This window comes from Castor canadensis, chromosome X (genome assembly GCF_047511655.1).
Source record: "Castor canadensis chromosome X, mCasCan1.hap1v2, whole genome shotgun sequence".
Lineage (NCBI taxonomy): Eukaryota > Metazoa > Chordata > Mammalia > Rodentia > Castoridae > Castor > Castor canadensis.
The window spans coordinates 57715175-57859353 of record NC_133405.1 but is presented as its reverse complement, the minus strand read 5'-3'; positions in this window follow the sequence as shown (position 1 = coordinate 57859353).

Below are 144179 nucleotides of genomic sequence, written 5' to 3'. Positions count from 1 at the left end.
GACCATTTCTTTTGATGAACAGAAGCTTTTTAGTTTTATGAGGTCCCATTTATCTATGCTATCTCTTAGTTGCTTACAGCAGATCTTAATTGCAGGTTGATCTCATGGTCCACCGGTGACACCTAGTTGTTGGGAGAAGGGGTGGTGCTCTCAAGTGGCAGCTGCCTCTACGTCGGAGCTTTGTGACGGGCTCCGACAGCTCGGTTTCCAGCATTTGGGAGGTGAGTGAGGTTTGGGTTTTGGCTCTGAGTTTATATACCTGGTGGTGACCTCATAGCTTCTGCTATCAGCACTGCCACATTAGGGTTGGCTCATTTGCATATCGGCCTGTCATTCTCTGGCTTGGTTTCTAAGTCCTAAAACACACTAGCTAATAATTCTTATTACAACAATTTTCCACACTTTAACACAATACAATCCATCAATACAACAGCAATCTTATATGTGTTCACCACACAACCTTATAAAAGAAGTCCCAGAGAGGCAGTCCCACCATGTGAGGACACAGGAAGATGCTGTCTGTGAGCCAAACATCAGGCCCTATCTGAAACCATATCTGCTGGCACCTCCAGAATTGTGAGAAATAAATTCCTGTTGTGCATAGACTACACAGTGTGTGACATTTTGTTATAGTTGCCCAAATAGACTAAGACACTGTTATGGTTTGAATATGAAATGTCCCCCACAGGTTCACATGTTTGTACACTTGGTCTCAGCTGGCAGTGCAGTTTTGGGGAGGTTGTCGAAACTTTAAGAAATGGGGCCTAGGTCACTGGAGGTGGGTGTTTGAAGGTTATACCTAGTCCCTGGTTAGTGTTTTCCTTTCTTTCTGCTTCCTGGTTACCATGATGAGAGCTGCTCTGCTCTACCAGAGCTCTTCCCAGTCGCAATGGACTGACACTTCTAAATCTATGAGCCAAAATAAATCCTTCTTCCCTTAGGTTGTTTCTGTCATGTATTTTGGTCACAGCTATGCAAAAGTAGCTAATACAGGTAATTGGTACCAGGATTGGAGTTGTTGCTGTGACTGTCTGACAATATGGTTCAGAAGCTTTTGGAACTGGTTTGAGGAAGGAATTCAAAAGAGCTTGGATATACAGGCCATTAAAAACTTTAAATACTGTAAGTGGAGTTAAATGGACAATTCTGGTGGGAGTTCAAAAGATCAGAATACCAATAGCTGGGAACAAGGACTCTATTGAGAATCACTACAGGTCATTCATGTTACACTCTGGAAAAGAATTTGTCCACATTTTGTCCTAAGAATTCAAGTAAGACTAAATTTAAAAGCAATGGACAAATTAAATTGGGGAAAAAATTTTAGGACAGAATAGCATTCAGTCTGTGGACATGGTTGTAGCTGGCTGCTTTTAACCAGGTTTACAATGATAATTGGTTGTTGTTGTTGTTGTTTTTTATATTTTGTCAGTTCTGGAGTTTGAACTCAGGGCCTTGCACAAGCCAGGGAAGCTCTCTACCACTTGAATCATGCCCCTAACCCTTACATTGAGAATTGGGAACAAAGAGAAAAATGGAAAATATTTGAAAAACATGCAGTCTGGCCAGAGAAGGAACCAGTTGAAAGTTATGGACAAGGATAGGGTTGTCCTTAAAGAGATTAACACTATTAAAAAGAAGTCAAGCACTTAATACTGGGACAATAGGAAAGATGCCTTCAGGGCTTCTCTGGAACTGATCACACACTACATAGGCACAGGTTCCAGGATGTAAAATTATAAATTCGTTTGAAAGATTTTCCCTTGAGAAGAGATTGCTGCTAGACCACACCAACCCTTAAAGGGACACTGAGGGAAGTATTTTCCTGGGTCTAGCCAGCCAGGCCCTCAAAAGCTACTGTAGCTGTGGTCCATGGAGGCCCAACTATCACTTGAGGTGGCAGCAGACCTTAGCATCATCCATGTGACTGATGTTTGTTTTGCAGATCTGCAGAATTCAAGAGTTATGGGGAAATGGAGGCTCCTGCCCAGTTTTCAAAGGAAGCCTTAGAGTCCAGACAATGTGTGGCAAAGTCAGGATCCCTGCAGGTAGCCTCTGAAGGGGTGATTCATGAAGCTGTTGAGGTGAAGCCTAGGCTGCAATGAAGGCCCCAGGATATTGGAGATGACGGAACTGTGGAACATCTGCTGGGGAAAGCACCAAGCAACAAATGGAGCCAGTCTAAGAGAGAAAGAGGCCATGTGGGCTACAAATGGAAAGCCCATATGTGTGTAACACACATCACACCACATGCCACTGATTTTAGACCCAGAGCTACAGGATTTAATTAAGAAAATCCTGCTGGGTTTCCACCTTACTTTGGTCCCATTATTCCCATTGCCCTCATTCCTTCATTTTTCAGTGGGGATATTTGCTCTATGCCAATGTATCTTGGAAGTATTTAACTTCTTTTTTTTTTTTAACAAGGGTTCACTGATAAGAATTTGTCTTGAGTCTCAGAAAAGAAATTGAATTTGGCCTTTTGAACAATGTTGGAATTGTTAAGACTTTGGGGATGGACTAAATGTGTTTTGCATTATGAGGTGGCCATGAGCCTTTTGGGGATAGAGGTGGAATGTTATAATTTGAATATAAAATGTCCCCACAGGCTCATGTGTTTGAACACTTGGTCCCCAGTTGATGGCACTATTTGGGAGGTTATAGAAACTTGAAGAGTGGGGCCTAGCTGTTGGAAGTAGGTCACTAGAGGCAGGCCTTTGAAGGTTATACCTGGCCACTGATTTCTTTCTCTCACTCACTCTCAATCTCTGCTTTGAGTGCACAATGAGGTGAAGAAGTGCTCTCCTATACCACATGCTCACACTACCATGATGTTCTGATCCAATGCATGGGGCCAAGAGACCATGGACTGAATCCTCTGAAATAGTAAGTCAAAACAATCCTTGACGTAAATTGTTTATGTGAGGTATTTTGATCACAGCAATGAATAAGTAATACATACACAAACATCATCAAGAAACCAAATCTTTTTACTTTTTCATTGTTGCCCAGTATGTCACCACCTTCATCCTACAAGTTGTTCTTTTGGGTTTTTAAAGGAATGTAAAGTCAACTGAATTATGTGCTTCTACATTCGTGTCTGCATCAATTCAGCTCTTCTAAGAAGCAAAAAGCAAGATGGAATTTTCTTGCAAGAGATTTATTGGAGGAATACCTGTGAAGAATGAAGAGGAAGAAGGCAAAAGACATGGAAGCATCTTTGAGCCCATCTTACAGGTCTGACACCTATTTCTGTCGTAGTCTGCTTTATGATGCTGTAACAAAATCACCACAAATTGAGTAATTTATAAAGAATAGGAATTTATTTTCTCACAGTTTGGAGGGTGGGGAAATCTAAAATCAAGGTGTTGGCAGGTTCAGTGGTCTAGTGAGGGCTGCATCATCTGAATCAGAGGAACACTGAGTTCTCACATAGCAGAAGGCATAAGAACAAACAAGTGGAGCACTGAATGAAACCTCTTTTATAAGGGTCTTAATCCCATTCATGGCTTAATCACCCTTACAGCCCCACCTCTTAGTACTATCACATTGCATGTTAAGTTTCAACACCTGAAATTTCAAGGAGACACAAAAACTATAGCATCTATAAAGGAAAAAAGATTGGATTAAAAAAATCTCAAACTATATTGCGGCTCTATCCAAGTTTTGGTCAGGAGGATAGAAAGTTCTCAAACCAATTTTGCCCAGTAGAGGAGACATAGATCCCAAAGTAATGGGCCTGTGCCAATATACCCGTTGTGCTGTCATTAACTTTGCTGCAAATGCAATGGTTGAGCCAGAGAATTGGCAGCTGAGGTCCTCATTCAACTATGTTCATCCCAGCAGAAAAATGGAGCAACAGGTTTATATGGTAATCACAACATTTAATAAGAGAGCTAATGATTTCCCATGGCTCTTCCTAAAAATGAGGAAGAACCAGAGCCAGAAGTTCTTACATTTTATTGAATAAAGTTAGACCTTAAACTGATTAATTGACAATAGGATGCAGCTTTTTGTTGTTGCTTGTTGGTTGGTTTTTATCTCCTTTTGTTTTATTGTTTGTTGTTTTTGTTTTTGCTTTTCAGACAGGGAATGTTTCAGCCCAGGCTGGCCTGGAACTCACAATCCTTCCTCCTCCCCTTGCAAGTGCTGGGATTACAAGCACTACACATGGCAGCATGGAGTTATTCTAAAATCAGTAAGTTCTACATACATGTGCCTCAAGTATACACCTAAAAAAATGTGATTCTATATGAGCTAAGCACAAATCACACAACTATATAGGATGATATAATACCTAGGATAGAGATCTTTCTTTCACAAGTCAATTTGATCAATGAGTGCATTGAATTTTTAACATTAATCTTTATTTGTCATCACATGAGGTGTTCTGATTACAGAAAATCTCTTACTAATTACCTTACAGTAAATAATAAACATGTTCCCCTTACAGTTACACACCCCCTTACCTCTGGGGTGACACCATAAAAGGCCATGACAAATTTCCTACTCCAGTAATGAACATTTCATGAAAGAATGACAGAGAACACTGGATTTCCATTTATGAAGGAAAACAATGGGAGGGAATTTTGCTTCTTTAAGAGAAAATGGAAATGACCTTAGATTCTTGTTCTAATCTTTTGAGATATAAATATATCTTTCTAAGAATAAGATAAACTTCAGATATCTCCATCTTTTAAGATCTAAAAATGTCTCCAAGGTCTGGAGAATGTGTAGGGAGACAGAATTTCAGGCTTCCCAGCACCTTGGACTCAATCTATAAATTTAGTTTGGGCCCTGACCATTTGTCCCTCTTGGGTCAGACCAACCAACTGGACAAGTGGGGACAGATCTAGTTTTCATGGCATGTAAATTGTAAAACAATTCCAGGTGAAATGAAAGCAAACATCTCCTGTCTTTATTTTGTGTATGTGTCTTTGTCCCAGAAGGCTAGAATTTTTATAGGAGCAACAAGAAATCCAAGACAATTTTATTTCCCAACAAGCCATTTATTTAAAATGCAAATTAGCTTACCCACTCATTTTGTTCCTAAAGGACATGACGTTCTGTAATGTAACAATTATATTTATGTTAGTGGCAAAAAATGAGTTGATTTAGGAAATTTGTATGAATATAAGCCATATCTGGTTCATTAATTTAGTTCCTTATTATTCACTGTGTAAGGACTGTTTAAATCCTATAGTCATTACAAAAACTGCCCTTGTCATTTCCATTGCTTGGAAAGAAAGACTTTTATTCCAATGATTTTTTTTGTCAGAGAGAGTGATGGGTTAGCAAAATGAGACTCATGTTGGCTTGAATTAGCTACATAAGTGGCCAGGGACTTCTGAGTACCTGCAAGCCTTTTATAATAATAATACACTTTGATCCTAGTTGCTGGTGAATGAATGCACTCTGTTATTTTATTTCACTCATTACACATCAATAAAGTACAGTAATCAAAACAATAGTTATCACAGCATGGACAGCAGATGGCACTGTAAGAAACCCAAGAGGAACACCCAGAGGCTTCTTCTCGGAATGCTCCCTCTTGAAAATGTTTCAAAGGTGAGGTTGACCTAGTCTCACTGCAGCAGACTGCAGCTCTATTTTCATCACTTCAGTTCCACCTGAAACCAAGGAATCTGCATTTACCTTCCTTATTCATTTTGATTCTTATTGTTCATAAGGTCTTTTCATTTGAATTGTCTTCTCTAACCTAAAATTACACCTGTAATCAGAATGTTTCTGCAACATCCTCAAATTCTTCATCACTGTCAGCATTACTACTGATCCTGACTAGTTACCTGGGAATCAGTTTCGAAACCCCTGAATTGCCTCTGTCAGTTTCCAGGACCTACCATTGGTTTTACATGTTCACAAACAAGCCTCAAATCAAAACCCTAATCTACTCACACAGGGTAATTTGAAGCATCCTTCTTTCTTCTAATGTTTCCTCATCAGTCTGCAGTACCTGTATAATGGTCCTCTAGTCCTCCCTCTTGTTAATATCCTGACTTTCCTATTATACTCTTTAAATGTAAGGATAAGGCAGTGCTACCCAAAGAGCAAAAGGTATATATTATCATTAAATGGACATGTTCTATTCTCCCTCCTTTCAATGATCCTGATGCTGGGCAAACATGAAAGTATTTATGTAATTCAAGATGAATTTCACAGCTGAATGTGTTCCAATGATTGCTTTACTGAGAATCATTTTATTATTTCCAAAATCTTTGGAATTCCCTTGTTCCATGGTCCCAGGTAATGAAAGATAACAAGGAAATTAGCATAATAACAGATCTATCCAAACATATCTATCAGTGAAGAAATGGGAAAGGCGTAGAACCAAATGCTTTTGCTAATCTGCACCATGTTTCACAGTAACAAAGAAGCAGTGAGACTGAATGTTGGATCACTGCATGGTAGATATGCAAATCTCATTTTGAAACCTCATACTCAATGAAGAGACCTTGCTAACAGAGTGTTGGAAATTAGCCTCTCATCAAATAAAGCATAAGATGACTGTTAAGAATTTTATCAAAATTAAAAATCAGAGAATTTCAAAGCCAAGATGGAAATCTGCCATATGTTCTCTAGCAAATTAAAATATTAATTGAAGTGGATGCCCATTGTATTGAGACCTCATGAGACTGCTGAAAGTTTTGCTTACAACTTAACAGTACATTTCCTCATGTGACTTAAGAATAATGACCTTTCCTTGTGCACTGCCCAATAGGATTTTCAAAGTTGCTATGAATTCTCAAAGGCTTTTTGTTCCTTAGATAAAGAAACTATTTCTCATGTTTCAGCAATCTGAATTTTCTTTCCATGAAAATAGCCTCCACAAAGAATAAAAATATTAAGGACATTTTATAAAGAGGCTAATTAAGAGAGGAGTTTTCTTTATTTCCAATGGTAATTGGTAGACCGTCAGCTGTTGTACTAATAACATACACTAAGCATTAATTAAAACACACGTTAAGGCTTTCTTTTTTTTTTTTTGGACAAGTTAGAGGGTTGGTTGGTCTTTGTTAATTTTAGCTTTGGGATAAAAGACTGACATTGACTTGGCAGGCATTAATTTTTTTGCTTCATACAGATTCTAAAGCTGATGTATTATTGTCAGGAGCTCTATTTAAGATTTGCAAAGTATTATTAAAGCACTTGATCTGTTCTCATCACAAAAAAGGGTTCATGTAGTTTACTTGTTTTGCTGTGCAACATTCATAGCTCAAATACAAGTGGAAACTTATTATTTTACTTTTGAGTTTGACTTTCTGTCATGACCAATGTTTTCCAGCTAACATGCAAAAATGTCAATAGGATCAATGATCCCGTCAAAAAAAAAAAAATACCTCCTCAGATGCAGTAGGTGAGGATAGCATGAGATTCTGTGAATTTCAACTACTAAATGCATAACAGCAATTTCAAACTAATTTTCCTATGGAGAGCTCCATCATAATAGATTAGAAAACAAGTAGCATGTGTCTTGTAATAAAAAGTATACTCATTTTTTAAAATCTGAATATTATGGCATAGTTAAAGCATATGCAATACCCAATCAAGATTATAGTTTTTTTAAGTATCCTTCACATTCCAAGTGTGCTTTCTTGTTGTCATTTTTTTATTTTGTTTTGTTTGTTAATTTTAGATAACAAATCACCTACTACAGACAGGATTTTCTTACTTCCTTGAACAGTCTCTTAAAGTATTAACAAATGGTGTGACTATGCATCACTGGAGATGACCAGAGAAATTTTAATGTCTTGACAATGTAGCATGTACTCGGCTATATAATAATAATTATACTTAGACAGTGTGACAGACTCTCAGAATTATGAAAATGAAAAGAAGAAGTGACTATGGAGGCTTTTCACCAACTCTAAGCTGAAACAAATGTAAGATTTCTAACATACCTGTGCTGACTCCTTCCTTTCCTCCTTAATGATACTTATCCTCCTGCCTCCTAACTACAGTTAGCAAGAGATATCTTTTTACTCTTCCAGTTTCAGTTTCATTACATTTCTGTATTATTTCTGTCCAATTCACTACTATTATGGCTTCAAGTGTTACTACTCTTTTGAAGACTCTTAAAGCATTAATCTCTGCATTAAGCACTCCACTGTAGCTTGCAACTTCTGTTTGATTTTTTTTTTCACTCAGATTATCTGCAACCACCTCAAAAATGCTATGCATCAAAAATGGAATGTCAAGATGGCAACCGGGACACAGCCACAGACCTCCTGAGCTCCATGATCCAGGGACTTTGCCAAGAGGCTGGAGACACACTCGACTGAGGTAAAGCACCAGGGAAAGCTGAAACATCAGCACTTTGAACCCCTCACTTGTGGAAAGCTTCTCCAGACCAGGATATACTAAAAGAATAGCAGATGCTGCATGCCAAGCCCTGCCCCATAGGACTGCAGAGCCCCTGCCCTGCATGCCATGGGATCTCTGATCCTCTGGCCCTGCTCTTTAGCCCCGCTAGGGCCATGCTACCCCAAACTCCAACCCCTCAGACCCTCACGATCAAATGAGCCCTTAATACCTGCCAAGCCAGGGATCCACAGACATTCACGATCTCTGCCAGGCCATGCCCACAAGGCCTGCAACACTGGCAATCCACACACATGATATCTGTTCCACTGGGCCACATCCCTCAGGTCTGCAGAGACCTGCACTAATATCCACTCCATTGAGCCATGCTGCTCAGGCCTGCACAGGCCTGCACTGATAACCACTCCGTTGGGCCATGCCCCTCAGTCTTGCACAGGCCTACACAATCTCTGCCTTGCCAGGCCATGCCCCCAAGACCTGCCACACTGGCAATCCACACACGCATCATCTCTGCTCTACTGTCCCCGCCCCTAGGTCTGCACAGGCCTGCACCATCTCTGCTTTGCCAAGCCACACCCCCAAGGCCTGCCACACCCCCAAGGCCTGCAACGCCTGTGATCCACACAGGCATGATCTCTGTTCCCCTGGGCCATGTCCCACAGGTCTGTGCAGGCCTACACTGACATCCACTCCATCAGGCCATGCCCCTCAGGCCTGCACAGGTCTGCACTATCCCTGATCTGCCAGGCCATACCCCAAAGCCTGCCAGGCCAGAGATTCACACACACACAATCTCCATTCTGCTGTGCCACACACCCCAGGCCAGCACAGGCAGGCACAATCTCCACTCTGCTGGGCCATGCCCCTAAGGCCTGCCAAGCCATGAGCCACAGACATTCACAATATCTGCCAGTCCATGCCCTTGGGCATTCACAGGCCTCCATGATCTCCACTGGGCTGCACCCTTCACACCTGCACAGGTCTGCACAACCTCTGCCGGGCTACACCCTCAGGCCTGCACAGACCTCCACAATCTCCACTGGGCTGCACACTTCACACCTGCACAGGCCTGGAAGATGTCCACCGGGACCATGCCCCTAAAGCCTGCCAAGCCAGCATTCCAGACATACATGATCTCTAATCTACTGGGCCATGCCCTTCAGGCACACCCATGCTCCAAAGGCCTACTACTTCACCTTAAAAAGCCTCCACCTGTAGGCCCATGGGACCCCACCCACCTGCCACCTGCCACAGGAGGGCTCCCAACCTTTCTAACAGACACACAAGACAGGTCTGGATACTGGAGGAGTGGCTTCACAACAACTAGGACTGCAATTCTACTGTTCCAGAACAGGTGAATTTTTTTCCCTTCTTTAAGAGATTTCCTGCCTGGTTTGCTGTTTGATCACCCACCATCTCTCCCATATTTTTTTTCTCTTTTCCTCTCTTCTCTCTTCTTTTATCTTTCCATCTCTTTCTCTTTTTGGTCCTTCTCTCTTGGTTTTGTTAGTATTAATATTGTTAATCAGCTAATCCTAAATTACACATAGTCCAGGGATAGAAATGGTACCTAGTGGAAATATGGGAAGAAGAAAAAGGGAGGAAAACCATTCTACCCCCAAAAATAAAGTAGTACAGGATTTAGAGCAAAATGAAGAAAACAGATACCCAGATTCAGACTCCACAAAACAAAGATAAACTACACCAAGGAACCCAATGAAGCCCACAACAACACACTGAAAGAAGAAATCCTACAACTAATCACTGAAAATTTCATAGAAATGTTACTACACATGGTCAACCAAAACAAACACAAGGCACTCAAGAAGTTCCAAGACAACAAAAACAAAGAATATAACAAAACACAGAAACAAATAAATGAAATCAGAGAAGCCCTAAATAAATGCCAAACTGAAACTGAGACCACAATAAGCAGAGAGATAAATGAATTAAGGGCAAAAATTGACACTATTAAAGAAGAAGTAACCCACGATATGGAAAACCTCAGAAAAAAGAATGAAATAGAAATATAAAACAAAATGGAAGGCCATTCCAGCAGAATAGAACAAACAGAACACAGATTCTCAGAACTTGAAAATAAAATGGCAACTAAAGGAAACACTGAAGAACTATTAGTTAAACAACTCAAGACCTGTGAAAAGAAAATGCAAGAACTAACTGACTCCATCAAAAGACCAAACCTGAGAATCACGGGCATTGAAGAAGGAGAAGAGGTGCATGCAAAAGGAATGTGTAATATATTCAACAAAACAATAACAGAAAATTTCCCAAATCTAGAGAAAACTATGTCCATTCGTGTATAGGAAGCCTCCAGAACACCGAACAGACCTGACCAAAATAGAACTACTCCACAACATATTATCATTAAAACAACAAATACAGAGACTAGAGAAAGAATATTGAAAGTTGTAAGAGAGAAAAAACAAATAACATACAAAGGCAAACCCATCAAAATCATAGCAGATTTCTCAACAGAAACATTAAAAGCAAGAAGGGCATGGGGTGAGGTCTTCCAAGCACTGAATGAAAATAACTTCAATCCTAGGATACTCTACCCAGCAAAACTATCATTCAAAATAGACAGAACAATAAAAGTCTTCCATGATAAGCAGAAACTAAAACAATATGTGACCACCAAGCCACCACTACAAAAGATTCTCCAAGGAATTCTGCCCACAGAAAATGAAAGCAAACAAAACCATGAAAGGGCAGGCAATACAAAACCACAATAGAAGAAAAGGCAAGAAAATAAAGAGTAACACTGACTCAGCTACACATAATCAAACCCTTAATCAACAAAGACAACTACATGACAGGGATCACCACGTACTTATCAATACTAACACTGAATATTAATGAACTAAATTCCCACATCAAAAGACACCGATTAACAAACTGGATTAAAAAGGAAGATCCAACAATCTGCTGCCTCCAGGAGACCCACCTCATCCACAGAAATAAGCACTGGCTGAAAGTGAAAGGCTGGAGGAAGATTTACCAAGCCAATGGTCCCCAAAAACAGGCAGGGATAGCAATACTTATCTCAAACAAAGTAGACTTCAAACCTACATTGATCAAATGAAATAAAGAAGGGCACTCCATACTAATAAAAGGGAAAATACACCAAAAGGAAATAACAATTATCAACCTATATGCACCCAACATCAATGTACCCAATTTCATCAATCATACTCTGAAGGACCTAAAAACATATAAAAACTCTAATACAGTGGAAGTGGGAGACTTTAATACTCCCCTATCACCAACAGATAGGTCTTCCAAACAAAAAATCAATAAAGAAAAACTAGAATTAAATCACACCATAGAACAAATGGACCTAGTTGATGTCTACAGAACATTTCATACAACTTCTACACAATACACATTCTTCTCAGCCGCCCATGGAACCTTCTCAAAAATTGATATCTTAGGCCACAAAGCAAGCCTCAGCAAATATAAGAAAATAGAAATAATTCCATGCATTCTGTCTAGGCACAATGCATTAAAACTAGTAATCAACAAAAAAAAATCAGTGAAAAACACATAAACAATCGGAAGCTGAACAACACATTGCTTAATTGCGAATGAGTCATCAATGAAATAAAAGAGGAAATTAAAAGGTTCCTGGAAGTTAATGAAAATGGAAATACAACCTACCAGAACTTATGGGACACAGCAAAGGCAGTCCTAAGAGGAAAGTTTATAGCCATGAATGCATAAATTAAAAGGACAGAAAGATCTCAAATCAATGACCTAACACTAGAGCTCAAACTCCTAGAAAAATGAGAACAAACAAATCCCAAAACAAGCAGAAGGAAAGAAATAATTAAGATAAGGGCTGAAATCAATGAAATAAAAACAAAAAAAAACTTACAAAGAATCGATGAAACAAAAAGCTGGTTCTTTGAAAAAATAAATAAAATTGACAGACACCTGGCAAGCCTGACTAAAATGAGGAGAGAAAAAACCTAAATCAGTAAAATCAGAAATGCAAAAGGGAGGGGAGATAACAAACACCACAGAAATCCAGAAAATCATCAGAGACTACTTTGAGAACCTATACTCTAATAAATTTGAAAATCTTGAAGAAATGGACACATTTCTAGAAACTTACAACCACCCAAAACCAAGAAGATATTAATCAACTGAATAGATCTATAACACTAAAAGAAATTGAAGCTGCCATCAAGAGCCTCCCAAAAAAGAAAAGTCCAGGACCTGATGGATTTTCTGCTGAATTCTATCAGACATTTAAAAAGAACCAATACTAACTCTCCTTAAACTGTTCCATGAAATAGAAAGGGAAGGAACACTGCCTAACTCATTTTATGAAGCCAATATTACTCTCATCACCAAACCAGACAAAGACACCTCCAAAAAGGAGAACTATAGGCCAATTTCCATAATGAATATCGAGGCAAAAATCCTCAATAAAATAATGGCAAACCGAATCCAACAATGCATCAGAAAGATCATTCAAGTTTCATCTCAGGGATACAGGGGTGGTTCAATATATGCAAATCTATAAATGTAATACAGCACATCAATAGAAGCAAAGACAAAAACCACTTGATCATCTCAATAGATGCAGAAAAAGCCTTCAACAAGATCCAACACCACTTCATGATAAAAGCTCTAAGAAAACTAAGAATAGAAGAATGTACCTCAACATTGTAAAGGCCATATGTGACAAACCTACAGCCAACATCATACTTAATGGTGAAAAACTGAAACCATCTCCCCTAAAATCAGGAACCCCTAAAATCAGGAACAAGACAAGGGTGCCCACTATCCCCACTCCTATTCAACATAGTACTGGAATTTCTAGCCGGAGCAATTAGGCAAGAAGAAGAAGTAAAAGGAATACAAATAGGTAAAGAAACTGTCAAAATATCCTTCTTTGCAGATGATATGATCTTACATCTCAAAGACCCAAAAAACTCTACCCCAAAACTCTTAGACACCATAAACAACTACAGTAAGGTGGCAGGATACAAAATCAACTTACAAAAATCATTAGCTTTTCTATACAACAACAACAAACAAACTGAAAAGGAATACATGGAAACAATTCCATTCACAATAGCCTCAAAAATATCAAATACCTAGGAGTTAATTTAACAAAGGATGTGAAAGAGCTCTACAAAGAGAATTACAAACACCTGAAGAAAGAGATTGAGGAAGACCTCCCGTGCTCATGGATCGGTAGAGTCAACATAGTAAAAATGGCTATACTACCAAAAGCAATCTACATGTTTAATGCAATTCCCATCAAAATCCCAATGACTTTCATCACAGAGATTGAAAAATCTACCCTAAAGTTCATTTGGAAACACAAGAGACAGCGAATAGCCAAGACAATACTTAGCAAAAAGAACAATGCTGGAAGTGTCACAATACCTGACTTCAAACTATATTACAAAGCAGTAACAATAAAAACAGCATGGTACTGGCACAAAACAGACATGAAGACCAGTGGAATAGAATAGAGTATCCAGATATGAATCCACACAACTATACCCACCTCATTTCTGACAAAGGTGCCAAAAATATACGATGGAGAAAAGGCAGCCTCTTCAATAAACGTTGCTGGAGAAAGTGGTTACCCATCTGCTAGATAGTGAAACTAGATCCATGTCTATCACCCTGTACTAGTATCAACTCAAAATGGATCAAGAACCTAAATATCACACCTGAAACTCTGAAGTTACTACAGGAAGGAGCAGGAAACACTCTGGAACAAATTAGTATAGGCAAAGACTTCCTCAATAGAACCTCAGCAGCCCAGCAACTAAGAGAAAGGATGAATAAATGGGACTTCATAAAATTAAAAAGCTTCTGCACAACAAAAGAAATGGTCTCTGAACTGAAAAGACCACCCACAGAGTGGGAGAAAATATTTGCCAGCTATGCACAGACAAGGGACTGATAACCAGAATATACAAGGAACTTAAGAAACTAAACTCTCTGAAAATCAATGAACCAATTAAGAAATGGGCAACTGAACTAAATAGAACTTTCTCAAAAGAAGAAATTCAAATGGCCAAAAAACATGAAAAAATGTTCACCATCTCTGCCCGTAAAGGGAATTCAATTCAAAATCACACTAAGATTCCACCTCATCCCTGTTAGAATAACCATTATCAAAAACACCACTAACAACAGGTGTTGGTGAGGATGTGGGGAAAAAGGAACCCTCAAATACACTGCTGGTGGGAATGCAAGCTGGTGCAACCACTCTGGAAAAAAATTTGGAGGCTTCTTAAAAATCTAAACATAGACCTGCCATATGATCCAGGAATCCTACTCCTGGGGATATAACCAAAAGAATGCAACACAGGTTACTCCAGAGGCACTTGCACACCCATGTTTATTGCAGCACTATTCACAACAGCCAAATTATGGAAACAACCAAGATGCCCCACTGTTGATGAATTGATCAAGAAAATGTGGTACTTGTACACAATGGAATTTTACTCAGCCATGAAGAAAAATGAAATCTTATCATTTGCAGGTAAATGGATGGAACTGGAGAACATCATTCTGAGCGAGGTCAGCCAGGCTCAGAAGACCAAAAATCATATGTTCTCCCTTATATGCAGACATTAGCTCTAGAGCAAATGCAGCAATGTGGTTGGAATTGGATCACATGACAAAGAGAAAGCACACACGGGAGATATAGAAATAGGTAGAAAACCCAAAACATGAAAGCATTTGATGTCCCCACTCCAGAGGAACTAATACAGAAACTTTAAAATGGCAGAGGTTATCATGAGCAGGGGATAAGGAACCAATGTAAAGATCATTGAGTTAGAGTTGAAACAACATGGATCGTTACACATGGGTACATAATAGCAATGGTAGAAATCTCTTTGTATAGCTATCCTTAACTCAACTAGCAAAAATGCTTTGTCTTCCTTCTTATGTTTATGTCATTTCTTCAACAAAATTAGTGGTAAGGGCAAAACAGGACCTTTCTGGAACTTGGGAGGAGGAAGGGAGAAGGGAGGGGGATAGGGTGGAGAAATGACCCAAACAATGTATGCATATGTGAATAAATGAAAAAAATTAAAAAATAAAAAATAAATAAATAAATAAATAAAATTCTAAAACAAAAATTGGAATGTCTTTTTTCTTCCAAAACCAAATGCTCCTTGTAACATCCTGATTTCTTTCATTTGACCTCAAGGTATGGAGACCCTTTTGTGCTTATAACTAATCAATTACTAAATTCCACCTTTTTTTTAGATTTGGACATTTATCACTACTTTCCCATTCCTGCTACCTCCTTTTTAAAATTCTCATCAATTAAAGAATGATTAATGGCAATAACCTCAGCCTACTCTACCAACTTAGGTCTGTATTCTCAATAAACTACTCTGACCTCTTCTTTATATTAAACTTTAAAAAAATTACACAGACTTTTCTCATTTAAACAGTAAAGATAGGAGTAGGTAATGATTGGGTGAGAGCAATCCTTATACTTAGTATTTCTCATAAATCTTTCACACTTTTTATAAATGGGGCTGACTATAATTTGTGAGACCCCATGAAAAATGAAAATGTAGAGCTCCTTGTTAAAAGTTATAACTTTCAAGAGAGCAGCAGTAGAACATTGAATCAAACTCAGGGCCCTTCTGAATATGGGCCATGTGTAACTGTATAAGTTACATACCCATGAAGCTGGCTATGAAATTAAGACTCCCCTGATTATCTTGTGTTAAATGTGGATTTGCAGACAATAACCCTTTAGGAATTCAGATTCAGCAGTTTTAGATAGGACCTGAGAATCTGAATTTTTAGCATTCACTGTAGAAGATTTGGAAGTTATCAGCAGACTACACTTTGAGAATCACTGATCTAAGGAAATACCACTTAGGGCTAAAGTGGCTTGGTAGAGAAAGGTTAACAGTTTAAACTATAGTATCAAGGGGTACTTGACAAATTTTGACTAATCTGGTAGAGAGGGACCATAGTAAGAAAGATTAGGATCAAGGTATTTATGTCACTCTAAAATAGAGCCAAGTCAAGCAGAAACCAAGCCAATCATCTATCACCTCTTTATACTAAGTATCAGAAGTTGCCACTATTACTGTTCCATCCTAATTTTAATAACTTAACAACCCATGGCTTCCTAATTAGAATTCTGTCCTCCCACGGGGTGAATATTTAAGTCTATTCTGTGACCAGAGTGCTTATACTGCCTTCCCTTCTAAGAATGTACTCCTTTAGCCTTACCCTTTAAGATCAAACTCTGACTTCATCTCCTACATGTTAATTTTCCCTGGTTCATAGAACATAGATTGGAAGTTTGCTTACAAATCATCTAGTATGCTTTTGTCTATAGATGATGAAAGCAAGGCCCTAAATTTAATGATTTCTTTAAAATAATGGAGTCAATGCACAAAGACCCCAAACTAAACTTCCCCATTAACTCATCACCATTGACTCTTGCCACTCTATCACACCATTTGCATTGATATCTTTGTCCTTTTAAGAAGTAAGACCTAGATAGAAGTCTTCTAGTCATATAGGAGCATGTCCTCCAAGGAGATATTGGGCTCTCAGTCACTCCTCTTCCACTGTCTTTGCTTCCTGGCTGACATAAGGTGAGCAGTTTGCTCCACCATGCAGTCTCCACATGATATAGTACCTTACCAAAGGCCCAAAAGGAACAAAGCCAAGCAACCATGGACTGAAGCCTCTGAAATGATGAGACAAAATAAGCTTTTCCACCTTATATAATCTGAAGTAATGGAAAACCAACTAACACACATATTCTTTAAAGGTTTATTGGGAAGCTACCATTTTCCAGGCAACAAGTTAAGATCTGGAGAAAAAATGGCAGTGGTCTCTGCCATTTAAAGCCATTTTCTATCTCATTTATTGCACACAATTCACAGAATGTTGTACTATTATAAAACCCTTAGTATTAATGCCTTATATTCACAATTAATCTTTGTACTCCTATAAAACAATAATTTCAGTTCAATATCTTTTCCCTCCACAGACCTTAGAAAATGCTATTACCAGTCCTTAATTGTGCAGGACTATTCCATGAACTAAAAAATATTTAATAGCATTGGCATCCATACACAGACTTCTGATAGTAGCCCAGTCATTTTGACAATTGAAACTGTCCCCAAACATTTGGACAAAATCACCTCTGCGTAAGTAGAAATATGCTCATTACAGTACAGTGTATTGCACATACTCTTCAAAAAATATTTTCCTGTATTATATTGTTAGAGAAATCCCAGAAAATTTTCATACATGATACAAGAACACAGAAAATGAAGAGAAAAATGAATATTTATTCTCATGAGAAATAACTGAAAATAAAACAATTTGCTATAGGCTATTGGCAGCAACACAAGATCTAATAGTAGTGGTATCTACACATTCTTTAAGACCTCTTGCAAAAAACTAATTTTTAATTTGAATTTGGGCTAATTATAATTAAAATAGTCCTAATTAATCTGTATTTATTACATCCAAGGTTTCTCCTTCAAACATTCTCTTTGTCTTCTTCCTCTCTTCTGTTTCAGAGGAAGTGATGTCTATATCCAATTTCAAAGAGAAACTACACACATACCCTTGACCCTATCCTCTAGAACTTTCCCAACAGAATCATATTACTCTTACTGATAATGACATGCCAACGGAAAAGGGATCAACATTAATGATTGTTTATCACAGTTCTGCATTCTAGTGAATGATGCAGATTCATTCCTAACCATATTTCTCCAAAGATTGTTTGATTTTACAATTCTATAAGATGTATATGTTGAGTATGATCATTCTGACTTTTCAGAAGAGGAAAATTGCTGCTACAAAATAGTAATTTGCCTTTAAACATCTATCTGATAATGGCAGAGCCAGCATATGAACACTAGTCCTTGGCTATAAATTCAACAATCTTTCCAACACATTTCTGATTATTAACCCCTTTCCTGAATTTCTAATCTTTTCTGTAGCATTGGTACCTTCCACTCAAACCCAAAAATATTTTCAAATATCATTATTTAAAAAACAAAACAAAATGAACAAACACAACAACAAAAAAACCCCTACATTCTTCCTGCCTTTCCCTTAAATTCTCCATTTCTCTTCTCTTCATTACAAAATTGCCTTTTTCACCACTCAGTCATTCTTTTTCTTTTTTTTCCTTTTATTATTCATATGTGCATACAAGGTTTGGGTCATTTCTCCCCCCTGTCCCCACCCCCTCTGCCCCCTCTCTCTCCCCCCCACCCCCTCAATACCCAGCAGAAACTATTTTGCGCTTATTTCTAATTTTGTTGTAGAGAGAGTATAAGCAATAATAGGAAGGAACAAGGGTTTTTGCTGGTTGAGATAAGGATAGCTATACAGGGCATTGACTCACATTGATTTCCTGTGCTTGTGTGTTACCTTCTAGGTTAATTCTTTTTGATCTAACCTTTTCTCTAGTTCCTGGTCCCCTTTTCCTATTGGCCTCAGTTGCTTTTAAGGTATCTGATTTAGTTTCTCTACGTTAAGAGATTGAAAAATCTACTGTTAAATTTATATGGAAACACAAGAGGCCACGAATAGCCGAGGCAATACACAGTCAAAAGAACAATGCAGGAAGTATCACGATACCTGACTTCAAACTATATTACAAAACAATAACAATAAAAACAGCATGGTACTGGCACAAAAACAGACATGAAGACCAGTAGAACAGAATAGAGGACCCAGATATGAAGCCACACAACAACCAACTTGTCTTTGACAAAGGAGCTAAAAATATACAATGGAGAAATAGCAGCCTCTTCAACAAAAACTGCTGGGAAAACTGGTTAGCAGTCTGCAAAAAACTGAAACTAGATCCATGTATATCACCCTATACCAAGATTAACTCAAAATGGATCAAGGATCTTAATATCAGACCACAAACTCTAAAGTTGACACTCAGTCATTCTTAAATCTATTACAATCTAGCTTCTGACTCCACAACTTTACTGAAGTTACTTTTTTGGCAGTATTAAAGGTTAAACTTAAGACCTCACATTTTCTAGACAAGTGCACTCTGCCACTTGAGTCCTGATGATTTCTTAATCAAATTCTATGGAGTCCAATTCTCTTTCTACAGCAGTTGTCATGAGAAAATTCATCCTCTCTCTTTTTGGAATACTCTTCTCCTTTGACTACTATGAAATTGCATTCTCCTACTTTTCCTCATACATGTTTTTTCATTCATCTTAGCTTCTTTAGTTCTATCCTTTCCCTTTACCTAGCCTTTGAATGTAGACAGAATTCAAAGCTCTTTGTTGTCTACATTCCCACTTTTAACTTTCATTCTCACACATGGTTTCTATCGTCACCTCTATACAGATAAATGCAAATATTTCTTTGATTTTCATCTCTGTATATATGTTTCATACTGCTGTAAGAATGGGTAAAAATAAATGATTCTGCAGCTTCTCAATTTTGCTTCCCCCCACCTAAACTCTTGTGATGCTTAAGTTAATTTTATTTAAAACTGCTTTTGAAGTCCCATTGGAAATACCATTGCAATTTTCTCATATTTATACAATTTTCTCATATCTATACAAAAATCTACACCCCCACCACCCTAATTCAAGCACTTAACAACTCTAAAGTGTGTTATCTATAAGGCAATCATAATGCTACCTATATCTGATAGGACTATTATTGGGTCAAACATGAAAAATCATTAAACCTTATAAAGTAAATATTGATAATATTCATACATTTTAATGTTTGCTTTGATATTTTTTATGAAAATTATTTAATAAAAGCATTGTAATTTGGTTGAAGTTTGAATTTAGAAAAAGTATCCTTGAGAATGAACTCAATGACCAGTTCACCATTGGTTTTAAGTTAGTTTATTTTTGCCCTGTCTGCACTATTAACTTTTATTAGATGATTACAAATTTCATTACTTTTCTGGGAAAAAATTCCCTAAAGAAAACTGGAGTTGTTAGTGAAAATAAAGACACTGTTAGGAGAACTAAGAAGTTGATGTTGCATGTATAGAAATTTAACAAGGAATTTCAGTGTAATACCTAGATGAAATAAGAAATCAAAGTGGATAATATAACATATTAAAAACTTAGTAATAAAGAAATTATATTGTATTAAGATATGAGGGATATAAATAAAACAGTACTTAGATGTAAATTTATATCTTTAAATGATCATGTTAGAAAAGAATAAAAAAGGGACTCAATCTTGACAACAATCAGGTAATACTCAATATAAAGTAAAATTACATTCATAATACACTTGATGGACTGGAAAAATTTAAAAGTTAGATAAAACCTAATGTGAAGTTATAAGAACTCTCATACACTGCTAGTGGGGCTGTAAATTGGTACCCAGTGAGATTGAAAACTGATACATGTTTAGATAAGCAGTTTATTATATTCTATTAAAGGTGAGCTTACACCAACTTTATAGATGAACAATTCTGAGAAATTTTTGCATATTTGTCACAAGAAAAATATACTCACGAGAGGATTGTGATAGCAAAAAATTGATGTAAGCCAAATACTTAACAATAAATCATTGGATACATAATTTGTGGCATATTCACAAAGTAAAATAATATACAGCTGAAAAATATTCTCAAAAGTATGCATGATAAACTATTCCATTATATGTAAGTCTCAAAAACAGAAAATGTTAAACTACCTTGTTTAGGGATACACACCAGCAATGTTCTTTCAGATTAATTGAAAGGTAACTAAGCAAAGAATGATAGCATAAGAAAGCATAAAACTTTCTGGTAAAGGTAAACATATAGTGAATTCCAGAATATTCTATTATTCTATACAGTGGTGGCACACTGTACATCTAATACAGAAATAATTTGTTAATGAATATACAATATAAAGAAATGTAAAGTGTGACATCAATAGCAAAGAACAGGAGGACGAAGCCAAATTATAGAATAAATGTATGTGATCAAAATTAATTGTTACCACATTAAAATAAGCTTTTATAACTCTAAGATGATTCATGTAAGCCTCTTGATACTCACGAAGAAAAACCCACTGGTAGACAAAAAGATAAGTAGAAAGGAATGAAGGCATGATGTTTGGCCGGTGGGCAGCCACCCCATGGCAATCAGGGACTCTCTGCTCAACTTTTCACTCCACCCTCTCCTTCCTTTCATGGTTACCATGGCAACTCCCGTGCATGGCGATTAGAGACTTCCCGTTTCACCTTCCTCCTTCCTCTTCCCCTCTAATTACCATGGCAACTCCTGCTGGCGGGTAATGGGTCCTGACCTATCCTACAGATCCATATTACCCTGAGCTCCTCCCCACCAAACCTCAACCTATCCCGATGCCCCACAATACCTTAAGCTGTTGACTTCACCCAGGCTATAAAAAATGGACTGCCATTTCTCTGGTGCAATTTCTCCGGCCCTGCTCTTTGGGGATGGTGAACGAAACTTGCCCGAGAGCACGCTCTCAATAAAGCCTGCTTAAAGCCTGTTTGCTTTGTTATTTGGCTCCAATTTGGCCTTCCCATCCATCAACCTAACATTTGGTGCTGAAACCTGGGAGGAAGTGAGCCTCACCTGACTCCAGGCAGTAGGGGCCCTGGGCCAGGCCCTCGCTTGAGGCCCTTCCTCCTCTACAGATCGACGCTCCGGCTCCAGCTTGAGTGAGTCTCCTCCCCTGTTTTGTTCCTCCTCGGGCCCCTGTCCTAGTCGCGGCCACGCCAGGATCAGCCCCTCTGTTTCTTCTCACACCTGGGCATTCAGAGAGACGTCTCCCCTGTCCAGGCTGCCTCCTCTTTAGTGAAGGACGATTCTCTAAAAGTTAAGACTCTCTGACAATTGGGGAATGGGGTCCCCCCAATCCAAGCTGGACTCAGGGACTCCCTTGTCCTGTCTTCTCTCAAACTTCAAAATTTGGGACTCTCTCCAGACCTCTGCCTCAAGCAGCTCATTTTCTACTGCACCATGGCATGGCCACAATACACCTTAAATAACAACTCAAAATGGCCTCCACAGGGTACTTTTGATTTTAATATCCTCACTGGTCTTGACAATTTTTGCCATCAAACCCATAGATGGTCTGAGGTCCCATATGTATAGGCCTTCTGGGAACTGTGCTCTTGCCCCTCTCTGTGCCTCCAATGTTCCCCTTCCCAGATCCTTCTCCCTCAAACACCCAATTCCTCTGGGTCCCCTCCCCCATACCCCAACCCTTCTCCTTTATCTGAATCCACTGAATTTCTCACCCCTCCCCCCCCCACCGACCACAGCCACACTCATCGTCACATCCAGCTTTCCCTTCCCCTTCCCCTCTCCCACCCAAGTAGCCATCTCCTTTGGCCTTGCCTCCCACACCCTCTGCTCCACCTACTCCCTGCCCTCCTACATCCCCAATACCCTCCCACACTTGCTCACACCACCATGTCCATGTCCAAGTCCATGTTCCTTTCTCCCTCCAAGACCTATCACAGATAGAAAAGCACCTGGGGTCCTTCTCCACCAACCCCTCTGCTTATGCCAAAGAGTTCCGCTACCTATCTTAGGCCTATGACTTAACTTGGTATGACATATTCATCATTATGGCCTCCACCCTCACCCCTTAGGAGCAGGAACGCATTAAGGCAGTGGCCTGACACTGCCGATCAAACCCACTTAGCTGACCCCACAGTCCCAGTTGGGAAAGACGCAATTCCCGACCACAACCCTAACTGGGACTATCAACCCAAAGCTCCAGGACACTGCCAGAGAGACATAATGATTCAATGCCTCCTACAGGGCATGGACACAGTGTCCAACAAAATTGTAAATTTTGACAAACTCCGCAAGATAACCCAGGGAGCTGATGAAAATCGGCCCTTTTTCTTAACCGCCTCCAGGAGGCCTTCACCCAATATACCCGATTAGACCCTACCTCCCCTGCTGGGGCACCAATCCTGGCTGGACATTTTATATCTCAGTCCACACCAGATATTAGAGCTAAACTAAAAAAGGCCAAAGATGGCCTTCAAACCCCTATACAGGATCTGATGAAAATGGCATTTAAAGTTTTAATGCCTGAAAAGAGGCAGCAGAACCAACCCACCAAAAAACACCTCCAACAAAAGGTTGCCCTCCAAACCCAAGCTTTGGTAGCAGCCCTGCAGCTGGCTGGAGTACAGCCCCAAGTCAAAGGAGGAACTCAAAACCTCCCATCAGCCCCTCTGGGGGCCTGCTTCAAATGTGGCAAGGAAGGCCACTGGGCTCGCCAGTGCCCCAACCCAAGACCTCCAAGTAAATCCTGCCCAAAATGCAAACAGGTGGGTCACTGGGGATCAGATTGTCCTGGACAGGGCTTACCCCCTACGGCTCCTCATGGAAGGTCAGCCCCACCAGCTATCCAGATCCCTGACTTTCTCGGATTGGCAGAAGATTGACAACGCCTTGACTTGGGGACCCCTATCACCCTCGCCAAGCCCAGGGTCATGCTCCAGGTAGTGGGTAAGTCCATCTCCTTCCTCTTGGACATGGGGACTACCTATTCTCTGCTGCCTGCCCACTCGGGTTTAACAGTTCTTTCATCGGTCTCTGTTATGGGAATTGATGGCTCTCCCTTCTGCCCATACAAAACCCTGCCCCTTCCTTGCTCTGCTAGAGGTCTAATATTTCCAAACTCTTTCCTTATCATCCCATCCTGCCCTGCCCCACTTCTAGGTCGAGATATTCTAACAAAGCTTGGGGCCTCCATAACCATCCCTCCCCACCTACCAGAACCTCTAGCTTCCCATTCACTCCTTCTGGCCTCTGCCAGCCACCTAGCCCCTTCGCCTCCTGGACTTGCTCCACCCACCTTTCCTTTTCCAGTTAACCCCATTGTCTGGGACATCTCAGTCTCGGTTGTGACTACACACCACCCGCCCATCCACATTTCTCTTAAGGACCCTAACCAATATCCCTGTAGACCCCAATTCCCTATTTCAGAAACTCATCAAAAAAGGCATAAAAACAATAATTACCAAACTCCTAAATCAAGGTCTCCTTATACCTATAAATTCCCCATGTAACACCTATCCTTCCAATAAAAAAGCCTCCCAGGTCCAATAGATTAATCCAAGATCTACACATTATAAATAAAGCTATTATCCCCATCCACCCATTGGTCCCAAATCCTTATACAATCCTCTCCAATGTCCCCCCGATACTACTCACTTTTCTGTCCTCAATCTCAAGAATGCCTTTTTCACTATCCCCCTCCATCTGGACTCCTACTTCCTCTTTGCCTTTACCTGGGAGGCCCTGGATACTCACCTTACCCAACAGCTAACTTGGACAGTTCTTCCCCAAGGCTTCCGTGATAGCCCCCACCTCTTTGGTCAGGCTCTAACTCGGGACCTGGTCATGTGTAATACAAAGCCCAGTACACTTCTACAATATGTTGATGACCTCCTTCTGTGCTCCTCCTCCCAGCAGGACTCAAATGGGAACAGCCAACCTCCTTAACTTTCTAGCCTCTAAAGGATACTGGGTCTCTCCAGCCAAGGCCCAACTCTGCTTACAAGCTGTTACTTTCCTGGGCTTCTGTCTCACCCCCACCTCAAAGGCACTTACCATGGACCAGGTCCAAACCTTAAAGGACCTCCCTCCTCCTAATGATGCCCAAGAAATTTTATCCTTCTTGGGCTTCATTGGGTTTTTTAGACACTGGATTCCTAATTTTGCCTCGTTGGCCCGCCCACTGTACCAGGTTGCCAAGGAGACTCCCACTGATCCACTCACCTCCGTCCATGGTCCATCGCTGTTTTTCTTCTCTCAGGGACACCCTCCTTCAGGCTCCTTCCTTGGCCCTCCCAAACCCTTCCAAACCATACCACCTATTTACAGATGGTACTTCTGAAATAGCCAAAGGGGTCCTTACCCAACTATCAGGCCCTATTCACTGACCAATCGTTTACCTCTCCAGGCAGCTGGACCCCACTGTCAGGGGCTGGCAGCCATGCCTCTGAGCTCTTGCAGCGGCAGCCACCTTCACCAGGGAGGCTCTTAAGCTATCCCAACTACAACCAATAACTGTATATTCCCCACACAGACTCGCTGACCTCCTCACCCATTCCTCTCTCTCTCTCATTGGAGCTTCCCGCCTACAGACATTTCACCTCCTATTCATCGACAATCCTGATATAACTCTCACTACTTGCTCCCCACTCAACCCTGCTACACTGCTTCCCACCCCCCCACCAATAGCCTCTAACCCAACCCATTCCTGTCCTAAAACAGTGGAGAATCTCATAACCCCCAGGCAGGATCTTACCGACTCTCCCTTACCTTCTCCTGACCTCACTATGTTTGTTGACAGGAGCTCCATCTTAGATGACCAGGGAGGCTGCCAAGCCACCTATGCCATAGTCACCATCGACCCTCCTTGGGTAGTGCTTTCCTCAAAGAAGGGGGAATTATGTCCTCCATTGGATGGATCTTCAAAGACAACAGTCTGATCCTCCCTTTGGGCCAGACAAAAGAGGTCATCACTGCCATCCACAACTCACTACACATAGACCCCAAGGCCCTTCTCTCCTTCCTGGAACCCTTGTTTCACCCCAGGGGCCTCCAATCCACCATCCATCGGGTCCAGGAAGCCTGCTCCATTTGCTCTCAAGCAAACACCCACAGCGGACTCCATCTCCACCAATCCCTCCACCAACTCCACGGTAGCCAGCCTGGTGAAGATTGGCAGATTGATTTCACTCATATGCCTAAGCACAAAAAACTCTAATACCTTCTTACTTTTATTGATACTTTCACAGGGTGGATCGAAGCCATTCCTACAGCCACAGAAGAGGCTACAATCGTAGCAGACACTCTCATCCATCACATCACTCCCTGTTTTGGTCTTCCACGAAGTCTCCAGTTGGACAACAGCTCTGCCTTCATCTCCAAGGTCTCTCAACTAGTCTGTAAACACCTGGCCATCACATGGAAACTCCACACCCCATACCACCCCCAGTCCTCAGAACCACCTATGCCAATTAACTCAGGTAACCTTCAACCAGATGATGCTCCAGGTTCATGACTACTAGCTCCTCCCCATGGGGTCCGGCTGCACTGGTCAAGTGGCCCAAGACATCCCTATCCCCTAACTTTGCCCCCTTTCAGCAGGAACTAGCCAGGACCGATTCTGTGCCCCTATACCAGAGTCTGGGATGTTTGGCCTGTGGGCAGCCACCCCATGGCTATCAGGGACTTTCTGCTCAACTTTTCACTCCACTCCCTCCTTCCTTTCATGGTTACCTTGGCAACTCCGGCTCACGGCGATTAAGGTGCCTGGCAATTAGAGGCTTCATGGTTACGATGGCAACTTCCACACATGACAATTAGAGACTTCCCGTTTCACCCTCCTCCTTCCTCTTCCCCTCTAGTTACCATGGCAACTCCTGCTGGTGAGCAATGGGTCCTGACCTATCCTACAGATCCATATTACCCTGAGCTCCTCCCCACCAAACCTCGACCTATCCCAACGCCCCATAATACCTTAAGCTCTTGACTTCACCCAGGCTATAAAAACTGGGCTGCCATTTTTCCAGTGCAACTTCTCTGGCCCTGCTCTTTGGGGATGGTGAACCTCGCCTGAGAGCGCGCTCTCAATAAAGCCTGCTTAAAGCCTGTTTGCTTTGTTATTTGGCTCCAATTTGGCCTTCCCATCCATGTCGACCTAACACATACCATTACAAAAAACTCAGCAAATTGCAAAAGAAAACAAAAGAGAAAGAGGGGGAGGGTAAGAATGGAACCCACAGAATAACCAGAAAACAACTAACAAAATGGTAATAATAAGCCCTTACTTATCAATAATTACATTAAATGTAAACTGGTTAAATTCACCAATAAAATGATACAAGATGAGTAAATTGATTTTTTTATAAAACAAAAAGTGCTGAGCATGGCATGCATGCCTGTAATCCCAGCACTCAGAATTGTAAAAATGTATGCATCCAATATTTGAGCACCTAAAGCAATTATTAACAGAAAAGACAGAAACACATAATAATAAAATAATAGTGAAGGGTGACAATGCCCTACTTTCAACAATAGGTAAGCCATCCAGACAGAAAATAAATAGGAAAACAGTAAACATCAGTAACACTATAGACTAAATCTAAATGCACCTAATAGAATTAGAAAGAATATTCTATCCAACATCAACAGAAAACACATTCTTCTTAAGTACATGAGGAACATTCTTCAGTAGAGACCATATTTTGAGCCACGAAAAATGTCTTGGAAATTTAAGAAGATTGAAGTAATAGCAAATCTTTTATAACCACAATGGTATGAACTAAAAATCAGTAACAGGATGAAAATTGGAAAATTTACAAATATGTGAAAATTAACACATTACTTAACACTAATCTTTCAATGAAGAAATCAAAACAAAAATCAAAATATACCTTATAATGAATGAAAAGGAAATAAATTAAACCACACCTTATGGGATGGAACGAAAGTAATTCTAAGAGGGAGATTTATAGCAATAACTACACATTAAGAAAAACAAAAAGCTCAAATAAATTTATACCTCAAGAAACTAGAAAAAAACTATACACTAAGTTATTTGGAGGGATGGAATAATAAAGATTGACACAGAAGTTAAATAGAAAGTAGTAAGACAGTAGAAAAGGAAAACAAAATAAGAATTGAGTTTTTGAAAAGATAAACAAAACTGAAAAACTTTTAGACAACTCAAGAGAAAGAAAAAGAGAAATTATACAAAATTGTATGAAAGAGACATGAAAAGTCTACCATGAAAAATAATATAACAACAAATTGAGTAGCCTAAAAGAAATGCCAACAAAATGAGTAGCCCAATTCAGCCTAAAAAGACTGAATTGGAATCCTAAAAAATAGAAGATCTGATCAAAGCAATAATGAACAAAATTAAAGCAATTATCAAAACAACCACTCACCATTAAAAAAAAAAGCCCACAAAGGCTGGGTGCAGTGGCTCACACGAATAATACTAGCTACTCAGGAGGAGATTGGGAAGATCGAGGTTAGAGGTCAGACTAGACAAATACTTGGAAGATCCCATCTCGACCAATAAAAGTAGGGCACAATGGCATGCCCCTGTCATCCCAGCTATGCCAAGGAAGCAAAAATAGGAGGATAGTGGTTCAAACTGGCCTGGGCATTAAAGCAAGACCCTATCTCAAAAATAATCAACACAAAAAGAGCTGGCCAAGTGGCTCAAGTAGTAGTGGAAGAGTACCTCCCTAGCAAGTGCAAAACCCTGAGTTCAACCCCCAGTACTGCTAAAAAAAAAGAAAAGTCTTCATAGATGAATTATACTAAACATTTCAAAAATAAAAAATGGCAAGTTTTTTGGTGGTTTTGGGGTTTGAACTCATGGCCTTGCACTTGCTAGGCAGGTGCTATACCACTTTTGCCATGCCACCAGCCCCAAAAGAAAAAAAAATTGCTCAAGATGGCTTTGTCTATTTGGTCTCTTTTGTGGTTCCACACAAATTTTAGAGCTGTTTTTTTTTTTCTATCGAAATAAGCCTGGCACAAAAAACAAGTACCACATGGCCTCACACTTATGTAAAACATTAAAATTTGATCTGGTAGAAATCGAGTAGAATGGTGGTTACCACAGCCTGAAGAGTCCAGTGAGGGAAGGGATGAAGTAAGGTTGACTAGTGGATCCTACATTACAGTTAGATAGGAGTAAGAAATTCTGGTGGGCTGGTGAATATAAAGGTGACTATAGACATTGATAATGTACTAAATATTTCGAAAGGTAGGATTTCAAATGTTTTCACCATAAAAAATGATAAATATTTGAGGAGGTAAATATGTCTATACTGATTTATACATTGCACACGTATATATGCATTAAAATGTCACATGTTAACTCATAAATACATACAAGTTTTATGTTATGTATCAGTGAAAAGTAAGTTTAAATTTTAAAATATGTTTAAAACAACATCAAGTTTTAGAGAGGTTGTAAGGCACAAGATATCTTGTATGTTGCATCACCTTGTGATGTGTTACCTTGGAAAATAATTTGGTATTGCTTAGTGAGCAGGAACATATACAATTGCAATTCAGCAATCTTAGGTAGATATTCTGAAGCAACACATGCACCCAAAAAAGAGAAAAAAGTTTAAGTGTCCATTGCAACTGTCTCAGGCTACATTCCCTGGAAAATAAGAGCCTGAGACAAAAGTTCGTATGCTCAGGCTTTATTGAGGGGCATAATTACAGAAAACAGTAGTGAGGGGGAAAAGTGAAGTGAAATACATAAAAGATGCCATGAAAAGTGAAGCAAGTTAGGAAAAATGAGACAGCAAATACATTCATGAGCTGAATGCACTCACAGCCTCTCAATAGCAGACTGATCTGTCTCATATAACATCTTCAAAGAGGCTGTGTGAAACTACTTCATCTTTAAACAATCTGTTGGAGGAGGGAAGGACAAAGAGATCAATATATCTGCTGCCTATTCCTCTCACCCATCTCATTCTGGTGAAAGACTGCTCTACAGGGGACTGGCTTCTTTCATCTGCATGTTATGTCTCCTGGTTAAGTAATTAATGTGGAGGCAAGAGTCCTTACAGGGGCTGGTGGAATGGCTCAAGTGGTAGAGCACCTGCCTTGCAAGCCTGAGACTGAGTTCAAACCCCAATACTGCCAAAAACAGACAAGCAAACAAAAACAAAAAAAACAGCCCTTGAAGTCTACTCCAATTGATGCATGGCACCATAGCTCCCTCTTGACAGTTAGCATCACATGTATGCTCATTAGTCAGTGGTAAAAATAGTTCCTGGGCTTTATGATCACACAAACAGAATGAGTCATTACTAAGGAAGCATGGAAGGTTGGGGCCAACAGGTAAGAAGTAAGGCATATAAATCAAGGCTGATACAAAAATGCTAGCATCATAGGAGAAGAGTTGAAATGACCAATTGTCTAGCCATGCTAGACTGTCTGACTAAATGAGAAACTTGTACAATGGAATAGTATACAGCTGCAAAAAGAATGAACTATAGTTATATATATTAACATTGATGACTCTGCAAATTAAGATAAGCTAAAGAAGCAAATACCAGAAAAGTATTATTCTGTTTCTATAAAGCACTGAAATAAGAAAACTAAAGTTGTTTTTGCAGCTATACATAAGTATATTACAATCAAGGGAACTTTTATTAGTCAATGTAGTGGTTACCTCCAAGAGAGAGCTCCAATTGTAGCAGGGGACATTTAAGAGGTTTCTAAGGTTCTGGTAGCAATCTTGGTCTTTAACTACATAAGTACATGGGTATTGGTTTTAACATTATTTTTTAATTAAAGACTATAATTCACAAAGCAAATAAAAAAATAAGTTTGTGAGCCAAGCACCAGTGGTTCATGCCTATAATTCTAGCTTCTTGGGAAAGTGAGATCAGAAGGATTGCAGTTCCTGGCCAGCCTGGGCAAATAGTTCTCAAAACCTTGTCCTCAAAACAACCAGAGCAAAATGGACTGGAGGCATGGCTCAACTGGTAGTGCACTTGTTTTACAAATTCAAAGCCCTGAGTTCAAACCCCAGTTCCACCAAAATAAAAATAAATAAGTTGGTAAAAGCCAGATGTGGTAGTGTATGCCTGTAATCCCAACACTTGGGACACTGAAACAAGATTGCAAGTTCAGCACCAGCCTGTTCTACATGGTGAGACCATGTCTAATAATAACAATAATAATAAGAAGAGAATAGAAAGGTTGGTGGTCCTTAGAAAATATAAAATTTCATAAATTACTTAGACCTATATTTATAGAATCATTATGAATCAAGTTGGTGATTAACTTTTTATACCTTATCATATTTCAGAACACATTACATGTCAAATTTATTTGCAAATTATTAAGAATCATTGCCTTCCAATTTCCCTCCCTGTCTCCAATATTTTACTCTTCCAGTGCATACTTCCCCCTTCTTCCAGCTTAGCCTTCTCAAACAGTTATCTGGCTATGTTATGCTTTTATTCTCAAACTTTATACAGCTTCTCACTATTCTAGCATTTGGGGAAGACCTCATGCAAATATGTCCCTTCACTGAGAAAACAACTTAGCTAATTAGGGTGCAGCTTTCTTTAGTTACAAATTCAATCTAAACATACACCCTGATCACCTTGATTAGTCCAAGAGAAACTGGGAAGTTGTTGATTAGACTAATGCACTTCTTAAGACTCTTCAGCAACACGTGGCACCTGAACATCAAGTCTATAAATAATCGTATCAATATGTACTGAACTGAAATATTTTCATGCTCACACAGAAAGTTTTTTCCTGACTTTTCTCCCTAAAATCTCGGGGAACATGACTATAGTTCCTTACTGTGACTACAACCCTCCCAATATACTTTTAAAATCTCATTTTCTTGAGAGAATGTTCTAGTTCTGCAATATTCATGTCATTGGCCCATAAACAAGCCATTCCTATTTCTATGACACAGATCATCTTTTATCCTAATATGAGATGACTTCTTCAATCTTTGAAATCTATCAAACTCCTTAAAAAAACCATCATTTCCCACCTCCTCCCTAATATCTATATTTTAAAATGTTTACTGTATACCAGCCACTGTGCTTTATGTTTAGAATGTATTACCTTATTAAAACTTCACAAAAACCCAATAAATTAGGCACTATTATCACTCTCATTTTACAAATGACAAAAATGAGGCCCCAAAAGGCCATATAACATGTCTAAGATCAAATAAAGAATAAGTCACAAAACCAAGATTAAAACAAGGTAGATTTGATTTCAAAGAATCAATGCACTGTGAATTAATTCCCACTCCTCCAACTCAGTGTTGATATTGTCCCACCTTGACCTTCTAGAGAACTGAGACATCATTTGACTCATGCTGACACTATACTATATATACTCACATATGATTTATTAATTTTTCACATATATTCATATTCCACCTTATATCTTAAATAAAGCTAGAAGTTCTATTAAGATAGACTTCCTGTATCTTATCATTTTTCTCTCCCATAGAACCTGATATACATTGTAAATTCTCAAAAAATACTTGTTACTATTAATCTTATTAAAACACTATATTCTTCCCTGCTCATTTCTTCTGATATCTAGCAACATTTGTGTCAACTAGTTCCCATACTTTTAGCCTTTGTTAAAAGCTAATAAATACCAAGAAGTTTAATATTCTTAGAAAATAGGTCTAATTTGTTTCATTAATAATTTCAAATGCAATGCTAAGTACCACAACCTTTTCGAATTGGATCTATCTTTACCTCTGCATGAATGTGTAGTGAGTCTAACTCTTCATTCACAAATTCTTTTTTGCTTTGCCTTCCTACTTTCTCTTCCACGTCAATGAAAGTCTTCTTCTGACCCTTCATGTTGTGGCTTACACTATGTTTTTTAATGGCTGTAGTAGTTTTCTGAAGGTTGGTGGTGAAGAGGGAGGGCCATATGACAAGGAAATATAAAGAGGAATAAACCCTCCTGTTGGTGTTTTTTAAATTTTATCTTCATTCCCCATTGTCTCTCATAAATATTTATAACTCCATCAAGAAAGTTTTCTTGTTGTCAAGCTGCTCACACCAATGCACAGACACGCACCAACAACCTGTACCCTGGAAGATGGAATCTGGGTCTTTGTCCTGAATGTTAAGTTTTCCTGAAGGATTTTCCTTCCTTCAACACTAGATCTTGTTCCCCCTTCACTCTGAGGATTTCATCCTCATATATAGTCAAAGTACATATTTGATAGAGCTCACCTAAGAGGAATAAGAGTAAACAAATTAGATGCAAAGCTATGGGTTGTTTCCCCAGACAGAATTCTCTATCATATCCTATCTCAGAAGTATTGTTTAGTCTCCTGGCTCTGGCAGTTGGTTTCAAGAAGGCAAACTATTTCTAAGTGAGACTTGCCCTTGGAAGAAGGGTGATTAGTCCCCAGCTTCTGCATTATCAACTATAGGATTTCTATAATGGTAAGATTATTCCAGAAATGTGAAAGTGCAAAAAGAAGAGTACTTGCATTTCTTTAATCTCCTAGTAAAACTGTACAGTTACTCCTCCTCACCCTGCTAGATGGTTCATTAAGTCTTTTTACAAATGTCTCAGGTGACTGCTTATGGGCATGCCATGTTTTATGTCTAAAATGTATTGAAAGCCAGAACTTTTCTCATTGGAATAACCCTTCCTTATTTAGGAAGAGGTTCAGCTTTTTTCAGAGCTTAATTCCAAGACCAACTTCATGAAGAAGCTCTAACAAGTTATCATTAGATCTGCTTTTCCATCCTTCTGTTCATGGTCCTGCATCTAAACAAGAAGTGCAGAACATTCTGTAATACATTTTAAAACCCTTGCACTACTTTTACTTTTTCTACTTTTACTTACACCAGCACTACTTTTGATAACTTTAGTGTCTTCTGGGGGGGTCTACCAATGTCTGTCATGATTTTCTTGGGTACGAGGTAATATATTCTGATGCTTTTAGATAACAAAGGACCTTAGACTAGTCCCTAATACATTTGTTTCAACATAGCACATGTTGACTTGCATTCTGCTACTCCAATGTTATGACAGGTAGAAATGGGAAACTGGAATCAAAGATCTTAATGTTCTATAAGCACTAATCAGGAAAGAAGGACAAAGCACTATCCTGCCACATGGATATGAATAAAATACCATTATCTATTTCTAAAGTTGATTATACTATACTATCATTCACAACATAGGGTTTTAGATATTTGTGTGGTATTCATAAAGGTGTAGCTTTAATTGTTCCAGATTTTTTTCAGAGTTCCTCTCTGTAACAAAGGTTTGTATACAGTAACACATAGAGTAATATTCAATCATTTATACAGGAATCAAGCCAAAGACCATTGCCTAGCTAAGAAGTGAGCACAAACATGCCACTAGATCTATACAGAAATACTATCTATCCATTTGTTTATTTTTAAAAAGATTATTTGAACCAGGTTCCCATACATAGAACCTGTACAAAAAAAATTTTGAGGCTGAGAAAAGAAGACAATATAACAGAAAACTTGGCTGAAGGTAGTCAGCCTACAGTTTATTACTACATTTAGCTGTGATCTTCCTAACGGTCAAGGTAAAATTGTAGATAACATTAATTATGTTAGTGTTCATTATTTGATTTAAAACATCTACTCATTTCAATACAGACTTTATTTCTTTGCTTTTGCCTAAATATTAGAAGCATTTGTTATGAAGTTCTTCATTAAGACTAAGGACAATATTCTTATTTTTAAATGGACTGTCAGTAAATGTTGGAATAATGTAAATTTATAATTTTGTGAAGGTATGTCTGCCAAGGCCATATTAATGATATACAGATAAGTGGTAACCTAATTTGATTCAGAATCTTATGTTCATGTGAATCATGCATGTCTTTACATTTTTTTTTCTCTCAAATATCAAAGGCCTAAATCTACCTTATGCTTTAAATATCTATGTTAATGGAAGAAGTTACTGTTACTAATACCCAGTTGGCCTATTTTCCATTGAACTTACATATTTAGCACATATATTATCCCTTTTGTCATCATAACACAACCTAGGGATTGGCAGTTAACTTCATGCTTTGTGGACAGTTATCTCCAGATGATCAGGTGTGATGTAAAATGAAACAACCAATCTAGAAGCCAGGTAAGTAAGTGATTATTATGGAACTTGGATTAGAATACAGGGTCTCCTGAGTTCCAGCATGATGCTCTTTTCATTACATTACATCACACATAAAATGTATAATAGACAAATGTCCACACAACTTGTGAATAAAATATTGCCAACAAGATCACAGGCATAATATGTCTACCAGGTATCATCAGGAATAAATTTCCTCTTTTGCCAAGGGTTAAATGCCTACTAAGCAAAATGAGATGTTAAAATTTCCTTAATTTTTAAGCCAAGAAATTGTCAAATCTTTGAAGACCCCAATGTTGAAAATAGGCCTATAAACAAATATTGTGAAAGTGCTAAGAAAAGAAAGAACACAGGCATACCAACTAAACAGTTTACAATGACATCCTTGGGTCTTTTCTGCCTTTTGCTAAGTATTATTTAAGGGACACATCTGAAAATTGTCCATTTCATTAAAAAAAATTTATGCTACACCTCCCTCCTCACCAAAGATTTATTCCCTCACTTTAAGACCAATGTTCATTCAATAAACATAGTAGAAAGCACAGAAGAGTGAGGAAACAAACTTTTCAGACATGGTCTGTGAGGGAGGATGCATGGTCTCTTATCAGAACCACACAGACTGCAGTGCTTGAAAACAGGTGGCTTACAGGACTGTTGCTGCTGCCACCCCTCCTGCGTGCTGCCACTCTCTCAAACAATGCTGCAGTCTCATCCCTCTAGGTTTGCCTGGGTAATCACTTGCCATTTTAGGCTAATGACATGCATTTTGTAATTCTTGTAGGTCAGAGAATGTGCTCAAAAATTGTACAGAGAAAATATTCTCTCTGTGGGAGCTTGTTTTCTGTGCTGCAGACAAAGCAGCTGAAGGAAAAGGGGTTAATTTTGAAGTATTGATAGGATTAAGTGCCAAAAGATGCTTTCACCAATATTGTCTGGTTTAACACTACAACTCTGCAAAGTGAATATTATTGTTTCCATTTTTCAGAAGAGGAAATTAAGGCTTACAAATGCTAACTAATGTCAAACTCCTAGATGCCTTCCTAGAATTAAAGTCTGTATGACTCCTCACATGTTTTCTCAGGACCCCAGCCATCGAGTCTTAAAAGCCTTTTCCATTCTCTAGGATTAACTCCCATTTAATGGACTAAAAAAAAGCCATTCAGAGAACCCAAATGTCCTTTGAACTCTGGCCCCCAGCTCATCTTGACCAGAGGTCAAAGACAGAAGTAATGGCAGCAGAAGCATTGCAATTCTTACAGCAACTCTTTGAGAGTGAGTACAAAAAACACAAAAGACAAGTACATTCAGGAATAGATTCAAGTTTTGGGGACCCTAAAACATACACATCTGGAGAGAAGAGCACTTAAAGGAAAAGCACAAAATTACAAGCATAAAACTAAATACATTGGAGAAAAGATTCCAAGATGGCAACTAGAGGGAGGAAGCAGAAAGTGTGCTTCCTAAAGTAAAACCTTGGAGAGACTCTGGAGATACACCTTACAGGAAAAACCACCAAGAAGAGGCAAAACTTTGACTGCTCCACACCCCCAGCCCACACATAGCATCCCTACTCCACGTTAAATGGAGAAATAAGGAGGGCCCCCGTGCTGCCAGATGCCAGCTCCCAGACCACTTGGGAAGATGCAGACCACAAGGTGAGCTAAGCGTCACATGGTACTCCCACAGACAACCCTGGGCCACATCAGCATAGCCCTCTTGACAAACCTGCTCATGCTCATTACTCTATGCACCCTCCTACCCTGTTTACTCCAGTTTCTCAGATCTCAGGTGAACAGAATCTCTAACCAAACTTTCAACCAGCTTCTCCTTCAGGGATATTACCCCCTCATAGCCCAGCTGCAATGGACCCTACCGGGACATTGGATTATGAGCCTCACAGGGCACCTACTACAGTTCCTTGATTCCTTACGTGAAGATGGATGGCTAATACCTGCCATACGAGGCCCAGAGGAGTGGCTCAAGACTGTTTATGACCTATGGCTACAAGGGACTTTCATCACCTTCAGGGAAGAGGAAATCTTCATTTTCGGAGCCTGGGAGTATGCCATCATGAGGCTCACCACCCCAACATTGTTTCCCAACTAACCCTCCCTTCCTCTACGCTGCCCCTTGCCAGCTCAAAGAAGCCAGAGCGAATACAATGCCCCCCTTCCTTAACAAACAAAAAAGGGCCCAAGAAGGGCAGGAGCCAGGTGACGAGAGGAGAGTTCAGCAGGTCGGTTAGGGTGTTTTTAGTGTGTCTCTTTAGGAGGTCCTCGGCCAAGTCTGTTAATTTTTTGACATTCTGTTCCACAATCTCTCTCCCACCTGGCAATAAAGAATCTCTTGGCCAGATCACTCCTCTCCACATGGTCACTTTTGGGGCCTGCATTTCCAACAATATGAGTACTATGTAGCAAGTGTTCAAGAAAAGAAGAGAATTCTTAGTTGGAATAATTAGATGAGGTTCACAAATCTAGGACTGAAGGTTCTAGTAGGAAGAAAAAGATTAGAAAGCATTTCACTTACTTCCTTACAGGCAATGTTAACACAAATGTCCCTTCTAAAGCATGCTTGACTAACCAGACTAAATTCTGCATGATCTCTCCTTTATTTTATACTCCAAAAATTGCTGCTTGCTTTATGCCCCACAGTCAATTTTGGGAGACAGGGGAGGAGAAACTTCAGAGATACAGAAAGCCTTTGGGAACATTTTGTAAACCAAGGAAAAAATATGGTCACCCTGAAGCTCCACAATGGTAATCACTACTAAATATAAAATTTCCATCTGTCTTTTGGGTATCTCTTTTGACCAACAAAAAGACAAACTTCCAAAACTAAGATTATAATAAAACCCTTTTGTAATAGACCATAAAAAAGGACTATTTAACAACTTAAATTTGCTTTTGCTTGCAATTCACAGAACAACTGCTTTCTGGCTTGCTAATAAATTTCAGTGGGTATCCTCTGCATTTTACAGTCCACCACATTGGAAAACATTGGAGTAAATCATGTAGTCAAGAACCTGAAGTTATGTATACTTTGATGTTCATTTCCCATATTACAGTTAGCAGGGATGACATATGCCAAAAAGAGCCATATAATTAGTTTACTTCAATTCTGAGACTCTCTGTCAATGAAAGGTAAGAGGAATTTTATCTTAATACAGTCTGAGAGAACTTTCAGATTTAGTTACCATCATATATAAGAAAAAATAAGCAATAGTTTAGCTACAAGAAGTGACATGTGATGACTTACAACTATTGCTTATTGATTTTTAAATCAACAATGCAGTGGGCTATCTTACTAAAAAGAGCAGTAGGACATATTTTTAAATCAAAAGCACCTGAGAACCTATGAAAATCCACCCTAAAGATCAAGGCTAACCATTCAGACTCCATCTTAAAACCAGAAAGTCTCTGTTTCTCAACAGTAAGATTTTAATTATATATGAATTCCTACCTTTTGCATAAAAATATTCTCAGTATTAGTCTTTAAATCAGTACCAAGTGCATAAATGCTTTTTGTGTCAAATAATCTAGCTGATTGAACAGAAACTTGGAAAAAGCTCAACTACAGAAAAAGACAAAATAGAAACAAATCTGCTGTCCTTATTTTTTAATTAATTCATTTGTTCATTCATGCACTTATTAAACAATCATGTGGGTTTTCTGTCATGAATAAGACATGTTGTGCTCCCTCCAAGAAACTTACAAAGAGACAGAATATAAACAATTATGTTTAAAAAAAAACAAGAAATGCTAAAATATATGTGTAGGTAAAGTGTTTTCTAAATGCACAGAAAAATAAAATATATTATGTATACTTACTATGGACCATGCCCTGCGCAAGATACAATTGCGCACATAGTATTTTGTTTGTTCCACACAACAAACCAGCGATCTAGGTATTATTTGCCACATTTTACAGATGAAAGATATGAGGGTCATAAAGGATAGGTGACTTCTTCAAGGTAATACAGCTAAAATAGACAGAGTTGCAATGTAAACACAGCAATGCCATATTCTAAAGCATGGACTGACTGCACTATGGTATATCAAGTGTGGAAGAATTCTATTTTTCACTGATGCTTTAACAAAGAAAAGTATCCCATTAGAAGAGTGTAAGCATATTTGCATCTTATAGGATGGTAGTATAAGAAAAATAACCTGTTTACCTGGTGACGGCAATCCAAGATGCAGAAGGAAATCAGTGAGAAATTCAAAATCAGTCATTTGGATAATATTTTTATCTTATGTTCAAGAAATATTTGAGCCAGACACTGGTGGCTCATGCCTGTAATCCCAGAGACTTGGGAGGCTGAGATGGGGAAGATCAAGGTTTGAGGCCATCCTACGCAAATAATCCATGAGACTGCATCTCCAAAATAACCAGAGCAAAATGGATTGAAAGTGTGGCTCAAGTGGTAGATAACCTGTTTTGCAAGTGCAAAGCCCTGAGTTCAAACCCCAGTCCCACCAAAAAAAAATGTGAGCACCTAGTAAGTTTAGTTTGATTATTTGAGACTGAGGTGCTTGAGAGACAACCAAATGGGCTTGAAGAGATGGCATCTGGACATGTGGGTTTGTAGATCATCTGAAATATCTCAATTAGAAATGTTATTTTGGGAGTCTTCAGCAAAATTAAAGCCAAGGTGTGAATAGGACTGCCTCCATAGAGAGCACAGGATAAAGAGAAGAAGGCCTGGAATTGACATTTAAGGAATGCTGCACTCTTCCTTACTTTGTGCAGTACCATTTATACAGAAATGGTATAGCAAAGGGATTGGAAAGGAGTTTATACAGCTTTGATCAGACATTGGGATTGAGTTTAGAAGTATTATTTCCTAGCTTATGTAGGTAGGATGGGAAGTTCACTCTTTTGGGGAAAGAGCATAAGCAAAGGCAGAGAAGCATAAAATAAAATGATACATCAGGAGAATAACAGTAAATCTTTTATTGCATCAGTGTTAAGATTAGTAAAGGAGTCAGGCATGGTGGTTCATGCCTGTAATCCCAGCACTTGGGAGGCTGAGGCAGGAGGATTGAGAGTTCATGGCCGGCCTTGGCTACACAGAATGTTGTAGGCCAACCTGGGCTGTATCGCAAGACCCTGACTCAAAAACAAAGCACAAAAGACTAGTAGCAGAATCAATACCCAGTGGGAATTTGTTGAAGTTTTAAAGAAAAACAAAAGTCATATTCATATTTTAGGTAAAGGATTCCAATTTTATCGAGAAGGATTAATGGAAAATAATATTATTGTGCTTTTAATTGTTATGCTGAAATGAATCTCAAGATATTAAAGTATCTTTTCAATATTTTCTTATGTTTTGACTTTCTTTTTCCCCAATTTATGCAGTGCCTTTCACTGTTTTGGGAAAGGATAAAAGGTTTAAATCATGTTTTTGACATTTAGAAAATTATTTGGGTTTCAGAAATCTGTGATATTGAGTTTCCAAGAACTCAACCCTGAAAAAGTTGGAACTTTGAACTTATCCCATAAAAAACAGATCTGAAGTTAAAGCCAGTTTTCCTATCCCAGTGTAAAGAAAACACAGGGTAGGGAAGAAAGGCAAAAGGAAAACAAGAGTAAGATGCTAATGAATCACTGAAAAATGGTCTTCAGCAATATTTTCCACTGGAGGACATTTGATGGTATAGCAATAATTAAACTCCCAAAAGATTTGGAGAAAAAGTGAACAGAAATGTTCTAGATCTCCCTATTCTGGGATGTCTTTCCATGTCTTCTAAACATAATAGAAAATAGGAGCAGAAAATAGAGATGGCTGCATTCAGAATCTAGAAAGATAGAATTCCAGTAGCCTCAGAACTCCCTGTTGTTCTACAAGCTATGAAGAGGGCCACATGCTATCCATGTTCTCAAGAACAGGAAAGTAACAAGACCAATGAATCTTTGCAATAGGGGTGAGTAGGGCATAATAATTATATTTAGAGACAAGGCTAAGGTTTAGAAAGGAATGGAGACATAGTACCAGGAATAGATGAACACAAAGAAATGAATCACCCACAAAAGAAAAAAAATTAGAGAGATAGAGACCCTGAGATGACTAGAAAACTTGAATTGTTTATATAATCCAGTTTATTGAAACCAAGTATAAGAATTTAAGTTCAGATGCAGAGAAAAATGACATTAGCTGCTCATCAAAGTGAGAATAATCTGAGAACTACCAATCCCCACAACATTATCTCTGGTATCCAACTCAGGGTCAGGAATATTAAATACACTCAACATTTTTTTTTGTTGTGCTGGGTGGGGTACATTGTAGCATTTACAAAGGTTCTTTCAATGTATCAAACATCATACTTGAATTCACCCCCTCCACTGCTCTCTTTTATCCTCCCTCCCTGATTCCTGGAACAGTTTGAACAGGTATCATTTTTGCATTTATATACATGTGTATACATTTATTTGCATTATATTCATCCTCCTACCCTTTCCTCATCACCTCCCTCTTCCTACCAGTGCAAACTGACCCCCTACCACCCTGGGCAGAACCTGCTCTGCCTTCCTGTTCTCCAATTTTGTAGAAGAAGAAACATAAGAGATAAAAAGAGAAACATGTTTTTTTTCTAATTTGAGATAAAGATAGCTAAACAGGGCGATTCCTTGTGTTGTTTCCATGTATATGTGTATTACAACCCCAATTGGTTCATCTCTACCAGTCCTCTTCACTACTCCCTAGTTCCCTTCCTATAGTGGCCTCTGCCAGTTTAAGATTTCTATATTTATTCCTGTACAGTTAACACATCAACCACATTCAAGTTTTTGGTTTCCTTCCCTTGTCCTATCCCTCCCGTGCGTGGCCTCCCCTTAGTGTGACCTGTGTCCCATAATACTGCTGCATTTGTTTTAGGTCTATAATCCACATATGAGGGGGAATATGCGATTTTTGGCCTCTGAGCCTGGCTAACTTCACTTAAGATGATATTCTCCAGTTCCTTCTGTTTACCTGCGAATGACAAAATTTCATTCTTTTTTTGTGGCTGAGTAAAATTCCATTGTGTATAGATACCACATTTTCTTAATCCATTCAGTAGTGGGGCATATTGGCTGTTTCCATGGCTTGGCTATTGTGAATAGTGCTGCAATAAACATGGGTGTGCAGGTGCCTCTGGAGTAACCTGTGTCGCATTCCTTTGGGTATATCCCCAGGAGTGGTATTGCTGGATCATACAGCACATCTATTTTTAGTTTTTTAAGGAGCCTCCATATTGTTTTCCAAAGTGGTTGTACTATCTTGAATTCTCACCAGCAGTGTATATGAGGGTTCCTTTTTGCCCACATCTTTGCCAGCATTTGTTATTGGTGGTGTTCTTGATGGTAGCTATTCTAACAGGAGTAAGGTGGAATCTTAATGTGGATTTGCATTTCCTTTATGGCCAGGGATGGTGAGAATTTTTTCATGTGATTTTTAGCCATTTGGACTTCTTCCTTTGAAAAAGTTCTATTCAGTTCAGTTGCTCATTTCTTTATTGGGTCTTTGATTTTTGGGGAGTTTAGTTTTTTGAGCTCCCTGTGTATTCTGGTTATCAGTCCCTTGTCTGATACATAGCTAACAAAGATTTTCTCCAGTTCTGTGGGTGATCTCTTCAATTTAGAGACCATTTCTTTTGTTGTGCAGAAGCTCTTAAATTTCATGTAGTCCTATTTGTCAATCCTTTCTCTTAGTTGCTGAGCCAGTTGAGTTCTACTGAGGAAGTTCTTGCCTATGCCTATTGCTTCCAGTATATTCACTTCTCTTTCCTGTACTAGAAATTTGTCCATTTCTTCTAGATTTTCTGATATATTTCATTATAGATTCTCAAAGTATTCTTTGATGATTCCCTGGGTTTCCTTGGTGTTTGTTGTTATCTTCCTGTTTTTCATTTCTGATTTTACTAATTTGTGTCTTTTCTCTCCTCATTTTAGTCAGATTTGCCAGGGGCTTGTCAATCTTGTTTATTTTTTCAAAGAACTGTCTTTTAGTTATGTTGATTCTTCAGGGGTTTTTTTGTTGTTTGTTTGTTTTGTCTCTATTTCATTGATTTCAGCTCTTACTTTTGTAATTGCTCTCCTTTTTAGGGTTGGTGGAGTGGTTCAAGTGGTAGAGTACCTGCCTAACAAACATGAAGCCCTGAGTTCAAATTCCAGTATCACTAAAATAAATAAATACAGACATACACAAATTTTAAAAAATGGTAGTGTGAGACTTTAATGCCCCTCTATCACCAGTAGATAGGTCATCCAGACAAAAAAACAAACAAAGAAATCCTAGAACTAAATGATACCATAGATAAAATAGACTTAATTGTTGTCTACAGAATGTTTCTTCTGCACCAGCACAATATACATTCTTCTCAGCAACCCATGGAACTTTCTCCAAAATAGACCATATCTTAGGCCACAAAGCAAGTCTCAACAAATATAAGAAAATTGAAATAACCTCTAGCATACTATCTGATCATAATACAATAAAACTAGAACTCAAAAACAAAAGCAGCAGCATAAAATATGCAAACAATTGGAGGTTGAACAAAACATTGTCACTGGGTCTTAGAAGAAGTAGGGGAGGAAATCAAAAAGTTCCTGGAAGTTAATGAAAATAAAGACACAATCTATCAGAACCTATGGGACACAGCAAAGGCAGTCTTAAGAAGAAAGTTTATAGCCATGAGTGCATATATTAAAAATACAGAAAGATCTCAAATAAATGACCTAATGTGACATCTCAAACCCCTAGAAAAACAAGAACAAGCTAAACACAAACCATTTTTTTTTTTTGAGACAGGATCTCACTATGTACTCCAGGCTAGTCTTGAACTCACTACATAGCTTAAGCTGGCCTTAAATTTACAATCCTAGTAGGGCACAAGAGGCTCACACCTATAATCATAGTTACTTGAGAGGCTGAGACTAGGAGGATAATGGTTCAAGACCAGCCTGGACAAATAGTTCTAGAGACCCCCATCTCCAAAATATCCAGAGAAAAATGGACTGGAAGTGTGGTTCAAGGGGTAGAGCACTTGTTTTATAAGCATGAAGCCCTGAGTTCAAACTCTAGTCCCACCAAAAAAAAAAAGAAATTGCACTCTTGCCTCAACCTCAACTTCCCAAGTACTAGATTACAGGTGTGTATCATTACCTGATTGGTTTAGCTTTTATGTTTTTTGGTTTTTGCAACTTATACAAGACCTGTGTTTTAAAATACACAGGTTTTCCTGAGAAAAAGTATAATAATTCCCTTATTCAGATATATCCACTATCAACATTTTGGTATATTTCAGTGAAGTACTTTTCTCCCATAAAGAGACTCCACACAAAATATTTTGGTTTTTATTTTCATTTTTATTATCATATATTCATTGTACAGGGGAGATTCATTCTGACAATTCTGAATAAACTTACATTTTGTATTGTTTAGATCACCCCCTCCATTTCTCCCCCTCAATCCCCTTCCCATCCCACTTAAAACAGTTGCAAGAGGCTTCATTACTCTATTTCATATGTATATACTAAGCCCATCAACCATATTTCCTTACCTTCATCTCCTCCATTCACCCTCTCCCTCCCACAAGTACCCCACATAAACTGTACCTATTTTCTGGTCCTGTCTTTCATTGTTAATTCCAAATCAACATTCAAAGTGGTTCTTAATGTAGCCTCACTGTGAGTACATTTTACCTTAGTTAGTTCAACCCCTTCCCTCCCACACCCCCATTATTCAACAGCTTTCAATACATATTCTTATGCCCTCTACTTTCACAGATGTATTTTGATATTGTTGACCTCTATCATTCTCTTTTTCTTTCCCTCCTCCCCAGAGTTCCAGAGTAGTTCCACCATTACAAACATGTTCTATATATCAATCACACAAAATATTTTGTATTTAACATTAAATTGTTAGAATCTTGCTATATATTAAACATTTTATAAAATAACCCTTAAATTATCAATAACACTTTACCACATGAAAATAAACTAATTTATTTAATAATTTCCATACCGGTAAACATTTAGATTGATTATTTTATTTTTATAAATATAATTATGTCTTCAATGAATATCCTTACACATAAACCTTTGTGTCCATTGTGATCAACACCTCTGGATAAATTTTTAGAATTAAAAAGTGAAATATATATCTGTTTCAAGATGGAAGATTGAATAAGCACTGCAACCCCACTCCCTAAAACCTTGCAGATACCAGGAGTAGTATTCACAAGTATGTCACTGCCCTCACAAACAAGGCTACCCTTAATACCAGAAATGAAAATGCTGAGGTTCATTAAGTATTTCTAAGATGTTTGAAAATGCTGATTTTATCTACAGTTCACAATAAGTATAATCTTGAAGTATGTAAGTTTACCAAAAGACAACAGAAACAGACGATGTACTTTCCAAAATAATAGAGGAAAAATCAGCAAAGCAAACTTGATTTATCCAAAGACTATAAAAAAAAAGAGAGGAAGAAAATCTCTGCAAATAGAGAATACATACACACACACACACACAAGGGTATGATGACTGAAATACATCCAAATTTTCATTTACCATAATACATATTAAATGCCTAAATTTGACATTAGCAGAGAAATTGAGCTTGGATTGAGAAATATACAACAATATGCTAGTCATAAGGTCCACACGTAAAACAAATGGTAGAAAACTGTCAAAAATAAAAGAATAACAAAAGGTAATCCAGGCAAATGTTAATGTAAATAAAGCTGGTGGAGTAACAATCATAACACACAAAATAGAATTCAAAAGAAATTAAAAGGCATATTGGTTAAAGGACCTATTCACTAAGAAAATAAAACATTCATAAACTATGGTTCCTTCAAGAAACACAAGCTATTTCATATAAAATTTTGCAGTTTATGAAAAAGGTAAAAAGATTCCAAACTCATTTTATGAGAATAGAAAATTTTCTTCCCATTTAGGCAAGTACCACAAGAAAAGATAGTATCTTTTCCCTCTGAATGCTATTGCATCTGAATAAATACAATTCGTAGAGGACGGAGGACAGGATTTCTTAGCTTCATCAATATTGATACATGGCACTGGATAATTCTTTGTTATTTGTGACTGTTTTGTGCATTGTAGGATGGTTAACCATCCCTGGCCTCTACCCACTCTGTGCCAAGAGCTATACTCCCCATTTCCTACCTAGTTATGACAACCAAAAATGCCTCTGGGCTTTGCCAAATATTCTCTGAGAGGATAAGTCATTCACAACTGAAAACCATGTTAATATACTGAGCTTAAAGAACCTATGAGAAATGGAGCTGGAAAGACTAGATTAAATCAAAATTGAACTCAATCTACTGCTAAATTTGCACTTACATGTTCCAATACACTTGTTAACTATTTAAAGCACTTTAGGACTAATTTTCAGTTACTTGCAGCCCAAAGCTCAGAAAGTTGCACTCTGTCTCTATACCAAGTTCTCTCCATTTTTGGTCAGAAATCATTTGCTATTATTTACATTTTTTTCCATTGAACTTTAGACTATCTGCTATGCAAAAAAACAAAGCAAAACTTCAGTTGGAATTTCTTTAACTCTATGATGTATTTAGAGAGATTTGGCATCATTACAAGTATCCTTCCATCAAATATCATAGCTATTAATTCAATTTTCATGTGTCCTTTTTTGCTCCTGAATATAATTTTATAATTTTTGACATAATGGTCATACACCTTGAGCCAAATCTGATCTGCAGTCTGTTCTTGTAAGTAAAGTTTTTTGGCACACATCTAGGCTCATTCACTTACTTATTGTCTGTGGCTACTTTTCACTATAACAATAGAGTTTAGTAATTGCAAAATAATACTTTATGGCCCTCAAAGGACAAAGTCCTTTATAGAAAAAGTTTATTGGTCCTTGGCCTACTTCAATGAATTCTTATTTGTTTTATCAAGTTTTCAGTTAAGTCTCTGAAGTTATCTAGATTAACAATCTTCAGATAAGCATGCTTTTTATTCTATCTTAGTCCATTTTCTATTGCTATAACAAAATACCTGAGACCAGGTAATCTATAAAGAATAGTTTATTTGGTTCACATTTCTGGAGTCTGGGAATTCCAGAAGCGTGTGCCGACACATGTTATGCAACTGCTGAGGATCTTGTTGCTTATCATAACAGGTATGGCATAATGAGATATAGTATCATAATGGGAGCCACATCCACATGACCTAATCTAATCTTAATTACCTCCCAAGATTGTACCTCCAAATATAGTTAACATATGAATTTGGAGATTAAGTTTTCAACACATAAATTTTGGGGAGACACATTCAACTATAGTACCTCCTGTTTTCCAAAATTCATTCCTCTTATTTTGGATTTTGGATAGCTAGTTGGTATTCTAGAGTCTGAATGTTTGTGTCCTCAAACATTCATGTGTTCAAATCTAAGTCACCAATGTGATGGTATTAGGAAATTGGCCCTCATGAGTGGGGTTAATACCTTTATAAAACAGATCCAAGGAGTTTTGCTTGCTCCTTCCATCATGTAAGAACACAGCAAAAAGACTCTACCTATAAATTAGAAAAAGGGCCTTTATTAGACACAGAGTGCCTGGATCTTATAAAAGAAGCTATGAAAATACTTTTTTTGGGTGATAGCAGAGTTTGAACTTAGGGCTTTGAGCCTGCTAGGCAGGTGCTCTACCACTTGAGCCATGCCTCCAGTCCATTTTTCTCTAATTATTCTAGAGGTAGGGGTCTCACTTCTTGCCCAGGTTGGTCTGGACCTCACTCCTTCTATTCTATACTTTTTGTTTCCATTATAACTGGGATGAGAGGTTCAGGCCACCATGCTCAGCTTTTTTTTTTTTTACATTGAAATGAGGTATGTCAAATTTTCTTTTTCCAGGGTGGTCTGGAACCACAATGCTCCTGATCTTAGCCTCCCAAGTAGCTAGGATTATAAGCGCACTATTAGCACCCTTCTGAAAAAAAATTTCTGTTGTTTATAAGCTACCCAGGCCATGGTGTTTTATTACAGTAGTTCAAACAGATTAAGTGAACAATTGATTGGCTATTACTAAGGAAATGCCTGAATCTTTTTCTGATATTAACAAAAAATTCCTTTAAGATTTAATTTTTGAGTACAGTGTTGACTTGGGGTATAAAATAATTATATTTACCATATTACAAAAATAATTTTACATCTCTCTTATTCCCAGCCTTTTTATTGTGAATCAATACTGAATTATATTAACTATCTTACATTGATTAAATATTTTATCTCCATTAATATGACTTTTATTACTTAATGCTCATTAATGGTAGGACATCTTTTCAATATATTTGTAGATTTTTTAATAGCATTTTACATGGAATTATTGCATCATATTCAGAAGTATTAACTAATCTATTTATTATTTTGTGCTATATATTCATGTTTTATCAAAATTATGCTATTTTAGTATGAATAGGGGATCCTTCCCTTTAATTCTAGGCTCTGAAACAGCTCCTATAGAAAATAAATGATTTTCCATAGAAAATAAATTATTTGTATCTGAAATATTGAAGAAATTTCTAGTGTAAAACTACCTGAGTAAAGAGACTTTTTACAGCTAATTTTTTGACAATTCTTTTGGTTTCTTTTTTATGTTTCATTTCCTCTAATGTTGATAGCACAAAATACTGGTAAATATACAATAAACATTTTTGCTTACTTCTCTGTAAGTAGCTCAAATTTGTACAACATTTCAGGAAATAATTTACCAGTATGAAACTGTTATTGGCAAATGGTGTTTTCAGAAGATCTTAGGCCTTGCATTCCAAATGTAAGAATACAAGCAGAACACATAGATGGGGTGAGGTAGAATAGCTTTATTGAGGGAAAGGGAGTTACCTGTTCTGCCAGGTAAGGAAAGGAAAGAAGAAAGGCTGGGGTCTCTTGGAAGGTAGTTTTTATACCACCTTAAACTTGGAGTTTGGGAGACAATACGTCATCACCTGGCTTCTCTCACCTGTAAGCTAGAGGGGAAGAGCCCTTGAACCAAGAGGGAGAGCAGTCCCAGACTATCCCTAAACTTGCCTGCTTCAAAACAAAAGCTTAAAAAGAGTCATAATTGACAAAATTACTTCTTGAATTCTACCTTAAAGAAAAGGCTCCTCAGAGTATTATGTATAATTATAAAAATTCATATATAATAATTCTATGCTTTACTTTTTGAGGAACCACCAAAATAAATTCCATAGTAACTACAAAAATTTGCATTCCCATAAGCAACATAAGAGAGTTTTCATTTCTACATAAAACATTTAACAGAAATTCACCACCAATGCCAGGTAAATGTGTATTCAACAATCTAGAACTTAACATGATAAAGGGCATGTTACATTGTACTTACTGTACAAACTTTTAGAGTAAAATGTGAGAGATGAATTTCTTCAAAGTATTATTCCAGAAATTTTCTTATTATTGCCATCATCATTCTCCAAACAATCTAGGAATCATGATATCTAATCCAATATAAAATAAGTAAAACAGACCTAATATATCTAAGACTTAACATAAGGCAATGTCTGTGATGAAAAATTAATTTCAAAATATTAATGATGTTAGTGAAAAAAATAGTTTTCTAGAAATTGGATAAAATAACTGCTGGCCACATGTTTGGAAAATGTGGGAGAGGGAGGCAAAGGTAGACAAGATCCAAATGAAAAATGATTAGTTTCCCTTGTTGTGAGATAAGTTCACACCAGGGACATTAATCAAACACCTATCTTAACAAAACTATGAAACATTAAATAGCCACTTGTGTGAATTATAATAATAGCAAATATATAATTAGTAGGGTGCTAAGGTAAAATAGATTTATTGATTTTTTAAGATAATTTTTAAATACTCCCTGGACTCAATGACTTCTCTTAGTGAGAAGTAAAGAACTTACTAAAGTCAGAATTCTGTTGGTGGAGAAGAGTGAAATGTTTCAAATAAAGACCACAACTTGGGAGAATAGACATTGAATACAACTTTGAGAAGATGGAAGACCATTAAAGAAGTAAGACTTCCAAAGCATTGAGTGAGAGACGGTTCTCAACATAGGTCCCCACTGGTCACAATTATCCAAGTTTAAAAATTCAAAACAGCATCATAAATGCCAAATTTGTTCATGTTTAGTTGTAAAAGTCACATGTGATTCCTTCTTTTCTTTTTGTGTTTGTGCTTAACTGATAAAAGCATTTACCTGTATGTCTTTGTCTGAGATAAATAAAATTTGCGTTAATTGCAAAAAAAGCTGCCATAACAAAATATCACAGATTGGATAGTTTAGACAATAGAAATTCATTTCCTCTTGTTTTGAAGGCTGAAAGTTCAAATCCAGGTGCCAGTGTGCTCAGTTTCTGGCAAGGGCCTGATACCTGGTTTATACAATCCATCTTCTCATTTTGATTTCGCATAGCAGAGAAGGGAATGGGGGAGTAGGGAGTGAGGACCTTTGCCTCTCTCCTTATAAAAGGATCATTCCCATCATGAAGGTCAGACCCTGGTGACCTCATCTGAACTTAATTACTTCCAAAAGGCTCCATCTCTCAGTACTATCATATTGGACATTAGACCTTCATCATATGAATTTGGAAGGGATATAATTTGTTCTGTAGCATTCTGCCCCTAGCTCCTGAAACTTTGTTTCCTTCTCACATATAACATGTTCCTATTTTATCCCAACAACCTCAAAAGACTTAATTCATTCCAGCATCAACTCTATTGTTTAAAGTCTAATATCTTTCTAAATATCATCTAACTCAGCTATTGGTCAAACTCAAGGTCTGAGTCATTCTAAGAAAATTACTTTGCAACTGCAAACCTGTGAAACCACACAAGATGTATACTTCTCAAATTCAATGTTGGAACAGGCATAGAATAAGCATTCCCATTCTATAAGCCAGAAATCATGAAGAAGAAAGGAGTGGTAGATTCCAAGAAAGTCCCAAACCTAGTAAGGCAATTCATTAGATATGAAGCCTAAAAATAATCTTCTTCAGTTTGACAGCCCAAATTTCAGGCTTCCTGGGGATCTGTGGGGCACGGGGAAGCCTCACTATCAAGGTTCCAGGCGGCTCTATCCCCATGGCCCTATAAGTCAGTCCTTTCCCCCCAAGGTTTTGGGCCAAGGTCAATGTGTCCTGTCAAAATATAAGGCCTTGGCCCTGATGATCACTGAATAATCTCCTTTAGAATCACTTTCCCCTCTTCTTGAAGAACACAGCATATTGTAGCCAAATAGCTCTATTGTCCTATCCTTTTAAATCCAAGAAATTCAACAGCCTTCCCTTATTTTGTCCCATCTCAAATACCTTTAGTCCAAACTATCAGTAATTGTGTTCATATAATCCTGTAAGTATTATCCAATGTTCACTTGTCTACCCGCTTCTGAAAAAGCTTTCTCATTATTTTTGCATATGGATAGGCTAAGAATTTTCCATATCTTTATGTTCTGGTTTCTTTTCACTTTTAACTATTCCTTCTTCAATTCATTTTTCACCCTCACATTTTATTATAAGCAGTCAGGGAAAATCAATTTGCTCCTTCAACACTTTGCTTAGAAACCTCTTCAGCTTAATATCCAATTTCATTGTACAAGTTCTACTTTCCGCAAAACACTAGAAGACAGTTCCACCAAGTTCTTTGTCACTTTATAACAAGGATTTCCTTTCCTCCCATTTTTGATGACATATTTCTTTCTTCTGTCTGAGTCTTCACCAGAATCAACCTTATACACATATTTCTATCATACATATGAAAACTCTTTCAGCTTGAACTCATTAACCCATTCCAAAGTCACTGCAACACTTTTTGTATTTGTTACTACAATACCCTACTTTTCAGTACCCAAATCTGTACTAGATGAGTTGGGACACCATAACAAGATACCATAGACCAGGTAACTTAAACAACAGAAATTCATTCTTCCACAGTTACAGAGGATAAAAGTCAAGATTAGGGTGGCAACGTGGTCAGCTTTGGTAAGGGCTCTATTTCTAGCTTACTAATGGCCATATTCTCAATTAATGTACACATGGTTTTCCCTCAGTAAGTACTCATGAACAGAAACAGCGAACACTCCGGTGTCTCTTCTCCTAAGGACACTAATTCCATGATGAGGGCCCCACCCTCAGTATCACATGTAAATCCAATTATCTCCCAATGGCCTCATCGCCACCATCATATAGAGAGTTAGGGCTTCAATATATGAATTCTGGGGCATAGTTCAGCCCTTAGCAGAAAAGAAGAGTATCAATTATGCTTCATTCTTCTTCTAAAGCTTCTGTTGTAATAAATATGAAAAAAAAATTTTATGTGAGCATATAGTTTTTCATGTTAATTTAAAGATGCACACAAAGAGACAGTCTTGAGTGATGCATTTGAATATTGAAGTCTAAGGGATTCTATGTCTAAGGAGATGACCCTTTTACAAACAGGCAATCACAAAAATGAGTTCTTTGACATGGCTAAGGCAGGTATTAGAAGTGGAGCCATTCAGTCTTTCTCTGAGCAGTTTTAGTGATCTACCTCATCCTAGCTGGGCTGTATTGAGAAGTTTATTCAGGCATTGGGATTTCTTCAAGTTGTGATTACAATGAGCCAGCCATTTCATTTTTATTCTTAATTCAGTGGCTTAACTCACTTACTAATTTTTCCAGTACAATGATCACCAGAAAGTTGAAGGATTCTGTGATCTACAAAGCTTTTGACATGTGCATACTTTTCATCATACAAATTTCTCTTACTTCGAACATGTGTGCTGCCAAAAACATCTTTTAAGAAAAGAATAATGAATATGAAATTAATTATATCACAACTTCATCATTCCCAATATCACAGGGTGATAGCTCATTTTGTATTCAAAATTTATTCGGTTAAGATTAAACATCTAGAGACTTTGTTAGCCCTGAGATTGAAATACTCAGTTCAAAGATACTTTGATCCTTTAATTATTCCCATCATATTGTACATTGAAGCAAATTATATTGATCATTAGTTAAAACAATTAATATAGTAAAACTACTGATGTGAAACCTGATTATGATATGTTTGAAGAAATTATTTTCCTTGGTTTATTAAATATCTATCTCTAAAAACAAATGAAACTGATTATTGAGTGTGTGGAAAGATGGTTCTAGTAGGGAGAGTTATTCTTTTAGGATTATTTAATTTATAAACAGGGTACAAGGGCCTCATCACCATCTCTGACAAGAAAGTTTTCACTTAAGGAAAGCAGGTATGTCCTAGGTTGCGCTTTGCATTTCAAAAGACTTTGATATTTTAAATTGATCTTCCTTGGTGAATGCTATGTTCATTTATGTAAATGTTAACATTAACACTTCATTAGTAGAATAATAAATTCTTGGACGGAGAACAAAACTTAATTTTAAAGACCAATCTAATCCAAAGGGACATCTTTAAGTGAACAGCCTGAACCACACTCAGAAGCACAGAAACAATTAGTAGTAAAATGGAACCTAGGCAGAGGAAATTCTCTTTAATTAAAAGTTCTTCCACCACTGCTGCATGTAATCTCTATAGGTGACAAATAAGCCTGAAATTGAATTAGTTAACTTGGATCATACTGTTCTGTTTTCCAACTGGGTGATTTGGCTCTGTTATGTGCAACTGATACATCTGAGAGTCAGAGTTATGCCAAGTAAGAAACAATATTTAAATCTTCCAAGTAAATCACTACTTTACTTTTCCAACCTAGATGAAATGCCAAATGTGTACTCTGTCATGGTTTCATACCACTATCATCCCATAATGTCATTTTACTTCAAAATGAAAATTGTTGAACCAGTAACAACATTTAAATGAATGTTCACTCACTTCACAAGTGTCTTAGAAAGTTGTAAAAACAAGGCCTTGCTTTGTCTTTGTTTAAATAAAGCATTTATTTAGCTCTTTTTTTTTTCATAGTACTGGGGTCTGAACTCAGGTCCTACACCTTGAGTCACTCCACCACCCCTTTTTGTGATGGGTTTTTTGAGATAAGGTCTCATGAACCATTTTCCTGGACTGGCTTTGAACTGTGATCCTCCTGATCTCTACCTCCTGAGTAGCTAGGATTACAGGTATGAGCCACTGGTGCATAGCTTTAGCTCTTTATTTTTTAGAGTTTTAATAGAGTTGGACATGTGAATAGTAACCCTCTCCTTATTTTCTTCAGACTACGTGAAATATTAATCAAGTATAGTACATGGCAGTAAAACTGACAAAGGTAATAGAAAGAGGAAAAAAAATGTGTGCACCAAATCTGAAATTCAGCACATTTGCTTTAACTATGTCTAGTATGCTAACTGAATTCCACCAATTAATAAACATGTAACACGACCTTACACGAAATCAAACTGAACGTAAAAGACAAATAGAAGTCTTCCAAGACATTATTTAAAGAGAATATATCTTCATAAAAATTTTTATAATAAAAAAGAAATTATTTAAAGAACTATAGTGAGTAAGGCTATCAACCAAATGACATTTTTTATAATTGTGTATTTAGATTAAGTGTTTACCCATTAGGTTTGAAAACATTAACTGTACCTTAAAGTTTAACACAATATGTTATTTAATAGTGAAATGTTCAACACATTCTTATTAAATGAATGGCTTAATAGATCCAAAACAACTGGTGGAGAGAATAAAATTTTATTTTAACTTAGGTTACATATTTGGAGAGATATATGTTTTCAAGTTATGTCTACCAACTGGATCATTTAACACTAGATCAGCTGTTTGTTGATAAAATAATTGCTTGAACTTACAAGGGAATCATGACTACGTCAGCACTCCAAGTGATAGAATCATGTTAGAATAGTTTTCAACACAATATCTACTGGATCTAAACAGCTACACTACATACATGACAGGGAGATTGGAATGACAGAAAGGGAACAACATAATGACAGGTGCTATGCCATATCTGGGTACATATTGTCAAACATTCAAATGTACTGCTTCACAAACTTGGAGATACGATTGATCTACTTCTTGGTACAATGATCAACAGTCTCCCTAGCAGGGATTTTCGTAACCATAAAGATTATACAGAAGACTCATGTACATCTCATTATAGTTGCAGTTTAGTTCATGGACCTCCCCTCAAATCACCATCTTTGTTCTGAAAGCATTTTATTAGGCAAAACCACTCCCAGGTATTTCCCAGGCTTTTCTTGGAAAAGCCTTCCCAATTCTAAGAAACATTCACAATTATGTACATATACTTGCATGGTCATTAAATCCTATTCATAAAAGTGCATAGGACCCATGAGCTCGGGGCCCTCAACTGCTTGGTCAGGTTGTCTGCTTCAATCTTTTATGGAGGTGTACTTTTGTTTTTGCTTCAATAAATCTTTCTCTGTTAAAACTCCACTGTGCCCCCACCCCTGAATTTTTCTTTTCAGTGGGACCAAGAACCTGTTGTTTGTCTCCAGAGACAGCAGCAGAATGGACTGACACCTGGAAGTATCATTCTATCTGTAAGCATTACTATGATGATAGAACACTAATGATTACTTGCATTGAAAGATGGGGGAAAACTATTCACTAACTACCTGTTGCTGAGTGTAATATAAGTTCACTTAAAACAGACTAGTAGTATATGTAAAAATAAATTGGACCTGAGAGAGCAGTCTGAATCTTGCTGTACACAAATGTTTGTCTTTTCTATATTTAGTAACTAAAAATGATATAGCATTTTAAGAAAAATAAGACAAAATTTAATGATTGTGGATATGGATACTACAACTAGCAAGAATCAATGAAAATTTACTTGACTTCCTAGCATTTACAATTTATTCGTATTCTCGCCATTTAAAACACTAACTCACTATTTACATGTCAAAAGGCCATAATACATCCTTCCATATTTCAGTTAAATGTTCATGGAACACATATATTCCAAATGATGCAGCTCAATATCTTGTATTACAGGCCTTAAAATTTTGATGCCGTAACATTTGTGGGCCTAGAAAATGAAATTTTAGTGAGATCCATTACCATTTTGTAAATTATTGAATCAAAGATCATGGAAATAAAAAGAACCTTAAAAGCTTCTCAACTTTGGACACCTAATATAGTATTACGAATATTTTATAAGGTAAGGAAACTGAAGCACAGAAGAGTAGATACTTGTTCCATATATTACTATTTTTAGTGTCCCTCTGCTTAAAACCTCATTAATTAGGGAATGAGTTAAAATAAGCTAAACTAATTCATGAAAAGATGGTACTAATATATCACAAATAGTTTTCTCTTCCCATCCCCATCAGTTAAACCACCCCAATTTATATCCATACATCCTGAAATTTTAGATAACCATAAAGTGAATTCTAGCCCTGAGCTTTTGTTATGAAAAGTACCTTTAAAAACTGTCTTTTGTTTGTAAATATATACAGATATTAATAATTCCTCTGTCACTCACATATATGTTATTTAAAAGTCTACTTCATTTCTCAAAATTTAATCTGTTTTATAAAATATCAAATTTTTCTGAGCATTGAATTCTTGAATTATCTAACAGTGCTTATTTTCTTTTAGTATGTCTTAGAATCAGATATGACAATGAAGTTGTAGAACTGTCCTAAATCTTTTAATCTTATGCTAAAATAAATTATACCAGGAAAGCTAAGTTCCCACACTAATTTTGTTATAAATCCAAATATGATTAAGCTTTGAACTATAAAATAAACATTGGTTTAAATCAGGATTAATGGCCATGAAAGACTACATTTCTACAATGGATGATGAGTTCCCATTATATATAGGAATATTAGTTATTTCTGATGCAGAGACCTGCAGAGTATATTTGAAATGTACAGATATCTACATTAAACCCACTACTCATGCTCAACACATATTCCTGGCTTGCAACCTTTCAGTTCAATATGATCCAACATATTTTCATTCACTTAGTCTTCCTGATATAAATAACCACATGCTGGTACCAACCTTGCAATTACATGAGAACTTTGAGCCCCCTATGGAAACTCTAAGTTGATTACTATAACTACAACACAAATAAAATTAGAGTTTTTAAAAGTTTTCAGAATGCTTACTAAGTAGTAGAGGATCTCAGATGGCAGAGAGCAGGGAGAGGCCCCATATTTAAGATTCTCAGAAAGCTTCTTCCTTATGTGCGGTCTCTCTCTTGAGTATCATAACAAAATGAATACAATGAAAAACAAATGCAGTAAATTAACTCTTTTGCTCCTCTTGCAATACTTGAGTCAATCTTCCAAATTTCCAGTAGTAATGAGCAAATACACATATAAAAGAAAGAGATGGAGGAAGGGAGGAGTGAACTAAAATAATTTTAATATTAAACTTAATTTCTATATACAGCTGTACATATTCTTTAATACAGTACATAGCCAAGGAATTAACTAATTGGTTTATCAAATGTTGAAACTTCTTATGAAGCAATTCTATGTGTGCTGACTGAAGTTTGCACGTGAAAAATTTTACCAAAATTTATAATAATTTCTTGATATTTCTAAAGAGAGTTGAAATAAATTGCTGCATGAAAAATTAAAACTACTTCACTTCATGACAGGATTTTCATTACCTGAAAAGACTTTCAAAGTTGTCAGTTATTTTTCTCTAGTCATTATGGACTGAAGATTATATAATGTGAAACTAAACTTTAGGTCCAAAATGATTCAGAGTCATACTAATGAAAGCTTCACAGTTACTAATTGACACTACACTTTACCAATTGAATGTCTTTCATCTTAAATCTCTAAAATGACTTTATACATGTTTTATAATGCATATATAGAATTTCATCATTCATTATAATGTGACTATTGTCTAGTGGGTATTGATATTTTGGCTATTTTACTCATATGCTGTGGCAAAATTCATTTTTATCCTTGTCTTTCAAAATTATTATAGAAAATTAAACTTTAGTATTGAAAATAACCATTTACATCAATTTAGGTCACTCAATAATTTTTTTTGAATCATTCATTTCTAATTATGAACAGTTGCACCCTTGGATGTTTAAGTGAAATGAAGAGACAAAGCACATGATGTTAAGAAATCTTACACCAAACAAACTATAATGTTTTCTGATTTTTTCCCATAATAAGGTTGAATATGAAGAAGAGAGACATATCCCTCCTGTAGTGAAGATTATAGGGATCAGTTTATGGCATATTCAAGTCAACTTGTTAGAGGTTTTGCTTTAGTCCTATTATGACAGTATTTCCAATTAGGGAACCTGTGACATGAAGGACCACTCCAGTTTCTAGGCCTCTCAGTTGCTTTAACTTGTCATTTAGAATCATCTTTACCTCCATTCTACTTCAATCACCACTCCATAGCCACATCCCAAAACTTGTTATCTCCTGAAATTTCCCAACTCGGTAATATTTGAAATAATGCACTTTCTATATCCACTCTGTCTTATTCTTCCAACTTTTTCTGTAATGTACAGTGTTTTTCAATCATGCAGGCGTTACCAGTTACTTTCTTCATTAACGAGCTTAGATTCCATGGGTCATTTCAACTATAAATTAAGTGAATGGACTTGAACCTCAAATTAAGTCATTGCTGTCTGTCAATATTTCATTGTTTCCCTGCATATACCTCCCTTCCAGGATCCACAGAACTTATTTCAAACCCTTTGTATTTTCTTCAAATCTCTAATGTCACTATACTTTCCCTCATCTTACCAAAAGACCTTACTTCCTGCTTTCCAATAAAAGTTATTAGCTACCAGACAGAAAAAAGTAGCAAGAATGCAAAATACCTTTTCAGGATAGAATCATAATGCATCCACCCATGTTCTGTCCAAACCCTTTCCAGAGTATGACAAGAAGCTAGAGGACCCCAAGAGCCATCATGATGCACTCTCTCAACCAGGGTGAGGGCTGCACCATCCATTGTTTATAGTAGTATCCTGACCTATTTACTTGTCTTCCTGTAGGGGGCAAAAATACTTTCCAATAAAAACACAGTATGGAGGTCCACACAGAAGTCAGACTCAAGAGCAGAAAAAACTGGTAGGAGTTATGGGAGTCAGGCTTAGTAGTTACAAAGAGATGAAGTACCCCCAGGACAAATGCACAAATACCCTCAATCAGAAACATGAATCTCTGAGGAGGGGGGAGAAATAAATTTCCAGAGATACTACACTACAATATTCAAAACGTGCAGTCCTCAACAGCAACCAAAAAAATTGCAAAGCACACAAAGAAGCAGAAAAGTCTAGCTTATTCACTGGGAAGAAAATATGTTAACAGAAATAATTCCTGGAAATAATCATACATTGAGTTTACTGTATAATTCTTTAACTACCTTAAATATGCTTAAAAAGATGAAGGAAATCATGGACAAAAAGCTAAATGCAAAGAGAAGAACAATTCATGAACAAGCAGTGAATACCAATAAAGAGACAGGAGTAATAAAAAGGAATCATGTACAAGTTCTGGGGCTGAAAAACACAAGACCTGTAATAAAAACTCACTAGAGGGGCTCCACAGTAGATCTGAGGACTCAGAAGAAAGAATTGGCATACCTGAAGATAACACAATTGAAATATCCTATCTGAGGAATAGAAAGGAAAAAAGAATAAAGAAAAAATACAGACAGCCTCAGAGACCTGTCAATGTATGCATTATAGGAGTTTAAAGGGAGTGAGAACAAGGGGAAAAAAGAATATCTGAAGAAGTAATGTCTTCAATTCTCTCAAATTTGAAGACATGAACTGACACATACAAGAAGCTCAAAAATCTCCAAGCAAAATAAATGCAGATGGTGAAAGACTGGAAGGTTTTCCCCTAAGATAAGAAATAAAATAAGGATTCCAGCTTCCACCATTGCTGTTTGGCACTATGCTCAAAGTCCAAGCCAGAAAAATTAGGCAAGAAAAAGAAAAAAAGGGCATCCAAATTAGAAATCAAGAAGTAAAACTATCTCTACGTGTAATGATATGATTCTACATATCTTCCTCCACACATAAAGCTAAAGAGCTAATAAGCAAATTCAGCAAAGATATAGGGTGAAAGAGCAACTTATACAATCAATTGTGTTCATATACACCAATGGAAAATATGTAAAGAGATTTAGGAAAATAATTCCATTTATAATTATACTACTATCTAAAAGAACAAAACACCTAGAAAATGAAGACTTGTCCTGGTACGTTTTATGATACTATAACAGAATACCACAGACTGGGTAATTTATAAAGAAAAGTTTATTTCTTATAATTCTGCAGGCTTAGAAGTCCAATATCAAGGTGTCAACATCTACCAAGGGCCTTCTTGCTGCCTCAAAACATGGTGAAGGGCATCACATGGAGAGAGAGAAAAAGACTAGGAACAAAAGAGAACTCACTTTTATAACTAAACTACTTCCATGATATCTACCTCATTCCCACAATAACAGCCTTAATCCATGTATTGGGGAGGAGCTTTCATGGCCTAATCACCTCTTAAAGATCCCACCTCCCAATACTATTACAGTATCAAGAAAATTCCAACCTGAGTTTTGGAAGAGACATCAAAACCAAAACATTTCAAGACTAGAAACAATGAAATGCTGCTGAAGGACATTGAAAATGATCACATTAAGTAGAAAGACAGCTCATCATCATGGAATGGAAAATTTAGTGTTATTAAGATGGCAATACTACCAAAGTGATATACAATTGCAATATAATCCCTCAAAATTCAAAAGATTTTTTTGGTTCTTTAAGACAGAGTTTCCCTATATAGCTCAGGATGGCCTTGAAGTCATTATTTAGCTCTCAAAGTTGAGATTCTCCTATCTCCACCTCCCAAGGTCTTGGATTAAATGCATGTGTCACAATATCCAGCATCCAATGACCTTTTTTGCAGAAATGAAAAAGCTGGTCTTCAACTTCAAATAGTAGTAAAACTTAAACAATGTTGAAGAGAAGGACAAACAAAATTGGAGGACTCATACTTTAAAAAATACTGCAAATGTACAGTAATGAAAACAGTATGAAACTGTCATAAACACAGATAAAAAGAATAATGCAACATAAGTCAGAGTCCAGAAATAAACTCAAATTATCTATGGCCAATTGATTTTTGATAAGGGTACCAAGATCATTCAATAAGGAAAAAATAGTCTCTTCAATAACTGATACTAGCACAACTGGATAATCACATGCTAAACAATAAAATTGGATCCTTATGTAAGATATCAGATCTTCATATAAAATATATCTCAAAATTGATGAATGCCCTGAATACAATAAGAGCTAAATCTATAAAGTTATTACAAGTTATAATAACAATCCTATGGCCTCAGATTTGGCAATGTATTCTTAGACTGAACACTTAAAAGTAAGAAAAGAAAATATGTTGATAAATTTGACTTCCTAAAAATGAAAAACCTCCAGGGGGCATTATCAGGAAAGTGAAAAGAGCCTATGAAATGGGAGAAAATACCTGTAAATCATAGATCTCATCAGGATCTAGTATCTAGAATATACAAAGAACACTTACAACTCAAGGACAAAGAGGCAACCAATCAATTAAAAATGGGTGATGAACTTGAAGGAACCTTTCTCTAAAGATGTATAAATGACTAATTGGTCATTAAGGAAATGTAAATCAAAACTACAATGAAATATTTCACATCTATGCCAATGACTATAATAATTTTTAATAGAAAATAATGAGTGTTGGTGAAGATGTGGAGAAAATAGAAATCCTCATACACCATGTGTGGGAATGTAAAATTATGTAGCTTTTTTAGAAAATATTCTGATACTTCCTCAGAAAAACTAAACATGCCAGGTACTGGAGTCTCATGCTTGTAATCTTAGCTACTTGGGATGGTGAGATAAGGAGGATAATGGTTCAAGGCCAGCCTGATCAAATATTTCAAGAGAACTCATCTCCAAAATAACCAGGGCAAAGTGGATTGCAGGTGTGTCTCAAGTGGTAGAGTGCTTGCTTTGCAAGTGTGAAGCCCTGAGTTCCCAATCCTACCAAAAAAAGTTAAATATAATATTACCATATGACCCTACAATTCCAGTCCTGGTTAAACACTCCAGAGAAATTAAATATTGGTCCACACAGAAATTTACATGCTAATGCTCCTAGTAGCATTATTCATAATAGCTAAAAGACTGAACCAACCCAAATGTCAATTAAATAGTTGTATGAATGACAAAAAGAAGTAAAGTATTAATGCATGCTACAACATAGGTGAAATTCAAAACATTATGCTAGATAAAGAAACAAAGCATAAAAGGTTGCATACTCTATTATATATATGTCACATATATATTCTATGATATATATAAGGTAAACATATCATAGAATATAGTAAATATATCATAGAATATATAATAATATAATATAATATAAATACTATATGTTATAGGCAAATCCCTAATTTGTAGATTAGTGGTTGCCAGTTGACCAAGGGGAAGGTAAGGGGTTGGAACGATGACTTAAAGGAAATAGGTGTTCTTCTAGGGTGAAGAAAAAATTTTGAAGCTAGAGAGGTGTGGTTTCAATAACACTGTGAATATATTAAGTGCCAGTAAATTGTATACTTAAACATGGTTAGTTGTATATTATGAGAATTTTACTTCAATTAAAAAAAGATTGCAAAAGGAGTGTTTAATTTGCTCAAGAGAACTACTATTCAGAAGAACTCCAGTCCATTAGCTTCAGTTCACCTAAAACAAGTGAGTTTTGCATATTCATTAAAGTAGATGTGGAGTTTGGCTTGAGGAGCAGTGAACTGGAGAGGACATGGTGTCAAGCTCAGGAGTAACGCTCTTAGCTATTGATTCTACATTTTTAACCAAAAATTAGCATTTTCGTTTTCTTTTTTTAAAAACAGGTTTGTTGAGATATGATTGCTATACAAAGAAGTACATATATTTAATGTGTACAATTTGACAAATTTATTTCTATAACAAAAAGAGTGGTGTTTATATAAAAATTGATCTGACAATATTTCCAAAGAAAGTAATAATGGCAAAAAATAAGCAAATACATTGAGGGAGATAAGAACTAAGATGAGATTATATAAATTTTCCCCTTCTAATAATTTTCAAAGGCTAGAACCACATTATTATTTTTTATTTTTGGTAAAACTGGAGTTTGAACTCAGAGCTTCACACTTGCAAGGAAGGGGTTCTATCATTTGAGTCACACTCCCAGCCCTATTTGCTTAGTTATTTTTTTAATAGGATCTCACATTTATGCTCAAGATGGCCTGGACTGTGATCCTCTTACTTATGCTTCCCGAGCTTCAGGAATGGTGCCCCGCCATGGATAGCTTTTATTGGTTGAGATTCGGTTTTGCCCAGGCTGGCCTCAAACCATGATCCTGCCTATCTCCACCTCCTGAGCAGCTTGGATTACACTGTGCCCAGCCATATCATTTATTTTTTAATGATATTCATGTGTGTGGGGGGGATTCAAACTATTAGAAACTTTTATCACAAAAGACAGAACTTATTAATGCCTTATATGAAATTCCTATCTTCTTACTCCTCTCCATCCTTTCTCCTGAGATAAGCTTTCATTGTAGATGTAATTTTCTATTTGTATTGTGTGACAATTCCTAAATGGTAAATCCATTACCTACAGCTGCTGAATTTTCCATTGTATTGGGGGGTGGGCACATTGAGCACAGTAACCAGTAACACCATCACTGGTTATCATCTTTTCCATTGCTTTGCACTGACAATGAAGTTTCTTCCATCTGATAAAGAATTTCACAAAGAAACCAAGAAACCAGGATGTGTGCACCATTTCCATAATGATAGAGCACATCAGAAGATTTCCCCTATCGAGTGTTGCCAGGTAACTCTATTCCTTTCTAAAAGTAAGTTCGAATAAGATCACTAACTGGGTTGTTCATTTACTATGGGTGTTTGAATCAAATACATTTGAACATCTATGTTTAATTTAACATGATCAAAAGTGTTTCATTATTCTCCTCTTTATTTTTTATCACTTGATAAGCATTTATTCAAATGAGTGACTTTTACACATTGATGTCTTTCCTCAGAATGTAACACAACTTAGGTACCTGCTGAGCTCATTTTTCCTCTGAAATCAAGCCTCTGTGGGATATAATAAAAGAAGTTATACTAAATTCAACAAGCACTAATTAAGGTTTATCTTCTTGGGGAAAGTTGCGTCCTCATCTGAAAATATCTCTGGATATGTTTACTATGTCCAACATATTAAACAGTGATATGTTTCCATGGTTATGTCTACTTTCTAGGACATCCTGCCTCTCCCAGGTTTGTCCAGTTTAAAAGTCTGAATCTCACCTCACTCTTTATTTTGGTGCTTACCTGAACCCAGCCATCCAGACAGCATTATCTTTGATCTTTATAAGCAAAAATTTTAAAAAACTGCAACACTTTCTTGTGTGACTCATAAGCTGTACTAAACTTCTCATAAGCTAAAATACTCAGAGACACCATTAACATATGAAATATGTAAGATTTTTGTTCTTATTAGTGTACATTAATTGTACAAAGGGATTTCACAATGGCAATTTATTTTATTTATTTATTTATTTTATTCATATGTGCATACAGTATTTGGGTCATTTCTCCCCCCACCCTCACCACCTCCCTTACCCCCCTGCCACTTCCCTCTACCCTCACCACCTCGCTACCCGGCAGAAACTATTTTGCCCTTATATCTAATTTTGTTATAGAGAGAGTATAAGTAATAATAGGAAGGACCAACGGTTTTTGCTACTTGAGATAAAGATAGCTATACAGGGAGTTGACTCACATTAATTTCCTGTGCATGTGTGCTACCTTCTAGGTTAATTCTTCTTGATCTAACCTTTTCTCTAGTTCCTGGTCCCCTTCTGCTATTGGCCTCAATTGATTTAAAGTATCTGCTTTAGTTTCTCTTTGTTGAGGGCAACAAAAGCTATCTAGTTTTTTAGGTGCCTTACCTGTCCTCATACCTCCCTTGTGTGCTCTCGCTTTTATCATGTGCTCAAAGTCCAATCCCCTTGTTGTGTTTGCCAGTAATCTAATATCTGCATATGAAGGAGAACATACGATTTTTGGTCTTTTGGGCCAGGCTAACCTCACTCAGAATGATGTTCTCCAGTTCCATCCATTTACCAGCGAATGATAACATTTTGTTCTTCTTCATGGCTGCATTAAATTCAATTGTGTATAAATACTACATTTTCTTAATCCATTTGTCAGTAGTGGGGCATCTTGGCTGTTTCCATAACTTGGCTGTTGTGAATAGTGCTGCAATAAACATGGGTATGCAAGTGCCTCTGGAGTAACCTGTGTCACAGTCTTTTGGGTATATCCCCAAGAGTGATATTGTTGGATCATATGGTAGATCAATGTTTAGCTTTTTAAGTAACCTCCAAATTTTTTTCCAAAGTGGTTGTACTAGTTTACACTACCACCAGCAGTGTAAAAGAGTTCCTTTTTCCCTTCATCCTCGCCAACACCTGTTGTTGGTGGTGTTGCTAATGATGGCTATTCTAACAGGGGTGAGGTGGAATCTTAGTGTGGTTTTAATTTGCATTTCCTTTATTGCTAGAGATGGTGAGCATTTTTTCATGTGTTTTTTTGGCCATTTGAATATCTTCTCTTGAGAAATTTCTGTTTAGTTCACTTGCTCATTTCTTTATTGGTTCATTAGTTTTGGGAGAATTTTGTTTTTTAAGTTCCCTATATATTCTGGTTATCAGTCCTTTGTCTGATGTGTAGCTGGCAAATATTTTCTCCCACTCTGTGGGTGTTCTCTTCAGTTTAGAGACCATTTCTTTTGTTGAGCAGAAGCTTTTTAGTTTTATGAGGTCCCATTTATCTATGCTATCTCTTAGTTGCTGTGCTGCTGGGGTTCCATTGAGAAAGTTCTTACCTATACTTACTAACTCCAGAGTATTTCCTACTCTTTCCTGTATCAACTTTAGAATTTGTGGTCTGATATTAAGGTCCTTGATACATTTTGAGGTAATATTGGTATAGGATGATATACATGGATCTAGTTTCAGTTCTTTGCAGACTGCTAACCAATATTTCCAGCAGTTTTTGTTGAAGAGGCTGTCTTTTCTCCATCATATATTTCTAGCTCCTTTGTCAAAGACAAGTTAGTTATAGTTGTGTGGCTTCATATCTGGGTCCTCTATTCTGTTCCACTGGTCTTCATGTCTGTTTTTGTGCCAGTACCATGCTGCTTTTATTGTTATTGCTTTGTAAAATAGTTTGAAATCGGGTATCATGATACCTCCAGCATTGTTCTTTTGACTGAGTATTCCCTTAGCTATTCGTGGCCTCTTGTGTTTCCATATAAATTTAGTGGTAGATTTTTTAATCTCTTTAATGAATGTCATTGGAATTATGATGGGAATTGCATTAAACATGTAGATTACTTATGGGAGTATAGACATTTTTACTATGTTGATTCTACCAAAACATGAGCATGGGAGATCTCTCCACTTTCTATAGTCTTCCTCAATCTCTTTCTTCAGAAGTTTATAGTTTTCCTTGTAGAGGTCGTTCACATCCTTTGTTAGGTTTGCACCTAGGTATTTGTTTTTTTTTTTAGGCTATTGTAAATGGAATTGTTTTCATATATTCTTTCTCAGTTTGTTCACTATTAGTGTATAGAAATGCTAATGACTTTTCTATGTTGATTTTATATCCTGCTACCTTGGTATAGCTATTGATGATGTCTTGAAGCTTCTGAGTAGAGTTTTTTGGGTCTTTAAGGTATAGGATCATGTCATCTGCAAGTAGGGATATATTGACAGTTTCTTTACCTATTTGTATTCCTTTTATTCCTTCTTCTTGCCTAATTGCTCTGGATAGGAATTCCAGTGCTATGTTGAATAGGAGTGGAGATAGTGGGCATGCTTGTCTAGTTCCTGATTTTAGATGGAATGGTTTCAGTTTTTTGCCATTAAGTATAATGCTGGCTGTAGGTTTGACATATATACCTTTTATAATGTTGATGTACTTTCCATCTATTCCTGGTTTTCTTAGAGCTTTTATCATGAAATGGTGTTGGATCTGATCAAAGGCTTTTTCTGCATCTATTGAGATGATCATGTGTTTTTTGTCTTTGTTTCTGTTAATGTGGTTTATTACGTTTATTGATTTTTGTATGTTGAACCACACCTGCATTCCTGGGATGAAGCCTACTTGGTCGTGGTGAATGATCTTTTTGATGTGTTGTTGAATTCGGTTTGCCATTATTTTATTGAGGATTTTTCATCAGTGTTCATTAAGGAGATTGGCCTATAGTTCTCCTTTTTGGAGGTGTCTTTGCCTGGTTTTGGGATAAGTGTAATACTGGCTTCATAAAATGTGTTAGGCAGTGTTCCTTCCCTTTCTATTTCGTGGAACAGTTTAAGGAGGGTTGGTATCAGTTCTTCTTTAAAGGTCTGATAGAATTCAGCAGAGAATCCATCAGGTCCTGGACTTTTCTTTTTGGGGAGACTCTTGATCGCTTCTTCAATTTCATTTTGTAACTAGATCTATTGAGGTGATTAATATCCTCTTGGTTCAGTTTTGGATGATCATATGTGTCTTGAAATCTGTCCATTTCTTTAAGATTTTTGAATTTATTTGAATATAGGTTCTCAAAGTAGTCTCTGATGAGTTCCTGGACTTCCGTGGTGTTTGTTGTTATCTCCCCTTTGCATTCCTGATTCTACTAATTTGAATTTTTTCTCTCCTCATTTTAGTAAGGTTTGCCAGGGTTCTGTTGATCTTGTTTATTTTTTCAAAGAACCAACTTTTTGTTTCATTAATTCTTTGAATGGTTTTTTTGGTTTCTATTTCATTGATTTCAGCTCTTATTTTTATTATTTCTCTCCTTCTATTTGTTTTGGGATTTGTTTGTTCTTGTTTTTCTAGGAGTTTGAGATGTATCATTAGGTCATTGATTTGGGATCTTTCAGTCTTTTTAATATATGCATTCATGGCTATAAACTTTCCTCTCAGGACTGCCTTTGCTGTGTCCCATAGGTTCTGGTAGTTTGTGTTTTCATTTTCATTGACTTCCAGGAACTTTTTAATATCCTCTTTTATTTCATCAATGACCCATTGTTCATTAAGTAATGAGTTATTCAGTTTCCAGCTGTTTGCAAGCTTTTTATCTTTACTTTTGTTGTTGAGTTCTAGTTTTATTGCATCGTGATCAGATATAATGCATGGTATGATTTCTATTTTCTTATATTTGCTGAGGCTTGCTTTGTGCCCTAGAATATGATCTATTTTGGAATGGTTTCATGGGCTGCTGAGAAGAATGTATATTGTGTAGAAGTTGGATGCAATCTTCTGTAGACATGAAGTAGGTCCATTTGATCTATGGTATATTTTAGATCTAGGATTTCTTTTTTGATTTTTCATTTGGATGACCTATCTTGATGATAATGGAGTGTTAAAGTCTCCCACAACCACTGTATTAGAGTTAATATATGCTTTTACGTCTTTCAGGGTATGTTTGACGAATTTGGGAGCGTTTGCATTGTGTGCATATGGGTTGGTAATTGTTATTTCCTTTTGGTCTATTTCCCCTTTTATTAGTATGGAATGTCCTTCTTTATTTCTTTTGATCAATGTAGGTTTGAAGTCTACTTTGTCAGAGATAAGTGTTGCTACTCCTGCCTGTTTTTGGGGTCCATCACAATGGCATTTTAAACATGCATATATTATACTTTGATCAAATTAACCTTCTCTATTCCTCTTTTCCTGCCTTTCCCTCCATAATTCTCCACTTTCACTTCTCTGTTAGTAATTTCTCCTAAAGCCATTAAGTTTCCATCAAAAACACACATATAGGCACACACACACACACACACACAATAAAAGAAGAAAGCTTTCCCCAACGTATCTTACCAAATCACTTGCAAAAAGAATGGTTTACAAACCTGCCTCATCTAAGTAAAAACAATGTCTGATAAATGCAGTGCCTAAAATGCTAACACATAGGGATTAGGAACATAGAGCTGTCTGCCAATAGATTTTAGCACCTCCCCTCAATGTATATTACATATGCTGACAAATATCATTGATGTAATTAAATATTTTTAAAAATCTAAGAAACTTCTGAGAATCATTCTCAGAGACAGTACAAATTAGAAGAGTAATAGGTCTGACAAAAGCAAACTGACTTTATAAAGAGAACTATAATTAGAACTCTAAGGGAGGTTGTGTGTTTGGTGAAAGCAGTTGATCCCAATCACTATTCATATTGCATAAGTCTCTGCTGAGCATGGGTGGACTAGTTATAACACTGCTTTGTTTTGCACTGCTGATTCATCCATTTGTAGGTAATTATAGAAAAAAAGGGTTGGGACAGACATCAAGTCTTGATGTCAACTTCTATATTATTGCTGCATGCAGAAGCTTCCTAAATCCAATCAGTTTTTTTGGCTTTCTTATAAATATGTGACCCAATTTTCTTATTATGTGTTTGCATATGTCTAATGAATACTTTTCCAGAATTATCTAAATCCCACAAGTTTGCATAAAAACCATCATCTTTTCCTATTCTTCACTCCAAAATATCAGGTCTTTCTTCAGTAGGTTTAGACTCACAAACACACATTCTGTTGTCTACATGAGTACATTCAATTTTAACCCTGTTGCAAATTTTGATATGTTTTATTCAGCCCATTTATGTAGCCCATTCCAGGGACAGCAGTATTATCCCCCTGTTTGTATAGCATCAATTTTGCCTAAGCCAGCAAACCATAAAGACTATATCAAATGTATTGTCGACTTACAGACAAAGCTGTAGTTTCCTACAGTTACTCTTGAAACTTAAAAAAAAAAGGTAAACTACAATATTTATTCTCATTTTTTTCTCTGTCCTTTCTGGAGAGGTACACGTCAAATTTATTACAACCATTCTAATTGAGCTCTAAGTAATTGAGATGCCATTCATCTGCACAGTTTTTATTTCAGGAAAGAGCCAGGTATGGTGTTTAAACTTTGCAGTAAATTTCATTTTCATATTTGTTTAAAGAAGGAACTGTTTTCAACTAACATCTAGCATATTAAGCCTCATTTTATAAACAAATATTTAATATAGCTATGATAAATTCATATCTATGCATTAAATCAAATCTCCTGAGGTCTTTAATTAGATTCAGCTTTGATTTATTTTAATTACTGATACTTAAAAAGCTATTTAAATGACATTTCAAAGAGATCTTTCTTGGTGTCAACTCTTCAGTAACTGAGGCTAGTTTTCCAGTTAGTCTGAATTAGTAAGGCTTAATTAGTATTAATTTTCTTTGGGGAACATATGGGTAGTCAGAGTCTGAAGCCAGAGTATCTGGAGGCAAATCCTGGCTTGCCACCTACAAGCTTTAGGACCTCTTGGGCAAGTGACTTAACATCTCTGTACTTCAACTTCCTCATCATTAAAATTTAAATAATAGTGCCAGCTCCATAAAGTTTCTACCAGTAAATGAGTTAACCTTTTAATCTTAAACTACCTGGCATATAGTAGTCACTATATGCATTTTTAAAATTTCAAATTAACAATTAAAACTGTCAGATTTTCCTTAATTACCTTTAGGACTGCATGAAATGAACAAGGCTTACCTCACTCACCTTTTAGGCTCCTGCAATACTTCCAATATAGCAGTGATTTTGGTTGTAGAAAGGACCTATTTAATTACTATGTTCATTGTTATGAATTTGTTACATATTCATGTATCAAATATGTCTTTCAGTGTATTATTAGAAAAAACTTAAAATTTGTTCATTAAGGAGAGTGAGGGCAGTTAAAGTTCAAGTCTGTGTATTATAAAACATCACATGGAGATTGAGTCCAGTGTAGGCCAGCTCAGATTTCCAAGTCACATGATCTGGATGGTCTTCTGAGTCATGTATATCCTAAGGACCCTACTGCTAGCTGACCTTATTGTCATGAAACAGACTTAGCTTCTCTACAGATGAGCATGTGGCTCATAATGCCAGAGGCCACGTGGATCCTTGTTGCCATGCAGATCTGATTGTCATGTGATAGGCTCAGGTCTACAGGTCACTTGAACATGGTAGGATTCCATACTGGGGGATGTAGTCCCTATTTTTCAACTGGCAGGCATCCTCAGACTCCTTATCACACCCTGCTACCTACATTAAATGAGTGTTATTTGTTCTGAAGGTTGTGGCTATCTTGTAGGCCCAGCCTTACTAATCAGGTCAATACCATGGACTCTTTGACCCTGTGGTCGACCTGATCATGAAGCTGCTATGATCATGTGGTAGGCTCATGTCCTCTAGTCACACAAAGATTGTACACTCCTAAATCCTGCAGGTCATATAAATCCTGTTGTCATGTGGACCTTACTCTCACATAGTTCAACCCTTTCCATCAGGTGATGATGATGTGCTCCTGAATTCTGCAGGTCACATATGATCATGCAGCCTCCTAAGGTTATGTGTCAAACACAGCATTTGAAGTCTGTTGAAATTCTGAACTGTAGCTGAGTTTAGCCTTCTATAAATTCAGGATGCAGAACATTTTTTTTTCTTACTAATTCATTTGTTTTACTTATATTGCCTGATACCAAAATATACCTAAATTGACAAAACAATTAATGATCAAGAAGCATTAGAAAGTCTCATTACCAAATTTTAGCCACTTTCCCTTGCCTCTGCAAACATATTGATTTTTTAAGTGACAAATAAAAATCATATATACTTATGGAGTACAACCTGAGGCCTTAATGTATACAAACATTGTGGAATGGCTAAATCACACTAAACGTATGTATTACCTCACACAACTAATTTTTTATTGGAGAACATTTAAAATGTACAATCAGCAATTTTCAAATATGCAATACATTGTAAAAAGACTTTTAGAATTGTGATCCATGTCAAACTTTCATTAAGCTCTGGCTCAGATTCTGACCTTTCCAACAAGTTTTAAATTCTGCTCACTGGGTATTTTGGTAGGAGGGGAACTAGTAGGTACTAGAAGTTCTCTCAGCAAATTGGGCACTAAGAGGACTCAGGTCTGGTAAGATAACAGAGGTTCTATTAGGAAGCTAAGTGGAAGTAGGGGGATTCTGAATGTTTTGTGTGCCTGGCAGAGAAAGCCTCTGAATATGTATATGTGTGTGTGTGACCTGATCCTGGATTCACAGTTGCTATTGCTGGTAGACAGGGAAGTCATTGAAAAAAAAGAACTAGGTATGGAAAAGAATGGGTTTCCTCTGAGTTCAACGAGTGCACTGGGCACATCTCTCCAACTTCTAATTCGGGTACTGTTCCTTCTTAAGGTTGATATGCTGTGCTGTGTAGCAATTAATGGAGCCCCTCTCTACTGGACAAGTTTGAGGGGGATCTATTCAGGTTGTTTAAGCCCAGGCTCTTCTTGGGGAGCAGTCAAGGTCAGCTTGTTTAAGTAGGTGAGTTCTCTGAAGTGGTCCCACCAGGAGCTGGTATGTGAACAATGGCCAGAAGCTGGAATTGAGCTATTTGGTAGATAGCTCTTCTCTGGAAAGACTGTTAATTTGGTAAATTCACAATGTACCCCCAGTACAACAATACTTAACATATTCACTGCATGCAGTGCAATGGCCATAGTTTGTTGTATCAATTTCCTTTCTTTCTATTTATTCCTTTATCACTGTGTGATGATCTCCTCTGCTCCTCCTCTGATCATCTTGTTACTAATTTTATTTTGGTTTTTTTTGGCCAAAGACATTTTTTTCAGCCTTACTGAGATATACTTAAGCAAAAATTATAAATATTCAAGATTTAGAATGTAATGTTTTGATATATGTATACATTGTATAATGATTACTACAGTCATTGACTGTATGAAATGATTGCCACATCATCTATGTTGTTATTATGGGCACTACAGACCTCCTAAATGCCAATTTGAATGAACAGAAAATTCTACATCTTAATTTGAGTATGGTATTTTATCCTATAAAGGTTCTTTTTATTGCCTTGAATTGTCTTCCTAATAGACATTGTAATTTACTCATCCACAAAGAAGAATGAAATTTTGTCATTCTTAGGTAAATGGATGGAACCGGAAAACATCATCTTAAGCAAAGTTAGCCAGGCTCAGAAGACCAAATCCCATGTTCTTTCTCATATGTGGATTATAGACCTAAAACAATTGTAGTAATATTACTGGACACAGCCTACACTAAGGGGAGAAAGCACACATGGGAGGGATCAGGCAAGGGAAGGAAACCAAAACCTTGAATGTGGTTGATGTGCTCACTGTAGAGGAGCGAATATATGAATCTTAAACTGGCCGAGGTCACTATGAGAAAGGGACTAGAGAGTAGTGAAGAGGACTAGTAGAGATGAACCAATTGGAAACAACACAAGGAATCTCCCTGTTTAGCTATCCTTATCTCAAACTAGCAAAAACACCATGTTTCTCTTATTATCTTTTATGTTTTTTCTTCTACAAAATCAGAGAACAGGAACACAGATCAGGTTCTGCCTGGAAGGGTAGGGAGCTTTGGCACCAGTGGGAGGGAGGAGGTGGGGGGGAGTGGTGGGAGGATGAATATGATGCAAATAATGTGTACACATGTAAGTAAAATTCAAAAATGATACCTGTTGAAACTGTTTCAAGAATCAGGGAGGGAGGATGAAAGAAAACAATGGAGGGGGTGAAATCAAGTATGATATATTGGATATATTCTAAGAACCTCTGTAAATGCTACAATGTACTCCACCCAGCACAATAATAATAAATAAACATTGTAAGCATATATTTAAGCATACACAAAGAAAAGAAAGAACTCAGGAAGAGAGACAGAAAGAAGTCTAAAGTTTTAATACTTTGACCACAATAAGATATTATCTCATACCTGTTAAAATGATTTTCATCAAAAAGACAAAAGATAAAAAGTAATGGAGAGGCTAGAGAAAATGAAACCCATGTACGCTGTTGGTGAATGTAAACTAGCACAACAATAATGAAAAATAGTATGGAGGCCCTTCAAAAAATTAAAAATAGAACTACATATGATCTCTCAATCTCACTTCTGGATGACATTATCCAAAATAATTAAAATGAGGATACTGAAAAACTGTCTGCCTACCCCCATAGTTATTGTAGAAGTATTCACAATAGTCAAGATATACAATGGTCAAGATATAAAATTAACCTAAGTGTCCATCCATGGACAAATGATTTTTTTAAAGTGATGCACACATATACACACACATACATACAATGGAACTATTATTCAGTCCTAAAAACAAAGAAATACTGTCATCAAAACAATATGGACCTAGAGGACTTTATGTTAGATGAAATAAGCCAGGAACAGAAAGACAAATACTGTATGATCTCACTTATACGTGGAATCTAAAAAAAGTAGAACTCACCAAAGTAGAGAATACAATGGTCTGTGGCAAGATTAGAGATGAGGGAGTGGGTGAACATGGACTGATGTTGTTCAAAGGCTACAAAATTTCAATGAGACAGGATGAATAAATTCTGGAGATATATTACACTGCATGATGAGTTAATAATAATGTATCATATACTTAAAAATCACTAAGATGGTAGATGTTAATAGAACTCACCTCAAGAAATGATAAATAATTAATTTGTTAATTAGTTGGATTTAATCATTTCACAGTGTATACATATATCAAAACATACCGAGCCAGGCCTTGGTGGCTCATGTCTGTAATCCTAGCTACTCAGGAGGCAGAGATCAGGAAGATGGTGATTGTTTGAAGCCAGCCCAGGCAAAGAGTTCGTGAGACCCTATCTTGAAAAAACCCATCACAAAAATGGGCTGATGGAGTGGCTCAAGGTGTAGGCCTTGAGTTCAAACCTCAGTACTGCAACAAAAAATAAAAGCATCAGACTCTACACCATAAACATATGCAATTTTTTTGGTGGTACTGGGGTTTGAACTCAGGGATTTGCATTTGCTAGACAGGCTCTCTATCACTTCAGTCATGCCCCCAGTCCAAATATATGCAATTTTTATTTGTTAATTGTACTTTAATGTAGCTTTCAATAAAAGTGTCAAAATTCATTATGTGGAGAAGATTCAAAAATTTTTTTTACATTTACTTTACAGTTCATTAGTTATACAAAGTACATGTAAGTGTAGGATCTCTAAATGGCTTAAGTTAGTTTAGCTTGATGCTAGTCTTCCTCAGGTTTCCTCTTAATTTTATAACCATTGCTCCTTAGACTCCTTCCTTAAAATTCAATTGTTTCTTGCCTCTGGAAAAAGAAATGAACTAATTTAAGAAAAGTAAAGTAAAGGAACCTTATCAATCAGGTGCCCTAGCTCAGAAGTAACAAAACAGATCCATTCACAATTCATTAACCAGAACAATTCAGTGGTACCTTCCTAAACAAGAGAGCCAAGGAATGCAGGCATACTAAGTACCAGGAACAAGAGAAAAAAGGAAATACTGTACTTGACAATCAGCATCACTGACTATCACATGAAGAAATTCAAGCTCAGAGAGATTAAAGTCTTGCCTAAAATCACATAGTGACAGAGCCACAACCCAAATGTGTCGGTTTCAAAGATTGTGCTTCTCTCTACTTGTGCTCTTTTCTACATTTCTTGCCATCCTCTTATGTGCCATATGTAACAGAAATGCTTTTACTTCGATGTTATAATTTTCTCTGTATCAATGATTTGGAATTGAACAGATATGATGATACTAGTTAAAAGCCTGAGCACTGATAAACTTCAAATCTTTACCAAGTAATAAGGAATCCAAATGATTACTTTCATATCCATAATTTAATGGTAAACATAAAAATAATCCTAATGATAATCACTTTTACACAGAAAAAAATAATAAAAGCAAGAACTGAAATGAATGAAACTGATTACAGATTCAAAAGTATTAGTAATGCCAGCTGTTGCTACTTTGAAAAATAAAAATTCCTCTAACAAAATTGATCAAGAAAATAAAAGAGCAGGAACAAATTAAAACAGGGACAAAAAGCCAGGGACTGGTGACTCACTCCTGTAATCCTAGTTACTCAGGAGGCAGAGATCAGGAGGATCACAGTTTGAAGCTAGGTCAGGCAAATAGTTCAGGAGACCCTATCTCAAAAATACCTAACACTAAATAGGGCTGGCAGACAGGCTCAAGTGGCAGAGCACTTGCCCAACAAGTGTGAGGCCATGAGTTTGTGAGTTCAAGCCCCAGTACCACCAAAAAAATAAGGATAAAAATGGTATGATTATAGCTACTGCTATAATATTATGAAAAATACCATAAGCAATAATTTAGGTAAATTACTAGAAAGAAATTGGCTTTTCAAGCTAAGTCAAATAGAAATGGGAAATCTTTAAATTATTATAATTATTTGTAAAGATCAGTTGTTAAACTTTTTATACAGAAAAAGAACGAGGCACAGATGACTTTTACTGATCAACTTTTGGTAGAGAGGATTTTTGACTCACACGATCTTTGCCCTGGTGTTAAATCTGTGACTATTTATGTTGGATTTCAAGGGGACTTTGTGGATGAAACTAAAGTTCCTAATCAGTTTTTTTTTTTTTATGGAGAAGCTCATTCCTACAGCTACATGGTACTGAATTCTGTGCGCAACCTATTGAGCCACAAAATGGAATCTCTCCTATAAATTCCAAAAAAAATAACACCCTGCTGACATCTTGATTTTGGTCTTGTGAGACTCAAAGAGGAGAAATCAGCCCTGGTCCACCTTACTTCTTTCTACAGCACTGTGAGAAAATTAATGGTTACTGTGTTAAACTGTTAATTTTTTCCAAAATATTTGCCACAACAAAAGAAAGCTAATATAGAACTTTCTTCTAATACATAATAATCTAATCTTAAGAATACAATTTGGGAGGAAACAAACATATTTTATGCAGCTGATATGGCCTCAGTACAAAAACTGGGCAAAGAATGTAACAGCTGCTCCCTTAAAATTGGAAAACTTAAAGCAGACCAAGCCATTGTCCTGCTAACCTGATCTATAAGTTATTTCTCCATCATAGCTTCCTATAGTCAAAACTCTCATGCTGAGAATTGAACTGAATGGAAATGCTCCCTCCAAAAAAGCTCTGGTCCCAGAACCAAGCAGATGCCAACAGAATGGAGGAGGGTAGATTTGCAAGCACCCACAGCATGAAGCACAGGCATATCTCTGGGTTCTTCCCTTTTCTTCTTGTCCTATTTGATCCTAATGCTTCTGTATTGAGAAGAGGCAGACTAGCTCTCTTCCCAATTTTGGACAAGCTAGAATAAATTCATTTTCCTTCACTTCAACATTTTTCTTTTGCTCCATGATGCACATGGGTGACCCAATTCAGTCTGTTGGCACCCCCAGAATCAAGCTTCTGGTTGGGGGTCCCAGTAGCAAGAAGAATAGGAGAAGATAAAATCACTGGCTCATTTCAATTACGAAATGTATGCAAAGAATAGAAGTAAAATTGTATTATAATAGCAAACTATATCCACCAGTAGATATAAAAAATAATATAGCATGAGAAAGTTGTGCCTATCTCAAGAATTCAAGGTTGCTTTAACATTCAGAATTCTATAATGTAATTCACTATATTAATAAAACAAAAAGAAAGAATAAAACAATAATTATTTCAAAAGAATTGGAAAAGAGTAATCTTATAAAATTAACAATCATGCAGAATGTGAACAAAACAATAACAAGAAATCACAGTAAACCAATATTGCTTTTAAATAAGACTAATATAGGTGACTGCTTGAACACAAGGATCTACATTCACTCCTCACTGATATCTCACTAAAACAACATCAAAGATAAATAAATTATGGTATGACCATGAAATGAAATATTACCTAGGGAAAAAGTCCATGAACATGAATTAATACAAAGAAATTATACTTAGTGAAAGAAACCAAAAGAGTAAATGCTATGTGAAATTTTACAATAAACTCAGAAACAAAGGTTTCCCTCTGACCTTCTCCTGTCCTATCTTATACTCTCCTTTCTCACCCTAAGGCAAGCCATAAAAACTTGGATTTCTATGTCCCAAGTTGTGTCATAAAAACTATGCCCCATACAGAAAAGAAAAAAATGCTGCACAGAGAAGCCAAGAAGCATCTGAATAGATAGGACTTGCTGGGTTTCTCCACTCCATTTTTCAGCATTATATCATCTCTTATTTTGTCCAATGAAATGTCTACACAGCTATCCATGCTTTATCAAACCTGAGCAGAAAAATAGGTAGTTCAATTCTGGGTTTTCAGTTCTTCATTCTGAAGACTCCTATGCGCATAAAACTTTTAGTAAATAAATGTGATACACTTTTCTCTTATTACTCAGTTTTGTTATAGGAGTGTCAGTCATGATCCTTTATGATAGGCAGGAAAGGGATCACACCTCTTTCTTCCCTTACAGCATATACAGGGAAAAAAACATAGTACAAAAGCAGATACTTTAAAGCAACTGAGGCCAATAGGAGAAGGGGATCAGGAACTAGAGAAAAGGTTAGATCAAGAAGAATTAACCTAGAAGGTAACACACATGCACAGGAAATTAATGTGAGTCAGCTCCCTGTATAGCTATCCTTATCTCAACTAGCAAAAACCCTTAGTCCTTTCTATTATTGCTTATACTCTCTCTTCAACAAAATTAGAGATAAGGGCAAAATAGTTTCTGCTAGGTATGGAGAGGGGGGAGAGGGATGGGATGGGGTGGGTGGTAAGGGAGGGGGTGGGGATAGGGGGGAGAAATGACCCAAGCATTGTATGCATATAGGAATAATAAATAAATAAAAATTAAAAAATTAAAAAATAAAAGCTTAAAACTTCTTTAAAAAAAAATAAATAAAATCAGTTTTCCTTCCAAAAAAAGAAGAATTAACTTAGAAGGTAACACACATGTACAGGAAAGCAATGCTAGTCAACTCCCTGTATAGCTATCCTTATCTCAACTAGCAAAAACCCTTGGTCCTTCCAATTATTGCTTCAACAAAATTAGAGATAAGGGCAAAATAGTTTCTGCCTGGTAGCGAGGGGATGGGGGGGAAGGGAGGGGGTGAGGGGTAAGGGAGGGGGCGGTGGGAAGGGGGGAGAAATGACCCAAACATTGTATGCACATATGAATAAAATAAAATTTTTTTTAAAACACCATAGTATATGTGGCGTTTGGTATTATCTGTGATTTCTGGTATCACTGGAGTTCTTGGAATGTATCCCCAATGGGTAAGCAAGGACTGATGTAACTGATTAATTTCTGAAGGTTCAGTGTGAAATAGTTCAAGAGTTAACAACTCTAAGGCCCCAGTCTTAATGAAGATCCCTATACTTTCATGAATTTTTTATTCAGGGGCCACAATAAGTTTTCAGAGTAAATATTGGAGAAAAATGTCCTCCTAATTCTGGCAGGAAGAAATGAAGAGTAACTGTTTTTGAAATATGCCTAGACCATTCCCTTCTCCTTAACAAAGTCTTACCAACAAGACAAGTTATTTTATCATAAACCTAACCTACTGGTATTTTACCAGAGCCCAAATGACCTGAGGAAAGTGAAGTAAGTACATAACTCCAGCTGCTTCTAGCCTTTCTCATGGGGGAAGGGAAATAGCCAATTCCATCCCTCTCTCACCTTTCTATCTCACTTAAATAGAAAAAGGTAACATTGTAAAGGTCACATTCCAAAAAACTCACATGGAATCACAGGATTGTGGAATGCCTCCTCTTCTCCCATATTTTATCACATATTAATGCAGTTAATAACAATAGCTTATAGCTAAAAGAACTACCAGGCTCAGATAATACATAAGAAATAGTCTCCAGGAAAATGCAAAAACAAAAGAAGACACAAAGAAGAACACTAGGAAAAAAAATTTAGCCTCTGACAGCTACAACAACAGTAAATGCAACATAACTCCTAGCAAGACAAACAAAATCTTATGCTAAAGGAGAAATTATCTGTAAATCATTTTACTCAACACATCATGTCCAGTTATCACCCAAAATTCTAAGTCATAATATAAAGAGAAACAAACAAACCCCCACGGTCTGAAGAGACATGAGCATCAGAAGTAAACTCAGCTATGACAGAGGCTTTGGAACTATCATATTAGCACTTATTTTTAAAGACTGTAGTTAATAAAGAAAAAGTGTTGTGTTAGACTTTTTGTTTCTGTGACAAATACCTAAGAAAATGAAGTTAAGGAAGAATTTATTTTGGCTCATGGTTTCAGAGCTTTTATTCCATGGTTAGCTTGCTCCATTGCTTTGAGCCTGTAGTGAGGAAGAACATCATGGCAACAGGAACAAATGGTGGAGTAAAATGGCTCACATTAAGGCAACTAGAAGGCAGAAACAGAGAGACAGGAAAGGGTCAAGTACAAAGGTGTATCTTTCTAGGGAAACCCCCCTCCACACACACACACACCTACTTTCTTCAACTAAGCCCCACCTCCCAGCAATTCCATCATATTTTGAATCTATCCAGGTATTAATCCATTTATTAAGCCAGAGCCCTTAGGATCCAACCATTTCCAAAAAGCCAATCAGCAGGCAATCAACTCAGAAAAAAATGGACAGCATGCAAGAACAGATATGTAATGTAAGCAGAAGAAAACTCTGAAGAGGTAAAGAAAGTGCTAGAAATAAATACACAATGCAACAGAAATGAAAAATACCATTGATTGCTTATTGTGAAACTGGGCACAATGGAGGAAAGAACCATTGTTTCAGATGAAGTAATACATCCTACAATTGCAGAATACTCTTCTCAAACTCATGTGGAACACTTACCAAGACAGACAACACTCTGGGTCATAAAAACACACATACCAAATTTGAAAGAGTAGAAATAGTACAAAGTATGCCTTCAGGCCACAACCGAATGAAATGAGAAGTCAATAAAGATATCTTTTTTTGTTGTTTATTCATATGTGCATACAATGTTTGGGTCATTTCTTCCCCCTACCCCCCACTCCCTCCTTTTCCCCCCACCCCCTCCTTCTCTAAAGATATCTTAAGAGAAATTTAAAAGTATTTTGAACTGCAGGGGCAAAGTGAAATTTTCTTCTGCCCTCTCAAGGTTCACTGGAATAAGCTGACAAAGATTAAGTAGGAGAAAAGGCAAACAAATTTATCATTGTGCAAAAAGGAAAGCACAGCAAGGAAGGGAAATGACAGGAATGTCATTACCAACTCTCTTAAATTTATTCACAAATTTATATGTCCCTTTTTTCTATAAGGGAGAGGGAGAATGGGGAATGTAGAAAATTTTGAGGACTTGTAAAGAATTATTCAGGGTGAGGATGAAAGGCAATTGTTTTCTTTTTTGCAATGTGGTCTTAATAAAGATATGGAAAAGTCTAGAAAGAGTCTTTCCTTTTACATCAATTGCTCAACATGCTAAAAAACATATTTGGAGGTATGGTTTCTGAGCCCCAACAGAAATAATGAATATAAAAATGAAATCCATCAAAATTTGTGGGATACAGCAAAAGCAGTACTTAGAGGAAATGTATAACATTGATTGCATATAGTAGAAAAGAAGAAATAATTAAAATCAATAATTTAAGCTTCCTCCTTAGGAAGGTACAAAAGAAAGAGAAAATGAAATCCAAATTAAGCTGAAGAACTAATAGTGAAAATTAGAGAAGAACTCAATGGAATTAAAAACAGGACATCAATAAAGAGGATCAATGAAAGCAAAAACTGGAAAAGATAATAGAATTGACAAATTTCTAACCACGCTATTTAAGGAAAAGAGAGGTGACAAAAACTAAATGAAGGAAGGGCCATCACTACTGATTAAAAGGATGATAAAAAAAATTATGTGCACTGTACAGTAAGCTGTTGAATATTAAGGGACCATGTGATAGAGAATGAGTAAGTAACAGAGAAGAGCTGGGTAATTTGATAAAAGCACAATATATACAAACCTGAAGTACCAAGGCAAATCCCCCTTGGCCTATCTATACACATTTAATTTTAGAAAATGAAGGCCAGAAGGGAAAAATAAATCTTTTCTGGGGGTGAGTACCAGTGTGAGGGGGTTGGGCACAAGGAAAGAGAGAGTGAGGGTGTATATGGTGGATGTGTCTTGTATTCATATATGAAAATACAAAAATGAAACCTGTTGAAATTGTTCTAAGAAGGGGAGGAGGAGGAAAGACAGAGAATGATGGAGGGAGTAACACAATGTATCCTGCTGTATAACTATTATATTCTAATAAAATCATTAAAAAAATTATGAACACCACCTGTGTCAAGAAATTAGCTAAATAGATGAAATGGACCTATTCCTTGAAAGACCCAAACTATCAAAGCTCACACAAGGAGAATTAGATAACTTGAGTATGTATATAATAATTAGAGAAATTAGAGTCAGGTGTGGTGGTGTGCACCTGCAATTCCAGCTACTTGGAAGACTGAGGCAGGAAGATCACAAGTTTGAGGCCAGCCTGGACAACATAGTAAGAGAAAGAAGAAAAGGAAAAAAAGAGAGGAAAGGGAAAGAAGGAAGAAAAGGAAGGAAAGAAAGAAAAAAGGAAGGAAGGAAGGAAGGAGTTAAACCCATAATTTTTCAGAACAGATATCACCAGATTCAGATGGTTATACTGGGGAGAAAATTGTATTAATTCTCTGCTCTGCTCTAGAAAATAGAAATAAAGAAATATACCATAATTCACTCTATGAAACAAGGAAAAGGTACTACAAGAGAGGAAAACTAATAGGCTAATATCTCTCAGAGCATATATATCAATTTCCTCAACAAAATATTAGCAATATTAGCAATTGGGTTCAACAATGTACAAAAGTGATTATACACCTCAACCAAGTGGGATTCATTCCAGGTATGCAAGGCTGGTTCAGCATTTGAAAATCAATTAATGTAATCAATCATATTAACAGGCTAAAGAACAAAAGTCCTGTAATGGTATCAATAGATGCAGAAAACAATCAGCAAAATTCAATACCTACTCAAAATAAAATTTCACAGGAAAATAGGAATAGAGAGGAACGTCCTTATGTAATCAGAGTCTTAGGCCAGAGGTCCGATTCCAGAGATTCCAATATATAAGGTCTGGTGAACTGCCCCAATATGCTGATTAAAGAGTTGAATAGTGGTGAAGGTCAGAAAAAACAGATTTATTAACACAACATCTGTATGCAGGAAGACAGAAGGGTTAGCATTTCAACCCAACTTCAGGGTATTAATATGAAATTTAGGTTTAAATAGAGGGAAACAAATAGGTCAGGGGGTGAGAGAGATGGTGGAAGTATTATGTACACATGTATGTAAATGCAAAAGTGAGACATCTTGAAACTATTCCAGGAATGGGAGAGAAGGGATAAAGGAGAATGATGGAGGGGGTGAATTCAACTGCAATATATTGTAAGAACTTTTGCAAATATTTACATTGTACTCCCAGGACAACGGTAATGAGTGTTTGTGTGTGTGTGTGTGTGTGTGTGTGTGTGTGTGTGTTGATAAAGAACATCTACAAAAAATCCTATAGATAACATCAGACTTACTGGTGAGAAATTAGAATCAGTCCCTCTAGCATCAGGACTAAGACAAGGATGTCTTTCCTCACCCATTTTAATCAAAATTACACTGGAAGTTCTAACTAATGAAATTAAAGCAAGTAAATGAAATAAAAGGTACACAGATTTGGAAAGAAAAAATAAAACTACCTTTGTTCCCAAATAACATTATTTTTATGTAAAAAAAAAAAATCCCAAAATGACAACCAAAAAAACCTCCCAGAATAAGTGATAAAAAAGTTGCAGGTTACAAAGTTAATATGAAAATGTCAATTTTTCTTATATACCAGAAATGAACAATTAGAAGTTAACACTCAATTTACATTTTGTTCCAAACAAATGAAATACTTAGTCTTAATTTTTTTTTGGTGATACTGGGATTTGAACTCAGCACCTCACCTGCCTAGGCAAGTACTATATCACTTGAGTCACTCCACCAGCCTGAAATGCTTAGATACAAATGTAACAAAATATGAGCAACATCTGTAGGAGGAAAATGAAAAGTTCTGTTGAAGGAAATAAAAGAAAAACCCACTCATGAAGAGATATTTCATTTATGTGAATATGAAATCAGTTCCCCACCCCCTCTATACTGGGGAATGAACTCAGGATTTCCTGTTTACAAAGCAAGTGCTCTACCACTTGAGCCACACCCCCAGTTCTTGTTTTTTTAGTTTGATTTTCAGACAGGGTCTCATCCAGGACTGGTTTTGAACCGCAATCCTGCTACCTCTGCCTCCCAGGTAGCTGGGACCACAGTGTGTTATACCAGCAAGCCCAGCTTTTTTTTTTTTCTTTTTTTGTGATAGGGTCTCACTAATTTTTACCTGGGCTGACCTTGAACTCTCAATCCTTCTGTCTATGCTTCTCAAATAGCTGGGATTACAGGTGTGTGCCATCACACCCAGCAAGACAGTATTTTAATGTCAGTTCATTCCAACTTTAGCTAGAGATTCATTCTTACTCAAATTTTAATTAAGCTATTTTATAGATGTTAACAAAGTTCATTCTCAAATTTATATAATGTGACAAAATATCTGGAATAGCCAGCACAATATTGAAGAAGAACAAAGTTGGAAGTCTGAAAATCTACAAATTCAATAGTATGTTTCAAGTTTATACTATAGCTTTGTAAGTTTAGTAACAAGTGTGGTAGTAGTCAAAGAACTGATCATGGAAGATAATATCATAAAGCACAGAAATTCAAATATAAAAAACTACTCAACTGTAGCAAATTGATAACTGACAAAGGAGCAAAGGCAATAAAATGAGGATATTATTTTCAGCTGCTGGGACAGCAGGATATCCCAAGGAGTGAGGGATGACTAGTTGCAGCAGGAGCCATTTTTAGGGCAGTGTAATTATTCTGTGTGATGCTGTAAGGATGGGTATGGGTACATAACATTATGAGATTTTCAAAACTGCACAACACAAAGAATGAACCCTAAAATAAACTATGGACCTTAATTAATAATGTATCAATGTTGGTTCATCAATTATAATGACTATGCCACACTAATGCAGCATTTTGCTGATAGGGGAGACTGCCTGTGTATTGTAAGAGGAATGAAGGGGCTGTATGAAAGCTCTGATTTTCTGATCAATTTTCTTATCAACCTAAAACTGCTCTAAAAAATAAAATCTAGTAACAAGAAAAAATTTTAAGTGTAAAAAAATAAAAACATTAAAAAGCCAGGTGGATGTTTAAAAGCAGACTCCCAAGAATGGAAGAGAAAATAAACAAAATTTTGGGAGCTAGAAGGGGAAATAAGAAATAACTCAGTAGTTTTCAGGAAAAGTGAATCTGAACCAGTAGTGGAGAAAGTCAATAATCAAGCAAACTTGACTCACAGGATCCCCCAAGGCTCACTAAGTAGTCACTGGAAGTAGAACTGTGCAGGAGGGATGCTAAAATAGAAAATAATTTTAAAAATAGAAATAAAAGATTAGCTACAAACTTCAGAAGTAGGCAGCATTCTAGATCCCCAGAAGTGCTCTTTCTTTCTGGACAGAAAATTAACCATCTCCCTCTTTTCTTTAGTTTTAGAAGTGGACAAAACAGAGGAGCTTAAAAACTGGGGGACACCACACACAATTGAGACTGGTAGATTCTAACTCTCACAGTTGTGTAGGAGGACAAATGATGACTCTGTGCCTCTAAGAAAAAGATTCCTGAGGTGCCTGAGCTGAAGACAACCTCCTACCCCCCGGACTGGCTCAGGCATACCTGGTAGGTGGTGGTACAATAATTAAAGTTGGGAGCCATTTCTGTTAGTCAGAGGCAATACTGCATTCCTAGCAAGGTCCAAATTGGGATCCAAAAGCATCTTGACAGACTCCTAAAGTGTGGGATCCTTCAGCCTTGTCGGTCTCCCTGAAACACTCCATTACTGCCTGTTCAAAGACCGGGGACTGAAGACTAGGCCAGTTCAACTCAGCAACTGTTACTCTACACCCTGTGGTCCCAAACCCATACATGCTTTTGGGCCTTATCCCAGCTAAGGCAAAGTTCTTTACCTGCCTGGACCTTAAGGATACATATTTCTGTATCTGCCTGGCCCCACAAAGCCAACACATCTTTGCCTTCCAATGGGAAAGTTCTTGTATGGAGAAAAGGGACAATTGACTTGGACTCGGTTGCCACAAGGCTTCAAAAACTCTCCCACTATCTTTGGGACTGCCTTGGCATCCAACCTAAAGGCTTTCTTAGCCAACCTGCATGGCTTCACACTCCTCCATTATGTAGATGACCTTCTGTTGGTCGTACCAACTCAGGAGGATTGTATGGAAGGAACTCACCTCCTTCTCTCCCTTTTGTAGAAGGCAGGATATAAGGTTTCCAAAAAAAAAAAAAAGCTCAGATTTGCCATTATACTGTCAAATACTTTGGGTTTCACCTGTCACAAGGACAACATAGACTGGGCCCTGAGAAGAAACAGGCTGTCTGTTCCATTCTGGCCCCTAAAACCCATCAACAGATTAGAAATTTCTAGAGGCTGCAGGTTTCCACTGGATCTGGATCCCCAATTACTCTCTTGGTAAAACCCCTTTATGAAGCCTCGTAAGAGGCCATGAAGAGCAAGAAAAGGCCATTAAAGAAATTAAGAGGGCACTTACAAATGCCCTGCTCTGGGCTTGCCAGATGTGATGAAGCCCTTATTGCTATATGTACATGAGTGACTGGGGACAGCTGTAGGAGTCTTGATCCAGCTACTAGATTCCTGGCACTGCCCAGTGGCCTATTAATCAAAGCAATTTGATGCAGTTTCCTGAGGCCGGCTGCCCTGCCTGTGCACCCTGGTGGCCACTGCCATCTTGGTGGCTGAAGTAGACAAACTTACTTTGGGACAAGAACTCACAGTCCGAGTTTCCCACTCTGTTTTGACTCTGGTGGAGTATAAAGGAAATTATTGGTTAACAAATTCCCAAATGGTCAGATATCAAAGCATGTTATGTGAAAACCCATGTGGCTGGACTTGACTGATCAGCCTATCAGTCACCCAGATGGTGAGTATTTCACAGATGGCAGCAGCTTTGTCCAGGACAGCACATGTTTTTCCAGATATAGTAGTAGTGACTCTGGATGCTATCACTGAAGCACGTCTACTGCTGGTTGGAACTTCTGCACCAAAGGCTGAGCTCATTGCTCTTATGCAGGTGATCCAGCTAGTTGCAGGAGTGCTTTGTCAAGCAGTTCCATGCAGGAACTAACTCTGGGCAGACAACTCTCGAGACAACCTTGGCCCAGCATTTTTATGTCTCCAAGCTCTCCAGCATAAGTAAAACAGTATGTGAAGTCTGTATGCCAAAAACAATCCCTGGCAAGAGCCAAGAGTGCCACCCCAGATGCAAAGTGGTGGAGGAACCCCTTTTAAAAATCTGAGATGCCATGGGCCAAAAGATGCAAATATTTGCTGGTGTTTGTCTGCACCCTCTCAGGATGGGTAGAAGCCTTCCCTACTCAGACTGAGAAAGCCCAGGAAGTGGCCAGGTACCTGTTAAAAGAAATCATCCCTCAGTTTGGAATACCTGTGTCTATTGGATTGGACAATGGGTCAGTCTTCATGGCTGAAGAGGTACAGTTGGTGGCTCAGGGCTTAGAAATAACTTGGAAGCTGCACATGGCCTACTGTCCTCAGAGTTCAAGGAAAGTAGAGCATATGTACAGGACTCTGAATTTGTGATTAGGAAAATTATGTCAAGAGACCCACCTACAATGGGATCAGTTACTGCCCATAGACTTGCTCAGGATTAGCTCTTGCCCCACCAAGCAGACAGGTCCTTCCCCTTCTGAAATTCTTTTTGGGCGCCCACTGCCTTTAGTCAAGGGTCTGCAAGGGGACCTTAAGGAACTAGGTGACCTCACTCTGAGACAGAAAATGCAGGCCCTTGGGTTGATCTTCTCAAAAATCAATGACTAGGTAAAGAGGGACTCCCCATTAGCCTGATAACTCACACACACACACACACTTATAAACCAGGGGATGCTGTTTAGGTAAAGGAATGGAATGTTCAGCCACTAAAGCCCCACTGGAGGGGCCCTTTTGTTGTTGTTTTATCCACCACCACTGCAGTTAAGGTAGCAGAGATCATTCCCTGGATCCACCACTGCCAAGTGAAGCCAGCTTCCCTCAAGTGGGAGTGCATACCTGACCCAGCCTCACCCTGCAAGATCACTCTCCAGAACACCGGCGCCCTTCTCCAGCAGGACCCTGCTTCCCAGGAGATAACAGGAGACCACAAACGATGAGATATCAGCCCTTCTCTAGTCACTCTGGAAGCTGACTAGTCTATACACAGTGGCATCTCACCTTTAATGATGAATCTCTTCTGTATTTTCTTCCTGCTAATTTTGATCAGCTCTCTACCTAGGGACTCCCAGGCCTTAGACTGTGACTCATGCATGTGCACTACCAGAGCACAGTTTTGTTACCAAACTCTGGTTTTCCATACTTATTATTCTTGTGCAGGCACAGTTGTTGGGACATGCACCCACAACCATACCACCTACTCAGTGTGCTCTTATGATGGTCAGTATATCTATTTTAACCCCATCTATCACCCTCGGGAGCAATGGCTAGAGGTCCAATGCTTCACCAATACTGGGGAGCTTATTAGCCAGACATAGGTTTACAACCCCAATCTATATGCTCAACAGTATTATTTGGTTTTAGGCAGTAGTTGAGATTATAATAATGAAATAACAAAAGCCCTTAACATATTAGCCAAACAACAAACTAAAATATGCAATGCCATCTACCAAAACCATTTGGCTTTGGACTATTTGCTAGCCTCAGAGGGTGAAGTATATAAAAAGTTCAATCTGAATAGCCGCTGTTTACAGATTAATGATGAGAAAAAGGTAATTAAAGAGATTACCAACAAGATGAAAAAGCTTTCTCATGTCCCTGTACAATCCTGGAAAGGATGGAGTCCTAAAGACCTGTTTGGGGGCTGGTTCTCAATATTAGGTGGGTTCAAGACCTTAATAGGGTCAACATTCCTTGTCTTAGGAACATGCCTGATATTACCCTGCCTAATCCTTCTGGTACTGCGGTTCTTCAAGACCATTATGGAAATCACTATAGAAAAAAAAGACAGCTGTTCATGTAATGATGCTGTGGAAACATAAACCTCTAGATCAAGATGATGCTCTTTGACCCAGAAGTGGGTCCAAGCATCAAAGCGGGAAATGTGGCAGGAAGGCAATGAGGGGGAAGGGAGGTAATGAGAGATAATGAGTACAACAGTGAAACAAACAAACAAAAAGAAGAAATTTGAGGAATGTCACATAGCCCCTGGGGTGAGACCAGTGAAGTGTCACCCCACCCCAGAAGTTAAAATGACCAATGAAATAGTATGTGACCATGTATGGGACAAACCATATCCCCCATTTCTGCAACCCGCTCTAAATGGTATATAAGGAGAGCCCCTTTTTGTTCTTGGGGCTCAGCCTTTGGATGCAAATCTGCTGACTAGCTGCTGGCCTGCTTAATAAACTTGCTTCCTGAAAGTGTTGGTGTCCCATCTCTCTGTCTGAGCCATCCTACAACATCTTAGCATTTTGTTTTTAAGAAAAAAAAAGGTATGGTATGTAACTAAGTCTCAAAAAAATGCCAAGTGAACTTATGTTGTTTTGATGTTCAGATATAATTTATAATTTTTAAAATTTGCTTTGGTAGACAAAGATATTTGTTGTTTTGACTTTTAATATATAATTTTTGAGAAGTGCATAAAACTATTTCATAAGTTCATTAATGAAAACAAGTTGCTAGTCAGTTTGTAAATATTCCCAACTACTACTTAATTTAAAGTGTTTTCTGAACCTCTTCCCACTTTCTTTGGGCAATAAATTATGTGATTCATATTAAATCACCACTTACAGAAACAGGTCCAAAGAGGTTAAGAAACTTGTGCAACTGGTGTACATAGGATTCAAATCCAAGTTTGCTCTTTCTCATAATCCTCACTATCCAATGGCTCAGCAGTTATCACTCTGCCTAGTACTCAGAAATAAATATGTGATATATTTTGATAAATGTGTTTGTGGAAATATGTACTAATGCTGAGAAACACAAAGGGGCAAATTATTTTTCCTGGAAGATCATGGCAGGCTGTACAGAGACATTGATACATGTAATCAGACTTGTTAAAGAAATGTTCCGGGGAGAGAAATGCATTAGAAGAAAAGGAAATAGCACAGCCAAAGGTACAGAGACTCAAACAGAGAGGGAAATGAAAGAGGGCTCAGAGGGGCACAGAACAAAAGCATATAACTCCATAGAAGTGCATAAATAAGGAAGAAGACAAAGAAAAATAGAGAAAAAGAAATTCTGAAACTATGATACTGACATGACAGAAGTCTAGCAGAGGTAGCAACAGAAGGAAATATGTTAGCTTGAGGTAAAAAGAAAAAGAGAAAAATATGTGGAAGAAGAAAGAGGCCCTTAGAGACAGTGTATATGTTGGGGGGGTGCCTGGGCATGTGCATGCGTACATGTGTGTGTGCTTTTGTACTATGGGAGAAATGTGGAAGAGCATGGAGAAAGAAAGATGGGCAAGATTGGAGAATAGTATGGTTTGAAAGTCCCCTCCAAAACTTATGTTGAAATCACTTACCACTGTAATGATTTTGGGACATTGGGCTTTTAAGAGGCATGAGAGTACTTAATGGATTAGTGCTGTTATGGAGAAAGAAGGTCAGTCACCCTGGGAGTAGCTTTGTTATGAAAGCAAACTCTCTCTCAGTGGTGTTCTCTTGCTCCTATTCTTTTGCTCTCCTACATAATTTCTCACCAAATTATGCCCTTCACCATGTTATGACACAAGGAGAAAATCCTTTTGAGAAAATCCAGATGCTAGCACCCTCATATTGGACTTGTCATCCTCCAGAATTGTAAGAAATAAATTTTTTATAAGGACAAAATAGTTTCTGCTGGGAATTGGGGGGGGAGAGGGAGGGGGCAGAGTGGGTGGTAAGGGAGGGGGTGGGGGCAGGGGGGAGAAATGACCTAAGCCTTGTAGCACATATGAATAATAAAATAAAATAAATAAATTTCTTTTCTTTATAAATTACCAAGTAAATTGTATTCTATGATAGCAATATAAAGCAAACTAAGAGAAACATGAAAGAGGAGAGAACTGATGGAAAATGAGTGAGAGAAGTCCAAGCAATATCTGGACTGTGGGGTGATAACATGCTATAATCAAATACCACAGACTGGGTAATTTATAATGAGCATAATTTTATTAGTTTGTGGTTTTTACATGAGAATAGGTCCAAAACAGAGAGGCCAGCATCTGGTGAGGTCTTTCGTGCAAAGAAAAAGAGAGAGCAAAAGGGGTTCTTTCCTCCTTTAATCAAACTCACTCCTACAATAATGGAATTAATTACTTAATCCATTCACTCATCCTCACAGCCTAACCACCTTTCATTAGGCCTCACATCCCAACACTGTTCCATTGGAGATTAAGTTTCCAACACATGCTTTTGGGGGGACACATTCAAAACATGGAATGGACTGAAAGATAAGTAGATTATAAAGAAAAAAACACCTGGGGCACTGAAAGATTATACAAAATTATAATTATATATATAGTTTTATATATGCAAACACACACACACATATGGGGGGGTGGGAGTGAAGGTGTGAAGGGAAAGAAAAGTAACAGGGTAAAAACAATAATTACATAAATCCATAAAGTTATCTACCTAGAAGGTATAATAGACATTTTTATACTTTTCTGAGAAATTATATAAAATTCCAAGATTGGTTAGTAGATAGATTATGAAATTGTTTATTTCATTTATTCTTATATTTATTAAAAATTATCGATTGAAAATCACTATATGCCAGACAACAAATTTAAAAAGTACTTATTACTTATAACCTTGTCATATATATAAAGTAATAAAAAGATTGCTAAATCACAGAATCTTAGAATATTAAATATAAGAAATTACAGTACTATTATTAAAATATAACTTTAGGTGCATATTTCTCCACCAAAGTCTCTACAACTTCAAATTACTCTCCTCCTTTCACAATTCCCTGTGAGGCAACTGCAAAAATAGCGGTCAAAAAAAGAGGTGAGAAAAAGGCTGTGGGCTATCAGTCCAGAGCTATGGCCAGTAGATTTTTGCCATCACTGAGCACCTTGCCCTGCTGAGTCCCACAGAGAATATGAGATGTGCAGCCTCTGGAAATGTACCTTACAAGGGCACATGCCAAGATGACACAGTCATTTCTTCATAATTGGAAAAGTCAAAGCTTTGACTTGGATTTTGACTGCAGTTCTCAGGAGTCTTCCCACAGAGAATTTTCAAATAATAAACTTTGATTTTTCCCAAACCTGTGACTCTGTCTTCCCAATGGTATATATCAAAATAAACACATATAAGTTTGTAAGAACTCTGTGATTTCATTACTTTTAATTATGAGGGCACTAACAGGTTGTAAAGAGATATATTGAGTGTATTTGGAAACTCTAGAATATTGAATGTGATATACATATACATTTATTTATATACATATATATGCAAAAATTATTTTAAGCACCTAAGCACAGCTTTTCAAGACAGCCTATAGGTTCACCAAAAAAATCATATATTTGAGAGCTATCGTCTTAAAAGACTTTTAAGTACAGGCAATTAGGGTCCCTAATGAAGACCTTCTTGCTCCTCTTTTCTCCTGAGTGTGCATTGCCATGCTCTTCCCACTCACCTCCAACAAAGTGATTCAGTCTATATCCCTCAAGACTTACCTGAAGAGGGTCTTTTAAGCCCAACTTGAAGGAAAGATTCATATCATTAACACAGTTTTAGGTTTAGCCTTCATTCTAAATATAAATATTCTAAATATATATTTTTTTATTATACTCACCAAAGATTTCCCACAACCAAATGAGTTGACTTAAATTATGGTGTGTGTGTGTGTGTGTGTGTGTGTGTGTGTGTGTGTGTGTGTGTTCACATTGAAGAAAACTCCTAATGATTATAATTCATGAGACATTAATGTCACTACTAAACAGATATGCAAGACCCTGAATAAGACCCTGGAAAAGAAAATTTGACAATATAAGAATTACTCACTATGATCAAGTAAGGTTCCTCTAAGGAACTGAAGGAAGATATAATATCAGGCACTCTATCAATATAATATATAACACCAATAGGTCAAATACATCACTTTTTGACATACACCACAGAAGCCAAAAAGAGCATTCACTATACATTGCTTATTTTAAAAAATATATAACCACTGCAAACCTATTAGAACAGGTAAAATCAGACAGATAGGTAGTACCAAGTGCTGGCAAGGATGAAAAGTATCAGGGATTCTTAGCTCATTAACTGCACTGATTGATATGGGGATGGATATGTAAACAAGCTAAGCATCTCCAATTCCTTACTTCATACACAGAACTACTTTTTTGCTTGTGGCCATATTCTATGACCTTTGGAGAAAACATATCTTCAGTGGGAAATAATGAAGCAAAGAGAGATAGTCAGAGTTGAGAGCAATGACAAAGGTAAACATATATATTTTTCTATGTATACATTATATAGATATATTTTTATACATGAGAGCCAGGGAGAGTGATAACCCTGCAAAATTAAGTCCCTAACCAGTATTACCTGAGCACAGATTCACTTTTGGAATTTGCATTAATATAAAAGCATAAATTTCCATTTATTCTCAGGCTCATTTCAATTATTCTTACTTTCAAAGAGCTCTAACTAATGGACAACTAATGTTATATTGGATTAGAATCCACATATTGGACACATATTCTGAACAAAAATCTAAATAAGATACACAGAACAGAGCTTCTATCCTCAATGTTAGTTGGTGATTGATGTAAATATATTTAAAAGATTTAATATCCAACATAAACTGAGTTTCAAAACATGTTTAGAAACATGTAATTTCTTCTAGTAATGACAATTTGGGATACCCTTAAGTATTTAGGAAAAATTCTTGTAGTTGTTGAAAGCTTTATTACTAAAATACAGTGTCTAGTATTGAAAGATAAAATTGTCTTCATACACCAAACACATCTAAAAAATGATGAATTAAGTCATTCAATCAGATATTCTGTGTTCATGATGTTAGTTTGATATATTTTAAAACTGAATTATCTGGTTTGGAATAATGATACAATCTTGACAATATGAAATGTCTTACCCCTCTAGAGGTCTACTGTTCTCCTGTTACTGCCTCTGGAATCCAAACACTTAATTACCAAGTATATTCATGTGTCAATGTTGTCCTGGATCTTTGTAATTTACACATTATATATGAAATGTTAAAATATTACAATATTCATATTTGTAAAAGTTCACATTTTTCATGTTTATTCTCTTTTTTAATGAGAAGATTAATTCAACAAAACTTCTGAATTCCATATAGCACTTATTCTTTCATTTTTATCACCTATGTGTAGCACACATGCATAATTTTGCTATAGTTATATCATAAGCCATTTATAATTGACAGTTCATGTGACTGGAGAGTAGTCAAAATCTCATCAGTTTTATTTCTGGGAAAGCCTAATTATTGCACAGCTTCTAAGGAAGCATATAGATAAGTAGAATGAAATGGATGATGTTCTATTAAAAATTCTGCTAGAAAAGAAAACCAAGGTAACTCCCCTAATTTTCATAATATAACTTCTGTTCTATTAAAAATGTTAGAAATGTCAGCATTTCTAAAGCTATCAAGAATTCATTTCAAAAAAATATTTAAAATTGAGATGTGGAATATATGGAAAAAGGAATTGTAAGAAAAATAGCAATTCAAAATTATATTAGGAAATCACAAGTGGACTAGGGAGAAACAAAACTCAAAACTTTTGAGAAATTCAAGCTTCATATTCAGTTATGGAAACAATAATAATCAAAACTTGCTTTTTATGGAACATGATTAAGGTTTCAAATGCCCTTTCAATTCCATTTGATATAGTGCACTTATAAGAAAAAGAAGAGATCAAGCTCTTTTGTCAGGTGAGCAAACAGGCATAAATTTAAATAACTAAAGTCGCAGCACAAATAACCACTTGACATTCATTGAATGATTACCATGTGCTAGGCATTGTGCTAGTTATAATGGAATATCCTTGTCTTCCAGGCTCTCAGACTACTTTAGAAATGGTGATAATCAAAGGAGTACAACATGATGTAATAAATGCTGTAAGGCACATAGTTCTTGAGAAACAACAGCTTTAAACTGTCATGGAACTTCAAGCTAAACTCTCTTGAATCTCATAGGTGAGACATTTGTGAAAACACAAAGCAACAGAACAGTAGACCTGGAAAGAGCCTTAGAGATTATTATGGTAGTATACTTATTTAACAGGTGAGAAGACTAAAATCTAAAGAGGCCATATGGTTTTCCCAAGATGATAAAACTGGAAAATTACTAATCTTTAAAGTTTCTTAATTCCATAAATAAAATCCCCAAGCTATCTCTGAACATACAGAGTTAAAAAATAAAAAGGAAGAAAAAAAACTATGAAATACCATGTATTTAGTCTGGGATAACTTTACCAATATCCTAGAGTTTTCAAAATGTCAAAATACAAACAACTAAATATGACCAAAAAAAGTACAAATAATCTCCAACAATGAACTAAATGAACCTGTTTTCCATAAATTTATGGGTTGTTATTTTAGCAAAAAGAGGACTTTTGAATTAATTCTACCATTCTATAATCTCCCAATGAACTAAAATAATTTTAATATTCCATGATTGAACATTTTTCAAAAGGAAAAAAAATACAATTAAACTTTACATTATGTTAAAGATCACTGCTGGCACCTCTGAATGAACAGACATTATCATGCCAACTGCTAAGTGTTTATGCACATAATGCAAGAAATAAACCATGAATATTGCAATGCATAGAAATATACAATTCCCAGTTCTAGTCCACCTTTAAGAGTTAAAATGCAGAGAGGGAAAAAAAAATGGCATCTAAGGTAGGGAATCAGATCTCCTAAGCTCCATGAATTCAGAAACCTCCTTGAGATGCTGGAGCCACACTTGGGTAATTGTGATTTCTCCTAACCAAAATAAAACCACTATCACATTAGGTGCAGATAAAAATTCAAAGATTGACCCTTAAGTCAACCTTTAATTGCACTTAACAGCAGCAAAAATCCTGCCCAACACAGCCAGCAAGGCGTGTCTGGCCTCCAGCCCTTGGGGAAAAAACCCTGGCTGCTTCTCTTTTCTTTTTTCTTTTCTTTTCTTTTTTTTTTCTTTTCTTTCTTTCTTTCTTTTTTTCTTTTCTTCCTATCCCAACAAGTAGAGGACAGATCATCAATCAGAATTAAACCCTGCGACATCCTAGACCACTCCATAGAAAGCCTCCCTATGTTACACCACACTGAAAACAACAATGCCATTTCTCACCAATAGCTGGCTCCAAAGCTGCCTGCATGAAACTGCAGAAGATACAAGTGAGAATCACACCTGGCTCTCCTACCCACCCCCCATCCCCAGGAAAATAATCCAACACAGTCCCTGGGCAGACTGAAGCCCCCTCCAGAAAAACACTTACATCAGAGTGGGGGGTGCGACCCTGAACCTGCCTTGGAGAATGGGGGAGGGGCAAAGAGCCGATCTTTCACTGCTGAACTGTCAGGGGTGGGGCAAGGAACTGAGCTCTCAGTGCTAAACTCTCAGTGACATGCCATAAAGCAGCAAAGGCTGATGAGGCAGGCTGACAAGCAAATTATCTAGAGCTGCTGCTGGCACCCAGCAGAGACTGGGAGAGGCAAAAAGGCCGAGAGAGGGAGTGAAGCAACAAATGAACCTCCCAAAGCAGGGCAGGAAGTGAATCCCAGAGCTGATTTCTGGGACACAGGGCAGAATTCAAAACTGAATTACCCCACCTTGCTGGGGGAGGAGCTGACCAAACAGAGCTGCAGCTGAAGAACAACATAGCTGCCACTTGCTGGAAACAACTCTGACCACCCTGCGTGAGCTGATAATCTTATTTTACTTCACAACTCCAACAAATCTTGTGGACAGAAGGTCTAAATACCACTCACAAGCCAGTCACCTGCTGAGACCACAACAAGCTTCAGCTTGAACACCAATACCAGGGGACACCTAAGGAATAACTCCAGAACTTTTATTAATAGATTGAATTCTGAGGTTCCTGAACCTGCTGTGTTTTTTTAATCATGTTTCTTTTATTTTCTTTCCTTTCTTTCTTTCTTTTCCTTTTTTTATTCCTGTATTATTAATTCCATCATCACTATTCTCTTATCCCTATTTTCATCATCTCTACTCTCCCACCTTCTCCTGTACTACAATCCATTGTTCTCCCCTCCCAAACTACTCTTTCTATCCCTTCTCATCCTCTCTTTCCCGTCTTCACCTCCCTCTTCCATCCTCTCCCAACTTGTCACCACACTACCCCTCCCTCCTACACACACACCACCTACTGATTAGCCTACACTACCAACTGCACACAACCCCAGACCCCTGCAACCCCTGACACAAACACCCTCCACTACAACAGAAGTACACCCAAATACACACAAGAGCCACAAAACCCAGCAGCCCCCATAGCTCTTAACCCACTCCTTTTCTCACTCCCCCCTTTTTTTCAGTGCTACCTTTATCAACTCTCCATAATCTATGGTTACCTTAATAACCACTACTCCCCCAGCTCCGAATGTTTGTCAATATTATCATCAAAGGGCTTTCTATAGAATACGTTAACAACTGGTCTGGCATTGAACCTGTGAACTTGTTAATGCTAAATTACACCTCCAGGAGAGGGTCAGATAGACCACATCAACCTAGCTAACAACCAAGTCAGCCAGAACACAAAAATTAAATCAGGGAAAGAAATTAGGCAATCAAATCCACCAAGTAGCCTACCAAAAATATATTGGCACAGCACCAAGTAGAGCAATGGGAAGAAGAAGGGATGGAAATCACTCTCCCCCCAAAAATAATTCAATACAGGATTCAGTAGACATGAAGAAAATGGATACCCAGTTCCTGATCTCAACAAAACAATGATAAGTATAACTAAGGAACTCAGAAATGCCCACAAAAAGCCCTCAAAGAAGAAGTCTCTGAGAAATTCATGGAGAAGATATTAGACATAGTTAATCAGAACAAACAAGATTCATTCAAGAAATTTCAAGACACCAAAAATAAAGAACATGAGATGACACAGAAACAAATAAAGGAATTCAGAGATTATCTCAATAAATACCAAAGGACACTATGAAAAGAGACACATGAATTAAAGATGACAACACAAACTATAAAAGAAGAGTTGAACAAAGATTTGGAAAACCTCAGAAGAAAGAATCAAACAGAAATCCTGGAAATAAAAAGTCCCTAGAGTCAAGCAGAAAACACAGTGGAAGGCCACTCCAGCAGACTAGAACTAGTGGAAGACAGAACCTCAGAGTTCAAAGATAAAATAGAAATTAAAGAAAAAACAGAAGAAATTTTAGCCAAACAACTCAAGAGCTGTGGGAATATGCAAGAACTCAGTGACTCCATCAAACTACCAAACCAGAGAATCATGGGCATTGAAGGAGAAAAGTTGCAAACCAAAGGGATTTGTAACATATTCAACAAAATAATGACAGAAAATTTCCCAAATCTTGAGAAAGTTTTGCCCATTCAGGTACACCTCACCCCTGTTAGAATGGCTACTATCAAGAACACCAACAACAACAAATGCTGGCAAGGATGTGGGGAAAAAGGAACCCTCATACACTGCTGGTAGGAATGTAAGCTAGTGCAACCACTTTGGAAAACATTATGGAGGCTTCTTAGAAAATTAAACATAGATCTGCCATATGATCCTGCAATACCACTCCTAGAGATACACCTGAAGGAATGTGACTCAAGTTATTATAAAAGCACCTGCACACCCATGTTTATTGCAGCACTATTTATAATAGCCAAACTATGGAAACAGCCAAGATGCCTCACAACTGATGAATGGATCAAGAAAATGTGGTATTTATAGACAATGGGATTTTATTCAGCCACAAAGAAGAATGAAATTTTGTCATTCACAAGTAAATAGATGGAACTAGAGAACATCATCTTAAGCGAAGTTAACCAGGCTCAGAAGGCCAAAACTTGCATGTTCTCCCTTATATGCAGATTATAGACCCAAAGCAAATGCAGTAATATTATTGGACATGGGTCGCACACTATCAGGAAAATGTGCACGGAAGAGATAGGGAAAGGAAAGGAAATCTAAAACTTGAATGTGGTTGATGTGCTCCCTGTTGAGGAGCAAATAAAGTAATCAACAATTGGCAGAGGCCACTATGTGATGGGGACTAGGAAGTAGTGCAGAGATGAAACAATGTGGGTTGCAATACACAAGTGCATGGAAGCAAAGCTATGAATCTCTCTGTATAGCTATCTTTATCTCAAATTAGCAAAACCCATATGTCTTATTATCTCTTATGTTTTCTCTTGAACAAAATTGGAGAAGAAGAGGGCGGAACAAGTTCTGCCTAGAAGAGGGCCCGGGGGAAGGTGGGGGGCTTGTGGGGGTTGTGGAGGTGGGGGGGAAATGTAAAAATGATAAAAGGAGAAGAAAAGAGTTAAAATACAAATGACCTTTATTTCATAATGGCAGTTTCTTACACACTAATATCTAACATTATGCTATCATTAAAGTTCCTTTCAATAATATCTTGAACCTTAAAAAAATGTGGATTTGTTGAGGAAAAGACTATGTCACATTAGCTTTTGAAATTTTCCAAAATAATGTAGTGTGCCAGTTTTAGTGACTTTTTAGACCGAATTATATTCACATTACTTACATTCTGGTTCACTATGCTGTTTCTGGTAGAGTGGTTCTGCCTACATGAGTAAAATTTTATTGCAGTCTTCTCCTTCACCATTGGCTCTATCTTGGCAGTCAAGTTTAATCGTGCCAGATGTTTTTGCAAAGCTCAATCCCTCTTTATTGTTAATAGCCAGGCTGGCCAATTTTTCCACTCAAAGAATCATCCTCCCTCAGAAAAGTAGTATGTTCAGGGGATAATGTCTGACAATGGAGCAAACTAACCTGCTTTCAATCAATTTGCAAGTTGCTATTTTACTAAAAAGATTTGATCTCCATACTCCAAATAATAACTGTTTTGTCTTAGCTAACATAACATGTTCTTAGTTTAGTGCCATTGTCCAATTGTATGTATCCTTAACTACATAATGATGTCTCAAATAGATAATATAAATATGAATGATAATTATAAGGCAGTGAAACAGATTTTCTGCGTGAAACTTAAGAAATCAATCACATTGTTTTTCCTATCAGCTGCATCTATATTGTTTTTTTTTTCTCTTTGCAAACACAGGAAGGAAGTAATTGTTTACACCTCTAATGATTCGATGCACTCAGCATATTCTTCTGTTCTTAAATGTCTTTCTTCTATTTCTTGCCTCTCCACATAAATGCATCCGTTTCTCAAAAAGGCATACTGAGTAACATGACACTTATTCAAAGAACCAATTTCAAGTAACTTCAACCATCACAAAGAATACCACAAATCTTTATAAAAGAGAAAAAGTCTTCTGAAGCCAGTTGTCAGAAAGCATATAGTTATTTTGTAAGAAAACTCAAAATGATCTTTCCTTCCCCCGAGTTCCCATTGCTTGCTATCTTTGTATTTTTCTCATGGCACTTACAATTTCTTCCTATTATTCCAGTTGTTTATGTAAATGTACTATCTTCCCTACCAACCTGGCAAGATCCATGTCTAATTTATGTTAATCTACACAAAGCAGTTTTTCATTTATGTTCTATAAAGAACCATTTCTCTTATCCTTTAAAGTTTCATGAAGGTTGCAGAAAGGTCAAGATAATGAGGACTAAGAAAAGGTTATTTGATTTGTCCAGTTTTCCACTAGTGACTGACACTTATCACATGCTTTTATTATAGGTATTTTTATGCACTTCTTATATTCCCAAGTGCATTAACTAAAATGGAAGCTATTTTATAAGCTTCTTGAGGGAAAGTTACATATGTTGCTCATCTTTGTACCTTTTAAAGCTTTTAAACAGAATTTTGCAGATAATAGGCACAGATATATAAATGAATGAACATAAATCAGATTAGAAAGATAAATACCAGACAACTGTAAGATATGACAGCTGAGAGCAAAGAAAAGCATTAGAATATTAAAAGGAATTATTATTATTTAAACATTTATTAAAGCCCACTATATACTAGAAACTGTGCTATGTGCTAAAAGGGATAAAACATATTTTCCTCAGAGAATTTATAATTTAGTGGAACAATTAGGAATAAAGCCAATAATTATAATCCAAAGTTATAAAAGATTGTGCTCTATTGATATATCCATTCTCTGAACATAGCCCAGTCCATGGCATGTTGGGGAAATAATTTTACAATAAAAAACTAATTTAAACTAATAAAACCTGCAAAACTAAAGCAGGTTTCATTACAAGATTACATTAATTTCAATACCTCATGCTGGAAAAAATGAAACATTAAAACATTACTCACTGAACATTATCACCATTTCTTTTAAATGTTTATAATCTAAATTATATTACTTTCTTAATATTCTCTTTGTTTCATACCCCAAACAATAATAGATATGTATGGTTATTTTATATAGATTATAATCTTTTACCAGATGTTTTAAAATATTATTATGTGCTGCATAATGACCTTTTGGCCAATGACAGGCAGCATATATGATGGTGATTCCATTACTGGAGCTGCAAAATTCCTATCAGCTAGTGATGTTCTAACCATCATAACATTATAGCTCAATGCATTGCTCACATTTGTGGTGATGCTGGTGTGAACAAACCTATTGCACAGCCAATCACAAAAGTATAACATATAAAAATTATATATGAATCATATACATAATACTTGGTAATAATAAACAATTTCTACTGGTTTATGCATTTACTGTGCTATACTTTTCATCATTTTAGTGGATACTCATTCTACTTATTTCAGAAGTCTACTGTAAAATATTATGCAGTGTTATGCCAGCAGCTACCTCATATATCTCCTGTTCACTGCATCTATTGATCGCATCAAAGGACTATGTTAGTGACTAGCCTATAACCTAGGTGCAAGTACACTGTATGATGTTTCCACAAAAATGAAATCACCTAACAACACATTTCTCAGAACATATCCCCATTGTTAACCTGCACATGACTGTGCACATAAACAGGTGTTGATATTATTCATCATTTAAATTTCTATCTAATTTTTTTTGTGGCAATAGAGTTTGAACTCAGACCCTTCACCTTGAACCACTCCATCAGCCCTTTTTTGTGAAGGGTTATTTCAAGATAGGGTCTCTTCAAGATAGGGTCTCATGAACTATTTGCCTGGGCTGGCTTTCAACCAAGATCCTCTTGATCTCTGCCTCCTAAATAACTAGGATTACAGGCATAAGCCGCCATTGCTTGGCCTTAATTTCATTTTTATAAAGCAGCATTTCTCATATAAATTCCCATAAAGCTTATTAGGTATTTTATTCAAGCACAGTTAGACAATTTCCAACAGCTCATAGAACCATAAGGAGCTACTCTAATATTTCATAGATTATAGCAAGAGTACTAGCTATAATCCGTATCTTGAAATATTCAAGCATATTTTGAAATCATTTTACTCAATTTTTAAGATTCAGCAATTTAGTCTACTATTACTCTCTTTTCTTTGAAAAATGACTGGAATTCTACCTAAATACCAAATAAATTTAATTTTCTTTATTATGGGTAATTAAAAGGTATAGTGTCCATGAAAGGGAGACTTTTTACCACTGCTTACAGCTTTAGAATGTTAGTAGACTGAAAACATTTAGCAGTATTGTTTAAGCATTGTCCAAAAAAAGGATGCACAATAAGAAAGTAGGTCTGATTTAGGTATCCTTCAGATGGTGCTGGAGTGTATGATAATCCAGCTGGTGCTTTGTGTATTATAGCTGATAGTTGACTAAAAAAGTAACAGCAAATGGCAATGTGTCTTGCAGAATAAACCCCACTTCAGGTAGACTAGAAAAAGATTATATTAGCATTTTAAGAATGGGCTTTTTCTCTGCTTAAAAGAAATATGCATTCATTGCAGAAAATTTGGAATATCAGAAAAGAACAAATCATATTATAAAATCCATTCTTATCCCCAAACTCAGAAATTACAAGTGGTCAACATTTTTATGTATTTCCCTCTGGTATGTGTTTGGGAGGGGTGTATATGTGTGTGTGTGCATTCATGCTTGTACACTTTGGTATATATATATATGCACTTCATGTCCATTGTGTGTGTATATATATATATGTGGTAGGCTTGTATACATATATATGTGTATAGTATACATGTTCTTCAGAATATGTGGTGGAATTTTTCTCTAACCTATAGTTTTAAATGGCTACATAGAATACCAATGCATAAATGGACCATAAGGTATCTAACCAATGACAACTTAGATCACGTAAGCTGTTTCCAATTTTTCATTATTATAACTAACTATAATAAAAAAATTTTTTGAATGTTGTTGAAATTTCCATAAGAAGAGAATTAAGGTAGAAAGGAGAAAAATGGAGGAGATGAACTAATTAGAGTTACAAGATATATGTATATATATATATATATATATATATATATATATGGAAATGTCACAATGAAACTTCCTGTATAACCATCATAACAAACAAAAATGCATTTTAAAAAAACATATATAAAGAACAGGAAGGTAAAATATGTCTTGTCCAGGGATTGGTACCAATGGGAGGGGGAGGATATAAGGAAAGGATGAAGGAGGGTGAATATGGTGGAAATATTATGTGCTCATGTATGAAAATGGAACAATAAGACCTGTTGAAATTGTTCTAAGAAGGGAGAGAGGAAGGATAAAGGAGAAAGATGGAGAGGATGAATCTAATTAAGATATATTATAAGCACTTTTGTAATGTCACAATGTACCCCTGGTACAACTATAATATGCTAATAAATAAATAAAAGTAAAACTGAATTTGAAAATCTCAAAAAGAGATAGTGAATAATATCGAAATACATTACATCTCTGTAGGAACAAGACACAATGAAACACACTAAATACTATTGAAAAATACAAGGTAGGAGGAAAAAAGTAAGGAAGAGTAATAGAAGAGATTAAACTCATTAAAGTACAACACATTTACAGGTAAAATACCAAGGCAAAACACCATTGAACAATGAACAGACACTTAAACAATGAAGGACAAGAATATAAAATATGTCATGTTAAAGGGCAGGCATTGGTGGGAGGGATAGGGTAAGTGAAGATGGTAAAAGAGTGTGAATATGGTTGATATACTTTCTATACATATATGAATATGGAACATTGAAACTTGTCAAAGTTATTTTAAGCAAGAGAATAGGTAAGAGGGAGAGTAATGGAGGGGATGAATCAAACCAGAGTACAGTATATGTGTATGTGGAAATATCACAACAAAATCCCTGTATGATTATTATATGGTAATAAAAAGCATTAAAAGAAAATAATCTAAACAAATTTTAAAAAGTCTTCTAGATTCAAAAAAATAAAGTAAAATGCTTTCTGTCAGTAAAAGTTCCAATTTGGGCTAAGAACATGGTTCAAGTGGCCAAGCTCTTGCCTAGGAAATGCAAGCCCTTGAGTTCAAAACCCACTACTGCCCCCAAAAAAGTTGAAATTTTATTATGAAAATTATTAAATGTATACAAAATTACAAAGAACAAATAAAATATAAGTATAATTATCCACCATCCAGAACTAATAAACAATAATGCTGTCACAATTGCTTGATAATTTTTGTTTTTGGAAATAAGTAAAACATTACACATGGAGTTGAAGCCTCTTTGTATTCTTTCTCAAACCAATTCCCTTCCCTTTCTACTCAGAGTGGTCCACTGATCATAAATTTGGTGTGTATACTTCCAATAATGTTCTTATATGTCACAGTACTTAATCAAGAAACATTGTTCAGTATTGCTTGGGCTGTCGAATATCATATACATTATTCTTGGGCTTACTTTTTTTTTACACATTTAGGTTTGTGAGCTCTATCCATGTTGATATATAAAAATCTAGCTCATAAACCAGGTGTGGTGCTGCAAGCCTATCATACCAGAACTCAGGAGACTGAGAAAGGAGGATCACTACTTCAAGGAAAGTCTGGGCTATATAGCAAGACCCTGTGTCAAAAATAAATCTAGCCCATTAATTTGTACCAATCTCTCCATGTTAATTATATAAAGACCTACTTCCTTAATTTTAACTACTGTATAATATTCTATTTCATCAAGACTATTGTTTGTCAATTCACTATAATAACACTTAAGTTGTTTTCTGTTTAGGGTATTGTAAAACTTGATTTAGCAACCACCATTGCATATAAGTGCACAAATTTCTACATAAAATATTGAGTAATATTATACCAGCACTTGTAATCTTATTAGATAGTATCAAATATTCTCTACTTTATAATGTTTTGATTAGAATTTTTATACTTATGTTCAGAAAAGTCACTGCAATATAATTTTTACTTTGTTATGTTTTCTTTATTTTTCACTAATAACTTGCTAGTAGTTTCAAAAAGTGAGCTAGGGAATAAATCCTTATTTTCTAGACTTTGAAAGAGATTGCAGTAATAAAGATTATTTCTTCCTTGAAGGTGTGATTTATGAAAATCACATCTACTTGGGCTTTATCTTTTCCTATTCATTATTTCAGCTTCTATTTCTATTATCTCTTCTCTCAAGTTACTTTTATTTATATTCACTAAATCAAACTTTTGGGAAGGATCCAAGATGGCAACCAGAGGGAAGAAGGAGACAGCATGAACTCCATAAATCAAAAATCTTGCTGAGATGCTGGAGCCACACTTGGCAGAAAAAAACATGAAGAAGAAGCAAAACTCCAGCACCCTGAACCCCAAGCCTGCACAAAGCTTTTCCACACCACATTACACTGAGAAACCAGGAGGGCTCGTGTGCCACCAGACACTGGGTCCAAACCTGCTTGGGAGATGCAAACCAACAGGTGAGCAAACAAGTGACATGCAGTACTCTCATAGCCACCCTTGGGATAAACCAACAAAGGACCCTGGACAGACTGACCCCTGCCTCACAAAAATAAAACTGAGTAATAAATAAGGAACTGAAAAGGACACACACAGAAGAGGGCAGAGTGCCTTGAGCACACTGGAGAAGAGAAGAGGAGCAAGGAGCTACTTTCCACATGAACTTTCAGTAAACAAAGCCTGCAAAAGTAGCTAGCTGGCAAGCCTTTCCATCAGAGAAGGGGGAGAGGCAGTTCTCTTCACAAACTTTCAGTAAACAAAGCCTGCAACAGTAGATGGCTGGCAGTAAGTAGCAGATGAGCCACAGACTGAAATAGGGCAGATAGTGGTTCACAAAGCTGTCTCCAGATCCAACCACCTGGTGAGACCACGACAGAGCTACTGCTTAAATACCAACACCAGGACTGGATGCAGAAGGAGTAACACCAGAACTATGAACACTGAAACTTCATTGTTCCTGAACCTGAAATTTTTTTCTTTTTTCCTTTTTTTCTTTTTTCTTTTTTCTCTTTCTAGCTAACTGAATGTCTTGTTCACTGTTGGTTAATAGACCATCTCTCCCTGTTGATTTCTTTGGTTCTCTATTTCTTTTTTCTTTTCTTTTCTTTCTTTTTCTTCTTTCTCCTTCTTTCTTGGTTTCATAACTTTTACTATTATAAGTTAGCTAATACTAAATTACACACAGAACAGGGACAGCAGCAGCACCAAGTGGAATAAGAATAAGAAAAAGGGATGGAAACCATCCTCCTCCCAAAAATAAATTAGTACAGGATTCAGAGGGAAATGAAGAGAATGGATACCCAGTTCCAGACTAGAACAAAACAAAGACAGACTATATCAAGGAACCCAACAAAGCCCACAAGAACACCTTGAAAGAAGAAATCCTGCAAGAAATTACTGAGAATTTAATGGAGATGTTACTAGACAAGGTCTATAGGAGGCACTCAAGAAATTTCCAGGCAACAAAAATAAAGAATATGAGAAGACACAAAAACAAATAAGTGAACTCATAGGAGCCCTAAATAAATACCAAGTGAAACAGAGAACACCATAAATAGAGAGATAAATGAATTAAAGACAAAAATTGACAATATTAAAGAGGAAGTGACCCATGATATGGAAAACCTCAAAAACAAAAATGAAACAGAAATACAAAACACAATGGTAGGCCACTCCAGCAGACTAGAACAAGTGGAAGACAGAATCTGAGAACTTGAAGATGAAATGGAAATAAAAGGAAAAACTGAAGAACTATTACTCAAACAACTCAAGACCTGTGAAAGGAATATGCAAGAACTTACTGACTCTATCAAAAGACCAAACCTGAGAATCACAGGTATTGAAGAAGGAGAAGAGATGCAAGCAAAAGGAATTCATAATATATTAAACAAAATTCATAATATATTTCCCAAATCTAGAGAAAACTATGGCCATTCAGGTACATGTAGCCTCCAGGACACCAAACAGACTTCACCAAGATAGAAGGCTGTATGAGGGAAAAAACAAATAGCACATGAAGGTAAACCCATCAAAATCACAGCAGATTTCCCAACAGAAACATTAAAAGCAAGGAAATCATGGAGTGAGGTATTCCAGGCACTGAATGAAAATAACTTCAATCCTAGCATACTCTACCCAGCAAAACTCTCATTCAAAATAGATGGAACAACAAGTTTTCCATGATAAGCAGAAGCTAAAACAATATATGACAATCAAACCACCACTACAAAAGATTCTTCAAAAAATCCTGCATACAGAAAATGAAAGCATACAAAACCAAGAAAGGACAGGCAGTACCAAACCACAGGAAAAGAAAAAGCAAGAAAGTAGACAATAACATTGATTTAGATGCACACAAACAAACCCTTAAACAACAGACAACTAAATGGCATGAATCATCAAATACTTATCAATATTAACACTGAAATTTAATGGACTTAATTCCCCCATGAAAAGATACTGTTTGGCAAACTGGATTAAAAAGGAAGACCCAACAATCTGTTGTTTACAGGAGACCCATCTCATCGACAGAAACAAGCACTGACTTAGGATAAAAGGCTGGAAGAAGATTTACCAAGGCAATGGCCCCCCAAAACAGGCAAGAATAGCAATACTTATCATGGACAAAGAAGACTTCAAACCTACATTGATCAAATGAGAGAAAGAAGGACATTTCATACTAATAAAAGGGGAAATACACCAAAAAGAAATAACAATTATCAACCTATATGCACCCAACATCAATGCACACAATTTCATCAAACATACTATGAAGGACCTAAAACCATACATAAATTCCAACACAGTGCTACTGGGAGATTTTAATACCCCTCTATCACCAATAGATAGGTCATCCAAACAAAAAATCAATAAAGAAATCCTAGATCTAAATCACACCATAGATCAAATAGACCTAACCGATGTCTACAGAATATTTCATCCAACTTCTGCACAATATACATTCTTCTAAACAGCCCATGGAACCTTCTCCAAAAATGATCATATCTTAGGGCACAAAGCAAGCCTCAGCAAATAGAAGAAAATAGTAATAATCCCATGCATTCTATATGATCACAATGCATTAAAACTAGAACTCAACAACAGAAACAATAGTAAAATACATGCAAATAGTTGGAAGATGAGCAACACATTGTTCAATGATCAATGAGTCATTGATGAAATAAAAGAGGAAATTAAAAGGTTCCTGGAAGTTAATGAAAATGAAAACATGACCTACTGGAACCTATGGGACACAGCAAAGGCAATCCTGAGAGGAAGGTTTATACCCATCAGTGCATATATTAAAGGACAGAAAGATCTCAAATCAATGACCTAATGCTACATCTCAAACTCCTAAAAAAACAAGAACAAGCAAATCCCAAAACTAACAGGGTAGAAATAATAAAAATAAAGGCTGAAATCAATGAAATAGAAACCAAAAAAAACCATAAAACAGAATCAATGAAACAAAAAGTTGGTTCTTTGAAAAAATAAAGATTGACAGACCCCTGGTAACCTGACTAAAATGAGGAGAGAAAAAACCCAAATCAGAAATGCAAAAGGGGAGATAACAACAAACACCACAGAAATCCAGGAAATCATCACAGACTACTTTGAGAACCTATATTCTAATAAATTTGAAAATCTTGAAGAAATGGGCAGATTTCTAGATACTTATGCCCATTCAAAATTGAACCAAGAAGACATTAATCACCTGAATAGATTTACAACACAAAATGAAATTGAAACAGCAATAAAGAGTATCCCAAAAAAGAAAAGTCCAGGACCTGATGGATTCTCTGCAGAATTCTATCAGACCTTTAAAGAAGAACTAATACCAACCCTCCTTAAACTGTTCCATGAATAAAAAGGGAAGGAACACTGCCTAACTCATTTTATGAAGCCAATATTACACTTATCCCAAAACCAGACAAAGACACCTCCAAAAAAGAGAACTATAGGCCAATATCCTTAATGAACATCTACGCAAAAATCCTCAAAAAAATAGTGGTAAACCAAGTCCAACAACACACCAGAAAGATCATTCACTACGACCAAGTTGGCTTCATCCCAGGGATGCAGGGCTGGTTCAACAGATGTAAATCTATGAATGTAATACAGCACATTAATAGAAGCAAAGACAAAAACCACTTGATCATCTCAATAGATGCAGAAAAAGCCCTCAACAAAATTCAACACCACCTCATGATAAAAGCTCTAAAAATAATAGGAATAGAAGGAAAGTACCTCAACATTATAAAGGATATATAAGACAAACATACAGCCAACATCATACTTAATGATGAAAAACTGAAACCATTTCCCCTAAAATCAGAAAAGACAAGGGTGCCCACTATCCCCACTCTTATTCAACATAGTACTGGAATTCCTAGCCAGGGCAATTAGGCAAGAAGAACTAAAAGGAGTACAAATAGGCAAAGAAAATGTCAAAATATCCATATTTGCAGACAATATGATCCTATACCTTAAAGACCCAAAAAACTCTACCCAAAAACTTCTAGACACCATAAACAGCTACAGCAAAGTGGCAGGATAAAAAATCAACTTACAAAAATCATTAGCTTTTCTATATACCAATAACGAGCAAACTGAGAAAGAATGTATGGAAACAATTCCATTTATAATAGCCTCAAAAAAATCAAATACCTAGGAGTAAACGTAATAAAGGATGTGAATGACATCTACAAGGAGAACTATAAACCCCTGAAGAAAGAGATCAAAGAAGACTACAGAAGGTGGAGAGATCTCCTGTGCTCATGGATTGCTTGAATCAACATAGTAAAAATGGCTATACTACCAAAAGCAATCTACATGTTTAATGCAATTCCCATCAAAATCCCAATGACTTTCATCACAGAGATTGAAAAATCTACCCTAAAGTTCATTTGGAAGCACAGGAGACCACAAATATCCAAGGCAATATGCAGCAAAAAGAGGAATGCTAGAGGTATCACAATACCTGACTTCAAACTATATTACAAAGCAATAACAATAAAAACAGCTTGGTACTGGCACAAAAACAGACATGAAGACCAGTGGAAAAGAATTGAGGATCTGTATATGAATCCAAACAACTATGCCCACCTTATTTTTGACAAAGGCACTAAAAATATACGATGGACAAAAGACAGCCTCTTCAACAAATGTTGTTGGGAAAAGTGGTTATCTGTCTGCAAAAAACTGAAACTAGACCCATGTTTATCACCCTGTACTAGTATCAACTCAAAACGTACCAAGGACCTTAATATCGGACCCAATACTCTGAAGTTGGTACAGGAAAGAGCAAGAAACACCCTGGAAGTAATTGATATAGGCAAGGACTTCCTCAATAGAACCTCAGCAGCTCAGCAACTAAGAGAAAGGATGGGCAAATGGGACTTCATAAAACTAAAAGCTTCTGCACCACAAAAGAAATGGTCTCTAAACTGAAGATACCACCCACAGAGTGGGAGAAAATATTTTCCAGCTATACATTGGACAAAGGACTGATAACCAGAATGTACAGGGAACTCAAAAAACTAAACTCTCCCAAAATCAATGAACCAATAAAGAAATGGGCAAGTGAACTAAACAGAACTTTCTTAAAAAAAGAAATTCAAATGGCCAAAAAAAGCACATGTAAAAATGCTCACCATCCCTAGCCATAAAGGAAATGCAAATCAAAACCACACTAAGATTCCACCTCAACCCTGTTAGAATAGCCATCATCAAAAACACCATTAACAACAGGTGTTGGCAAGGATGTGGGGGAAAAGGAACCCTCATACACTGCCGGTGGGAATGCAAACTAGTACAACCACTCTGGAAAAAAATTTGGAGACCTCTTAAAAATCTAAACATAGATCTGCCATATGATCCAGCAATCCCACTCCTGGGGATATACTCAAAGGATTGTGACACAGGTTACTCCAAAGGCACCTGCGCACCCATGTTTATTGCAGCACTATTCACAATAACCAAGTTATGGAAACAGACAAGATGCCCCACCACTAGTATCTATACACAATGGAATTTTATGCAGCCATGGAGAAGAATGAAATCTTATCATTCACAAGTAAATGGATGGAAGTGGAGAACATCATTCTGATTGAAGTTAGGCTCAGAACACCAAAAATCGTATGTTCTGCCTCATATGCAGACTTTAGATCTAGAGCAAATACAGCAATGTGGTCGAACTTGGATCACATGCTAAGGGGAGAACACATACGGGAGATATAGGAATAGGTCGAAAACCCAAAACATTAAAGCGTTTGATGTCCCCACTCCAGAAGAACTAATACAGAAACCTTAATGCGGCAGAGGTCAATAGGAGAAGGGTATCAAGAACTAGTGAAAAAGTCAGTTAGAGATGAATCAACTTGGGATGTAACACATTTGTACATGGAAGCAATGCTAGGAATCTCTCTGTATAACTATCCTTATCTCAACTAGCAAAAACACTTTGTCATCCTTATTATTGCTTATACTTTCTCTTCAACAAAATTGGAGATAAGGGCATAACAGATTCTGCCTGAAAGTGAGGGGGGTTGGGTGAGAGATGGAAGGAGTGGGACATAGGGAGGAGAAATGGCCCAAACAATGTATGCACATATGATTAAACAAATAAAAAAAAACAAACTTTAGAATTTTATCATCCAGGTTTTCTATACTATGTTGTCTTCTCAGACTTTTCTTCTTTCTTCCTCCTCTTTGTTTTCCTGTGACACATGTCTTATGATTCTGGTGAATCTAATCTGCTTTGACTTCAATGATGTTTGAAATTATGATGAGGTTTGGTCAAACAGAAAGTGTACTCTAACTCCTTGCCATGAAAGGTAGTTCAAGAATGGGCACATAACCCAAGCAGAGCCATTGTGTTCCCTAAAAACTGCTAATGTGAATGTTGGGAGAGACAGAAACTCTTATGTGAGTAGCTTTAAGTGTTCAATTGTTATGTAAATTGAATGGATTAATCATACACGTAAATGTTTAGTAGAGCATGTGGGATTTATTAGACACCAAATTATGTTACTAGCCTCTTCTTTTTTTCTCTCAGGATTATATACCATAATTCCAAGCAAAATGTCTACAAACAAACAAACAAAACCCACTTCAACTTATAGGTCTAATTGGTGGCAGTAACATCATATCTGTCTTAGGTATGTTGTGTCTTAATTACCATTGAAAAGTTTTCTGGAGGAATTTTAAGGTCATGATTAAATCCAAGGCACTTTATTGTTTACTATATTTGGTACAGCCCAAGATACCTAGATGACCAGCTGCCCTTAAGGGCAATTCTGGTAGCTCTAATAAATGAGGTAGCAGACTTTTACTTAACCTAAGAGAAATTAGAAGTTACAAGGCTGTTTAGGAAATGCGTTGAAGATGGCTATACTTTCTGTATTGCCTGGTGTTTTCCATCCACTCAAGCAAACACTGCCATCAAGAAATTACAGTGCAATTTAAAAATAAGCATGCATTTCTAAAATAAATTGATTGGTTATCATGAAATGCATTCCTGCTCATCCACCTACAGCTAGTTTTAAACACAAAGTTTTTGCTTGCTTCTCTGTAATTCAGAATTGCAGGACAATCCATTGGGCAACATGAAAACTTTTGAAGGTTAAAAAAAAAACAAATATCCTGATAAAGTTTCAAATTAAGTATGAGTCTCAGAGATCTATATTATTTTAAGTTTCTCCTGGACACAACTATAGCAAGCATTGAATTACTCATAAAGTTATAACTATTCAAAGCTTAAATGCAAGTGGCCTGTCCTCATCAAGGTGAAAATTATCCAGAACTTTATATTCTTGCCAAACCACAGTAAGAAAAACTTGGTTTAAGTTATTTATAATAGGAAGTGTGGATATTCAATGATGACCTAATCTGATTAGCTACTTTTACACCAACAAAATCAATCCTCTAAGCAGTAACAGTAAGGAATAATAGTTGATTTACTTGAGGGGTTACTGAGGAACCATTAAAAACATAAAAAGAAGATCAATATTCCTTAGCAATATATTTAGCTTCAAATTTCTAGATTTAACCCAAACTTACCTAGTGCTTGCAGTTCTTTGAACTGACGTTAAGTGCACTAGGCCTACACATAGTGGAAAACCATACTATCTAAAGTACTTTTTATTGTTTTAAGAATATTTAACATGAGACCTGATCTATAAATTTTAAGTGTGCACCATTGGTGGGAATGCAATTTAGTACAACCATTATGGAAAGCAGTATGGAGATTCCTCAAAAAACTAGAGCTAGAACTGCCATATGATCCAGTGATATCACTCCTGGGCGTATATACAAAGGAACGTAAGACAGGATACAAAAGAGACACTTGTACGTCAATGTTCATCACAGCACTATTCACAATAGGCAAGCTATGGAAACAACCCTGGTGCCCTACAACTGATGAATGGATCAAGAAAATGTGAGATATATATATAATGAAGTTTTACTCAGCTATAAGGAATGTGGTTTGAAGGTAAATGGATGCAATTGGAAGACATCATGTTAAGTGAAGTAAGTCAGGTTCAGAAAGATAAAAGTCCACGTGTTTTCTCTCATATGTCGAAGATAGATACAAAAGATAAACATATGCACAAAAACAAACATGATCATATAAAAACTCATATGTAGAACATCTTTGTAATAGTGTATCTACTTTATGGAACTCTGGAAAGGAGGGAAAGGAAAAGAGAATGATAGAACATCAATAATATCATAAAACATAATGTTTGTGAAGGGAGAAGCCATAAGAATATGTATTGAAAGCCATCATAAAAGGAGGTGGGTGGGAAGGAAGGTGTAGGGAGATTAATGGAAGGGATTGAATGAACCAAAGTAAAGTATAATCACAGCAGGGATACCTTAAGAAGCCCCTATGAACATTGACTTAGAAATTAATAATGAAAGACAGGACTGTAAAATTGGTATAAGGGTGAATGAAGGAGATTAAAGTGGAGGAATATGGCTGATGAACTTCATATATGTACATGAAATAGAACAAAGAAACCTCTTGCAATTGCTTGAAGTGGAGCAGGTTGAGGGGGAGATACGGTGGGGGGTGATCTAACCAATGTACAATATAAGCCTATTTGAAATTGTCACAATGAGTCCTCCCTATGCAAGGAATATATCCTAATGAAAAGAATTTTAAAATCTTAAGTGTGCATTACAATATTAACATCAGCACAATGTCATGTAATAAAACCCTAGACTTATTCACCGTGCATGACTGAAGTTTTATGCTCACTGAAAAGCAGCTTTCCAGTTCCCCTTTCTACCTGCCCCTGAAAGCCACCATTCTACTCTCTGCTTCTATAAGGTAGACTACTTCAGACACCTCAGAGAAGTGGAATCAGGCAGCATTTGTCCCTGCTTAACTGACATAGCATATGTTTCCTATAGCATGATGTTCTCCAGGTTTATTCATGTCATAGCATATGGTACAATTTCTTTCTTTGGTAAGGTTGGACAAGATTCGATTACATTTATATACCATGTTTTCTTTATTCATTCATTCTCTAATGGATATGTAGGCCTTTTCCATATCTTGGCTATTGTGAATAATGCTGTGATTAACAAGATCAGGCAGATATTGCCTCAAGATTCTGATTTCAATTCTTTTGAATAAATATCCAAATGTGAGATCTCTGAATCATAGGTAGTTCTATTTTTAATATTTGGAGGACCCTCCATACTAGCTTCTATAGTCTCTGTACCTTTTCACATTCCCATCAACAATGTAAAAGGGTTCCAATTTTTCCACATCCTTGTCAATGACTTATTATCTTTTTTTTTATTTTAACAGTAGTCATCCCTAAAGGTGTGAGGTAGTAGCTTATTGTGGTTTTGATTTGTATCTCTCTGGCTATTAGTGATGTTAAACATCTTCCTATATACCTATTGGCCATATATGTGTTGGACGTATAGGTCCAATACTTGAGAAGAAGTCTCATAATACACAGGCAGTGGGGGGAAAATAGTCTGTTTGGCACAAGCTATTGGAAAACCTGGATATCCACAAACGAAAGAATGAAATTAGACCCCCTTATCTTATACCATATGTAAAAAATCAATTCCAAATAGATGAAATGTTTAAAAATCTGACCTGAAAATACAAAACTCCAGAAGAAAACATAAAGGAAAAGCTTCTTGGAAATGATTTCTTCAAAATAACACCAAAAACACACAACATATGCAAAACCAAACAAATGGGATGACATCAAACTAAAAAGTTTCTGCACAGAAAATGAAACAAAAGAGTAAAAATGCATCCCACAGAATAGGAGAAAATATATACAAACTATCTGATAAGGGATCTATAAAGTATTCCTATAACTCAATGGCAAAACTAACAAAAAAAACAAATAATCTGATTCAAAATGGGCAAAATACTTGAACAGAAATTTCTGCAAAGAATCAGGCACAATGAGGCTTGACTAAGACTTAGCTTGATTTGTGCTTCTTTTCAAGAAGGACTACAGTTTCTTAAGGGGAAAACACCTGTGCATATTTTCCTGGCAATTGTAAAGATAGTCAAATTAAGAAAGAGTTTTAAACTTTCAGACTGAAAGTGCAACGCAATTTCAGCTAAGAGAATAAAGATGAACATAACTGTTCAATATCTCATGCCAACTAATGAGAAGGCCCCAGAAGGTATTTGATAAATACATGAGTGTCATTTCAGACACTTCCTTCTAAGCTAAGGTGTTGTAACGTACAAGGGTGAAGGAAGTACAATATAGCGTATTGCTATGCATAATATTTTTAGAATAGGGCAGCCCCAATATTTAATGACAGCATGGAATTTTATATGTTGTTTATTCTTTTCAGGCTTCCTTTCCTGCTCTCATAAATAGGGACAAAAATTATGTCTCACTCATAAGGTTGTTGTGACAACTAAAATTTTTTATTAATACACTTAACACCAGTGAAAGGCATACTATAGAACACTAACATTTGATTAATTACATGATTATAGTGGTGTGTTAATCAGAGGTCTCCAAACAAGCAGCAGCAAAAAAATTTATATATTCTAAAGAAAGAGATTCATTAGAAAAGATGGACTCATGCAATTATGGAGTTGATAGGTCCCAAGATCTACAGGGCTAGTCGACAATGTGAGGCACACAGAAGAGACAACAGTTTAGTTCTAGTGAAAGTCTAAATACCTAAGCAGAAAGCCAGTGATATAGCACCAGTCTGAAAGTCCCCAGCTTTTAAGTCCAGAAGAGCCAATATTTCTGTACACGACCAAAGGCAGGGAAAAAAAAAAAATGGATGCCCCAGTCTGAAGGCTGTCAGGCAGGAAGAATTCTTCCTACTCAGGAGAACATCAGCTTTTTCATGTATTCAGGCCTTCAACTAATTGGATAAGACCTACCTATACTGGGAAGGGCAATTTGCTTCACTCACTCAACCAATTCAAATGTTAATTTCACCTAAAAATACCAATTCAACTGTTAACCTCATCTAAAAGCACTCTCACAAAAATATCCAGAACAATATTTTAATAATAATATTTTCTGGGCACTCCTCAGCTCAGTCAAATTTGCATATAAAGTTAACCATTTACTTGGAAGGAGTGAATTCAAGTATGATATATTTGATATATCGTAAGAACCTTTGTAAATGCCACGATGTAGCCCAACAAAACACAACAACAAAAAAAAAATTAGCCATTACAAATAGATATTAGTAAAATTTTATACTGTGCATATATGATGCTACCATAATTTATTAAAACTAAAAAATGAATTCAAATATTTCTATGTACTATCAAGCACTGATTTGTCTGAAGATTTTGTCAGAGAGTTTGGTTTAGTATGATTTGAATTTGTTTTTTTTTAACAAAGTAACCAGTTATTTGACTAAGTTAATTGCTCTCTTCTTTCTAGATAGTCTTTTGTGGCCACAGTTAAATTGAGTGGAATTTGTATGTCCTAGTAATTTTTGAAACAGAGCAAAGCTCACAAACACAGATCATCACAATTCAGAATTTGGTTTGAAAGTCTGTGAGCAATGCTTACTGCCATTAATCCTAAAATTGGATCAAAGAGCATTGCTGAATGTGTCAGACAAATAGAACAATAAAATGATACCAATATGAAGTTTTATTTTTATTTTTCATATGCCTGAGTCATTGACTTAGAGTGAGAATTAAATGCATTAAAGAGAAAATGTAATTTATGGAATGAAAAATAAGTTAGAATTTTCAGAGGTAATGAGAGTTGCAAGGAATGCATGCCATAAAAATTACAATGAAATTTTCTAAGCTTTAATTGCAACTAATATTGCCCAGTATACTAAAGCCCCGGTTAAATCATTTTCTTTTAATTGATCACATCATGCTTTCTTACAAATTTTTCAAAAAGTAGTCATGAGGATTTAAATTTTGTTTAAATGGTTGAGTATTCTATAATGCCTACATGGTATTAAAAGGACATTTTTAAACCAAGTGTAGTATTGAACAAAACCAAGAAAAACTATATACTTTTAAATCTAGAAAGTTGTTCTATACATGACAGAGCACAATCTATTGCTTTTCCCTTGCTCTCAGTTCATTTGTTTGATATATGAACATTTAGTTGAAAATTATGGATTAAGCAAATACCTAGAGAATGCCTGGCCTCTATTCCTGAGAGATTGAGAAATTAAATACTTTTGAAATTTTTTATATTTTCAGTTGTTCTAGACTTTAATGGAGAGATAATTTCTGTGAAGATATCAAATGTATAGATAATATTTTTAAACAAATAGCAAAATCTAGATTCCTTAAGAAAATGTGTAACCTAAATAAATAAACAAATAATAGCTATCATTTATTGAGGTATTACTATGTTGTAAGCACTTAGTAATAGAATCCTAATTGTCACATTCACAACATTTCTTCAAGATAGTATCAGCTATTCTTCCCACCCCCATCCTTTCACCATACAATCAGTTTCCCCCATCTACAAATGAGGAATCTAAAACTGTAATATTAAGTAAGATATTAAGGGGTAAGCCCTAAGGCCGCCCCAGATTTGAAACTAGTTTCACACAGTGCCAAAGCTCATTATGACATATCACTTCTAAAGAAATACATGCATACATAGTATTTCTTTTCCAAAGCAGTGTAGCAATTTCGTCTTTGGAAAAAAAAGAATGTGTTCTTAATTTGTTCCTGATTATAAATATTATACTTGTTTTTGTCGAACATTTGTAAAATACACAGGCAAAAAGAAGAAAACAGAAATAATCAATAACAATTATTTGCATGTCGTAGATGCTATACTGCAGCTCTTAATCCTTTCTTCAGAGATTTATCCTCCATAATAAAGGAAAGTTTGTGACTGCTAGCTTTCAGCTCCTAGCACTCTAGAAATTTCCTTGACTACAGAGTTACCTAGCTAAAGTCATAGACCCTTGCCAGGGACAGTCTTTATACAACGACTAACTGCTACATAGTTATAAAGATGCCCCTCTCAGTCAGGCATAAAGGCACACACCTGTAAATCCCAGTACTTTTGAGACAGAGCTATGAGGATAGCGTTTGAGGCCAGTCTAGGCTACTAGTGAGACTTTGTCTCAAAAAAAAAATCTCCCCTTATTTTTTAATTTTTCCTCTTTTCCCCACTTTTTCCCCTTCCTCATTTCTGGAAGGTTAGCAAGGGCCATCCCTGGAATTAGATGACAGTTTGATAGCTCAATGCTATAGTCCACCTTCTCCCTTGACCCAATCATGTATCTTTCCTTTCCCACAGAGGAGTTCAACCTGAGATTTATCTATTAAGTCATCACATCGTACCCCACAAATGTGTATAGTGATTCTATGTCCATTTAAAAAAGAATAGTCCTTAATAAAAATTCCTTATGTTCATATCCATTTCAGAGTGCTTTCTGGGAAACTCACTCTGCAGCAGTATCTAGCTATCTGGACTTCAAGTTTGTACATGTAAAATATGAAACAATAGTATACTTATTGCATTGTAACCAGCCTTTTTAATTTTATTAGCATAAATTAATCATACAAAGGAGTTTCACTGCAATATTTACACCATGCATATAATGGAGTTTTGTTGTGATATTTACAACATTCATATAATGTACTTTGATCGAATTTACCAGCTTTTTATTTCCACTTAACACTTCACAATAAACATTTTCCACAGTCTAAACATTCTCTTATAATATTACTTAAAATGGCTGCATTGTATTCCCAAGTTTATGCCATAATTTAATCTAACCTCCAGTATTGAAGTTTCCAAATTTTTGGTTCAAAACAAGAATATTTACATAGTGTCAGAATATAGCCCCACAGGACACTTGTTCATTACTTCAGAGTGGAATCCTTGAAGACATCATCTTAACAAAATATGAGAGTGAACATTAGCAGTGATGGGACTAGTGCCCTCTTGATATGATGCACTAAGAATTCAGAATCACTTCTGTAGTTTTCTTGCCAAAAGGGTTTAATCTAAAATTCATCATGAGTAACATCAGATAAACCCAAATGGAGAGACTGTCTACAAAATTACAGGCTCGGATGCTTCAAAAATGCCAATGCTGTGAAATACAAATAGAGGCTTCAGGAAATTTTCCACATAAAAGAATAACAAAAACTATTTCAACTGAGCACAATACAAGTTCTTGGATTTTATTTTACTATAAAGCACTTTGCTAGGACAACTGACAAAAGGTCATAAGATCTGTATGCTAGATAACAGTATTGTATCAACATCAAGTTACTGATATTGCAAAGTGTGTTGTAAGAGAATTCTTGTTCCTGGGAAATATGCACTAAAATGTTTAGGGGAGGAGTCACTTCTGCAAGTCATTCTCAAAACAGTTCCGGAAAAATAAGATGGAGACAACTAGATAGAGATAAATGAGAGAGAGAGAGAGAAAGAGAGAGAGGAAGAGAGAGAGAGAGATTGAGACTGAGAATGAAGAGGCAAGAGAGAAGAGAGAGAAACAAATACCGAACATATTAATGCGGATGGTATGAGGGTATCTGAGTGATGAATAATACAGGAATTCTGTGTGCTAAGCTTAGGACTTTTCTCCAAAAGTGAAATAGTATTTTTTAAAAGAATATACTGTATCATAGTAGTTGCAATTTTTTTGCGTGTGTAAATTGCACTCAATTTTGGTGATGGCAGTTATTTACATGTGAAAGTTTTAATTTGTTTTGTAGTCAAATCTATCACTGATTTCCTGTATGGTGTCCGACTTTTGTGTCATGCTCAGGAGGGTCTTCACTCTCTGATTCCATAAATATTAATTTATACTTTCTTCTAGTATATTTATGTTCTTTTTCCTCAATTTTAATATATATTTAATTTTGAATTGATGTTGGTGCTACTCAGGAACTTAAATTTAATTTTTATTAGACTTAGCCAGTGGTTCCAATATCATGTATTGATTTCTCTATCATTTTACCATTGGTTTGAAATGTCATATATATAGCATTTTAATTTCTCAGACAGTTCTGTTTCTAGGCTTTCTGTTCAATTCATGACACTATCTGTTCTCACACCACACTTTTAAGTGTTATAGCTACTATCTTTAAATATTCTGTAGTAGAAATTTGCACTGCAGTATCTTAATTTTTTAAATTATTTTTAACTATTAAAATAATTATACATATTTATGGGAGATATGATATTTCAACACATGTATATAATGTGTAATGATCAAAATTGGGGTAATTAGCATATCTATCATCTCACACATTTATCAATTTTGGTGTTGAAAACATTCAAGATCCTTCTAGCTATTTTCAAATATGTAATAATTTATTGTTAACTCAAAAGTCTCTTCAAATATCAGGGAATATATTATCATTCTCATTTCTATATTGCAAATTTGAATTTTACCTTTTTTCATGATTAACATTATCAGAAATTTCTCCTTTCAAAGAATTAGTTCCTGAATTTATTTGAACCCACACTTCCCTAATTTATTTGACTGCAGCTTCAACCTTTATTGATTCTCTCTTCTTGCTTTATTTAGGGTTATTTTGTTCCTATTCTTATAGATTGATGACTTGAGTCCTTTATTTTTATCTTTTCTTATCTAATTAGGAAATATTTTTAAGTATGTTATATATACACAATGGAGTATATTCAGCCATAAATAAGAATGAAATTATGTTGTTTGTAAATGGATGGAACTGAAGATCTTCATGTTAAGTAAACTCAGGAAGTAAGCCAGGCTCAGAATGACAAAGGTCACATGTTTTCTCTCATATGTGGAAGCTAGATCTAAATAATAAATGTATACATAAATACTTATATAGCTTCTTATACTGAGAGAGAGAGAGAATGAGAAAGAACCTTATTGTAATAGTGGGTTTGTCAGAGGGGACTAAGGAAAGGCAGGAATGGAAAAAAGAATGATAGAGAGGATAGAGAGTGCAATAAGATGGAAATACATTACATCTGTGTATGAAGATAGCATAAATAAATTTAAAGCTGTCAAATAATAGGGGACCAGGATGATAAAGAGTAAGTAATAATGGGGTTAATCTGATTAAAGTACAATATATACATGTGTGAAATACCATAAAAAACCCCATTTAATAATCAACATACATTTAAACAAATGAAAGATAGGAAAGTAAAACAGGTCCTCTTCCAGGGTGGGTACCAGTTGCAGGGTGGGAAGGTGTAACAGAGAGGATGAAGGAGGAATATGGTGGATGTACTTTGTATTTGTGTGTGAAAATAAACAATGAAACCTGTTGAAATTGTTCTAAGAGGAATGAGAGAGAATGATGGAGGGGTGAATCTAATCAAGGTACATTGTAAGCACATATGTCATAATGAAATTCCTTGTACAACTATTATATGTTAATAAAAATGTAAAAATATAATTATTTGAAGTGGCATTATACAAAAAATATTTCTGTACTCAAAAATGAAAATATTTTACTTCAATGAGTTTTTCAAAATAGAGCTTTGAACATTGTCCATAAATTTTTGCAAGTAATATAAATTGTTGCTTCCTAAGCAACCTGAAATTCTAGTTTTTATTTCCTTTTTGACTCCACAGTTGATAGTTTTAATGGGAAAAGAGTTTTAATTTCCACATAGTTTTGTATTTTGTTGGGAGGGGGGTGGGACTGGGGTTTGAACTCAGAGCTTCACGCTTGCAAAGCAGATACTCTACCACTTGAGCCACACCTTCAGGTCATTTTGCTCTTGTTATTTTGGAGATGAGGTCTCATGAAGTATTTGCCTAGAGTTAGCCTAGAACCATGAATCCTGATCTCAGTTTACCAAGTAGCTGGGATTATAGGCATGAAACATCGACACCCAACCAGTTTTTTATTTATTATTAATCATCTTTTTTTCACCCCTTGGGTGGCACTGGAGTTTACACTCAGGGCCTCACTCACAATTGATAGATAGGCATTCTACCACTTGAGACACTCTACCAGCCCCTTGATCATACTTCTGATGTTTGTTTTTAGCTTTACCACACAGAGATCATGATTTCTATTCTTTGGAATGTACTGAAGTTTTCTTTATTACATAATAGTCAATCACTGTTTTAAAATAAATGTTTAATGTACACTTAAATTTTTTTTGTGAAGCCAGGCATGGTGGCACACACTTGTAATCCGAGCACTTGGGAGGCTGAGGAAGGAAGATTGCCAGATCAAGACCAGACTGGGCAACATGAGAGCCCCCCCTCAAAAAAAATAAATAAATGTGGTATCTTTGAGGGTATATATTAGCAAATCCTTCGGTGTCTCTATTTTGAGTCCAATGGACCGTCAAACACTTAGAGATGGTTCTCCCAGTACGATTTTTGTTTTGTAAAAAATTTATACTTGCACCTTGAACAATATTTGCTTTAAATAGTTTAATATAATATGTGGTACATAAAAGTTCATCTTCATTGCAAATCATGCCCTTTATTAATATAAAATGTATCGCAGAAACTGTGAAATCTCCCATAAGCTATTTTAATTTTATATTTATATATTCCTAGACAATTTTATACATTCCAATAGAAAGACAGAGACAGATGCCTTCCTCTGGAAGAAACACCCCCTCTCTAGAACAGCTTTCTAATGACTGCTACTTGAAATTAAAATGTAGCAGTGTTGTTTGCAAATTTCACAGTTTCTTTTCTACCTTCTTGTAAAATTCCAATTGCAAACTTACCTAGAAGATATTTTTTAAAAACAACATTTACAGAGAAATCACAGCAAAATTTAAGGCAGCTTTCATAAATGTTATATTGTTGTAATTGCTTTATTCATTAATAGAGAACACTCCCATAAGTAATGAAGAGAAAATACTTAAGTGGAGAATCTTTAGCTGAGATGGTAAACAGCATCTTGGGGTATGAAGATAGCAGGATTTCTAAGAAGGAAACATGGAAGTAGTGATGATGATGATAGAAGGGAGGGTAGAAGAGGTAATGCTAGTATTCATTAGATGCTTGGTACATCTGCCAGGCATTTCTAAGTGCTATATATATAATATCTACATTTATTCTAATGACTTTATATTATTACAATCTCTATTTTTCCAGTGAAGCAGCTCAGATGCAAAGGAGTTAAGTAGGGTTAGGATTTAAATGCTGACAAACTGACTCCAGAGATGCTATTCCTATCAGCATCTACAAAGATGCTCCAAAAAAGAAAAGGAAATTTATGCTGACTTTGAAAACATAATATAGGGGTTAAAAACACAGATTTGGGAGCTTTATATACAGAGCCTAAAGACCCATTTCACCATTCACTGGGTCTGTGACCTTGGGCAATTTACTTAACTCCTCTGTGTTTCCATTTCCCTTCTATATGGTATAAATAATAATAATAACTCCTTGGAATTTTGAAAATTCACTGAGGGAATGAATGCATAAAAAAGCACTTAGAGTAGTGGATACCACTTAATTGTTATTATGTATGACAATATTATATACTGTTAAAGCAGATAGTAGTATCAAGTAGATAAAGGTTTGTACTAGGAAGAGTAAAGAATAATCCAGTTATGGTGTGCTGCCCAAATTTCTCAACAATGGAGTTTTATAAGCTAATAAAGAGAAACTTGAATTAAATTTGAGACTGACCAAATATACAAAAAAAAATGGTTTCACCAATATTCAGAGCTCAGTAATATTACTAACCAAAACTTTCTTCTAAAATAAAATTCTGAATTCTAAATGTGTCAAAAAATACTAAATTTCTACTAGAAATATCTAATTTCCAAGACATAGTTATATAGTTGTGTATATATATATATGTGCATTATATATATATAATATATATATATATATATATATATATATAGTGAGATGTGTGTAACTTACTCACTATGTAATTTACACTGGTCTTAAATTCATGAACTCTGGCCCTTCTTCTGCCTCAGCTTCCTAAGTACTTGGATTATAGGTATGCCCCACCATGCCCAGTGCTAGTTTCATTTATTTATAAAATTTTCGTTCCTTTTTACTAGAGCATTTTCTTCTTAACTAAAAAAAGGTTATCAAACAACAATTGCCACAAAGATTCTCTAATATTATTTAACAACAGTAGCCATTAGGAATCAGACAAAAACCTATTTTCTTACAGAAATTATACCGTGCATACTATCTGATCATAATGCAGTAAAAGTAGAACTCAACAACAAAAGTAAAGACAAAAAACATGCAAAGAGCTGGAAACTAAATAACTCATTACTTAATGAACAATGGATCATCGATGAAATAAAAGAGGAAATTAAAATGTTCCCAGAAGTCAATGAAAATGAAAACACAACCTACCGGAACCTATGGGACACAGCTAAGGCAGTCCTGAGAGGAAAGTTTATAGCCATGAGTGCATATATTAAAAAGACTGAAAGATCCCAGATCAATGACCTAATGATACATCTCAAACTCCTAGAAAAACAAGAACAAGCAAATCCCAAAACAAATAGAAGGAGAGAAATAATAAAAATAAGAGCTGAAATCAACGAAATAGAAACCAAAAAAACCATGCAAAGAATTAATGAAACAAAAAGTTGGTTCTTTGAAAAAATAAACAAGATTGATAAACCCCTGGCAAACCTGACTAAAATGAGGAGAGAAAAAATCCAAATTAGTAGAATCAGGAATGCAAAAGGGGAGATAATATGGAAGTCCAGGAAACCATCAGAGACTACTTTGAGAATCTATATTCAAATAAATTTGAAAATCTTAAAGAAATGGACAGATTTCTAGATACATATGATCATCCAAAACTGAACCAAGAGGAAATTAATCACCTGAATAGACCTATAACACAAAATGAAATTGAAGCAGCAATCAAGAGTTTCCCCAAAAAGAAAAGTCCAGGACCTGATGGATTCTCTGCTGAATTCTATCAGACCTTTAAAGAAGAACTGATACCAACCCTCCTTAAACTGTTCCACGAAATAGAAAGGGAAGAAAAATTGCCAAACACATTTTATGAAGCCAGTATTACACTTATCCCAAAACCAGGCAAAGATACCTCCAAAAGGAGAACTATAGGACAATCTCCTTAATGAACACTGACACAAAAATCCCCAACAAAATAATGGCAAACCGAATTCAACAACACATCAAAAAGATTATTCACCACGACCAAGTAGGCTTCATCCCAGGGATGCAGGGGTGGTTCAAAATACAAAAATCAATCAACGTAATAACTACATTAACAGATGTAAAGACAAAAACCACTTGATCATCTCAATAGATGCAGAAAAAGCCTTTGATAAGATTCAACACCATTTCATGATAAAAGCTCTAAGAAAACTAGGAATAGAAGGAAAGTACCTCAACATTATAAAAGCTATATATGACAAGCCTACAGCCAGCATTATCCTAAAAGAGAAAAACTGAAACCATTCCCTCTAAAATCAGGAACCAGACAAGGATGCCCACTATCTCCACTCCTATTCAACATAGTACTGGAATTCCTAGCCAGAGCAATTAGGCAAGAAGAAGGAATAAAAGGAATACAAATAGGTAAAGAAACTGTCAAAATATCCCTATTTGCAGACGACATGATCCTATACCTTAAAGATCCCAAAAACTCTACTCAGAAGCTTCTAGACATCATCAATAGCTATAGCAAGGTAGCAGGATATAAAACCAACATAGAAAAATCATTAGCATTTCTATACACTAACAATGAGCAAACTGAAAAAGAATGGATGAAAACAATTCCATTTACAATAGCCTCAACAAAAATCAAATATCTAGGTGTAAACCTAACAAAGATGTGAATGACCTCTACAAGGAAAACTACACACTTCTGAAGAAAGAGATTGAGGAAGACTATAGAAAGTGGAGAGATCTCCCATGCTCATGGATTGGTAGAATCAACATAGTAAAAATGTCTATACTCCCATAAATAATCTACATGTTTAATAAAATTCCCATTAAATCCCAATGACATTCATTAAAGAGATTGAAAAATCTACCATGAAATTTATATGGAAACACAAGAGGCCACAAATAGCCAAGGCAATACTCAGTCAAAAACACAATGCTGGAGATATCACAATACCTGACTTCAAACTATATTACAAAGCAATAACAATAAAAACAGCATGGTACTGGCACAAAAACAGACATGAAGACCAGTGGAACAGAATAGAGGACCCAGATATGAAGCCACAAAACTATAACCAACTTGTCTTTGACAAAGGAGCTAAAAATATACAAGAAATAGCAGCCTCTTCAACAAAAACTGCTGGGAAAACTCATTAGCAATCTGCAAAAAACTGAAACTAGATCCATGTATATCACCCTATACCAATATTAACTCAAAATGGATCAAGGATCTTAAGATCAGACCACAAACTCTAAAGTTGATACAGAAAAGAGTAGGAAATACTCTGGAGTTAGTAGGTATAGGTAAGAACTTTCTCAATGAAACCCCAGCAGCACAGCAACTAAGAGATAGCATAGATAAATGGGACCTCATAAAACTAAAAAGCTTCTGTTATCAAAAGAAATGGTCTCTAAACTGAAGAGAACACCCACAGAGTGGGAGAAAATATTTGCCAGCTACACATCAGACAAAGGACTGATAACCAGAATATATAGGGAACTTAAAAAATTAAATTCTCCCAAAATTAATGAACCAATAAAGAAATGGGCACGTGAACTAAACAGAGCTTTCTCAAAAGAAGAAATTCAAATGGCCAAAAAACGCATGAAAAAATGCTCACCATCTCTAGCAATAAAGGAAATGCAAATTAAAACCACACTAAGATTCCACCTCACCCCTGTTAGAATAGCCATGATTAGCAACACAACCAACAACAGGTATTGGCAAGGATGTGGGGGAAAAGGAACCCTCATACACTGCTGGTGGAAAAAATTTTGGAGGCTACTTAAAAAGCTAAACATTGATCTACCATTTGATCCAGCAATACCACTCTTGGGGATATACCCAAAAGACTGTGACACAGGTTACTCCAGAGGCACCGGCACACCCATGTTTATTGCGGCACTATTCACAATAGCCAAGTTATGGAAACAGCCAAGATGCCCCACCACTGACGAATGGATTAAGAAAATGTGGTATCTATACACAATGGAATTTTATGAAGCCATGAAGAAGAACAAAATGTTATCATTCGCTGGTAAATGGATGGAATTGGAGCACATCATTCTGAGTGAGGTTAGCCTGGCTCAAAAAACCAAAAATCGTATGTTCTCCCTCATATGTGGACATTAGATCAAGGGCAAACACAACAAGGGGATTGGACTATGAGCACATGATAAAAGCGAGAGCACACAAGGGAGGGATGAGGATAGGTAAGACACCTAAAAAACTAGCTAGCATTTGTTGCCCTTAACGCAGAGAAACTAAAGCAGATACCTTAAAGCAACTGAGGCCAATAGGAAAAGGGGAACAGGTACTAGAGAAAAGGTGAGATCAAAAAGAATTAACCTAGAAGGTAACACCCACACACAGGAAATCAATGTGAGTCAATGCCCTGTATAGCTATCCTTATCTCAACCAGCAAAAACCCTTGTTCCTTCCTATTATTGCTTATACTCTCTCTACAACAAAATTAGAAATAAGGGCAAAATAGTTTCTGCTAGGTATTGAGGGGGGGGAGAGGGAGGGGGCGGAGTGGATGGTAAGGGAGGGGGTGGGGGCAGTGGGGAGAAATGAACCCATCCTTGTATGCACATATGAATAATAAAAGAAAAATGAAAGAAAAAAAAGAAAATGTGGTATTTGTACACAATGGAATTTTATGCATCCATGAAGAAGAATGAAATGTTATCATTCGCTGGTAAATGGATGGAATTGGAGAACATCATTCTGAATGAGGTTAGCCTGGCCCAAAAGACAAAAAAGCATATGTTCTCCCTCATTTGTGGACATTAGATCAAGGGCAAACACAACAATGGGATTGGACTTTGAGCACATGGTAAAAGCGAGAGCACACAAGGGAGGGGTGAGGATAGGTAAGAAACCTAAAAAATTAGCTAGCATTTGTTGCCCTTAACACAGAGGAACTAAAGCAGATACCTTAAAAGCAGCTGAGGCCAATCAGAATAGGGGACCAGGAACTAGAGAAAAGGTTAGATCAAAACGAATTAACCTAGAAGGTAACACACATGCACAGGAAATTAATGTGTGTCAACTCCCTGTATAGTTATCCTTATCTCAACCAGCAAAATCACTTGTTCCTTCCAATTATTACTTATACTCTCTCTTCAACAAAATTAGAGATAAGGGCAAAATAGTTTCTGCTGGGTATTGAGGGGATGGGGGGAGAGGGAGGGGCCAGAGTGGGTGGTAAGGGAGGGGGTTGGGGCAGGGGGGAGTAATGATCCAAGTCTTGTATGCACATATGAATAATAAAACAATTTAAAAAAACCTATTTTCTCATAGTCTTTTGACCTACTTGTTTTTATAATTGACCTATGAGTTTATATTGTATCTGATATAGCCCTCTTTACCACCATATACATAAATGAGCAAATACTACTCTGAAGTTTCAAAAAATATTTCTTATACTCTAACAATGGATACAAACACCAGAAGACTTTTCCAAATGAGTTCTTATGGTCTCAGCTGAACTGTTATATAGTTTATAGAATTTGAAAACTCTTTAGAATTTATCTTCAGTCTTCCAGTTTTACTCAATATTATAGTAGGTTGATTAGCTTGTTGTAATTTTTGGTAAATCCTAAGCAATGAAGAAATGGTTCTATCTCTCATCTAATCTGTGGACATTAAATTAATAGATATTCCACTGGTTATCACAATCATCTAAGAGTAATTATGGTTTTAGGGAAACCTACGTTTTCCCTCACTTTAAATTCAAGTTTTTGAGCAACATAGTATAAGAGGAAAAAAGATTTAGAAACAGAATGCCTAGTTCAGTTCTTCCTCTGACACTTTGTTCCTTGCCTTCAGTAAGTCAAATCTCCTCTCCAAGCCTTAAAGTCAACAGGAGTATTTCATATGGTTGATATTCAGTTTTAGTATAAAATAAATGAAAGTGTTTCATAAACAACAAAGGTTTATAAGAATATAAAGTGACTTCATTACTTTCTTTAGAATATTTACTTAAATAACATAGCCTATTTTTGTTGAAACACAAATGTAAATTTATAGACAACTGTATACAAATGTAATTTCTATTTAAACACATAAAGAAAAATTAATTCCCTTTTAAATGAGTGTTCACTTAGTTTGATCAACTTAAAGTGTAAATACTTATTTTGTGTTCAAAGAGGCTTAAGTTAGCCTTTCTTCAATTTGTATTCTTCAAAGCATTCTGTTCTTCCCCCCATCACAGACTGACTACTTTTGAGTTTAACATGAATTTAGAAAGAAAAAATGTCTTCTATTTCATAAAGCCAGTTTGTTTCAATCATTGGGACTTAATACTCTTCTATTCTTATGGAAACTTATTTTAGGTTTGAGGGAAAATGCATATTTAAATCTATGCTTTTGGAGATTCCAAGATGGCGGCTAGAGGGAAGAAGCAGAAAGTGTGCCTCCTATAGTGAAATCTTGGAGAGACGCTGGAGACACACTTTACAGACAAAATCACTGAGAAGAGGCAAAACTTTGACCCCTCCACACCTCCAGCCGGCACAGAGAATCTCCACTTCACATTAAATGGAGAAACAAGGAGGGCCCCCGGGCCACCAGTCTCCCGTGCCCAGACGGCTTGGGAAGACGCAGACAAGGTGAGCTTCACGGTACCATGGTACTCCCACTGACAACCCTAGGCCAGAGCAGCATAGCCCCCTGGACAGACTGACCTCCACCCAGGGAAAAAAGAGAAACTGACTAATAAGCAATAAGAACAATAAAGACACACGGGAAAGAGGGTGGGGCACACTGAGCGCCGAAGACTGGGGGAAGGGAATCCTTCCTGAAACTGTAAATAAACAAGCCGGGCAGGCAGGAGAGGCTCCTGCGGGAGCAGGGGCGCGCGCCCAGGAACCAGGAGCAGGAAAGCATGTGAGAGTGGCGGAGGGAGGAAAACGCCACAGGAGAGGAGGGAAGACCCATCTCCCACGTGAGCTGTAAACAAACATGGTGGCTGGCAGGAACAGCAGCATTGCCCATTAATCAGGAGCAGGAAAGCTTGTAAAAGTAGCAGTGGGAGGAAAACTGCACAGGAGAGGGGGGAAGACCCACTTCCCACATGAACTGTAAATAAACACGCGGCCTGAGAAAGCAGGTGCAGTGTCACCTTCCCCAGTGTGCTTGGAAAGGGGAAAGCTTGTAGCAGAGGCTCACGCACAGGAAAACTCTGAGTAAACAAAGCCTGCAGGGCCAGGTGAGTGCTAAGCTCACCCCAGAGATCTGCATAAATAATGCCTCCAGCAACAGCAGGCTGACAACAGTGGGCAAGCAAGCCACAGCCACAGATACCATTCTCAGAACTGTCTCCAGACTCTTTTTTTTTCTCTTTTTCTCCCTACCTTTGATGAGAGAACAACCAAATTACACCTGCATGCTGAAAAACTTACTGAAACTGTATTGCATTTGAACTTGGGACACTTGGTGGGGTTTTGTGTGTGTGTGTGTGTGTGTGTGTGTGTGTGTCTGTGTGTGTAGTTTTGTTCTACTTTATTCATCCCGTTTGATGAGACAACTACAGAACAACATCTGAGGCACCATCTCCAGGATTGGAGACTGAGACGGACACCCAAATTACTAAGACTGAAACTTCATTGAATTTGAACTTGGAGGTTTTTTTGGTTTTTTAGTTTTTTGGGTTTTTTTTTAATTTTCTATTTTACATTTTATTTTATTTTATTTTTTATATAGATATTTCTTTCATTTACTTATTTTTTATTTTTATTCTTATCTTTATTTTTAATTTTCAATCCTCTCTCTGTCTCTCTAATGCCTGTTCAGCTTACTGTCGATTAGTACACTAACAACAAAAATACAGAATTTGAAAAAGCAAAAGAAGAAATAAAGGAAACCATAGAAGCACTGTATAAACAACAAAGTGAAAGAAGAACACTATTAATAAACAGATAAATGAACTCAGGATGAAAATGGACAACATTAAAGAGGAAACCACCCAGGATATGGAAAACCTCAGAAAAAGAACGAAACAGAACTGCAAAACAAAACGGAAGGCCAATCCAGCACAACAGAACAAACACAAGACAGAATTTCAGAACTTGAAGATGAAATGGTAATTAAAGGAAAAACTGAAGAACTATTAATTAAACAACTCAAGACCTGTGAAAAGAAAATGCAAGAACTCACCGACTCCATCAAAAGACCGAACTTGAGAATCATGGGCATCGAAGAAGGAGAAGAGGTGCAAGCGAAGGGAATGCGTAATATATTTAACAAAATAATAACGGAAAATTTCCCAAATCTAGAGAAAGATATTCCCATAGAGATGCAAGAGGCCTCCAGGACACCAAACAGACCAGATCAAAATAGAACTACCCCCATGACATATCATCATTAAAACAACAAGTTCAGAAACTAAAGAAAGAATATTCAAGGCTGTAAGAGAGAAAAACCAAATAACATACAAAGGTAAACCCATCAAAATCACAGCAGACTTCTCAACAGAAACAATAAATCAAGAAAGAATATTTAAGGCTGTAAGAGAGAAAAAACAAATAACATACAAAGGTAAACCCATCAAAATCACAGCAGACTTCTCAACAGAAACATTAAAAGCAAGAAGAGCGTGGGGTGAGATCTTCCGGGCACTGAATGAAAATAACTTCAACCCCAGGATACTCTACCCAGCAAAGCTATCATTCAAAATAGATGGAGCAATAAAAGTCTTCCATGATTAGCAGAAACTAAAACAATATGTGACCACAAAGCCACCACTACAAAAGATTCTTCAAGGGATTCTGCACACAGAAAGTGAAACCCAACTTAACCATGAAAAGACAGGCAGCACCAAACCACAGGAAAAGAAAAAGCAAGAAAGTAGAGAGTAACCTCAACTTAGGTACACACAATCAAACCTTCAAACAACTAAGACAACTAAATGACAGGAATCACCACATACCTATCAGTACTAACACTTAATGTTAATGGATTTAATTCACCAATCAAAAGGCACCACTTGACGAAATGGATTAAAAGGGAAGATCCAACAATTTGTTGCTTACAGGAGAACCATCTCACTGACAGAAATAAGCATAGGCTTAGGATGAAAGGCTGGAAGAAGATTTACCAAGCCAATGGCCCCCGAAAACAGGCAAGTGTAGCAATACTTATCTCTGACAAAGTAGACTTCAAACCTACATTGAATAGAAATGAGATAAATAAAGACATTCCACACTAATAAAAGGGGAAATAGACCAAAAGGAAATAATAATCATCAACCTGTATGCACCCAATGTCAATGCACCCAATTTCATCAAACATACCCTGAAAGACCTAAAAGCACATATTAATGTCAACACAGTGGTTGTGGGAGACTTTAACACCCCATTATTTGAGCACATGATAAAAGTGAGAGCACACAAGGGAGGTGTGAGGATAGGTAAGATGCCTAAAAAATTAGCTAGCATTGGTTGCCCTTAACTCAGAGAAACTAAAGCAGATACCTTAAAAGCTACTGAGGCCAATAGGAAAAGGGGACCAGGAACTAGAGAAAAGGTTAGATCAAAAAGAATTAACCTAGAAGGTAACACACACACACACAGGAAATTAATGTGAGTCAACTCCCTGTATAGCTATCCTTATCTAAACCAGCAAAACCCCTTGTTCCTTCCTATTATTGCTTATACTCTCTCTACAGCAAAATTAGACATTAGGGCAAAATAGTTTCTGCTGGGTATTGAGGGGGTAGGGGGGAGAGGGATGGGGCAGCGTGGGTGGTAAGGGAGGGGGTGGGGGCAGGAGGGAGAAATTTTCAAGCCTTGTATGCACATATGAATAATAAAATAAAAAAAAAGAAAGAGTAATAGAGGGGGTGAATATTGATCAAAGTACATTATATGCGTGCATGGAAATATCACAATGAAACCCATTTGTACAATTAATATATGCTAATAAAAATTAAATAAATAAATAAATCTATGCTTTTGATACTTGGTTTTGTCCATAAGCCCTGTCATTCTTGCTTTTTAACTTGAAGTACTGGAGCTGTACAAGAGAGAACATCTGTCTTTTTTCATTCTCAGGAGTTGAGAGAGAAAATAAATTCTTCTATCAGTCTCAGCCCCTTTCATCCATATAAAGGGATCTTTTTTATTTTGGGGCACCTGGACATCTAATCCACAAGTCAGGCATTAAGCTAAAGAATTGACAAATTATTCATGACATATTCATATTAGCTTGCTCATGTCATTATTACTCTGGTTTATTTATTTGGGAAGATTAGATCATATTAGAACATAAGGTTTAAATTCAATACAGTATGAGATATTTTGTCCATATAAAACCATTTCAACCCTCATCAGGAATTTCAACAAATATGTGATGTGAAATTATTTTAAAACAGAAGTTCTACCAACAACAACAAATGTTGGCAAGGATGCAGGGAAAAAGGAACCCTCATACACTGCTGGTGGGAATATAAACTGGTACAACCACTTTGGAAAACAATATGTAGGCTTCTTAAAAAACTAAATATAGTCCTGCCATATCATCCAGTAATACCACTCCTAGGGATATACCAGAAGGAATGTGAGTCAGGTTACTACAAAAGCACCTGCACACCTATGTTTATTGCAACACTATTCACAATATCCAAGTTATGGAAACAGTCAAGATGCCCCACTACTGACGAATGGATTAAGAAAATGTGTTATTTACACACAATGGAATTTTACTCAGCCATAAAGAAGAATGAAATTTTGTCATTCTCAGGTACATGGATGGAACTGGAGAACATCATCTTAAGCAAAGTTAGCCAGACTCAGAAGGCCAAAAATTGTGTGTTCTCCCTCATATGCAGATTATAGGTCTGGCAGAGGTGAACCAATGTGGGTTGTAACACACTCACATTGTGCATGCAAGCAATGCTAGGAATCTCTCTGTACAGCTATCTTTATCTCAAACTAGCAAAAATGCTATGTAATACTTATTACCTCTTACGTTTTCTCTTCAACAAAACCAGAGAACAAGAAGGCAGAACAGGTTCTGCCTGGGGTGGGGGGGAGGTGGCCCAAACAATTTTAACACACATGAATAAATGTAAAAATAATAAAATAAAAATAAATTTTAAAAAATTATAGCATTAAAAAAACTGAAGTTCTTATCTGTGCTGAAAATTCCTATTGTCACACAAATATGCACATGCACATACAAAAATTATATTGATGTAACTTGAGCAAGTTATACCATGTAATCTTTTTTTTTTAATTTTTATTGTTTTATTATTCATATGTGCATACAATGCTTGGGTCATTTCTCCCCCTGCCCCCACCCCCTCGCTTACCACCCACCCCACCATTTCCCTCTCCCCCCCACCCCCTTGATACCCGCAGAAACTATTTTGCCCTTATCTCTAATTTTGTTGAAGACAGAGTATAAGCAATAACATAAAATTCTCATTGAGTACATGTAGTATGTCTTCTTTTAAATTATTCTTGTGGCCTTCATTGGGTTCTTTGGCATAGCTTATCTTCATTTTGTTGGAGTCTGGATCTGAGTATCTGTTTTCTTCATTTCTCTCTGGTTCCTTGTACTAATTTTTTGCTGTGGGGAAACTGGTTTCCCTGTTTTTTCTGTCTTCCCGTCATTGCCCTTGATATTGTTATTGTCCCTGTACTGTGTGCAATTAAGTATTTTCTGGCTTGTAATAATAGCACTAGTGATATTTAGAATAGAAGGGTGAGACGGGATGGAAAGCAAAGAAGTTAAAGGAAAAGGGAAAAACAAATAATCAAGTAGAAAAAAACAAAACAAAGAAACAAACAAAAAAAGTTTCAAAGATATAAACAGGGAGAGACAGTGTACTAATCAACCATAAGCTGAAAAGGCATTAGAGAGACAGAGAGGATTGAAAATAAAAAATAAAAAGAGTAAAGATAAGAATAAAAATAAGAAAGCAAGTAAATGAAAGAAAAAATATATATATAAAATAAAATAAAATAAAACAAAATAAAAAATAAAAACCTCCAAGTTCAAATGCAATGAAATTTCAGTCTTAATAATTTTGGTGTTCGTCCCTCAGCCTGCAATCCTGGAGATGGTGCTTCAGATGTTGTTTTGTAGTTGTCTCATCAACCACATGTTCTTTTCTTAATTTTCTCCCTACCCTAATTTTTTTAAGTGACTGTGTGCACTTATAACTCACCTGGCCCTGTCTAATCAGCATTACTAGATTTAAAGGTTCACATTCAAGTAAGGAAACTCAAGAATGAGAGCCAGTTATTTCAGGAATTTGAGATGTAGGCCTATGGCTTCTTCATCAATACAGTCATTCACATAGAGATAAGCAGCAACCTAACTCACAGTGACATTGAAATATTCCCTCCCCAAAATGATTCCTCCTTTCTGCCCTCTTAGCACTCTTAAAATGTGACTATCTAGTAGGTTTAGCCCTGGAAAAATGGAAAGTACAGGTTGAGCATCCTCTATCCAAAAACCCAAAATCTGAAATGTTCCAAAATCTAAAATTTGTTGTGTGCTGGCATGACACCAAAAGTGAAAAATTCTACACTTAATCTCACGTGACAAACAAAATGCAGGCACACAACACACAGCTTGTTCAACATTCCCAAGGGGGGGGAAAAAAAAGATCCTCTCAGGCCACTTCAGCTGTGATACATCTTTTTCATTCACACCCAGATTCCCCCACACAAGCTCACCCACAGAGGGTACTAAAATGGCACATGTACAGATTGGACATGCCAAATGCTGGCTTCCCATGCTGCCCCCCATAAGGCCAAGATCTATGCACATTATTCACTGGGGTTTAAGGAGTTTTCTGTTATTTGTTTGTTTCTTGCTTTTTGTTTCTTCTCTGTTCTGTGGCATAAATATATTACTACAAATTAAAAAAGGATACCCTGAAGATATCCCTGCAGATAACAGTGATAAGAAAAAAAGAAGTAGTTACATTTATCTATAGCACAGAGAGTCAGGTTGTTGGAGAAAGTGGACAGCAGTAAGTATGAAACATCTTACAGAAGAGTATTGTGTTGGAATGACCACCATATATATGACCTGAAGAAACAAAATGTAAACTGTTGGAGTTCTATGTTAAAAGCGATGAGTCAAAGTTAATGAAAAATAGAAAAACATTGCATGAAATTAAACATTAAGATCTCAATCTTGGAGAGACAGCCCAAATGATGTATGCACATATGAATAAATGAATAAACAATAGAGGGGCCAAAAAAAAATCTCAGTCTTGTATTAAAAGAGCAGCTCCATCAGCAACACAGTGAACACATGCCACTTAATGGTAAGCTACTCATGAAACAAGCAAAAATCTATAAAATTGAAGGGGACTATGAATATTCAACAAGCTGGTTGCAGAAATTTAGAAAAAGACATAGCATTGAATTTTTAAAGATTTGTAGTGATAAAACATTTGCTGATCAGAAAGAAGCAAAGAAATCCATTGTCAAGTGCCAAGGTCATCATTAATGGAAACCTAATGCAAGAACAAGCCTATAACACTGATAAAACATCACTATTTTGGCATTTTTGTCCAGGCAGACACTGAGTACAGCTGATGAGACATCCTTATAAGAATAAAGGATACCAAGTACAGAATAACTCTGCTGGAATTTGCTGATGCAGTAGGCATGCATAAGTATAAACTTGCTGTAACAGACAGAGGTTTGCATCTTTGTTGTTCTAAAGTTGTGAATTTCTTACCACTCTATTATGAAGCTAATAAAAAGGCATGGATCATCAGGAATATCTTTTCTAATTTGTTTCACAAAACTATACTGGGTAATGACTGCAAGATTTAGTTATTCCTTGACAACTCTTCTGCTCATCCTCCAGCTGAAATTCTCATTGAAAATATATATGCTATGTGCTTTCCCCAAAACGTGACTTCATTTATTCATCCATGTGACCAGGGTATGCTAGCTCAATGAAGAGTAAATAAACAGTTTTTTGAACAGCATGCTAGCAGTAGTGAATAGAAGCATGGGTGTGGAAGATCTTTCAATAGGAATCTAGCATGAAGGATGGTGTTTCCATTGCTTGAAACACAGTTTATAAGACATAGTTGTGTATGGAAGGTACAACCTCTGGATTGTGATGATGATTAACAAGGCAGTGACTGTGAAGGATTGCCTATGTCAAGTGAGAAAAAAGACATCTGTCCTCCTTACATATACAAAAAAATACCTTCAGAGTCATCAGTGAGCTGAGAGAAGTGGATATTGAAAATTTTGACATTGATAATGAGGCTGAAGTCATTCTTTGACCAATGGTAAGAGTTGAAATGGTTCTGAATCAACGTGTTTGTGATAATAGAGATGATTGAGATGACATTGTTTACACTAAATAAAAAGTACCTAAAGACAACAAAGTGAAAGTGTGTGATAGGTTTCTTAAAGGGCTAAAGTAGTAGGCATTTGTAACAAAACAAGAAATCAGGTAAGCTCATAAAGTCAAAGAGAGACTTCTAACACAAAATACGCTGTTAATGTGAGATGACTCTAGAAAGTTTTAAAAAGTCATCCAGCAAAATGCCTCCTCATCTCCATTAAATCCACTTCCTAGTCCCTCAACAGCTTCTAATATTTCTTCTCACCTAGAAAAATAAAATACAGTGAACAGTAGCCTTTTAATCAAACATGAGCTACCGTTGTTTGCTGTTGATTACAGTTGATACAGATATTCTGTTAATGCCACTGTGCTGTTTAGTTACCTTGAACACATCAGTTTCTCACTGTATTAATGGCATGTCATATGTTTACTATTATGTACGTAAGTGTGAATAAATATAAGAAAATCATTGATTATCAGCAACATATTAATTCAGAGTCAAGAATGATACTGATGCAAAATAATAGATTGTCTATGTGAATGGCAGAGATAATATACTTGCCTTCTGATGGCTCAATGTACATAAACTTTGTTTCATGTTCAAAATAATTAAAAATATGTATACAATTACTTTCAGGCTATGTGTATAAGAAGCAGAAGTTAATTTTATGTTTAAACTTGGGTTCAATCTCAAAGTTCTCTCATTATGTAAAGGCAAATATTCCAACAAAAAAAACCCTCCAAAATTCAAGACATTCCTTGTCCAAAGCACTTCAGATAAGGGATACTCAGTCTGTTATAAATAAAGTGGGATATTATTCAGTCTTAAAAATGAGGCATCTCTATTCCCATTTCCTGCATGCAAGCAGGAAATGTTTCTCTCTCTTTTTTCCATTTCTCCTCACTTTTATCCTTTTGTACTTAACTTCTTTCTTAATAAGCTTTACTATTATTTTTTGTTACAAAAAATGAATGAAATTCTAATACATTCTATACACCTAGATGAAACTTGAAAATATTATTCTAAGTGAAATGAAATATGATACAAAAAGACAAATACTATATGATGTATGAGACATAGATAACCAGAATAGTAAAATTCCTAAGGGCAGAAAGTAGAATAGTAGTTACCAGAAGTGTGAATAGAGGGAGATATAGGTATTACTGTTTAATAGTACTGTAGTTTGGATATGAAATATTCCCCAAAGACTACACTCATGTATTGAAGAATTTGATCCCCAATACAACAAGTTCAAAGGTGGACTTTGAGAGGTGTTTGGATCATGCAGGCATATTAATCCATCAATGAGCTCATAGCTGAATTGGCCATCAGGATGTGGAGCCAAGTTGTAGGAGGTAGGTCACTAAGGATCATGCCCTTAAAGGGTATTTTGGAATCCTGATCCCTTCTTTTGTCTCCCTCTGCTTCCTGGCTGCCAAGAAGTGAGTAGCCTCTTCCATAAAATGCTCCCGACATCATGATATTCTGCTTTGTCTCAGGCCCAACACAATGGAGCTACCCAACCTTGAACTGAAACCTCTGGAATTCTGAACCAAAATAAATCTTTCCTCCTTTAAGTTGACTTTCCTGGGTATTTTCTCACAGCAACAGAAAGCTGACTAACATAAATGGGTACAATGTTTCAGCTTGAATGATGAAAAAGTTCTGGAAATGGATAGTGTTGATAGTTGCACAAGAATGTCAAGTTGCTTAATGCCATGAAATTGTACACTTGAAAATTGTTAAAAGGGTTATTCTTTAAGATATTTTAACATAATAAAATATTTCCAAGGATCACTCATAGATCGTGGGAAGGGTACCTCTAGATCTATGCAAAGCATAGCATGAAAGACGGTTGGTGGAGTGCTCATTTTGTTGGTTCTTAACATTAGTCACACTTTCACAGCATCTTTATATTTACAAGAGTAGTATCGATACATACAGGATCCTCCTGTATAGTAGGCTCAACTACCAATAAAGACAACAGAAAATAAAACACAGGAGTCTAGATAACCTAGGGACAAGTGTTTGAAATGGATGGCTTTTGTTTTGTCATCTTTGGTTCGTGCTTGAATTTCCACAAAAATAAATCATTATTTGCTTTAACAATGATAGACTAAAAAATAGAAACACTCCATATTCAATCTGAAATGTTGCTGCTTTCAATTCCTCTTGAATCCTCACAAACATATAAAGCAAAGATCTATTTATTTTATCATTCCTCCCTACCTTTTTTTTCCCCACTGTTATTAACCACTTCATGTATGGACTTTCAGCAGGTGACTAGAAGAACTTGCACAGAAATAAATGGTTGATTTCCTGTATTACAGGGGAAACTAATTCTGCCAGTATCTCCCAAAGATTACATTGTGCTCCCTTCCATCCTTATTATAAAGTCTACACATGTACAATAGCACAACCTATCTCACTATATTGTGAGAACTTACAGAATAACATGTGCATATACAGGGTTAAAGAAAGCAAAGTACTTAGCACAGTGTCTGAAGCATTAATAAATGAACAGCACTTCCCTTCCCACCTCACTCAGCCTGCCTTATATTATGTCAATCATGGCCATATATCTTGGAGTTTTTAGCGCCATTCTATTATTAGATATATATAGTTCTCCTAACTCTGTAATATGCTTCTGTGTTTCATACTCCTGTCAATATTCAGAAGAATATGTATGTACTGATAAAGCATAGACCCCTTCAGCAATAAAAATTACTAGATTTTGACTACTTAGTATATTAACTATGTCATGTTCTCTGCATATGCTATATCATCTAATTCTCACAATATCTCTATGAGATTGTTACTGGAACTCCCAACCATAAAGCATGGCTCTGGTTCCAAATGGTTGCCTGCATTTAGAGAAAAAGACATTATATATACTATAATGTGTGTACATATATATATTTACATTACTATATATATAAGTATATGTGTATAGTGTGTGTATGTACATTTATTTATAGTTTTGGCTAAAACTGGGAATTGAGAAATTCTCATTCTGTCTCTGTCTTGGCCATAGCAGTATGCAACTTACAGAAAAGATGAAACAAAAGCTAGGAAATATGCTGTAAGGTACTGCCGAATAAAGACCACACCACGTGTAGAAAGGAAAGGTTTATTGGTCCAGACTGCAGGGCTGTCACTCTTTTTGGGTTCAGAGTGAAGCAGCTTGGCTGAAAATGGGTAGTAGGCTTTGTAGGCGGGGCCAAGCCATGGGGGAGGGAGAATGTCTCTAGTGTCCGATTATCTGTGATCACCAGATGGAACAGGTCAACATGCCTGGCTAGTTGAGTAACTAGAAGTTCCTGAGTTGTTTTGCAAGCCAAGAAACAATCAGTCAGGGAGAAACAAGTGGTCATAAATCAGGGGGTCTGGTTTTCCGTACTAGCTTCAGGACCTTCTGCCCGCCCCAAGAATGCCAGGAACCTAACATGTGCATATGCAGATTTAGCTGTGGACTCTAGTTAGGGGGACTGGGAAACTTAGGAGCTAGTGTTTCTGTTAGGAGATGAGTCTTCCTGGTTCCTGGGCTTTTGGAGTCAGCCATTTTTTTATCCCAGCATCTTTCCTGCAGGAATCTTAATTCCTAGGACCCCTGTTATAATATGGATAATATCAGCACCATTTAATAGATTTAAAAGATCAACAGGTCAATTAACTTAGCCAAGGTCACATACTTGGTGAGTCAGGTCTTCTGACTCCCTACATGGTGTTTTTTCAACAATTCAGAGACTCATTTCCTCTGTTGGTTGACATACATTAAAACACAGTGCTGGATATTTGTTTAGTTGTGCTCTGAACAGAGGAAGTCAGCAAGCTACACAACAAAATCATTTTCACACAATAACACATTGTGGTGCTTCAGTTTCCTTGTCTTTAAACAAGAATTGATTTATCTCTCATGGTTGAGGAAATTGTTATATAGAACCTCCATATTTGAGGTATAACTCCTCACAAACATAAATACAGATAGATACAAAGCAAGATACCCTGAACACTCGAGCTTGTACTTTGAAAAGGAATTGGCAAGAAAAAGACTGATGTTGAAAATGGCTCAGTTATAATCAGTTGCTGAAGTTATTCTGACAATCAGGTACAATGCAGAAGGGCAGACATTCTCAGGAAAGGTTAAGGTTTCCTTGGCAACTATCAAATGCATTGTTAATATCCCCTAGGAAGTTTTTGGTCAATAATAACTGTAGTGCTATAAAACTATTTTTAAACTATCTTTTGAGCTAATTCCATTCTCCTTTCAAAATTCTTTTTCCCTTAAATTTACTTTAATTACTTAATTAATGGTTATTTGGTGAAGGTTACTGAGCATTCTGTTGAAGGAAAGGTTTTGACTCTTTCTGTCAAAAAGAATTAAAGATGTCAAGGAACATGGAGCTGTTTTGAAAAGATTTGAGAAAACTGATGTAAAGGAGGAATCAATCCATGAAATATTCACTCGAAGTTGCAATTATGAGTGCCTGTCTAATATTATTATTAATATCAATTACAGAATTTCTATATTTGCAAACTTCTTAGTAACTCATTTGTATTAGTTATTCCACATATCAATCCAACTAAGTCCTTCAGTAACTATCTTCATTCTGTGGATGAAAGACTTAAGACCAGTTACAGATATCCAGACTTTTTTGCCCTTTTACTAGCAAGTTATCATTAACTAATAAGAGTCAAAAAAATACTAATTGTATCATCAGAATTACTATATCATCTACATATTACAGATGCTCCTCAACTTGTGGTGGGGTTATGCCCCAATAAACTCACCATAATTTAAAATATTGTAAGATGAAAATGCATTTAATACATCTGACATACCAAATATTATAGCTTAGCCTAACTTACCTTAAACATACTCAAAACACTTACATTAGCCTACAGTTGAGCCAAATCTTTTAACACAAAGCCTATTTTATATTAAAGTATTTGATATTTCCTGTACATACACAAATGAATGTTTTTATAGGCACGATGGTATAAAAACCAAAAATCACAATATCCAAAAACTACTGGAAATGCTGTAGCATATGGCATGTTTATTCTCATGGTCACCTCACTAAATGGTAACTGCAGCTGGCTGTTGCCACCCAGCATCATGACAGAATCATATTGCATATTGCTAGCCTGGGAAAAGATAAATTTCAAAACTCAAAGTATGATTTCTACTGAATACATATCACCTTCACAGCATTGTAAAGTTGAAAAGTCATAAATAAACCATCATAAATCAAACCATGGTGTCAGTGACTGTCTGTACTTGTAATTCTATCAAGTAATGATCAATAAGATTCCTGGCACCTCAAGAATATGGTGGTGAACAAATTAAATCATTCAGCCTCTACACAGACCAAAGACACACAAGAATATTTAGAGACCCACTGATACTAAAATAATTAATGGCAGCTTCACTCATTGTTACATTCAGTTGAAGTCATGAGTGTTTATGGAATTTGTTCTAAACTCTATCAGGAATGGGCAGTTATTTTAAATTATATCCTTCAAGAAATATACTTTAGTCCAGATGCTATTTTAATTGGTTGAAGACATTAAAAGTATAAGTATTTTTGCTGTTTGTTAACATGAATTGTATTATTAATTAACTGTTACTGGCTGTTACCAAGAGTACTCTATTGATTTTTAAAAACTCAA